At 41.3% G+C, this 121,896-nt stretch overlaps 5 protein-coding genes and 2 long non-coding RNA genes across 14 annotated transcripts; 4 read left to right on the top strand and 3 right to left on the bottom strand.

The window, feature by feature from the left end:
• Positions 1-2,695: 2,695 nt before the first annotated feature.
• LOC144026374 (uncharacterized) lies at positions 2,696-10,065 on the bottom strand. Of its 2 annotated transcripts, none has more exons than XR_013285120.1 (3): positions 9,840-10,065; positions 6,635-6,826; positions 2,696-4,206 (listed from the first exon to the last, which is right to left on the bottom strand). It is a non-coding gene; the product is annotated as an uncharacterized LOC144026374 (long non-coding RNA). The 2 variants fall into 2 exon arrangements; XR_013285119.1 differs by having other exon boundaries at positions 6,650-6,826.
• Positions 10,066-12,264: 2,199 nt separating this feature from the next.
• On the top strand, positions 12,265-38,215 carry tex2 (testis expressed 2). Of its 4 annotated transcripts, none has more exons than XM_077532995.1 (14): positions 12,265-12,856; positions 16,285-16,387; positions 16,680-16,751; positions 21,685-23,344; positions 24,942-25,142; positions 26,655-26,985; positions 29,501-29,790; positions 30,706-30,849; positions 31,823-31,922; positions 32,565-32,685; positions 34,424-34,546; positions 34,786-34,995; positions 35,505-35,625; positions 36,624-38,215. In XM_077532995.1, the coding sequence occupies exons 4-14, from the start codon at positions 21,710-21,712 to the stop codon at positions 36,771-36,773; spliced, it is 3,426 nt and encodes a 1,141-aa protein (XP_077389121.1). In that variant the 5' UTR covers positions 12,265-12,856; positions 16,285-16,387; positions 16,680-16,751; positions 21,685-21,709; the 3' UTR covers positions 36,774-38,215. The 4 variants fall into 4 exon arrangements, with proteins under 4 accessions (XP_077389121.1, XP_077389127.1, XP_077389133.1 ...); XM_077533001.1 differs by having other exon boundaries at positions 12,265-12,867; XM_077533015.1 differs by having other exon boundaries at positions 12,266-12,856; positions 34,430-34,546.
• A 378-nt stretch (positions 38,216-38,593) lies between these two features.
• On the bottom strand, positions 38,594-39,348 carry LOC144025503 (uncharacterized). The gene is made up of 4 exons (XR_013284902.1): positions 39,145-39,348; positions 38,974-39,054; positions 38,763-38,798; positions 38,594-38,670 (listed from the first exon to the last, which is right to left on the bottom strand). It is a non-coding gene; the product is annotated as an uncharacterized LOC144025503 (long non-coding RNA).
• Positions 39,349-39,507: 159 nt separating this feature from the next.
• ern1 (endoplasmic reticulum to nucleus signaling 1) lies at positions 39,508-70,089 on the top strand. Its single transcript, XM_077532966.1, has 22 exons — positions 39,508-39,750; positions 47,253-47,373; positions 58,815-58,848; positions 58,989-59,061; positions 59,178-59,250; positions 59,553-59,675; positions 59,981-60,082; positions 60,155-60,416; positions 62,342-62,420; positions 63,298-63,457; positions 63,533-63,645; positions 63,746-63,940; positions 64,506-64,770; positions 64,858-64,948; positions 65,233-65,422; positions 65,502-65,601; positions 65,674-65,873; positions 66,317-66,464; positions 66,566-66,693; positions 66,889-67,012; positions 67,615-67,682; positions 67,760-70,089. The coding sequence occupies exons 1-22, from the start codon at positions 39,679-39,681 to the stop codon at positions 68,192-68,194; spliced, it is 3,156 nt and encodes a 1,051-aa protein (XP_077389092.1). The 5' UTR covers positions 39,508-39,678; the 3' UTR covers positions 68,195-70,089.
• A 1,429-nt stretch (positions 70,090-71,518) lies between these two features.
• On the top strand, positions 71,519-81,330 carry gaa (alpha glucosidase). Its single transcript, XM_077532980.1, has 19 exons — positions 71,519-72,132; positions 72,219-72,370; positions 73,510-73,675; positions 73,924-74,020; positions 74,103-74,222; positions 74,302-74,420; positions 75,501-75,632; positions 75,727-75,837; positions 75,918-76,031; positions 76,117-76,201; positions 76,363-76,480; positions 77,501-77,634; positions 78,051-78,202; positions 78,285-78,433; positions 78,661-78,802; positions 78,886-78,984; positions 80,446-80,610; positions 80,827-80,979; positions 81,047-81,330. The coding sequence occupies exons 1-19, from the start codon at positions 71,671-71,673 to the stop codon at positions 81,110-81,112; spliced, it is 2,736 nt and encodes a 911-aa protein (XP_077389106.1). The 5' UTR covers positions 71,519-71,670; the 3' UTR covers positions 81,113-81,330.
• A 462-nt stretch (positions 81,331-81,792) lies between these two features.
• On the bottom strand, positions 81,793-84,249 carry LOC144026336 (galactocerebrosidase-like). The gene has a single exon (XM_077532954.1). It carries the CDS (start codon positions 84,177-84,179, stop codon positions 82,179-82,181), a length of 2,001 nt encoding a protein of 666 aa, XP_077389080.1. The 5' UTR covers positions 84,180-84,249; the 3' UTR covers positions 81,793-82,178.
• A 321-nt stretch (positions 84,250-84,570) lies between these two features.
• On the top strand, positions 84,571-115,494 carry tbc1d16 (TBC1 domain family, member 16). Of its 4 annotated transcripts, none has more exons than XM_077532916.1 (13): positions 84,571-84,787; positions 89,581-89,793; positions 90,841-91,003; positions 91,274-91,582; positions 96,564-96,740; positions 96,813-96,960; positions 98,356-98,520; positions 101,309-101,457; positions 103,229-103,363; positions 107,817-108,003; positions 108,076-108,255; positions 109,180-109,326; positions 111,023-115,494. In XM_077532916.1, exons 2-13 carry the CDS (start codon positions 89,613-89,615, stop codon positions 111,302-111,304), a joined length of 2,223 nt encoding a protein of 740 aa, XP_077389042.1. In that variant the 5' UTR covers positions 84,571-84,787; positions 89,581-89,612; the 3' UTR covers positions 111,305-115,494. The 4 variants fall into 4 exon arrangements, with proteins under 4 accessions (XP_077389042.1, XP_077389059.1, XP_077389051.1 ...); XM_077532933.1 differs by having other exon boundaries at positions 107,817-108,027; positions 108,124-108,255; XM_077532925.1 differs by having other exon boundaries at positions 107,817-108,051; positions 108,124-108,255.
• The last annotated feature ends 6,402 nt before the right edge of the window (positions 115,495-121,896 follow it).

Genomic DNA, 121,896 nt, shown 5'->3' with positions numbered 1-121,896 from the left:
GGTATTATTCCGAATGTGTTTATATGAACAATAATTTGGTTTATGAAGGGTAACATAGTCTTCAGGTTTTTAAAAACTCGAATGAGAACATATTTGGGTGATTGTCTGTGTTTAGATGGCCTTACAAATGTAAATGTAGTCATTGTTTTGCTATCAAAAGCTTTTTCTCAGTCTTCAGTTTAGTGCTCTTATACTTAATGGCAATAAAATTGTATAGACAGTAATTGTGACATTTTTGTTTGGTGATGTGCTTTGAAATTTTTATTCTAAAGTAAAATATGTGTTGCGTATGGATTTTACAGTCATTTTGGGTTTCACTTTATCAGTTGGCATGCACTGATGAGTATATAAATAGTCAACAGACCCCTATTGGACAGAAAAAAAACATGAGATTAAGATAAATGATTTTGAACCGTTTCCCACCACCAATGTGATTTGTTTTTATTGTTTGTGAGAGAGGAAGGAAAAACTGAAATAATGTGGTTGCATAAGTGTGCACACCCTCTAGTAAGTGAGACGTGACTGTTTTCAGAATTAACTGATCACATTCAAACTCGTGTTAAATGAATATTTCTATTTGGGCAATTATAATTTACTGAGATGCATCTTTACGTATAAAAATGATTGTAGGCTACGGAAAATGCTAAAAGAGAATTTTTTTCTTAAAAGAAATTATTTTTTAAGTGAAATTTTGTGGCTGTGTAAAATAAATTTGACATTTTATTATGTAGCAAAAAATAATAAAGATGATGATCATTTTTAATCTGTTGTTTCTACCTTGTTTTCTCTCAAAAGGCTACAAAAGTAATAATGTTACATGTAATAAGTGTTTTTCAGGCTTCCCGGTCACGTACACAAACAGGCTGAACCACGCCACGTTATCCATTTACACTTAAAAGCTTACTTTAAATCTTGTTTTCTCTCTCAGCGGAGGGACACAGACAGGTTAACTTTGAGGACAAGTGTAAAAATCATCATTTGCCTTTGAAGTATGATTTAAAGCTGAGACGAGTGGAAGCCGTGACCTCCCTTAGATTTATACAATGCTAAATCAAGTGTGTGCGTGTTGTGTGTATAGGGGTGCGCGTGTGCCTGGTAACCAAAGAAGGTCAGCTAGCGCTTTAACAGCCTCTTTGCCCTTTGACCTTAAGGCAGCATCCGCCATCAGGCCGGCGGCACGGCTTCAGACCGTGGGAGCCAGTCTGGCACCACCACCCCCAGGTTGACTGCCAGCTTTTGTCCCCTTGCACCCTCTGCCCCTCCCCAGGCCGGGTGACAGGTTCTGGGGGGCGGGCCTTGTTGTGCGTCTGTAATGCGGTGGTGACACATGAAAGAGGTCGACGCAGGGTTGCCGCCTAAATGTCAGCATGCCCTCTGCCGCCGCAACACACGTACGTATTAGACGTTACATACACAGACAGCAGATTTATGTATTTATGCATTGTCGGTACTGCTCAAAGGGATATGACTGTGGGGGGCGAAGGGGAGACTGTAGACAATGATGGATGGGATGATGAGGGGGGAGAAAGGTGGAGACGGGAGACATTGAAGTGCAAGAGGGGGTGAGGTTGCTGTGATGGCAGACATCTGAGGAGTGATGGTACAGATGCTTCGCTCCATTATACATATTCAGATCAACATAATATAGAAAAAGCAGCAAACCCCCCCAAAAAATTTACATTTTTATTAAGAAAATATTGCACTGATGTTTTACTTGATACAATAATAAGAACATAATTGAATAGCATGTAACAGTTTAACCATCATGATTCATTTTTGCAACTACCTGTAGTGTGCACAATTTGTTTATGAAGTCAAAAATGAAGACTCATAACTATTGTGATAAGCTGCAGTATACTAATAATAGTTTTTCGTCACAGAAGAAAAAGAATATATGCCTGTGAATATTGTTTTACTACGATTGGCTGGCAACCAGTCCAGTGTGTCCCCCGCCTACTGCCCAAAGCCAGCTGAGATAGGCTCCAGCAACCCCCCTGCGACCCTTGTGAGGAATAAGCGGTCAAGAAAATGGATGGATGGATATTATTTTACTGTCAGTGTACATGTGTTAATGCACGGTTAGTGTTAAAATATATGTTGCTATTTTTTTTAGCCCATCTATGGCGTTTTCTATTGTGACTTAGCATTAAGCTAATGGAGGGCAGCGTTGTATAAAATATTTAATTGTCGTTCTATGTTTAGTTGAAAATGTCAATTGTGAGTGGCAATAAACAGCTAAAAATTTACGTCCACTGAAGTGCTACTTGTTATGAAATCTGTTGACAGAAGTTCACTGTCATTGTACGTACAGTGCTCATATCTAAATTTTTTGCTCGCAATCCATCCATCCATTTTCTTGACCGCTTATTCCTCACAAGGGTCGCGAGGGGTGCTGGCGCCTATCTCAGCTGGCTCTGGGCAGTAGGCGGGGGACACCCTGGACTGGTTGCCAGCCAATCGCAGGGCACACCAATCGCAGACGAACAACCATCCACACTCACACGCACACCTAGGGACAATTCAGAGCGCCCAATTAACCTGCCATTAATATTTTTGGAATGTGGGAGGAGACCAGAGTACCCGGAGAAGACCCACGCAAACTCCACCCAGGAAGGCCAGAGCCTGGACTCGAACCCGAGTCCTCAGAACTGGGAGGCGGACCTACTAACCAGTCAATCACCGTGCCACCCTTTTTGCTCGCAAAGATTGCATAAGCTATCATTCTTGTTTTTCTATGCTGCTAAAAAAAAATATATTTCTTTTTTTATTGGAATCAGATACAAATTCTATGTCAACTTGAATATGCTGTTGGAATTTTGAAACATTTCATTTTGTTTGCCTGGGACAGGTTGCTGTTTTAAATGATGCGTATTGGTTAGTGTCCTCCTCTTTAATATATAGCTTAAAATGGCTACAATTAATTGAAAAAAACGTTTATTTTCAATTTTAACAGCAGTTCTTTGCATTATGCGGTTTGAAAAATCCTAATGTGTCCAAACTCAAGCACAAACAGGTTTTTGCACATTTAAAATATTTGCTACATTATTTAAAGAGCAAATAACTACACAAACAAACAAATAAAGAATGCTTTTTACAGCTCGATTGTGGGCAGATGCAGCAAAGAATTCTGTTCCAACACAAACTAAAATACTTTTTTTTATTAACTTAATATAGCATTTCTTCTTAGTTCTGTTTGATTACCCCCCCACACTTTTTTTTTTTTTGGCAGTGCTTTATTATTTTAGTTCTAGTCAGAGAGATTAAGTAAATGTAGCGGCTACAAAAGTGGACAATATTTTGAATTCCTTTCCTAACCCGCATTTCACCCTGAAATCCATCAATATTTCACAATAAAAAGATACCCATGCATGCATGTATGAAAGATCCCAAGTCTTTTCGTCCAGTTAGTTTTACTGCAGGGGACAAATTTGGACACCCAAGGATGATTTCAATTCTGTATGAAATTGGAATATAATTTTCTCTTTTTCTCCACTGGCAAACCTTAAAGAGAGGAGAACGATGACGAAGAACTAAAGGAGTGGGTTGGGGTGGTGGGGGTTATTTCTGGCTAACTTCAATAGCGTCTCTGTGTCCATCCAATATGGAGGGCTAGCATGCTGGGAGTTGGCCGTGTCCATTCAGACAGAGCCCAAACTCATAAAGAGCTCTTCTATGGCCCCCAACCTGAAAGCCACGCACCCACCAAAGACCCGGCTGGTACAGGCCCCTTCCATGGGAACTTGAAATCTGCAACGTAATCCCACTTGGGCCCCTGGAGGAGCCTTTGCAAACAAACCATGTGAGTCCTAATATCACCGCTTCACAAGTGGCTCCTGGCTAGGCCTGAGCCGCACCTCCACCGGCGCTTCCGTGGCCCTCTGTCGTCTTTTTCGACCCCTTCTCACCCCACCCCCCTCGCTTTCTTCTTTCCGGGGATAGACAACAAAAGAGAGGGATCTCCTTCTAATTGCTTCGGAAGATTGAAAAGCCAATAGGGGCGGCGGGCGGCCACTGGGGGAAATGAGATGGAAGCGGCGGGGGATCGGCAGTCCGGCTTTGCCTGCCATGGATGTGCGGCCGCCGGGATAAAGGTGCTGGCGGGACAGCCAGGGCTGGGGTGGATCAGAGCCGTAAGCGGGTAGCACTCGCAGGGCAAACATGGGTCCGGGAGAATGTGGAGGAGTTGGAACAACTCAGCTGGAGGCCCTTTCGTACATGGGAAAGAATGTCGAGGCAAAGACACACCAAAGTCAATAACCAGGAATATAGTATATATGAAGATGAACTGTACTTTTGACTAAATGAAGCAAAATTGAATTTTTGGGCCACGAATAGTTAAATCACCTATTGTGTCCTATGGGTGCCTGTCAGTTTTCAATAAGATATCGGGGGTCCAGATAAGGAACAAATACAGCACAGTATATCCAAATATCAGCTCAGTCAACCTCACCAAATCACTATAAAACATTTTATTTTAATGTAATTTCATTTCTAACCGTTTTTTTTCATGTTCTTAGTGTACTAAGTTTATTTTAATTTGATCAATTTTTTGGTATTTATTTGGTTTTAATAATAATAATGCATCAGATTTCTATAGCTCTTCTGGACACTCAAAGACGCTTTACAATGGATACATTATTCATTCACTCACACATTCACACTTTGGTGGCAGTAAGCTACTTAAGTAGCCACAGCTGCGCTTGGGCAGGCTGACAGAAGCGCGGCTGCCAGTGTGCGCCTGCGGCCCCTCCGACCACCACCAAACATTCGCACCTTTCAGACTCCAGTGTGAGTGGAAATGGAGGCAATGTGTGTGACGTGTCTTGCCCAAGGACACAATGACACATGACTTTTGGGGAGAGCTGGGATCAAACAGCCAACCTTCCGGTTACTGGACGACCGTCTCTACACCCTGAGCCACGGCCGCCAGTTTTGTACTGAATATTTTTTATTTATTTATTTTTTAATAAACCCTATATGGTTTTCTGATCTCCTGCACAAAATCTCTTTCAATGTTACATGTGTTATTTGTCTTTTTTTTTTTTTTTTGTCTATGTGCAAATAAAATGAAATGAAAAATGAAAAGTGATATCTGCCAGGGGTGGGCATATGTCGGCATATGTCGCGTACGGGACCTCAAAAGTTCTCAATTCTTACACGAAATGCAGTAAACAGTATCTTTGCCATTTTTGGTCCACGGATGCTCCCGTAGGTTGACAAGCGACAAGTTGCAGCCAATAAAAGGAGTCGCTGGGTGTGACGTTATGTGGAGATCTTGCAAGGTAAGAGATAAATAAATGTTTAAAAAAAAAAAAAAAAAAGGAAACGAGAGAGAGAGAGAGAGAGAGAAGAGAGAGAGAGATTGAGAGAGAGAGAGAGAGGCACTTCCTGGTTTCGTCTACAATCTAAACGCTGATCTTAATACGTCGGCTGCGAACGTATTAGCGGGAGCAATACAAGATGTATTGTCGTACTATTTGTATTAGTTGGGGTGGCTTTTTTTTTTTTTTGTATTATGGATGTTCAGCACTTTGAGTTGCATTTTGAATGTATGAAAGGTGCTATATAAATAAAGTTTGATTGATGTACAACTGTGGTCCTCCATTTTTTTTCCTTCATGGACTGGCTAAAATCTGTTACATTCCTGCTATGGTGACCATGTAGGCCTACACACGCGTGGTCCGCAGGCCGGTACCAGGCTGTAGACTGGTGGTTGTGGACCCCTGTAATATAGGGCCTGTGCCCCCAGTAAGGCCTTATGCTTAGGAATGCTCCTGTTGTCATATATGATGTTTTCAACAATCCCACATAAGTTTCCTTTATTTTGTTTCAATCTAAATTGAAGGGAGGAGGAGCTTCTGTAGGCCCACGTTTGCCAGACATGAGGTATATGTTTGGAAGGAAAAAAAGAAAAAAGAAAAAGCTTTGGTGGGGAGGTGAGGAGGGGCACCACCTTTTCATTCTACCTCTGCTCTGCGCGGTGAATGTCGGCTCCCGATAACAAAGCCTCATTTACATATCATAATCCACATCTCTCGACCTTCTGATCAGGTGCGCTCGCAAGCATGGCTGCGTGCCCCCAAAAAGAGATGCAGAGAGGAGGGAGGGTGGTGCTGCTGCTTGGAGTGTGTGTGTGTGTGGGGGGGGGACTCACTTTGAAGTTCTCTGCCAGAGTTCAAATAACACGCAAACATGTGCGTGCCATTGAGAGGCTGATTTGTATTAAAAAGAAGCGAGTCGGCGGTGGAGGGATGAAAGGAGGTCAGGGAGGGAACTTTCTGGAGCTTGTCGTGCACCCAAACCCTTTGAGAGGATTGATACACGTCCATTTTTTTTTTTTTTATATTCCAAGATGATCTGTTGAAAGGCACCAGGGCCATTTCTAGCATCATGGGGGCCCTAGGCAAGATTCTGTTTGGAGGCCCCTAGTTTGCCAAGCTACAATGAAGAGATTCCTAACCCTTTAGATGGTCTCCTAAGATACCACAATCTATTACAATTTATGAGCAAAACGGACTACAGTTAAAATTAAACATCTTAAATTGACAGTCCTCTTTACGTCAATAAATAAAACAGCTTTTGAGTGTTTAGAAAAGTGCTTAATTTAAAATAAAACACAACAAAGGAGGCTGACCATGTAAGTATTTACATGAAGATGCTGCATCCTGGTCAGGAGATCCTGCAGAGGAAAGTGGTGGTCTTGGAGCTTCCTGGTCAGACGGAGGTCCTCCTGAAGGATGTGATGGTCCTATGGCGTCCTTGTCAGGAAGTTCAGAAGATCAACCTGGCTCATTATCTGGAGCTCCAAAATATTTTAGAAGTGCTCCTAGAAAGACAAACAACCTTAGGTTATCAAGGAAATAGACCATAAGTAAATATTCCTTTTTTTTTTTTTTATTACAGTAATACATCCATCCATCCATTGTCTTAACCACTTGCAATAATACAGAATATTAATTAAAATTAATCTGTTTTTATATTTAAAAATTTTGATGTGCAGTGCTTGGACCAAGTACAAATTTGTCACTTTTAAGCATTTTCTACAATAATTTACATTTAATACTAGTTGAACTAGGGGCGGCGGCACGGTAGTCGAGTGGTTAGCACGTCCGCTTCCCAGTTCTGAGGTCTCCGGTTCGAGTCCAGGCTCGGACCTTCCTGGGTGGAGTTTGCATGTTCTCCCCATGCCCGCGTGGGTCTTCTCCGGGTACTCCGGTCTCCTCCCACATTCCAAAGACATGCATGGCAGGTTAATTGGGCGCTCCGAATTGTCCCTAAGTGTGCTTGTGAGTGTGGATGGTTGTTCGTCTCTGTGTGCCCTGCGATTGGCTGGCAACCAGTCCAGGATGTCCCCTGCCTACTGCCCAGAGCCAGCTGAGATAGGCGCCAGCAGCCCCCGCGACCCTTGTGAGGAATAAGCGGTCAAGAAAATGGATGGATGGATAAACTAGGGGCTGGCCAAGAGAAAGTTAACATCTATGAATAAATGCCTGAGGCTAGCGAGTTGGCTAGCAAAACAAATAAACAAACTTGCTTAAAATAAAATAAAATGGGTTTCACCTCCAACTATCCATCACCAACAAGTCCCTTACTTTTCTCCTTTGACCAGTTTCTTCTGTTTTCTTTTTCTTCCATTTTTCCACGCTGCTGAGATAGCTTCTTTTTGATGACGTTATGGTGTCTGTTCTGCGATTGGCTGGCAACCAGTTCAGGGTGTACCCTGCCTACTACCCGAAGCCGGCTGGGATAGGCTCCAACACCCCCGCGACCCTTGTGATGAGTAAGCGGAAAATGGATGGATGGACGGACAGTGTCTGTTTTATTTAGTAGTACTCTCACTAACAGATGGGTAAATGGGTCACTGTCAATCATTCTCACACACTGACGTTACTGATGTAGCATCACGAACTGACACAAAAACACCAGCTACTGCTTAACATCACAGTTTATTTTATTTATGTCCTATGTTTGTTTTTTAATCAAAAATGGGATGTAATAAACAAATATTAGAGACAGAATAAAGAGAGGACATTTTAATAATCCTCAGGTAAAACTACACGTAGAACTTAGGGGGCCCCTAGTGGCTTGGGTGCCCTCGGCAGCCGCCTACTTCGCCTATAGCCAAAAATGGCTATGGATAGCACCATTAGTTTGAAATGTTGCATCAATGTTGATTGCCAGGAGCTGGCTAAAATATTCTTGATAGTGTAACAATCCGCAGTGTGGCACTGCGCCACAGGATGGCGCCTTCTTGTTTTTGTTGTGCTTATGCAGCACTTTTTCGCTTTGGTCATCAATGTTTTTGATGCCGTGACGTGCATATGTGATCTTGACGTGCGGTAGCACCGAGAAGCCTGCTGTTTTTGTTTCCTATTAATAAAGTAAGCCTGCGGACTTCCAGTTCCTTTAGTGCGCTCCAGTTTTTTGCTTTTGTGGGAGTTTTTGAGTGTGTGAGTTGTGAGTTTATTAATGTGAGTGTAAGAGTGGTGAGCATGGGGGGGGGGTGTGTGAATGTAATGTAGTTTTCTTTCATGAATGTGAGGGGTTTTGGTTTGTGAGTTTTTGGTGGACACAATGTTTTTTTTACTATGCGATTATTTTTTCAATGTAATGTAATGTAATGAGTGCGTTTTCTTTTTTTGGTCGTCTGTTGTAGGCTGTAGTGCAACATTGATGCGGTTTTATTGAAAGGATCCCATGCAAGTGAGGCGACGGCCGACCGCCTGCCAGTATGTTGCTGCTCCAGCTATTAACGCCGCCACCCGCGCTGATGTCTTTCCTAAAGAAAAGGTCATTAGCACATCAGAACACAGATGAAGTGTCTGCCTCGAGAGTTGAACAGCAGGGGGGCTTATGTGAATTATAATGTGGAATCACTTTGCAAAGCTAGAGGGAGCTACTAGAACCTCATACAAGAACAAAGTGTGACTATGTTAAGTCATAATTAACACGTTCCACTTTATTTCCCTTTATTATACATGTTCCTAAAGCTTGGTCAGTATTTTTGATGTACTGATCAGATCTTAAACTTGCTTCTCACGTTGCCATGTATATTTTAGCCAGAGGGTGGTGCTGGTGATCCAGTAATAACAGAGCCTCATATAGAGAGTCTGGCCAACTGAAAACATGGACGCCATGTTGTTACCCTCGGCCACAGGGATGGCGTGTGCTCAAGTGTGTAGCGCATGAGCATGCCTATCCTTTTGCATGCATAATAACTTTCTTTCACAAACTAGGTGTACAGTTTCTTATATTTTCCCGTTTTATTTTGTTTTTTAACCTTTGATGTATTTGACAAGCTGATAATATAAGGGGCGGCACAGTGACTGACTAGTTAGCACATCCGGCTCCCAGTTCTGAGGACTCCGGTTCAAGTCCAGGCTCCGGCCTTCCTGGGTGGAGTTTGCATGTTCTCCCCGTGCCTGCGTGAGTCTTCTCCGAGAGCTCCGGTCTCCTCACACATTCCAAAGACATGCATGGCAGGTTGATTGGGCGCTCTGAATTGTCCCTAGGTGTGATTGTGAGTGTGGATGGTTGTTTCTCTCTGTGTGCCCTGCGATTGGCTGGCAACCAGTCCAGGGTGTGTCCCACCTATTGCCCAAAGCCAGCTGAGATAGGCGCTAGCACACCCCGCAACCCTTGTGAGGAATAAGCGGTCAAGAAAATGGATGGATGGATAATATAAGGAATACACTGCATGTATGATACATGCTGTTGTAGGCTTAATTTCCTTCCCAACATTCCAACGTTCAATTAAGGCCAACAAGATCCACATTTTTGATTTTTGTAAGTATATTGCCAACGCACTCCCACGGACATAAAAGATTTGCTTAACTTACTTTTGCTGACTTCAGTTTCCGGCCACTGTCCTCCTTTGGATCTTCTTTGTTCAGATGTGTATGTGTGATATGTAATGGTGTTGATTGCATATGTATGTAATGTATGTGTGCACAAGGTCATTAAATACAAAACACTATAATAAAAAATAAACCGTAGCCTCTATATAAAAAAGAAAAGCAGCCTGTAGGTGCGGTTGACAAACTTGCTGCACTTCTGCTCCTAATCAGCACACCTGGTTTAATCAACTAGGGGCCTGTTTATGAGGCTGCATGTGGCTATAAAGGGTGCTGTTTTAAACACATCTGGCCACTAGGTGGCATGATTCACATTATATGGTATTATTATTATTATCCATCCATCCATTTTCTTGACCGCTTATTCCTCACAAGGGTCGCGGGGGCTGCTGGCACCTATCTCAGCTGGCTCTGGGCAGTAGGTGGGGTACACCCTGGACTGGTTGCCAACCAATCGCAGGGCACACAGAGAGGAACAACCATCCACACTCACACGCACACCTAGGGACAATTCGGAGCGTCCAATTAACCTGCCATGCATGTCTTTGGAATGTGGGAGGAGACCGGAGTACCCGGAGAAGACCCACGCGGGCACGGGGAGAACATGCAAACTCCACCCAGGAAGGTCCGAGCCTGGACTCGAACCGGAGACCTCAGAACTGGGAAGCGGACGTGCTAACCACTAGACTACCGTGCCGCCCTATTATTATTATTATTATTATTATTATTATTATTATTATTATTATTATTATTATTATTATTATTATTATTATTATTTTACTGTACAGTACATGGATTTTGATTTAACAACGTTGTGAATGCTGGAAATGAATCAGTGTGTTCATACGTAAACACATAATATGTTAACACAAGAGATCTGATTACATGTATTTGTTTTATCTCCTGTTTTTGGCTCCTGATATAACAAGCAAGATACTTGATCCATCCATCCATCCATCCATCCATTTTCTTGACCGCTTATTCCTCACAAGGGTCGCGGGGGGTGCTGGCGCCTATACCTCAGCTGGCTCTGGGCAGTAGGCGGGGGACACCCTGGACTGGTTGCCAGCCAATCGCAGGGAAGATACTTGATAATAAAGCCATTTTTTCATGGTACCAATGAATGTATTACAACAAGTTCCTCAGTAATGTGTTTGTCATAATGAATATATGGTCCTAAAGTTGAATTAAAACGTGATTTTAGTGTAGCTGACATCCAAATGTCATATTTTCTTTTTAATATTTTATCAGTGGCTTTCAATTGTGCATGTACAATATTTACAACTTTGATTTACAACACAAAATCCACAATAGCTCTTGTCCATATTATGGGCCCTAATTTTATTTTAAGTTCATTCACTTATATGAGGTTATAAGGAAAATCAATTGTATTTTTATTTTCAATGATAACTCTTGATAAAAGGTTGAAGGCTGCATTGTGCAGGCCCACCTACTTCAAATCATGTGATTTTACTTTACTTTGCGCAACAATGAAGTGTTTTTTGGGGTGGCATGGTGGGATAAGTGGTTAGCACGTCCGCCTCCCAGTTCTGAGGACTCGGGTTCGAGTTCAGACTCCGGCTTTCCTGGGTAGAGTTTGCATGTTCTCCCCGTGCCTGCGTGGGTCTTCTCCGGGTACTCGGGTCTCCTCCCACATTCCAAAGACATGCATGGCAGGTTAATTGGGCGCTCTGAATTGTCCCTAGGTGTGCTTGTGAGCGTGGATGGTTGTTTGTCTCCGTATGCCCTGAGATTGGCTGGCGACCAGCTCAGGGTGTACCCCGCCTACTGCCCGAAGCCAGCTGGGATAGGCTCCAGCGCCCCCACGACCCTTGTGAGGAGCAAGCGGTTAAGAAAATGGATGGATGAAGTGTTATTTGCTTTCCAGTCCTGTCATTTGACTTTCACTTCCCACAATTTGCAGCAGGGTAACAACATGGCGTCTATATGTTATGTGACTCGCAGTTGACCAATCACAGCATAGTAGCTCTGAAACCGATTTGGCCAAACTTTCTATCTACGGCTCTGAGTAATGATGCAAATCATTTACACGAGACAAATGAGGCTTTCATTTCAGGATTTAATTGCATCAATAGATGATGATCCAAGGGCAGTTTAGAAATAAACTCCTAATTCATGTAATGTAATGCTGACAATATTTCCCAATGCAACTTGTATTACATTATCATATGTTACATTATATATAATAATACGTCGTATATTTAAATATAAAATGTATTGCGCGACCCTTGTGAGGAATAAGCGGTCAAGAATGGATGGATGGATAAAATGCATTGATTAATACAAATGGCTGTTTATACTGACATACTCCATTTGACCGCCAGATGGTAGCATGTCCCAATAAATGCATGATACACAAGTACTGAATGCATTTGCTTGGCCCGAATGACAACAACAATATTTAGGTTTTCAGAGAAATGTTCTGCCTTTTAAGTCTTCACTTTACGATTACAATTTCAAAAAACGTTACTATTTGTCTTAGTGTACTTTTATTCAGGTTGCTAAATTGCAGTCCATGCTAAGGCGAGACGGAGCTCAATTTGAGGAAGGGGAAGTGCTCCTGCGGCGCCATGACGCAGCTCACCTCCTCATCGTGGAGCAGCCGCGCGTTCTCTTGCAGTAGTCAAACATGAAGATTCCGAGTCCGTGGAGGGAGGGGACGGATTTGCAATGTCACTGTTGAGGAGGGGGTGTGGCGCTGACCAGCTCTCATTCACCAAAACAAAACTAGTCCAGCCCAGCTCAGCTCAACTCGCGTGATCGAATCGCGCCAGAGAGACGTGCCGTGGAGCAGGTTGGGTCGCTTGGAACCCCCGAAACCAGCCCTACCCTGTGAGTGTGTGTGTGGGGGGTGGGGATCCAGTCCCTGCGTGGGGCTCATCACGTCCGGAACAAGCTCGGACTACGCAAATTATCAAAGCTTTTTTTCGGATTCTACACTGTGGCCTGGACATCCCCGAGATGAGGATGCAGTAACCAGGGTGAGATTGAGGTTATTCACACTCTTTATGCATTCGACATGAAGGGCTTGGATTTTTACAATGAACCGGATTACTTTGTCGCTGTTGGCCCGATTAGATTAGCAGCACAAATCTTCCTAGCAACCGTGATAAATAAAGCAGTCGTGATGATGCTACTACATTACACGGTGTAATGTGAGGCAAAAATAAGGTCTTGTCACTTTAAGAGCACATTTATGGAAAATAATTGACATGATGTGAATGAGTGCAGGGGTGTGGAACCTTTTTTCCTTGCATTTTCGATTTTATAAAGCCAAAAGCGATGCAGCAAATAATTGAAGTTAGTAGCATTTGGGGAAGACTTCCTGAGATATGATGAGGGTAATCGTTTTTTGGGGGCCTCAACATGACCCAGAGCTCACAAATTTACGTCAGTGCATGTCTACAGTGGTGATAATGTACAGCTGTGTCAATAAAGTACAGCTCTGGACAAAATAAAAGTTCACTGCAAAAAATGATCATCGGTTTATCTGATTTTGCTATTAATAAGTTATATGTTTGAGTAAAAGCAAACAAACATTTTTTGTTTTACATGATACTGACGACATACTACAAATGGAAATGTTGACATTTAGAATAGACCATTGATTTGGAAATGAAAACGAAAAAGAGTCAATAATTAGAGATGCAATTGGAGATACAGTAGTATTATTTACTCTGAATTCATACTTCAGCTGCTACATCGATACCTGCAGCCTGGCATATCACTATATTGGCCAGGTCGATTTGGACCTATGCCAGCCACGTTGCGATACTTAAAGGTAAACAAAGATGATGATGATAATGATAACGCTTCGATAGCCGAATTCAAATTACATATCATCTGCAAATTCATATAGATATATATACAGTAAATATACAGTTTAATACAGTTTCATCACAATTGCAAGACATAATGAATTTATCAAATATCAGCATTTGATATTGGTGAGTACTCAAATACTTGTATGCATCGTTGATATGGAAAAAAAAGTGGTATTGGTAATCTCTAGTCAAAAAGTCTCTTCCCCCTCGAGAGCTGTGTTTAGAGGTCCCTAAAAACATGGCTAACAGAAGGTTCCTGCAACACGGTTCTCAATGAGGCAACACCAACAAATTTTAGTTTCATGAACAAATGTCGTAATGGCAAAAAAGGTGGTGGACTTGCTGCCATTTTTAAATCTCTATTTCAGTGTAAAGAAATTTCATTGGGAAGCTTTAATTCATTTGAATATCTTAGTCTTTTGGTAAAAGGTGAACCAAACATCGTCATTGTCATAATTTATAGACCTCCAAAACAAAAAGGCAGATTCATGGAGGAATTTGAAGAAATGCTGTCAGTAATTTGTACCGACTATGATTACCTGGTCTTAACTGGAGACTTTAACATTCATGTTGACAACAACTTGGATAAAAATACCAAAGAATTTTGTAATATACTTGATACTTTTGGTCTCTCACAACATGTAAAAGGTCCAACACACAATCAAGGTCACATTCTTGATCTCGTCATCTCTAAAGGTGTTGACATTTTATCTGTTGAGGTGAAAGATGTGGCTATTTCAGATCATTCCTGTGTGTTTTTTGAATTACAAACAATCCCAGAAGTTCAAACAACTACTGTCTCGATTAAAAAAAGGTACATAAATGAGAATACAAGCAACATGTTTATGGAATTAATGGCTGCATCACCAACTGTAAATGCAGAGACCGTTGATGAACTTCTGGATGAATTCACCTCAAAAATCTCAAATGTTTTGGATGCTGTTGCTCCTATTAAAACTAAGACCATTTCATCCCGAACTAAAACACCTTGGAGGTGTACTACCAACATAATGACTTTGAAATCTAAATGCAGAAAAGCAGAGCGAAAGTGGAGAAAAACTAAACTCCAAGTTCATTTTGACCTGTACAGACAATGTCTTTGTCATTTTAACCAAGAGTTAGTAATAGCTAGACAACAACACCTTTCTGAAATTATTAGTAGGAACCTCAACAATACACGCACTCTATTTGGCGTGGTTGACAAACTTACAAATCCCCCAAATCAAACAGCGCCAGAACTCCTCTCAACAGATAAATGCAATGAATTTGCCTGCTACTTTAGTGAAAAAGTACAAGCCATCAGGTCAAACATTGTTACAAACCAGCAAAATAACAAAACGATGCTGCACTTAAAATCACCTAGGAATAATTTAATTACCATGACAGAATTTGACTCAGTGGATCAAAATACTGTAGTAGACTTGGTTCAGCAATTGAAACCTTCCACGAGCTGTCTTGACACAATTCCATCTGGCTTTTTCAAAACCATTGTGAAATCTGTTCAGATCGATTTACAACAAATAATTAATTGCTCACTTCAATCAGGTGAACTTCCTAAATGTCTGAAAGTAGCCGCCGTCAAGCCCATTCTAAAAAAGAGAACACTGGATGTCTCCCTGCTAGCAAATTATATATATATATTAAATTCATCACTAAAACCTTTTACCAGCTGAAAAACATATCCAGACTGAAGGACTGCATGCTTCAAGCAGACCAAGAGAAGCTTATCCATGCTTTTATCTCCAGCAGACTAGATTACTGTAACGGTCTTCTGACTGGACTCTCTCAAAAGAACATGAGACAATTGCAGCTCATTCAGAACGCTGCAGCTCGAGTTCTGACCAAAACAAAAAGATCAGAACATATTACTCCAGTACTTAAGGATTTACACTGGCTCCCTGTCAGCTGTAGAATCGATTTTAAAGTTCTGCTACTCGTCTATAAATCACTAAATGGTTTGGGTCCTGAATATATCCAAGAAATGCTGATTGAGTACAAACCCAGCAGGGCTCTGAGATCTACAGACTTGGGCCAACTAGTGGAACCCAGAGTTCGAAGCAAACATGGTGAAGCTGCATTTAGCTATTATGCTGCACACAGATGGAATAGGCTGCCAACAGAAGTGAAGTCAGCCCCGAGTGTAAATGCTTTCAAATCCAGGTTAAAAACTTTGCTTTTTTCTTATACCTTTGATTAGGGACTTTTAAACAGCTTTAATTAAGTGTTTTTTTTAATTATTATTTTTATTTTTATTTTTATCATTATCATTTTAAACTTCCTTATGTTAAATTTTTTAAAGTTTGTTGAATAATGTTTTAAGATTGTTAGTTTGTAACCTATTTTCATTTATTTTTCTTCCTCTGAATGTTAACTACTGTTTCTTGATGCTTATGTGTTGTCTTTCCTCGTGTAAAGCACATTGAGTTGCCTTGTGTATGAAATGTGCTATACAAATAAACTTGCCTTGCCTTGCCTTGCCTAATATGACACACTAAACCTCACAAATTTAGAAAGAAAAAAAAATAGCTCTTGATACCAGCCTCATCGATTCACACAATATTGTGTCTACGTATCTGTCATGACAGGACCCATAGAAAAATCTCAAGGACTCACGCCTGAAATGGAACAGGAAGTCAGCCATCTTGGGTTGAGTTGGACATTTTGAAGAAGCACACCAGTCAGAAGCAGGTAGCCAACAAAGACCAGCGACACTAAATTGCCAAGCTTTTGTGTTTCCGCCATCTCATATAGAAAGCATGGCGTCAAAGTTTGCTGATCATATCTGGCCTACGGGCTGGAGGTCCCCCACCTCTGTTGTGTGTCAGACTTCTCCACCTACTACAAATAACTGCACTTATATCTATGAATGAACATACATCTATATTATTAGATATAATCAATATGGCTTACAAATGTAGATAATCAGCTATATGGTTTAAATAACATTTTAAGCATTGTTTTTTTTGTGTATTTGAAAAAGATGAACATCAGCATCAACGTGGGCGTGCAGGCAACATGATCCACACAAGGTGGTTGAATGTCAAGTCTTAAGGTAATTTGTCCTTTCATCCCAACTTGATTCACGTGCTTGAGTCTGTCTGAATGCAATACACGAGGACACAAAAGTCCTTAGGTAATTTATCAGAAGTCACTGAGTAAAGCACCGCTAATACAGCTGCATCAATCTATTGAAAGGTTTACCTTTTTAGTTTAAAATGACTTCGTTTAACACCAAGATCCATCGCCGTACATTGGCCAAAGGCAGAACCCAGGGATGTTTTTTTTTTTTTTTTTTCGGTTCTGGTAAAGTTTTTAAATCCATTCGATTTCTGTCATACCAACTAGCTAGCACTAAGCTAACCTGGGAACGTTCATCGCTGCGGCCCATCGTTCAAGTTTGCAAATTGCCTTCATGCTAGGACTGTCTCAAAGGACAACGGTGACAAGGGTGTTGATTCACTGCCTAGATGGGCTTTATTGACTGATTGCTTAACTGTTTAATTCTCATAAGCCAGCTAAACATTCCTATACATGCACAAACACTTTCGGGTGTCGGGTCTCGGAGAGCGTGCTTCACACGACGTGCAGCACTCCCCACGTGTATTACATCGCACAGGTTGCCAGTCAAACATTCCTGTAACACAAGTACACACAACATATGCTATGATTTATTCTCACTTGAATAAAAAAATTCTGACCTGGCATTTATTTGCATCTCAATTCGAGTCACTACTGATTCGTGTACAGCTCTTTATGTATTATTTGTGATGGAGAACTACAGCACATCCACCGATTATAATTCCCTTCAAATGAAGTGGTTAAGATCTAACCTAGTGGTTAAGATGCTTGATTCATTGAGCCGTTTTCCGCAGTTAGTTAATATTTTCTCCAGAATATTCATGTAGAATTAATACCTTTTGAAAACGATTTTTTCCCATTTGCTGTCGACTGAAAATGACGTCTACTGTGTTGAGGAAGTAGGTAACGACCAATCATGGCTCAGTTTACTGACCAAACCCTGAAAACAGGTGACCCATGATTGGTTGTTAACTACTTCTTCAGCAGACCGGTGGTTGGCGACCCCTGCTCTTGAAATTCACACTGGCAGTGGGTGTATGACACTGAAGTCAACACATGGGCCTAGCCTACATATCTGATAGACACACACACACGCACACCCCCACACACACTAGCCAATGCCCAACCATGCTAGTCAACACAACACTCATTAGGAAGCCAGTGGAGCAGCTAGCGGCTGGTTGTCACTGTAACAAATATGCGCATAGACCAGAGCTAATTGCTTCTGACGCTAATATGCGTGAGTGCGTGCGTGTGCGTGCGTGGAGACACTGGTCAGCTAAAGGTACTCTGACAAAGCATGAAGCGGTCACAGTCACACTTATACAGCTTAGCAGTGATTTCGTGCCGCAAATACATTTTATCGAGAATTCTAAGTTTCTCACTGAAAGAAAGCATTAATAACGGCTGCTGTTTCCAATCCTTGTCAAACAGGAAGTTATGTTGGCATGCGAGAAACCGTGGATGAAGTAAGCGTTTGTTGTAGAGATCACACACGCAAACACACCAATTGGACTTTGTTTAAACAAAAGTAGCATGTTTAAAAATATCCCAAAGATAGAGAAATAGTATGACTCTTCATACCTGACTTGCTATCTGGTTAGCATTCTATTATATTGTACTCATAAAAACATACAGTAATTAATTATAGAATAAAATAGAATGTAATGAATTGAACAGTTTATGGATGATTAATTCATCATGGCTCCTTCTGGCGTGTGCGACTCAGCCACAGGCAGCAGTATAATACAGTCAGGCAGACCCAAATGAAAAAGACTTTCACAACTACTGTGAGTGACTCAGTAAGATGCAGTAATTTTTTTTCTTCCCAGAGGATAGACAATCCCCGCTTTTTGTAGAGAATAGAGACATTTTCGGGTTAACAACAACAACAACAACAACAAAAAGTCGTGCGTTTATAATGGCTGTCAATTCTATGTAGATTTTTGCAGAGGTTCGCTGTAGATGTAAATATACAGTTAGTGCTTTGTAGGCGGATGTTTCCTTTCAAACACCCGCTAGGCTTTAGAAGCACATTACACAATACACCATGCATATTAATTTGAAATTGTCTATTTGTGTGTAGCTCATGTTTTTTTTATAAGCCACGGAATGTTATTTCCCAACACTCGTCCTCACACGTTGCCTTTAGTAGTACTCAGAGACACTAAACGGAACGGATGTTCTACGAACTGCCAATATAGGCCACGCGCCATTGGGAAATGAAAACACGCTCAAGTCGGGTTACTGCTGACATTTGGAGTTTGTTTGTGCTGCGTTCATTTTGATGAGTAAACATTGCTGGTGTTTTGCAGCCTTTTAAAAAACATTTTTTTTTAGATTGAAAATTACTTTGCATCTGTTCACCATCTGAAAACATCTGGTTAGGATGTAAAAGACATGACTGTGAATGAATCCTCATTTAGCGTGGGGGGATATGTTCCAGATCCACCTGCAATTGGAAATTAGAAATGCGCAATATAGATTTATATCTACAGTATCTATAGCTATCTATCTGTCTGTCTCTCTGTCGCTTACCATATTTGCAAAGAATTGGTGAGCCTATCTCAGCTGGTTTTGGGAAGTAGGCAGGGTACACCCTGAACTGGTTGCCAGCCAATCGCAGGGCACACAGAGACAAACAACCATCAAACACACCTAGGGACAATTCAGAGTGCCTAATTAACCTGCCATGCATGTCTTTGGAATGTGGGAGGAGAGCGGAGCACCTGGAGAAGACCCACGCAGGCACAGGGAGAACATGCAAAGTCCACCCAGTCTCACCCCCTCAGCGCTGGGATGCGGACGTGCTAACCAGTCCTCCACCGCGCCGCCCTATATGGGTGGTGCTGCAAGGCCTCATGATGTTACTTAAGACCTTCTCAAAGAGCAAAATGTAACTTTTGTCCATCCATTCTGGTACTAAAGAAAAAAGAGGCTGCGAGGATAAGAGGCAAGCACAATAAGCTCAGCGCTGTTGGCATGGCAACTGCCATTTCAACTGCCTTGCATGCATTGATGTTTTGACGGTGATTCTAAAGGGGTCCAGGTTTTTGTTGTTGTTGCTGTATGTATCGGCATTTAATAGTTTAGCCCCAGAGAATGGACATGTACAGCGTTATGATCACATTAGGTCAAATTAAGAAGAATTTTGTAAGATGACATTATTTTTGCTTGAACATTTTGCTTGTTTTTTTTTTTTTAATTACTCAATTTATTTAAAAACTAGGTGACAAAATCTAAACTTAAAAGCAGACTTAAAAAAAAAGTTCAATACTGAGTGCACTTTATTCAGTAAGATTTAGGCTTGAAAGTAATACTGTAATATTTTTGTTTTTTTTTAAATCAATACCTTTTTCAAAATAACATTCTTGAGTTAATCATGTAGCTAACATACAGTAAGTACTCACTTAGCTTTCAGTTCAAATGGTCGTGAGAATGCAGTCAGTTTAAAAGTAATCCACTATACAATAATTAGTAACAATATTGAGTTTGAATTGAACACAATATTTTATGTACAGAAAAAGAAAAGAAGTGCTTATTTGTACACTTTTCACATCAATCTGACGTATGTTTCTGTTGTTTCCTTCTATTGTGTACAATCTACTCTGTCCTCCATGTCTTTAATTTATAGGCTGAATGATGTACATTATGTACAGTATGTGCTCCTGTTTGTGCATGCTGATTAAAGGGGCTATTCACTTGCTTTGTTTCACTCACTCTTATCTTCACATCACATCTATAATCTTCCTCTTCTTCTTTTTCATTACTTCAACAGACACCTTTTATATTTTTCCTGCCTGCTTCTCTATTTTGTATTTATTTTTCTGTGTTGCACACCCATCGCATTAAAGGCAAACACACAAAAAAAGAATGCAATTCCCACCACAGAGTGCCACACTGTGTTTTCGCCTTAAACGACAATACGGCAAGTTAACTGCTCGGGCGATTCCATTTGTCCCGCCTCCTTCCATTAGCGGCCATTTGTACCAAGCCTCAAGAGAGAGGGCAGTGTGTGCATGTGTGTGTATGTTTCATAACGCAATATGGAAAAACAAGCATGCACAATGACAACATGAGGCCTGACTGAGTAGAAATCAGCACATGATGGATTACTGTGCTGTGTTGCATTCAATGGAAGCCGAGTTTCTGTAATCACATTGTTATGCTTGAGTGTAATGGAGGCTGAATGCATTTAAATTAATGAAAAGGTTTAATAGTAAACATGCTGTAGAAATTACATGGATTACAGATAGCATGAATATAGGATGTTGAAAAAGTCACTATACTATTCGGACATTTAAAACTCATAACTGGAGTTTTTCGCGTCACAACCAGTCACTTGGTCGAGAGCCCGAGCAGCCCTTAAGGACTTTATTAAATGTGACAGTCAAATGAACAAATACAGCACGTTAAAACACTCAGAAGGAGCTGCTGTAGCCTACAACTCACGCCCAGACACGCATAAGTAGACTATAATTAGCGACTCCAGCTCAGAACAGTGAGGCAAACATACTAACACCTTGTCCTTCCCTAAAATATGCAATTTTCACCAAGATACATGCAGAGGCAAAAAATATGAATGAGAGGAGGCTCTGTAGTTGCTCTACCTACAGGGTAAATTACATTTTTTTTCAATGCTTTGACAAAAAATATCATAGATTTGAGGATGTTGTGATCTAAAGCACTGTTAATACACACATAACGTAAAAAAGTTCCAAAATAGAACTGCCAAATACACACAAAAAACATAACAAATTCAACGAGTCCCAATGTAGCTATAAATAAAGTCAAATTGAGTGATCCTGGCTAGTTCCTTCCGAGTACACATTTCCCACCACACCAGTGTCACACATGAGTGTTTTCATGGTATTGAACGTGGCCTGCCTGTGTTTGTTGCCCTCCAGGCTGTGAGCCGTGCGTTGGGTGGTGATGAGCAGTCACAGCAGCAGCAGGGGAGGTAGCCAACATGCCGAGACTCCCCCCTCTCGGCACACGCCTGGACCCAAGCTGCAGGTTCAACGCTCCCTCTCACGTGACACCATCACCATCCACTTCTCTGCTCTGGGCAAGGAGGAGGACGATGAGGAAGAGGAGCTTTATGGAGTAAACGTTGGAGGGAAACCTGGCCTAGATGGTGCAGTAGGTCTTGATGTTTTCAGGTCAAAAGAGGATCTGGTTTTTGAATCTGAGACGACCACAGTAAATCCTCACACAAGCGCCGCCTCCCCAGCCATGACAATCATTCCCACCTTCACCACTCCTCAGCTCAGTTCCACTCCTCCCACCAGCTCCTCCTGGCCTTCTGAACGTCCCTTAGCTAGTCTCCCAACCACAAGTTCCAGCTCTTCCTCACCTTGCAAATCCGCAGGACTGTCATCATCCAGACCTTTCCTCAGCCTGGTCAGGTCCTTGTCCAATGACGTGGAAGCCCGCGAACCGGTCCCGCCTACAACCACTGTCGCTCCATCGCCCGCCCGTCACAGACACTTAATGAAATCTTTTGTCAAGTCCCTTTCCACGGACTCGTCAAAAGCAGAGCACCAGGAAGGGTCTGTTCAGCAAGTTCTTCATCATGTCCCCCACCAGCAACAAGTACAACCGTCCCAGCGGCCTCCTCCTCGGAACATGCAGCTCTTCAAACAGTTCTCCCAGCCTCGCCTGTCCTCCACCCCCGTCATTGCCAGTCAGATCGGCGGAGACTCCAAAACGGCCCCCTCGTCTCCTACCATGTCCCCAGATGGTAGGTCCTTTTTCAAGGTTCAAGAAGTGGAAGCCAAAATAGAAGATACAAGGCGTCGTCTTTCAGAGGTGATGTCAGACCCCCTGCAGCTTTTTAGTAAGATCATGGGGGAGGAATCGGGCACCGGTGGAGTAGGAAGTGGCCCCCATCGAGCCAGGTTGCTGTCATCGAGCGCATCGGAACTAAGCGGCATAACAGCAGTAAATGGACACTCGGAAGGCTACAACTACAGCATCAAGGAGGAGGAGGGAGCCGAGGGGGAAGAAGACGAAGAAACTCCCACTGGTAGAGATCCTGATTCCGTGTTCTTCTCCTTTCCCTCACTGACACCAGCGCCAAATCTCAGTCAGACCTCCACATCCAACTTCGCCAGGTCTCCATCACTCAATCTCGGCCGTTGCTCCATGTCGGCCCTTGTTGCTCGTCAAGAAGACGAGGATTTTTGTGAACTTTACAGCGAAGACTTTGACTTATGTACTGACACGGAGACTCCAGATGGGGATCACCCTGGATCCCGGGGCCTCCATACTGGCAGCACTGGATTGTGTAGTGAAATGGATATTGAGGAAGAAGAGGGGGAGGAAGTGGAGACTGTGCCTTGGATCGGCCTGGTCTGCCTGACACAGGTGGTGTACTGGTACTTAGTCCTCCCACTACCGCCATATGTATGTGCGGTGGTCCATGGGATATTTGCAGGCTTCACGATGGCCATTCTGGTCCTTTGGCTATCAGCTCCACGGCATTCCTATTTGAGCAAGCGAAGACGCAGGATAGAACCTTGGAATGTGGCCCAGCTTGATATCAAAGAACCAGGAATATTCAAGGTGAGACAACAACAATATTTAGCTTAAGGTCCACGTGTTTTTGATAGTCAAGCAGTTACATTCAATTCAAGCTAATTTGCAAGTCAAAGACTGTTGTTTAATATCTTTGAACATCTTTTACTAACACCTCCAAGCACTGAAATTCACTCTTTTGTTTTAAATTGAAATGGCTTTTCTTATCCAACATCCTTTGGGACTGATAAGGCCTCAGCTACAAATTGAGCAGAACTATTGCACCTTTTCTGCAGTGTGATGAATCCTCCAGGTGGGTGAAAGCCACAGTATTTTGCACTGTACTCTTGGGAAACTGCACTCTGGACCTTCAGAAGGGTGTATGGAGCAAATGATTGGCATAACAACTTCAAGTGTAGAGAGTATGGCTACAAGTCTGGTTTTAATAAAGTATGTTTTTGTGAAATATCAAAAGTTTTTGTAAAATATCAAAAACAATCACATGTATGGTATAAACAGTTATTTAAACCTTCCAGAATCAGGACAACCAACTCATCTTGAAGCTGTAAAGACTGACAGTGAGTGAATGGACACTAGTGAGTGACATTACAGTACGACCAACCACTAGTGCTACTACAGTACAATGATTGACGTGAGACTGCCCAGAAAAAAGTACAAGATCGAGTGTAGTGGAAGAATACATGCCAATGGAAGTATCCCAAAAAGTGTCTTATTCTTCTCAATAAAAGGATACATTGGAGCCTATTTTCGTACCCAGTGCAAGTCTAGCGCAAAGCGCAGTGTAACTGTGCATCAGTCCAGTTTTCATACTTTTGGTATTTTGCTAGCCTAGCGCAGGTAGAAGAGTGTGTTTGAGCCGTTTTTCACTGTGGGAGAGAACCCGGCCAATCGAAGCGGCTCCCGTCGTCATTAATCGATTTCAATTCGGTGCACGGCGAGCCAGTGTGCAACGTGTATTTACAGTCAAAGGGACTGCATGTTAGATGTTGTAGTTGGCCGCACATGTATTGTGGCAATTTGAGACTGCCTTGCACCTCCTAGTGTGCAGCCATGTGACCCTCCACCCCGCACCAATCACTGACCCGACCATAGTTGTGCCGCACAGTCAGCATTTCTAACAACAATAATAATAATAACAATAATACCTCAACTCAGGAATAGTGGTAATAATAATAATAATAATAATAATAATAATAATAATAATAATGATGATGATAATAATATTAATAATTTGTTAGCAATTTGTTATAATAGTGTTACATTACCTGCGCCACAAGTTAGACATTGTTTTAGGCAGTCTAAAATGTAGTCTTTCTTTGGTCACCATTGCCAGATGCGCCGGGGTGTGCAATCGAATACACCAGAACGCCTTTTGACTTGTAGCGCAGTCTACCAAATTCACAGACACACTAAACTATACTTGCCTCTGCACGAAAATGAAGATGCGCCTGTTTTTACGTCAAGTGCACCAGCGCCTGTTTATGAAAAATAGGACCCTCAGTTACTTCTCATTTTCGAAAGCAGTCATTTTGGGCTTTCTTTGTATTAGATCAGGTATTTCAACCATCTTTTGTCTGAAAAACGAATAGGGTTTATTCCCTTCTGCATCCCCACCACATCTCAGGGCTGGATGAACGAGATCCACAGCTACGACCCCGAGATGTACCATGCCACCCTGACACACTCGGTGTACGTCCGCCTCGAAGGTTCCGTCCTGCGACTGTCAAAACCAAACCGCAACATCTCCCGCCGTGCCACTCACAACGAGCCTAAACCCGACGTCACCTACATCAGCCAGAAGATCTACGACCTGACTGACAGCAAGGTGCAGTATTTATGATTTGGTCAGCGTTTGTTTTGTCTTTTCATCTTCAGTTATTAATAGTCAATGGAAATTCTTAAGTTTCAATATTGTCCTTCTCCCACAGGAAATAATGGAATTTTACATTTTTTTGACTTTGGTGGTTGTAGTACAGTACAAATGTGGATTTTCTGTGAAGGTTTCCTCCAAGAATGTTCATCTTGAATTTGACAATCAAATTCCACATATGTGTGTGTGTGTGTGTGTGTATATATATATATATATATTAGGGGTGTTAAAAAAAAATCGATTCGGCGATATATCGCGATACTACATCGCGCGATTCTCGAATCGATTCAATAATCGGCAGAATCGATTTTTTTTTTTTTTTTTTTTTTTTTTTTTTTTTTTTTTTTTTTTAGGATTCACACCTTGAGCATGGAAGAATGTTATATGAACGGCACATTAAGCCTTAATATTTTTATTTTAATGCTGTTCAAATGTGAAACAGATTGCAAACTGTTTGTGTACAGTGGCTCACGGTTATAAGCCTCAAGTTTTAGATAAATATATTCATACAAATCTTACAGTGTACATGTACAAATTTACTGATAGTATTTTCTAAATTTGAATGGAAAAAAATCGCAACAATCGACTTATAAATTAGTATCGGGATTAATCGGTATCGAATCGTGACCATTCGTATCGGGATTAATCGGTATCGAATCGAATCGTGACCTGTGAATCGTGATACGAATCGAATCGTCAGGTACTAGGCAATTCACACCCCTAATATATATATATATATATATATATATATATGTTTTGATGGTTTAAAGGCCAACAATGTACTACTTTATTAAGTCGGAATTTCCCCCTAATAGCTGTTTGCACCACCCTTGGCAGCTAACGTGGTTTGCTGGAGTCCCAAAGCCTTGGAAATGGCTTTGTAACTTTTTCCACACTGATATATTTTATATAGTAGATTTAAATCTTTTTGTTTCTCCTTTGTTGATGAATTTCTTTGTGTTCTGACATGATGAGTTTATTTTTTTATATCTTGTTACCTACTTAACCTTGTATGAAAGGTACTATTTTAATGATTTATTGCCAGTGAAATTGAACTTACCTTTCCAAAAACAGTGGTTGATCACAGCTCGTGATTTAACAAAGAAGTGGGTGGAAAATATTTTTTCACAAAGGGCCAGATAGGTTAGATGTTTTTCCCTTAATAAATAAAACCATTATTTAGATTTTGTAATAAATATTAAAATTGGCTGGATGATCCGAAACATTTAAGTGTGATAAATATGCAAAAAAAAAAGAGAAAAAAAAAGAAAAAGGAATCAAAAAGGGGAAAATACTTTTTCATGGTAATGTATTTAGAAAAAATTATGAACTTACTCTACATAAACATGTACACCCTAAATTGAAGCCATTTGTTGGTTGGTGCTTGAATGGTGAATGGTTTACTGCTCTAAAAATGGTGGCATTAGCATTTGATTGATTTGATTAAATATGCCCTCTCCTCCAAAGATCTACCTGATGCCACAGAGCCTAGCGAGAAAAAGGGTTTGGAACAAGAAGTACCCTGTTTGCATTGAGCTGGCCAAGCAGGATGACTTTATGTCCAAAGCCCAGGGGGAGAAAGGCGAAGAGGACAAAGAGAAAGCAGAGCAAGTGGACAACAAGGTTGAAAAAGCTGAAGTGTCCACAGACGAGCAGAAGAAGCCAACGCCCGGAGGAGGGAATCTGACTATCTACCTGTTTGGAAGGACGGGGCGGGAAAAGGAGGAGTGGTTCCGGAGATTTCTGCTCGCATCTCAGATGAAGTCTGACGGCCGAGGCGGCAGTTTGCCCAAGAGTGGTCAGTGAGCAACACAGCAAACGCACACACAAATTTCAGAAGACACAGTGTGCCCTGTTTACTTTTCGTAGGCAGGCGCATGTGCACTTGGTTTAAAAATGGCCTCAACTTAATTTTCATGCCGGGCCAAGTCTCGTTTACTCTATTTGGGACCACGGTGCACCTTGCTGGGCTTTTTGACAGATGATGCTGCCCCACCTCCGGTGCACCTGACAAATTGGTGACTGCGCTTGCCGTAAAAACAGGCACATCTTCATTTTCGTGCTGGCAAAAGTCTAGTTTAGCGTGTTTTGAATATGACAGACAGCGGCTGCGCTACGCCTCAATAGGCGTCCCAGCATATTCTGTTGCACATGCCTTGGAGCATCAAGCAATTTGGTATAGCTAAAGTAGACTAGACTCGCTAAAACCAGGTCTAAGTTGTTATGCAGGTGGTGGATCATGATTTTGGTAGATTTGATCAAGGCATAGTCAGACAGATTCTGCACTCTGCGGACGTGTGCGGTGCATGTCATCTTTTTTTTTTTCATAAATATGACAGCTTGGGATAATCCCTTCAAGTCATTGTCAAAATCAAATCATTGAATGAATTGTCATTATCATCTTTAAAATAGTACGCACGATTGGAAGTGTAAGTCAATCTCTAATTGCCCACGTCACATGCGCAGCCGACTACATCGACCACAATTGGAGATCTTCGTGCCGATTCTTTAACTTGAAATGCACTTTGGGCACACCAATCTCCAACAACGCCCTGTAGACCGCATGCGCAACTCTCTCTGCTGTATTTGAAGGGATTAATGAGGGGAGCCACTTCGATTGGCTGGGAGGCAGCTGCGTTCCCGCCCATAACGGTGCACAAGGGTGCAAACTGCAAACGTCCTCTTCTATCTGTGCTAGCCTAGCAAATGACCAAAAGAAAGAAAAGTCCATCCATGCACATCGTTAGACCGTTCTTGTGCTGGGCACGAGAATAGAGCCCATTTGCAAGTGTGTAGGTGCCCAGCCATCAGATCTGCACATAAGCTCCAGCTTAAAGACAATCCCCTCAAGTGAGGAGTGTGAATGGGTCAGCAGGATTACATGAATTGGTTTCCCCTGTCCGATACACAGTATGAGGATAAAAACTCATTTAAAGGGAGGACTGATGTTTTTGGGTGCAATCTACTAGACATGATTACTGAAAACGAAAATAAATATGTCTTCTAGATTTGACATATCACAACAACCTGTTAACAACCTTTCCAAATGTGAATGATTAAAAAAAATAGCAAGATTTTTTTTTCAGTCTTGACAAGGAGGCACTCTAAAATGCCCATGCCAGCATGAAGCTCCCGTACACACTCACGTGGCGGACTGTCTGAAGGGAAGGTGCACTTTTTGGTGTAGGCATAGCTCCAGTGGCGAGCTAACTGGCCATAACAATTGTTCTGGATAACTGCTGACGTTCAAAGGCTTTCAAATTCTTATATAGTGGGGGAGGGGCGACTCATGCCCCAAAAATCATGAAATCTGATATGGTGAAAAGTTTACTTAAATTTTTATTTTATTCCATTTCATTTTTTTTGCACTTCAATTGAGTTCATAAGCGTCTCTCTCCTTCTCCCCGTAACTGTAATTAATTATGGCATTTCATAGATGTTATTGTTCACACATAAAGATGTAATCATACTGAGGCCATTTGAAATATGTTGCTTACCTAAAGAGAAGCACCAAAGCAAGCGAGCCGAGTTGCCTCCTGTTGAGTGAATAAATGCCCTCTCATTATTTGATCCCACACAAGAGCTGTATCAAACATTGGCCTTTAATCAGTTTATAATGCCCATTTTGGCCACATGCTGTGAGAGAGGTATTAAATGAACAAAAGTGTATTTAATAATCATGAATCTGCTTAATCACTTTGTCTTAATGTCTCATTCACTCCCCATTAGCACACAATTGCAACATATTTGCGCTAATGTTCTTTCTGTCTGTGAGGGGCGTTCGGTTTATTATTATGGTTGCAGAGTAATGTGGAATGGTTCTGTATCATAACGATTTTTATGTAATTTTTCCCCCCCTCTAATGTCAATGAAGAAGGAGAGCAAAATAGTATCCCAACATGTTGGAATGAATGCAAAATTCAAGGCACAATAAAATGTAAATGGGCAGCGTCTTTGAAAATGTTCAACAGCAGTGACTCTGTGATGGCCTTCTTGTCATTTGAAAAAAAAATGTGAAAATGATTCTTCTCAGTTTGTCTATTATTTAGCAGGAATGAAAAAGTTGGGAAAAGTCACTAAATTGGCAACGTTTGCTACTTTCATAAACTAGCTCCTCTCTGTATGCAATCATATTGATAGTGCAAGCAGTGCACATCAGTGACAACATGCTTTGAAATACAGAACCCCCCCTGCCAAAAAAGTAAGTAAAAATGTGATCAAATTGAACAATCGCTCAGCCCTACATAAAGCATGTGAATTGAATGTAATTAAACATGAACTTAGTATGGACAATTTCCACCTTTCTATTTTAGCCTTGCAGCCGTCCCACAGCCAGAGCAACCAGTCTGTCGGTGGCCAGGAGGCCGACAGCGGGAGCAGCGGCCGAGGAAGTTCAGACGAGCTGTGCCACCCTCAGCCTCGCCACCGAGAGAGCTCCTCTGCTTCCTCCTGCGGGCCCGCCGGGGGTCTGAGGCAGAAGATGCTCTTGGACTACAACCTGTACATGGCCAAGTATGTCAACCCCCAGCCTGCGCCCGCAAGCCCGACCGCCGCTGAAAGTCCTGGGCATAGCCCTGAGAGAAGCCCCCAAGCTACCAAAAAGGTAAGAAAGAAACAAGAGGAAGAACCTTTTAACTCATTCACTGCCATTGACGGAAAAATACGTCAAATGATGCATTTTTTTTCTGGGCTGGCAGTGAATGTGTTAAGGAGGTACAGTGAATCCCTGTATATTCACGGTTTCATATCCGCAAATTCACCCATTTGTTGATTTTTTTTTTTTTCCTGGAACATCTTCTCCATTATGTGCTAAAAACTCACCAAGCTGCCAGCAGCATTCAATTATGACTTAGCTGCCATCTTTTGGCATTTGAGAGACTTCATTTCTTTCATCATCTTGTGGTAAATAGGTTTCAAGAAACTACATTGAATACTATGTTGAATTTCCATGAGGAACATTTCTGATTGTTAACCAGCCTGACACAACAGACTGTTTGATTTTGGAGGTTCCACTGTAAGATGGAATAGTCCATCTGCTTCTTCGATTTAGTTGAATTAATTTCACGTTTTTGCAAAAATATAGACAATAGGTCCCTGCATTTCTATTATAGCACTTATTTGTTGTTTGATGAGCAATAACACCTTCTGCCAAACTCTCAAAAAGACCTTCTGCTTAATTATAACCCAATATAGCACGCTCACTGAATATTGTATGCATTTCATCATATTTCTTTTGCATTTCATTTATATTTCTTCAATAAGACAGAGGTTCAGAGTCTGTCAAAATCTGTGCTCCAGCCTTCCTGTGTGTAGTTCGTGGGTTTTCTCCGGGTATCCCGGTTTCCTCCCACCCTCCAAAAAACATGCACTGTGGGTTAATTGAACAAAATTGGATGTTTGCTGATTAGCTTGGTAATAATAAGTCGTTCTGCTCCATCATGAAGCATACACCTTAAGTAACTCAAAATAGTTCCTCACCCATATGTTAAATCTACCTGCATATGTGTGTGCCCCTCAGATGCCCAGGAGTTCAGATGAGCCAGGTGAACCAGAAGCCTGGGTGAATGCTTTTTTAGGAAGAATATTCTGGGACTTTCTGGGAGAGAAGTACTGGGCTAACGTCGTCTCCAAAAAGATTCAAATGAAGCTCAGTAAGATCCGGGTGGGTGGTACCCTTGACTTTTTTTTTCAGTCATTCTCAACTTTGTTTCCCCCCCTTGGTGAGGTTCAATGCATCAAGTATGAACAGTACAGTAATTAAACCTGATTATAAAAATATAATTGAGGTCTCCATTTGGCTATTTGCTAGTGTAGCCTTTTTTATTTAGCCTTCTTCCTGTTTACCTCCTTGTAACCAATCACACAAGAGCTTCCTTCAAATTGACTTACATGAGGTTAAGAGTTTTATTCTATCGCATAGTCTGCATGTGTGAAGTTGTAGATGAGAGCGAGGAACGAGGTTGAAGTCTTCATTGAATGTATTGAATGGGTGCCGGAGGCTAAAATTGGAATTTCGTAATCACAGCGTGCATGACCCTGACGTGACTCGCGTTGGCTGTAAGAACTGACGTTTGATTGTAAACAAACAACTTCACTTTTCCAACAGCCGTTAGTTTCCTTTGAAGAGTAAAATACATACAGAGGGAATGGTTCAAATCAATCCATTCATTCATTCACTGAACCGCTTTCCCTCCTGATGGGTCACGGGCATGTTGGCCAAGCTCACCTGTCTTTGGGTGAGAGGACATCGGCATAAAATGGTCACCACCACCAGCCAATCACAGTGGTTCAAATCCGCTGTCTCATTTCGTCCTCTCTCTCACTTTACTTCACTTTAGTGCTGACTGTTATCCCTGTCGAAATATCATCCGGGATGTACTGTTGCCGAAAAAAAAAAAAAAAAGAAGCCCAAAAGTGTCAATATTCTGTGCTAAAAAAAGACCATGTCTAATGCAATGGCTTGGCAAACCACAAAAAGAATAAAAGTGAAAAGTCAAAATAAATGACAACATTAACTGAGTTGTTACGGGCTGCCAACACTCAGGTGCCTTTTTGAAGTCACTTTAATATCATTTTTTGTTTCAAGCTCTATCGGTACTTACATTTTTGTTGTTGTTGTTTTGTTTTGTTTTCAGCTACCATATGTTATGAATGAACTCACGTTGACAGAACTCGACATGGGCTTCTCCATTCCCAAGATTCTCGGTGCCTCCAAACCCTCTGTGGACCACCAAGGTAGAAACAGATGATGATTCAGTTATTATTATGAATTTATATTTGTATTCATTGTCTGCCATGCTCTACTTCTGGCTACATCTGCGGTGTCTGTTGTTCCAACCTTTCTCCAGCTCTTCTTTCAGGATTAAACCATTTCCCATCTTATTTCATATGCTACTTAATATGGGGTGAAATGAATGGAAATGCCATTACTCCTTTTCATTTAGTCCAATCATAGTCATGTCTAATACAAAACAGGTACTTTTCAGCCATCTTTTGACATCTAACGGAAATTGCAAACCTTTGTGACTGGGTGTCCATTATTTGCGGACTTTCACAATTCGTGGCTGAGCTTGGTCTCTATTCCCTGCAAATAGTGAGGGTTTACTGTAGTTGTAATTGAAGAGACTAACAGTTGAAATGCTCGGACACATGGAACAAACAGCAGGGGGCTGAAAATCCGATCAAAAGAGGAAGTTCACCCAGAGAGGAAGTGCATCTGCCCGAAGCCTGACCTTTTCATCCGGTACAGGATAAAACCACTTTCTGGCAGACAAACAGGGGATGAAATGTCATGGCACAAACAACAATAGCTTAATCACTATGACAACCACAGTGATATAGGTCAAAAGATTTCTATTTGTCTTACTGCCCCTCCAGGTTTGTGGTTTGATCTGGAGGTCTCCTACATGGGCTCCTTCCTCATGACTCTGGAGACCAAGATGAACTTAGCCCGTCTGGGGAAGGAGGGCGAGGGTCTCGGCGAGCATGGCAAGGAGTGGTGAGCCATTCGCTTTCATCACGACACTCCCGTCAAAGCTTTTTGGTCCATAGCATTGTGAGGGCAATTGCTCAAAGGCCATCAGAGAAAAGCCAAATGACTGAAGTAGACATGTTTCTGTTTAGTGTCATAATAGCTGTCATATCTGATATTTCACAATTCCTTCCCTTTTATATGAAATCATCTCTCTGGACGCTTACCAATGTGGAATTGCCCAATACATGGTGAGTTTGACAGGTCACTACAACAACTGTATGCTTGAAAGGAGATGAATTTTTCATCCATTAGGGGGTTGTTGGTTTACAACGGAGTTCTGTTCCTTATGCAGTAGTAAAATAAGGTCATAAATATTAGGGGTGTTAAAAAAAAATCGATTCGGCGATATATCGCGATACTACATCGCGCGATTCTCGAATCGATTTTTTTTTTTTTTTTTTTAGGATTCACACCTTGAGCATGGAAGAATGTTATATGAACGGCACATTAAGCCTTAATATTTTTATTTTAATGCTGTTCAAATGTGAAACAGATTGCAAACTGTTTGTGTACAGTGGCTCACGGTTATAAGCCTCAAGTTTTAGATAAATATATTCATACAAATCTTACAGTGTACATGTGTACATGTACAAATTTACTGATAGTATTTTCTAAATTTGAATGGAAAAAAATCGCAACAATCGACTTATAAATTTAAGGGATTAATCGGTATCGAATCGTGACCATTCGTATCGGGATTAATCGGTATCGAATCGAATCGTGACCTGTGAATCGTGATACGAATCGAATCGTCAGGTACTAGGCAATTCACACCCCTAATAAATATAGTATACATTTGTATGAAATACACCGCTAGGCCATAAATATATAAAAAAAAAAATAGATATAGTGATCACGGCTTCTTGTGTCGTTGGATGCAAGCCGTTGGTAACCTCAAAATATCGTATGTCAGTTCCATCAAAAACCGAGGACCCCTCTGTTAGGGTCAAACGTCTTGGGGCACGCGTCCTTTTTTCTGTTGCCCCTTTTCCATTGCCTAATATGTAGGTACTCCAGTCTAGCCTTTCTATAGACAGATGCAGGTACTGCAAAATACTATTTGTAGTTGCTCGTCCAAGCTAATGAAAACGTAACAACGACTAACAAAATAAAAGGCTCATCATGAAACATCATCAGACTAATCATGAAATAAAATGAAAATGACCATTTTTATTTTTTTAACTAATTGGAATTACATTTTAGGTTTTTAAAAATAAAGCTAACTAATTTCAGCAAAATTGACTTTTGTTTTCATCTTGTTGTTTATTTTAAATGTATTTATTTTGGTATTACTGCACAACCGTACAAAAGAAAGGTTGGACAGTCTTTTTGCTGGTCTGATGTCATTTATGCATCATGATAGAATTCATGTAACTAGAAATGTTTTTTACAAGATAAATTAAAAAGAAGATGAATACTAATGATGGCTCACCTGTTGCTGTGTGTTAGCTCTGGACTCTGCATTGTCAACTCTCCACTTGACTTCAATGGTCCGTTGTGTTGCCCTCAGCCTCTTTCATTACCATGGCCATTTTGGAAAACAAATTGGGGAAAAAAAACTGTTTTTGAATTAGCCAAATAACTCAGCTAGAGTCAAAAGTTGATACTCGGTGTAATGCCCCAATTCCGTTGGTCTGTCGATGTAGTGTATCCATGAGGATTCCTATGATGTTAATTCAGACTATGTCTGTGTATGCCCCAGGTCAAGGCCACGCACGTATTGCCTGGCAGACAGTGACGAAGAGTCGTCCAGTGCTGGTTCTTCAGATGAGGAGGATCCTCCAGAACTTTTCAGTGACAAAGCTGTCCTCCCTGGGGCCGAAGGGTAAGCAAACATCCTTACCAACAATATTTGAAAATCCATACTAATGTGTTGAAACAGAATGTTCTAACCTTCAGTTTACCGACGACTCACTGCTGATTTAATGGAGCACCCACCCACTCCTTTTCAACACGGGGACTTAACGGCAGTACATGCTGTCATTAATAAATAATCAACATGACTCACTGCTTGTCTCCCATCTCCCGCCTCTGCTAATGTGTGCTCTCCTCTCCCTTTTGCAGCTATGTGGGAGGCCACAGGCCCAGCAAGATCATGCGCTTTGTGGATAAGATCGCCAAGTCAAAGTACTTCCAGAAGGCTACAGAGACGGAATTTATCAAGAAGAAGATGGAGGAGGTGGCCAACACGCCACTGCTGCTTACCGTGGAGGTGCAGGAGTGTCGAGGGACTCTTGCTGTTAACATACCACCGCCGCCTACAGACAGGATATGGTAAGTTCACTTCATAGGAAGTTTTGTGCATGGAGGTCCTGGTTTAAGGATTCAGCACTTGCGCCCTCTGCTGGATAAGTAAAGGTTTGAAAGACTATGCTTGATTTGGACATTTTTAATACAGTTCAGTGCAGGTAACATGATGGATTAGTGGTTAGCATCTGCCTTCCAGTTCAGTGGTTCAAGGTTTGAATCTCAACGCCAGCCTTTCTGTCTAAAGTTTAAAAAAAACCTTGTATTCGCACTTCAAAATGTTTGCTTTGTTCTTGTTTTGTTACCTTATTCTTTACTACAAAACTGATATTTCTGTTTATGTACAGCACTTTGTATACAGCAATGCCTGTTCTTAAAGCGCCTTATAAATAAAGTTGAGTTGAGGATAAGTGGTATAGAAAATGGATGGATGGATAATATACCATCATACAGAGACAGGTTGCTTGTTTTCATGAACTTGGAGTTTGGAGAAAACAGAAAACAGTAAGGCTGCTTGTGTCATTTTGGGTGCTCAGGTACGGTTTCCGCAGTCCACCTCACCTCGAGCTCAAAGCGCGGCCCAAACTTGGAGAGAGAGAGGTCACGCTAGTCCATGTGACAGACTGGATTGAGAGGAAACTAGACCAGGAGTTTCAGGTACGTTGTGACATTCAACTTTGTTTCATATTCACACCGCTAATAAAGTTGCCGTCCAATTGGCAACCTTGAGAGCAGAGCATGTATTAAATGTTTTATGGTGCAAACGGAGGTTGTAAATTGTAAGATGACTGCAATTAATTTATGGCTGCTTCCCAAACACGCACTTCAAAGCAATGTAATAAATAGCCAAGGTGTGTTGGGTGCTGCCTTGGCACTCCTTTCACACTACAGCAGCAAAATGCTCCCGCCATATCAGTCCAAATCCACACACACACAAAAAAGGCCTCCTAACGTTGTAGTATAGGGCAGTATGAGACTCATAGTAAGTGCAACTAAACTGTGTCTACCATCTAATGGTGATTGGAACATTACAACTTAAAAACGACACTCTACCCCAGTATCCCTGAATATTTGATTTGATTTGCAGTTTGGCAATTGGTACCCTGTTCTTATATTGAATGTTCATTGGCATTTTTTTGTAGAATTTTTTGGGTTTCAAGAAAGAAAAAAATAAATAAATAGAAAAAGAAAATTCATATATATATATATATATATATATATATATATATATATATATATATATATATCATGTACTGTATATTTTATTTAGGTGTAAAAAATTTGTTTTATTTATTATTGGATTTTTTTTTATTTGGGGCGGTGTTGTGTGGGGATTTAATCAAGGGGCCAATCAGTGCGGTCGCGGCACACTCGAGGCTCATCCCTGACCTATCTGATACCACCATGTGTCGTGGCCATCATTAACACAACACACACCGACAACAGAGCAGACATGAGTACATCTAAAGAGAAAGAGAAATATTTTAACAAGTTCGGAAAACAAACACAATTGCAAGCACATTGGCATTTTTAATTGATATTCTAATAGTAACTTAAAAATGTTTTGGGCAATTATGCTACAAGGCTAATTGCATGAAGTTTATTTTTTTGTGCTACTCCAATGCCTGTTACAATGTGTTTTGTCCTCCCGACAGAAAATATTTGTCATGCCAAACATGGATGACTTGTGGCTACCCATCATGCACTCTGCCATGGACACACGTTCAAATGCCAGCTTGATTACCGAGTCAAACGATGCCTTGAGGGGCCCAGAACCTGAAGAGTCTGAGGTCTCATACATGTGAAGAAGACGCCCGGACCGCTGTTTTTCACCATGGCAATATGACATTGCAGCTGAGAGAGTGTGTTTGTGTCTATGTGGCTCAAAATTTACATTTTGTCATCGTTTGTGGCCATTTCCTAAAGACCGGGTGTGTCTAAGATGTTTAACAAATGGAAGTTGTGGCGCCATTTGATTGATCAATAGGAACCATCAACCTGTGATGTACAGCTAAACCAAACTTGAGTTGTACAGTGTATATTTTTGGGACCTTTACAATGCTTTGTGAAAGGGATGTCGACCTGAATGAGCAAACATTTACATGAATGATGACAAAATAACCCGTGTCCATATACAGTATGTACACATTTCCTATGGAGAATCTCAGTCATCATTATTGCCTGTCCCTGGCATGTGCACGACATGCAAACAGGTCAATGTCAATATAGAGTTTGAACCCACCGATTTGGAGCTGTATGCTTTGAACTGAAACTTTTCTGTAATGCGTTAAAAATGACTTTTAAAAACGAGAGGGTAATTTGAACTTAAATTTACTGTATGTGCAAATACAGCAGCCAAAACCTTTGCCGAAATCTGATGAATGTATTTATAAAAGTTGCTCATTCAGTTGATAATGTGCTTCTTAGCAACACATTTCATTCAAAATACAATGGTGTGTTTTTATTGCCAAAGCATTCTTTTGGTCCACCTTGAATGGGTCATTCGTGGCAAATGTCGAAAATGCTCGTTTTCAAATCTGTACATTTCAGTCATCTGCAGGGAGTAGTTTTTCCCCCCAGATCAACAGGATATAAATATACTTGAGATTTGGGGATTAAAAAAAATATGCTGTTTTCTGGATTTTAGCCATATTGTCTCAATATTGTCAACAGACATTTGTTCAGCAGAATTTTACCAGGTGAGAACATGCCTGAGAAGAATGTTGGTGCCCGTTTTTAAGAACAAGGGAGACAAATACAAAAGAATAGGTTGTGGAGATGATACTGCGGTTCCCTTTAGGAGTGACCAAGTTGGCAAACGAGAGCTGATAGACGTGATGAAGACGCGAGTTTTTGAGGATGCAGAAGCTGTGCAAAGCTAAAAAGATTGTCAGCATATCCCACTAACAAATGCTTCTTTTGCCATTCAAAACTTGCTGCTCATTCTGTATTGTGCGCCAGTGACAATTCATCTGCCAATGTTTCTTTGCTTCCCTAAGTGTCGGTTAAGTGTATGAGGCAGAAAGTGCCTTTATAAGATGCTAACATTCCTCCACAGTGAACCATTTGTTGCAGCCATGCTTAAAAAAAAAAAGAAAAAAGTTGTGCCATTATTGTACAAATTGTTTCCACAAGTTTTGAGCATTTGCACTGTGACGAAAATGCCAAACATTGCTGTTGTGTTCAGTGATGTCAGAATGTTATGTTCAGGTCATTGTGGATCAATTAAAAAACTTTTGCGCTGATATATCAGGGTCTTAATTAGAAAAGGATGTTCATGTACTACTATACTATTAGTAACTTGGCAAAATACCTAGCCAATGGACACCTTGTCAATCAATTGTAGTCATTCTAGCATTTCCAGTTTAATGAAATTAACAGACAATTGTAAAATAACACTACCCGTCACTGAAGTGATAATAACACTACAACTGTGTCATGCTTTAAAAGAGAAACTTAGGAAACCAAACAGGAAACTCCAGTTGTAACAGGACATCATTTTCTTGCACTATTTTCTTTTCTTATACCTGCATGACCACCAAACAGACCTTAAGTATCATTCATTATGAATGCTGCGGGAAAAAAAAAAAAAAAAAAAAAAAAAAAAGGCATTAAATGACACTCATTGTTGTGGGGGAATCTGCTTTATTTGAAGTTGTATCATGCTCTTCTAAGTCACATGGATTCAGGACATCCAAACGTCTAAATGGGAATTAAAAAAAAGAAAAAAAAAGTTATTTTTTATAGGACTTTTGCAAAACAATCAAAAATTAACCTAATTCTGTACAACTTACACTTATGTTATTCCTGACCCACCACGTCACCAAAGCCTGCATGTGAAGATGGAAAATGTATTAGTATAGTATAAAGATACAAAAAAATAAAACTTACATAAACAGTGTACGGTGTTGGATCAGATATTAGGTTAACTTCATTTTATATCAGAAGTCTAACGCTCTTGAATCATCATTACCAAACAAGCAAGTATTATGAAGGCATACTTACATTTGAATGAACAGCCTCCACCATGTGCTGAGCCACGTGGTTGCAACGTGACGCTATTTCACCATGGCTTAGCTTTCAAATCTGGACAAAAATAAATAAAAAACAAAAAACATTAGGGTAAATTTTAACCATCTATATTAAATTGTGTCCGGATTACAACAAATTCCTTACCATAACATTTGGCAATTGATGCGGCCTCGTGGTCATGCTGACGCTATGAAACCAACCTACGCTTAAGTAAATTACGAATAATAACATAAAGAAAACATCATCTTACATTAATAGTAGAATATAAAAAGTAAATTAAATAATTTCCAGCCATTAAAGACATGCCTCCAAGAAGAAGCGGTCTAACCAGAGAAACCATGCTCAGCCCCAACCGCAATGATCCCGGATACGCACCCGGAAGTTCTTTATACATTTTCCGGCGCCTGTACTCGTCTCCTATTGGCTGGCGACTTCTGTCGGACTCCCCTCCTCCACTCCCGTGGCGCATCTATCGCGAAGTCCCTCCCCCTCAATTGGTTCACTTCAGGAAGCAAAAAGCTATCTGTCTGCATATGGCCCCAGCGCTGCCACAATGCTGTTTTTCGCTTCTTGATCAAACATTTCACAACGTTCGAGTAGAAAGCCAAATGACGTCTTGCATGGAGTGAACGGACATCAAAGAGCAGTCGTACCCTTTCGGTTTTCAGACCACAAACGATGGACTGGACAGTGAGCAGCCGGGCCCTGGTGTGTTGCATTTTGCTGTATTGCGCCGCTCTGCCACTCATGGTAAGAACTAGCTGACGAGTTTGTTCACAAATTCTCTCAATATTGCTAATATTGTAAGTGAAGAAAATATTCTTCAAAGTGAATTTGTTAGTACAGTAGTTTGTGACAGGCAGATGTATGCTATTGTTCGCCTGCGTTGCTGTATAAGCACTGAGCAGGTAATGATGTAGGCAACTTCTCACAACCTGACAAACGGAAAATGGCGTAATTGTAATGTGTTTGCTCGTGCGTGACTATTATGGGCATTAGGGCATATGTTGTTGGTATGACAATAATCATGTTGCTTGGTACCATCTATACTTGTAGTTAAAGTATAAAAACAAGCAGCATGTGTTTTTTGTTACCCTGTACGTTGATTAAATCATTTTGTGCATTCGCCACTCAGTCCAATAAGGTTCAGCTGTAATAAGAATCACGGTTTAATTTTTGACCAAAGGAGGCAGACTATGTATGATGGAGAAAGTATGATATACAAAGAGAACTTGCTAATATGCTGAAGATGCGGCAGAAGTGCGAAGAGCAATATAATTGGATTGTATAACAACAGAGGAAGTATCAACATTACTTCATGTTTTTAGAAGACATGACACTTTTCCACAGGAAGTCACTGAGACCATCACATTTTAGATCTCTGTTTTGTTTCAGTTAACTTCTCCTGGCATTTTTCTTGCGTTGTTAGTTTGCAGACTTTCTGAAGGATAATTAGCAAAGGGAATTTCTGTTGATAGAAACAGTTGTGTAGCACACTGAGACATCCCAGGTTCGAATCTAGCCTTGGGCCCTACTGTGGAGAATGAACTTTTTCTCCTCATACAGGTTTTCTCCGGAAGCGTCCTCACACATTCCAAAAGCTGTGCATTTTAGGTTAATTGAAAACGCCTATACAGACCTTTACACACTGCACTTGGTTACGTTGGGCACAGGTGGTGGCAGCACAGCGGGCAGGCCTCCCCCTATTTGGTGCTCATTGCTAAGCCACCGAACAGGAAATAGCCCTGTGCCTTCTCCCACTGGTTTGGAGCTAAAGTAGCCTGCTGCATGGCAGCATCCTATTCAAATGGTAGGGGAGATTTAGGCTTGCCCTTGAGATGCAGCTCCATTAATAAGTGCTGTTAGGCCAGGTGTACTTCAGGGGAGCAGGGAACAGGTTGACAGCCTGTTGGCAAGAGTTTACCCAAGCCTCAGGAGTTAAATTTCACCAAGGGTTGGATTGTTCACCTGTAAACATAAGTAAAAAATGAATAAATCCATTTTCTCGTACATGATGTTTCCACTGAAGATTAGAACATAACCAAAATGTCTTGCTGTTACAAAGTCTGAAATCACTCTGCCACTGCCTTTTGTATTGGGTGTGCTGAGATGTCGCAGCACGCTGCGCCCAAATCTGTCAAGTGTTTCAATTCAGGAACACGGTACCTGGTGCTAAGGTCGTCCCCTACTTCATACGCTACCATCCTCTGTAGCACGGCACTTTGTGAATGTATCCCGTGAGTAGTTGTTTATCTACTACTGTATATATGCCCGATGCGTGGCTCGTGAGCAGTCTCGGATGTACCCAAACTCTTACCTAAAGTCAACTGTGATAGGCACTATCTAGCTCACGTACACAATCTCTGTTAGAAAATTATGACACTTTTTATGTTCTGACTTTATAAAATCACTACTTTGTAATTTGAAATTCCCCCAAAACAGCTTGCAAAAATTCAACTTTATTGTGAAATAATGCATTTTTTTTGGAATAGAAGGCCATTTTCTCTAAATATTATGCCTTTAATTCTTGTAAAATTACAAACCTTATGTCTTAATTTTGCTACTTTATAATTCACAAAATAACATCTTTCATCTTGTACATGTTTTCTGTAAAGTATGACTTTAGTCTTGTAAAATTACAAACTTGTTTAATAAAATTATGAGTTTTTAATGTTAAACTTCTCGTAAAAAGTCTCTGAAAATAGGATTTTATTCTTGTAAAATCAGAACATTCTCTTACAATTTTGATATAATATATAATAATGAAGCTTAAAGCTTCAGTATTTCCGTTCATTCTTGTAATTCTATGCTATTATTCTTAGTAGTATTTATGTTGTGGTCTTTCCCTAATCCTCCTTAGTACAGGAAAGACCTGGATGTAACCAGCACACCTTGCAGCGCTAGTTTGAATAATCTTGAGTCAACAAGCTAGTTTAGCTAAGCAGATGAATAAATAGGCTTTATAACATCTTTCTTATCATTGTGCTATGATCTGCTACCCAAATTAAACTCAGCCACTGTTGAAGAATGTCGCAATAACCAACTGTTTTATTTCATACAGTACACCTGTGCTCTTTCAATATTGGGCTCAATGACTGTATGCGCCTCCATTGAAGTTTGTTGACTCTTACTGGTCACTTTGTCCTTGTAGTACAGTCACACTGGACAGGCTGCTTTTGTCACAAATAAATAAGTTGTGGTCTTTTGCTATCTTATCACAGCTGCAGATTGGCTGTGCTTTGACTAAGCGTGACCCTATGGGGGTCCGACATGTGACCCACACTCTGCTCAAACATCACCACGTTTCTGATAAACACACATACGCACCAGTGTTTGATATGTGCAAAAACAAATACATGGCGAAAATGTGAAAAGTGATAGCTTGATGATGACACGCACTTCATCTAAACAGGGATATTTTTCTGATCTTTTTATATATTTGCTCATGCAGATGCCTAAAATGTATTAAATATTAGCATGTTAAATGTCTGCCTCAGATTAGTGTCTGGTAATTACTTGAAGAAAGCTTAACACCCTTGGGATTCTCATCTTTACATAGGCCTCAAGGAAAACAGCCAGTTACTAATTTTTTCATATTACAGTTGTAGTGCAAGTGGTAACCAGTGGTAGTGTTGTTTTTCCACTTTTTTGGCCCCGTTGTTGTTTTTGCGAACAGCTCCAGGCTTTGCCCCACCATTTTCTTAGCACGGTGGCCCACCAGGCTAAGTCCCCCCCCCACCCCCAAATAAGAATTTTTAACATGTGAACAGTGAACACTGACTCCCCCCATCAATGAACTACAAATATAATCGCTGGAATTTTTTTTTTTTTTTTTGCCACCCTTAATTGCCCCAATTTCCCTCCTAATTCTGCTCCTCTGTGTTTACATAAAACGAGTCAAGAGTCCTAGGACATTTTTAGGCCTTTGCTTTGGCTGGTTTTACCTCAGTGCACTTGTTGAGCGCTTAATATCCTTGCAACCCGGTAGCATAGGATAGTTAAAGTCCTATTTCTGTCAATGAATTTGCAAATGGTACACTTTACACTAACTTTTGACAATAGCAGTTTTTTTATTTTGTTCCCCTAAAAATCTCGCCCAGCCATGGTCTGAAATGTACCACTTGATTTTATCCTCCGTTCAGGATGGTTGGCGATGCAGCTGCTGTGACACTTTACCCTGCTGGGAACACTGACGAGAGTGCTTGCGCTAAAGTCTGGCCCGATTCCAGAGGGGAAACTGAAAATCTCGGCCACTGGAGCCGCCCAGTTCTCCAATCTTATGAAATCTTATTACACAAGAAATGAATACCATTTTCGAGGTGGAATAGCAATTATTTCTGCATCATGTCTAGTTACAGATTAGATTACCCTTAAATGTTTTGTGCTATTATCCGTATGTTGTATCATCTGTGCTGCTTGAAAAGTCAGAAAACAGGATACTGTGAGCGCAGTATTTCCCGCACAATGGGAGCAGTCACAGGTGTACAATATTGACACAAATGCTTAAATAGGATGTAAGCTTATGGTAGGGCCTTTCATAGCAAAAATGTTTCCTCTCAGCTTTAATTTACAATGCTCTCCTTCATGTTTTATTGTTAAACTGACATGCATGACATAGCAAGGACATTTAAATAATATTGGCTTTATGTAATTGGAGTAATGGAACTCAAGAAGGTTAGCTCATCTGAACAGGTGGGTGCATTTGCACTCCATGATGGATTTAGCAGTTCCTGGGGGGTTTCTATGTGTTCATCATCATAAGAGCACTTGAAATCCGCCCTGCTCTGCCAGCTTCCCACCCATCAAAAGTGGCTAAATTGCTGAGATGAGTTTATTAGCAATTATCAGTTGGTAATCTGCATTATGTCCAAGGGGTTATTTGCACCCTCCCCCAGAAGACCATTCAAGGGGATTAGTGAGAGATCTCAATCAATACCGGCAAGATTCACCGGAACGACTGTCGTCTCTGCTCAGTTGTTCGTGGCATAGCAAAAATAAAAAAATAAAAAAAAAATAAGGTTTGACAGCACTAATACTTTTTTCTTCCCCGAATTAGACGTTCAAACCGGGCCTCCCATGAGGGTAAAAATAAGAATATGACATAGAAGCAGAGCTAACTTACAACCAGTAAAGCTTGGTTGTCAAAGCTGCATTTTCAGAATTCCAATAGCAGCTGGATGTAGCAACTCCTCTAAATCATCGTTCGTTGTAGAATAAGCCAAATCATATGATTGACCCGCCTGAGGAAGTCATCTTTTGTGGACTTTGTTTTAAGTATTTTAAGTATGATGGTGTCCCAATAAACTTGCACATTGTTAGCCTAACAGCATAATTACCTATGTTATTTTTAACTTACCGGTAACTGCAGGGATGAATTTCTTGCTGGAACTCCCTGACTGACAGGTTTTGTTTTTTTTTTCCTTTCTCTAAGGGGGGTCGGTTTAATTCCTCTTCAAACCACCGAGATGCAGAAAAAAATAATCCTTTTGGTACAGTTACACAGTACACACAATAAAATACAACAGGTCTTCTACATGCATTACATTTACTGTAACAAGTCATACATGAGAAACTAATTTTCATTGAAAATTCTTTTTTTTTTCAATGTGCAAAATAACAGTCAACAAAAGCACCAGTAACCCCAAACTCCATCTCCTAATATTTTCCCCTCATTTCCTCACATCTAAATGCAAAACCTCAATTTTAGCTACTTTTGAACATAGCAGAACTTTAAGGCTGTAAATAACATAAAATAACGAAAATAAGTCCAAATGACTCCTACATTGTGCACATTGAAATGGAATATACAGTACTTTGAAGATTACGTAAACTGTCGGTGGGTACTTTCCAGCCACTTATTTTTATTTGAATTTTCAAGAATTGTGAAAAAGAAACTGAATGGAAATGCCAGAAATTGGAAAAAGGCCCCAAATTCGCTAAAAAAAAGTTTTACGCTTGGATGGGGTGGCTTTTGAAGCATATTGAAAAAAGGAAAATGTGCATTTTGGCTAAGGAAACAGCTTTTGCGAATAAGCAACTATAAGATTGGATATACGTTGCACATTTTGACCAATACTATGTCACACGCACATTTGTAGTCACAATAAATGGCGGTTGATAAAGTAAGATATGTTTGGGGAGATGAAGAAACACAATTCTTTTTATAATTAATTAAAGAAAAATAACAATAATGCAACTTTAGATATATTGACATGAGCTCTCAATGTAAAGACACACTTCACTTACATGCGTGAGGAAAGCCAACAAGACAAACTACTTCCGTTCAGTCCGACAAAACAAATATTCCCACCCGGAACTCCTCATGGTCTCAACTTTCTGTGGGTGAATTATGTACCAGTACCCCTCACTACGTCATCTCATGGCGCATATTCGCAAAAGAAGAACAGATGGAAACGGGCTTAGGTCGCATGTCCGTTTTGCGCATTTTCTCAAGATTTGCTCAAAAATTTCAAAACATTTGGATGGAAACCTGACTATTTTTTATTTTTATTTTTTAAATTGCTTGGACACCCAGTTGCTTTACTTTATGACAGGAGGTGCAGCCTAGATAAATATCTATTTTGATCATGTAGCCATTGTTTTTTTTGTTTTTTTGCCTGAATTGTTCTTTTTCCCTGCGATTGGCTGGCAACCAGTTCAGGGTGTCCCCCGCCTACTGCCCATAGCCAGCTGAGATAGGCTCTAGCACCCCCGCGACCCTTGTGAGGAACAAGCGGTTCAGAAAATGGATGGCTGGATGGATGGATGTTCTTTTTCCCCCCCACACAGACAGTAGGGCTGGCAGACTCACAGCGGGTGGAGTCTGGGTTAACTTAATGGTTGGTTTGCGGCGCAAGCACACATGCGCATGTTGACGTGACGTCACTGAAATACACTGAGACGGAGCCACGGTGGACAGAACTCCGTTGAATACGCATAACTAAAATAATAAATATCGGTGGAAACAAATTAGCTACACAAGCACACTGGAACGATTCAGAAGCACGTTATTAGACTTGGTAACACTTGTAAATCTGATGTTAATAGATGCGTGTGTGATAGCCTGGCAGGTTATCTAACGTGCTTTTTTTGTTTTTGACAATTGCGTAGCTGTCATATTTTCATGACCGAAGCACCGGTCCCGAATCTTTTTTACCGGAACGTAGTCCTGGACCGTTCCAGCCCACTTCCACCTCTGTTTAACTGTCTCTGTATCAATGATTAATACCAATGTGCTTGCTAATGGCGCTTTTAGCTCTTATGGGGCTTTTCCATCGGACCGGTTCCACACCGAAGCGGCATTTTTTTTTGCCCCCGGATGTTCGCGTCTCCAGTTGACTTTTTCCTGGCCGAGCGGTTCCGTTGCATAAAGTGCTGTTTAGAACTAGGGATGCACGATATCGGTGGCAGATAATTATCGGCAATTATCGACCAATTTGACGTCAAACAGATAAACCAGATAATAGAGATATCTGCCGATAATTGGCAATTTGATTTCATACAGATAAACCAGATAATAAAGAAATCCAGCAATAATTATAGACATGCAACGTTGGTCCATCTGTTGTGGTTGTGGCTCATATTGATAACATTCAGCTTCATGGTGCTTTACATACATTGAAACGCTGTTGCTGGGTCCTGTGCGCCTCCCGATGACGTCGCATACCGTAGCTTCGCTACAGTAGTATGACGTCGTCAGCAAGCGTGCCAGCCACCAAACGAAGGACCCCAAAACAACGAGCAGAAGTAGACGCAGATGCGAGCCGCTCAAGGGAGAGGATGTGTATTTATTTATAATCACCTCGATTTCATGATTTAGCTAATTTTCGCATTGTGGTACTTTAAATGGATGAATTAATCAAATTAATTCGATTTATTGCCCAGCCCTACTGCACATATGCACATTAAAAAGAGTGATGATGATGATATGTTGAATCGGTAAGACAGCCAAATGAACAATTCTGAGCTCTCAGGAAAAAAAAAACATGTCTGAAAAAGTTTTGAAATGATTTACCTTGTTCTCATTTTTTAATACCAAAAACCTACCATTTGAGATACTTGATTGTGAGTCCCCTGGCCTGGATATCTGGCCTTATTCTCATTTCACTTGTAACACAGGAACTGTAGCATCAAGATGCCCCAGTTTTTAAAAGAAGCTTCAGTTGCACTTAATTACAGTTGAATATTTAGTTTGTTTCAAGATGTTAAGGATCATAAAAGTGATACTTCTGTCCCCCACTCCATATTTTCAGGTATTTTGCAATGCCGGCACAGTTTCGCTCCCTGAAAGCTTGCTCTTTGTGTCCACCCTGGATGGAAACTTGCATGCCGTGAGCAAGAAATCTGGGTCGATCAAATGGACGCTGAAAGAAGGTAAGAGCCACCATTGACTTTTTCTTTGTGTTGTCTAATCTACCTACCCAAAGACACCTATTTTCTTTTTGTTTTACCATCTATTTATTTGTATTGTATTGTTTATCGGGAGTAAAATGTATGAAAACATGTATGTGTGAGTGTCCAAAATTTTCATGGACAATTACATGTCTCCTGGAAGGTTGCACAAACGGATTAAGTCATAGGTACCAGTCGAAGAAAACAACTTTTAATACATGGTCTTATTTTTACTGACTCAACGTTTGGGTTCGTTTGCCCATGAATAAGTTTCCAGGATTACTACAGATGTTGTATTTGGGCTGCACTTGAGTAATGCTGCGAGATCTTCTGTTGACTCCGGAAAATGTACAATGATTAACTGAGAGGGGCAAATATAGCCTGCAGTCTAGGTCAAGTGGGCAAGGCCAAGCCAACATGGAGAGTTTTTGTGCTCATGGAGGCCCTGCATGCTGTGGACTTGCAATAGATAAGATAGACCTTGATAGATAGATGTGTTGTTGTAGTTGTACACTATTAGAATAAAAATAGCCTGACTCTTGAAGAACACAATCTTAGCCCCATCTCCAATTTGTTTACCTTTAATAAGTCATTGATTTTATTGCCATCATAAAACATTTTATAACTTTATGGGCAGTAGTTAAAGTAAGATTCTTAATTTACTTAGTTTGTAGTATGTATATGTGAAAAAAGAAGCTAATGACTAGGGCTGGGAATCTTAAACTGTCTCACGATTCGATTCGATTACGATTTTTGGGTCGACGATTCGATTCAGAATTGATTTTCGATTCTCGATTCAAACAATTTTCGATTCAAAATTATTTGATTGACAAATGATTTCTGCTTCAATTTATAGATATGCACAACATTGTCATGATCTATTCCAGTCTGCTTTGCAAGACAAAATGACAAATAGAGACATTAAAGTGTCTTTTTTTTGTTTAAACATTTATTAATTTTATATTTTAAGTGCCTTTTCCCACAAAAACAGCATGTGGGCTACAACTGCCTTTCCCCCTTCTTCTTCATTTCTAATTTAAATAAAATCGATTTTTGGATATTAATATTGATTCGATTAATAAATGAGAATCTCGATTCTTTTATGAATCGATTTTTTTTTGGCACACCCCTACTAACGGCTGCTATTAGTGAAATTTTACAATAAAGGACTCTGTCAGCAATTGAGTGGAATACAGTAAATGAGTACAGTAATGTGCGGTTAAAAGCGTACAGTAATGTGCGGTTAATGAGTCATGCGTCACACTTTCATTCATAACTGTCAGACAATTGTAAAAAGTAGTTTAATAGGTCAAAGATGACAATAATTATCACTGTGAATTGATGCCAGTCTTACATAGGCGGATCCCTCGACTTGTGACTTTTCAGAGCTTTTTTTTTTTTTTTTCATTTTTCATTTTTTATTTATTTATTTGTTTTTTTAATGTAAGCATTAAACTGAATTACACATTTGTGTATTTGACCAAGCCACATTAAATTTATCTTTCAAAAGTGTGCTCGCATATAATGTTAATGCAGAATGCCATACACAGGCTAATGTAACTAGCATCGATCTTGCAGTAAGTATAAACCTTTCAACTTGTCTTTGAACACAAAAGATTGCGACTAAGTGTGCAACTGTTTCAGATTTTGGTGTACAATTATAGTCTGAGAAAAAAAATGCGATTTTACAGTTAGTTATTTCTTATAGACATAAAAAAAGTCATATCATCATTCTTTGAAAGTATATATTTTTAACAACAATAAATGACTTGAAAATAATTTTTTTTTAAAAGTTGCTGCCTTTTAAGACAAATACAGTGTCACGTTTCAGTCTGTTTGGGTTTTTGTTTTATTTTGGTGAGTGTTGGTTGTTGGTGTTCCGGTCTTCTTCCCCAGTCTCGTTATGTTAACCTTGTCCACCTGCTTGTGTCTTCCCTTCCTGATGTGTAGTGCTGATTGGTTCCCCCTCCCTGCTGTGTCTCCCAGGTGTGTCCGGTTATTGTCATTAGTGTTGGTATAAGGGAGTGGTGTTTGTCTCACGCGGGTGTGGGAGCATTGTTTGCTGAATGTTTGCTGCTGGAATGTCTGCAGGGTGCTTGTCTACATGTTTAGTCACAGTGGTGTCTTTAGGGCCAAGTCTACCCAGTCTTTATCGCCAAAGTCTACCAAGTCTTCCACGCCAAGTCTACTAAGTCTTCCACGCCGAGTCTACTAAGTCTTCCACGCCGAGTCTACAAAGTCTTCCACGCCGAGTCTACAAAGTCTTCCACGCCGAGTCTACAAAGTCTTCCACGCCAAGTCTACAAAGTCTTCCACGCCAAGTCGTCAAGGTCTTCCACGCCAAGTCTACTAAGTCTTCAAAGTCAGCCACGCCAAGCCTTCGTCAGCCACGCCAAGTCTTCAACGTCAGCCACGCCAAGTCCTCAACGTCAGCCACGCCAAGTCTTCAACGTCAACCACGCCAAGTCTTCAACGTCAGCCACGCCAAGTCGTCAGTCAGCCACGCCAAGTCATCAAAGTCTTCCAAGTCTTCCACGTCACGCCAAGTCTTCCGCGTCACGCCAAGTCTTCTGCATCACACCAAGTCTTCTGCATCACGCCAAGTCTTCTGCATCACGCCAAGTCTTCTGCATCACGCCAAGTCTTCTGCATCACGTCAAGTCTTCTGCATCACGCCAAGTCTTCTGCATCACGCCAAGTCTTCTGCATCACGCCAAGTCTTCTGCATCACGCCAAGTCTTCTGCATCACGCCAAGTCTTCTGCATCACGCCAAGTCTTCTGCATCACGCCAAGTCTTCTGCCTCACGCCAAGTCTTCTGCCTCACGCCAAGTCTTCTGCCTCACGCCAAGCCTTCTGCCTCACGCCAAGCCTTCTGCCTCACGCCAAGCCTTCTGCCTCACGCCAAGCCTTCTGCCTCACGCCAAGCCTTCTGCCTCACGCCAAGTCTCTGCCTCACGCCAAGTCTCTGCCTCACGCCAAGTCTCTGCCTCACGCCAAGTCTCTGCCTCACGCCAAGTCTCTGCCTCACGCCAAGTCTCTGCCTCACGCCAAGTCTCTGCCTCACGCCAAGTCTCTGCATCACGCAACGCCAAGTCCTCGCCATGATCTGGGTACACGTCCAGCCCAGTCTTCTCCACTTCAGTCTCGTCCAGTCCTTCCCCACCACAGTCAATAAAGTCATGCTAGTTGCTGTCATTCCACTTTTCCCTGCCCGTTCATTCCGCCTCTGGGTCCGTCCATCACACCCCCTCCGTGACCAGAATGCTCCCACCAACCCGGACCCAGCGGAGGTTCCAAGTCCCCGTTGGCTTCAGGACCCCGTTCCGCGCCGGCCTCTCGTCCCCCGTTCCGGCTCCGCGCCGGCCTCTCGTCCCCGTTCCGGCTCCGCGCCGGACTCAGGACCTCGTTCCGGCTCCCCGCCGGACTCAGGACCTCGTTCCGGCTCCCCGCCGGACTCAGGACCTCGTTCCGGCTCCGCGCCGGCCTCAGGACCCCGTTCCGGCTCCGCGCCGGCCTCAGGACCCCGTTCCGGCTCCGCGCCGGCCTCAGGACCCCGTTCCGGCTCCGCGCCGGCCTCAGGACCCCGTTCCGGCGCCCCGCCGGCTCCAGGCCCTCGTCCTGGCACCTCGGCAGCCCAAGAATGCCACGCCTGTGCCGCTTCAGCCCCTGGCCTCTTTGCCTGTGCCGCTGCTGCCGCTTCAGCCCCTGGCCACTTCGTCGCTGCCGGTCCCGGATGCAACGCCTGTGCCGCTGCCGCCGCAGCCCATGGCCGCAACGCCTGTGCCGCTGCCTCCGCAGCCCCTGGCCGCTTCGCCTGCGCCGCTGCCTCCGCAGCCCCTGGCCGCTTCGCCTGCGCCGCTGCCGCCGCAGCCCCTGGCCGCTTCGCCTGCGCCGCTGCCGCCGCAGCCCCTGGCCGCTTCGCCTGCGCCGCTGCCGCCGCAGCCCCTGGCCGCTTCGCCTGCGCCGCTGCCGCCGCAGCCCCTGGCCGCTTCGCCTGCGCCGCTGCCGCCGCAGCCCCTGGCCGCTTCGCCTGCGCCGCTGCCGCCGCAGCCCCTGGCCGCTTCGCCTGCGCCGCTGCCGCCGCAGCCCCTGGCCGCTTCGCCTGCGCCGCTGCCGCCGCAGCCCCTGGCCGCTTCGCCTGCGCCGCTGCCGCCGCAGCCCCTGGCCGCTTCGCCTGCGCCGCTGCCGCCGCAGTCCCTGCCCGCTTCGCCTGCGCCGCTGCCGCCGCAGCCCTTGACCGCAACGCCTGCGCCGCTGCCTCCGCAGCCCCGGGCCGCAGCGCCTGTGCAGCCTAAGCCAATTGGCATCTCAGGTCCCCTCGTCACGGCAGAGTTGCCGCCTTCTCCCGCTTCCTCATCTCTGCCCCAAGTCAAGTCTCAAGTTTTCTCGTCACAGCCCCAGCCAAAGTCTCAAGTTTCCTCGTCTCTGCCCCAGGTCAAATCCCCAGTTTCCTCGTCTCTGCCCCAGCCAAAGTCCCCAGTTTCCTCGTCTCTGCCCCAGCCAAAGTCCCCAGTTTCCTCGTCTCTGCCCCAGCCAAAGTCCCCAGATTCCTCGTCTCTGCCCCAGCCAAAGTCCCCAGATTCCTCGTCTCTGCCCCAGCCAAAGTCCCCAGTTTCCTCGTCTCTTCCCCAGCCAGAGTCCCCAGCTTCCTCACCTCCGCCCCTGCCAAAGTCTCCGGTCTTGGAATCCGCCCTGGACAGCGCGGTAATGGCGGCCGACCCGGGACCCAGCGCCAGGCGGCGCAAGAGAAGGGCCCACCGCGGGAACCGGCCCTTGGCGGCGCCACCCCTGTTTTCGCCCCATGAGCCCGCAATAATGCCGCCTCCTGGGCCGCCCCCCGATCCAGAATTTATGGAGTTTTGTAAGGCAGTTTTTCGGCCCTTAATTAATTCATATTCGTACCCTGATTAGGGGCAGGGTTTAGCTCCCTTCCCGTCCCCGCCCTCCCCGTTTTGGCTTGTTTTTGTTTTAGGGACGTCTGGGAGCCGTCCCTTGGTGGGGGGGTACTGTCACGTTTCAGTCTGTTTGGGTTTTTGTTTTATTTTGGTGAGTGTTGGTTGTTGGTGTTCCGGTCTTCTTCCCCAGTCTCGTTATGTTAACCTTGTCCACCTGCTTGTGTCTTCCCTTCCTGATGTGTAGTGCTGATTGGTTCCCCCTCCCTGCTGTGTCTCCCAGGTGTGTCCGGTTATTGTCATTAGTGTTGGTATAAGGGAGTGGTGTTTGTCTCACGCGGGTGTGGGAGCATTGTTTGCTGAATGTTTGCTGCTGGAATGTCTGCAGGGTGCTTGTCTACATGTTTAGTCACAGTGGTGTCTTTAGGGCCAAGTCTACCCAGTCTTTATCGCCAAAGTCTACCAAGTCTTCCACGCCGAGTCTACCAAGTCTTCCACGCCGAGTCTACAAAGTCTTCCACGCCGAGTCTACAAAGTCTTCCACGCCGAGTCTACAAAGTCTTCCACGCCGAGTCTACAAAGTCTTCCACGCCGAGTCTACAAAGTCTTCCACGCCGAGTCTACAAAGTCTTCCACGCCGAGTCTACAAAGTCTTCCACGCCGAGTCTACAAAGTCTTCCACGCCGAGTCTACAAAGTCTTCCACGCCGAGTCTACAAAGTCTTCCACGCCGAGTCTACAAAGTCTTCCACGCCGAGTCTACAAAGTCTTCCACGCCGAGTCTACAAAGTCTTCCACGCCGAGTCTACAAAGTCTTCCACGCCGAGTCTACAAAGTCTTCCACGCCGAGTCTACAAAGTCTTCCACGCCGAGTCTACAAAGTCTTCCACGCCGAGTCTACAAAGTCTTCCACGCCGAGTCTACAAAGTCTTCCACGCCGAGTCTACAAAGTCTTCCACGCCGAGTCTACAAAGTCTTCCACGCCGAGTCTACAAAGTCTTCCACGCCGAGTCTACAAAGTCTTCCACGCCGAGTCTACAAAGTCTTCCACGCCGAGTCTACAAAGTCTTCCACGCCGAGTCTACAAAGTCTTCCACGCCGAGTCTACAAAGTCTTCCACGCCGAGTCTACAAAGTCTTCCACGCCGAGTCTACAAAGTCTTCCACGCCGAGTCTACAAAGTCTTCCACGCCGAGTCTACAAAGTCTTCCACGCCGAGTCTACAAAGTCTTCCACGCCGAGTCTACAAAGTCTTCCACGCCGAGTCTACAAAGTCTTCCACGCCGAGTCTACAAAGTCTTCCACGCCGAGTCTACAAAGTCTTCCACGCCGAGTCTACAAAGTCTTCCACGCCGAGTCTACAAAGTCTTCCACGCCGAGTCTACAAAGTCTTCCACGCCGAGTCTACAAAGTCTTCCACGCCGAGTCTACAAAGTCTTCCACGCCAAGTCTACAAAGTCTTCCACGCCAAGTCTACAAAGTCTTCCACGCCAAGTCGTCAAGGTCTTCCACGCCAAGTCTACTAAGTCTTCAAAGTCAGCCGCGCCAAGCCTTCAACGTCAGCCACGCCAAGTCTTCAACGTCAGCCACGCCAAGTCTTCAACGTCAGCCACGCCAAGTCCTCAACGTCAGCCACGCCAAGTCTTCAACGTCAGCCACGCCAAGTCTTCAACGTCAACCACGCCAAGTCTTCAACGTCAGCCACGCCAAGTCGTCAGTCAGCCACGCCAAGTCGTCAGTCAGCCACGCCAAGTCATCAAAGTCTTCCAAGTCTTCCGCGTCACGCCAAGTCTTCCGCGTCACGCCAAGTCTTCCGCGTCACGCCAAGTCTTCCGCCTCACGCCAAGTCTTCCGCCTCACGCCAAGTCTTCCGCCTCACGCCAAGTCTTCCGCCTCACGCCAAGTCTTCCGCCTCACGCCAAGTCTTCCGCCTCACGCCAAGTCTTCCGCCTCACGCCAAGTCTTCCGCCTCACGCCAAGTCTTCCGCCTCACGCCAAGTCTTCCGCCTCACGCCAAGTCTTCCGCCTCACGCCAAGTCTTCGGCCTCACGCCAAGCCTTCTGCCTCACGCCAAGCCTTCTGCCTCACGCCAAGCCTTCTGCCTCACGCCAAGCCTTCTGCCTCACGCCAAGCCTTCTGCCTCACGCCAAGCCTCTGCCTCACGCCAAGTCTCTGCCTCACGCCAAGTCTCTGCCTCACGCAACGCCAAGTCCTCGCCATGATCTGGGTACACGTCCAGCCCAGTCTTCTCCACTTCAGTCTCGTCCAGTCCTTCCCCACCACAGTCAATAAAGTCATGCTAGTTGCTGTCATTCCACTTTTCCCTGCCCGTTCATTCCGCCTCTGGGTCCGTCCATCACACCCCCTCCGTGACATACAGTAGATTAGACAACTTGTAATGCTCTTAAAATAGGGCATGGGCATTATGTATAACAAGTATTAGGGGTGTTAAAAAAAATCGATTCGGCGATATATCGCGATACTACATCGCGCGATTCTCAAATCGATTCAATAAAAAAAAAAATCGATTTTTTTTTTTTTTTTTTTAAGAGCTCAGAATTGTTCATTCGGTAGTCTTACCGATTCAACGTCTTATCATCATTGCCTTTTTTTTTTTTTTTGTGTGTGAATCGATTTTTAAACTTCCATTTTTAATGGAAAAATATTCAACAAAACGTCTGACTTCGGGTTAGGATTCACACCTTGAGCATGGAAGAATGTTATATGAACGGAACATTAAGCCTTAATATTTTATTTTAATGCTGTTCAAACATGAAACAGATTACAACCTCTATAAGACTGAAATTTCAGATAAATAATACATTTTCATATAAATCTTACATTCTACAAGCTTACTGATTAGTATTTTCTAAATTTGAATGAAAAAAATCGCAACAATCGACTTATAAATTCGTATCGGGATTAATCGGTATCGAATCGAATCGTGACTTGTGAATCGTGATACGAATCGAATCGTCCGGTACTAGGCAATTCACACCCCTAACAAGTATGTACCCTCTTTTTCTTTCATCTCAAAAAAAAAAAAAAAAAAAAACCAAACATCTTTTTCGTTCTTTTCCTTTTCTTTCAATTTCTTTCCATTTCAATCATACTTACAGGTGAAATGTTCATCCAAAGCCTTTAAACTGGCGATTTGTGCAGTTTACCACTACATACACATGTAGGCATTTTGCATCCAAATGCCGGGATATGTTTCTTGGGAGTACCAAGATGGTCTTGGCCTATAGCCTGTCCAGCGCGCGACTGTGGATTGGGGGGCTTGTGGGAGCTCCACGCCCGGCTGCCGCCTGGAGCCCCGGGATCGGGGAGGCGGTCGGTGGCCGCGGCGCGACAAGTGGTGGAGCCCGACCGGCGGCGGTAGCCCGAGATGTCCGACCGTCACGCCCCGCGAGGCTTTCGCCTTGCTCGCCGCTGCCTCGGTTCGGCTTACCCCTTTCCCATGTACAATCAACCTGGTCGCCTCGGAAACCAGCCGTCGGGTACGCAACTCTCCCCGCGTGTTCAAAGCTGAGCCCTGTGTTGTTGTGCGCCTGCTAAATGGACCGTGTGGAAACAGAAGAGCTGTTGTGAGTGGGAATAACCGGTGTTGTTGAACGGCTGCGGTTAGATAATCCTGATGTTTAAAAACCACAGGTAATCGTAAAACCGCTTCATTTCTGCACCCTCGTTGACACTTGCATACAGCAATGCTCTCCGTTGTCGGTGAACAACAATTTTTATAAATACATTTTATATTTATTTATTTATTATGTTATTTATTTATAGTTATTTTATATTTGTTAATATTGCAGTTTATTTCAATCAATCAATCAAACTTTATTTATATAGCACCTTTCATACATTCAAAATGCAACTCAAAGTGCTGAACATCCATAATACAATAAAAAGTTAAAAAAAAAAAAAACATCCCTCCACCACCACCACATCCCCATGATCGTACCCACAGACACACACAAAACACAACGGACACACGAAAACCAAAACATGGCGGGACACAGAAGTACCCTGTAAGGAAAGGCACCCAGGAGGAGTTTGTCCACAATGGGAGGGATGAAGACCAGCCATCCCTCTCAGTGTGGAGGCTCCCCCATGAGGAAACACTGGAGCTAAAAATGTAATAACTACCAAATAAAAACATTTAAACACTAAAAGAAAACGGTTAAACACGATAGAAAAAATAAATAAATAAAAACAAAGCTACAAAACAATATAGATTAAAATAGTTAAATAAATAAAAGGGGATAAAAAGAAAAAAAGATCAATCAAATGCCAAACTAAAAAAGTAAGTCTTAAGCCTCTTCTTAAAAACATCAATATTCTCTGCAGACCTGATGCCCTCCGGCAGGCCATTCCATCGGTGAGGACCATAGTGGCTGAAGGCAGCTTCACCATGTGTCTTGGTCCTCACCTTAGGAATAGTTAAAAGGTCACTGCCAAAAGACCTCAGGAGCCGCGAGGGGTAATAGCGTAAAAGCAAGTCAGATAAATAAGATGGGCCAAGACCGTTAAGACATTTAAAAATAAAAGTACCTTAAAATCAATCCTGAAACGCACGGGGATCCAATGCGTGGCAGTTTTCTGCATTTCAGCAACAAATCTGCTTGTGGTGTCTATATTGTACCACCCCTTAGTGGCCAAGTTTGTACACACCATAAGGAGCAGCACAATACCAATAGAATTGTCACAACAAACTTATTACTGTATGTTTATATAAAGTACAATGCTGTCGAGTGCTATTTTTTTGTTTTAAAATGTTACATTTTAGTTGTTGTTTCTTTTGGCCACTGTAACGGAATTTGACATTTCATGGAAAAAGATGATTGGCAATACAAGTACTTTGAGTTGCGACTGCGAGTGGGATCGAATTACATTTGTAAGTGAAGTCACCACAGAACGTATCTTCTTTAATTCTTTAGCTCTTAACACCTTTTGTAGAGACGGATCCTTTTGCATTAAAAAGGTGCAAAACGGCAAAGTAAACACAAAACAGGCACACAGTAAATCTTTTCATGAGGTTAAATGGGGTAAGATGAATCACTTGAGCATTATGATGAAATCTTGTGTTGCGATATGGGTTAGTTAGACTAGAATACAAAAAGAAAGAAGACAGACTTGATTTTTGTTGAACTAGGATCCTGATGATTTGTTGAACTAGGGTTGAAACTATTAATCGAATAATCCCATTACAAAATAAATGAAGCAAAATCACTTTTTTTCCATACACATTGTTACTGCCGATGCAAGCACAACTCCTGGTAGTTCTTCCTCAAGGTACTAGGTACACAAGCAGTCACCTAATCCAAATCATTAAATAAACATAATTCAGCTCCCTCCGTCTCATCTGTTTTTTCCCCTAGAAGATCTATTGAATACATTGACTAGTGCTCTGCCAGTGATTTATGCTCTCAAGTTCTTGCACAAGTTCAACATTTAAAGCCACACGATTGGGTGGGAAGCAAAAATCCTCAGCAGATCCTGAGGACGAATTCATTCACACACGGCTTCACATGTAGGCTGCACAGGGGCTCTATGCCACACAGAAAATAATGTTGTTCATGAATACTGACACTCGTTGCATGAAGCAGTTATAGACCAATCTCAGGTAATCCTTCAACCTCACAGGCAACACACGCGCACACACATGCTAACACGCAAACACACACATTTGTTGACCACTTTAGGCACCTCTAAAGAATCAGCACCATCAAGTCCACACCCTGTATATTCACACTACAGTAGAATTTTGCGTGTGTCATGTTTTAATACTTCTTGCTAGTGTTTTCAAGTCGTAACTAATGCCATTTTCAGGACAATGGATATGGTAGCGAATAGTGATTCATTTTGAGTTAGCTTGTTTTAGGTGATTTGTTCAGAATCAGATATGATGCAATGCAATCTCCAAACATGACTACAGGTTGACTTGTCCAAATTTCAATACAATTTATGCTACTGAGATGAATTATTTTTGGAATAATTTTGTCCAAAGTCGCCCCATCAAAAACATCACCATCAAAAAACAGTGCTTAGTCATAGAATATCACATTTAAAAAATTGTGTGAGTGTGAGAGCAGCATGAAGCATGAAATCAGTGGGATTTGAGGCTAGGGAATTGAAGTTTACCAAAACTAAATCGCTGATAGTGCTGAACATGCCTTAACAGAAGCAACACTTCTACTCCACCAGTCACAACTATTGGTGGTCATCTCCGACTGGCACTGAAGCTCACTTAGCACAAACTCGAAAAGAGATAAAGGACAACGCAAGAGACACTCAGTTAATCCTTGGATGCCGGCTGAAATAAATTTTAAGGCGCTCCACTTTATCATAGAAGTTCTGTGTGACTGTTAAGGGCCTTATGCTTTCTACATAGAAATTCCACATTCATTTGAGCTCATTTGTGTTTGGTGGGGTTGAATGTTCTTGCTCTACAACTACTGGTCACAGTCTATTGTGCTGATGCAAGCTTATGTCACTCTTGAATGGGAAAGTTCTAATTTTCTGTCCTTACAGATCCAGTTCTTCAGGTCCCCACGCATGTTGCAGAGTAAGTAGCTTTGTGTGTGCAATGGTTAAACTCATTTAGAGTGTATAACATTTTAACTTCCCTTTAATGTACCTTATACTAGTTGTTCATGGTACTCACCATTGGAGTAATGGCACCTTTTTTTTCTCTCTCTCTTCCAGACCTGCCTTTCTGCCTGACCCCAATGATGGCAGTCTGTATTCTCTGGGTGGAAAGAACAACGAAGGCCTCACAGTAAGAGGAAATGACTTTAGCACAAACAGTGTTGTCTCACTTCTCTGTCTTGTCTGTTATCATAAAATAAGCAGGACGTTCTGGTGAGCTGATGTTTATTCATTGTTCTCAAACAGAAATTACCATTCACTATTCCTGAGTTAGTGCAAGCGTCTCCCTGCCGCAGTTCTGATGGAATCCTTTACATGGGTAAGGCTGATTGTTGAATCTTTGTGCCCCACCCTGTACTCGTACGATAGATCAAAGGTCATGAGAATTTGATGTAGGATAGTGCCGGTATTTGTCTAAAAAATATTCTATAGCAGTAGCCCAATGTACACTTATGCCATTGTGCAAAGTAGCGTGTCATTGGCAAAAGTGTGTATGGGGATAATTGATGCCCATACATCCTTTATTATGTCAAATGTTTTCCAACTGTTAGCAGCATTGTGCCCTGCTCTGAGTGACCGGTGAATGGTGATTGTGGTAAATAAGTTTGTTTGTGTGTGTAGGTAAGAAGCAGGACCTGTGGCACGTGGTGGACTTATTGACTGGTGAAAAGCAACAGACTCTGACATCGTCCTTTGCCGACATGCTGTGCCCTTCCTCATCACTGCTCTACCTGGGACGTACAGGTGAACGAAACAAACACATCTAACAAAACAAGTTGACGAGCTTTAAATGTCCCTGCTAGGTGTTATATTACAGCAAGAGGGCTTAATGATGTTTTAGTGTACGATTTGACACCTGACACCGCATATTCAGAATGAAGTTTCACTTTTCGACCCACTTTTTTGCATTGACACCCTGAAATAGATACTGTGCACTTTTCAGCATGCCATCCCGGGCATTTGTCAGTGTTACATAAGCAAAACAATGCATCTACTTGTATTGTCTATTCAAAGTGGATACATTGTCGTGGTTTGCATCCCTGTTTTAGAATACACCATCACTATGTATGACACGAAAAGTCGAGAGTTGCGCTGGAATGCCACATATTCGGACTATGCCTCCACCCTTCCTGATGATGACACCAAATATAGTAAGTCATCTAGTTGCGTTCAATCTGTCGTGACTTTATTTAACACTAATCCACTCACGGCTGACCCTGCAGAGATGGCCCATTTTGTGTCTAATGGCGACGGCCTGGTGGTGACAGTGGACAGCGACTCGGGTGACGTCCAGTGGGTCCAGAACTACAACTCGCCAGTAGTGGCCATGTACATCTGGCAGCGCGAGGGCCTCCGCAAAGTTGGCCACACAAACGTGGCCGTGGAAACCCTGCGCTATCTTACGTTCATGTCTGGAGAAGTGGGACGTATCACCCAGTGGAAGTACCCTTTTCCAAAGGAGAAGAAGCCAGATAATAAGTTAATGTAAGCAAACAGGGTCCACTCTGTGTGCTCTATCTTTGCTGTCATTAATTTTGGAATTCTCTCTTTAAATGGTTATTACATACTAGGGCTTCACGATATTGGAAAAACATGCAATATGCGATATACTTGCTGAACTTAGCGATATCGATATTATTGCGATATTTAACATGTACCTAAAGAAATTACATTTTTATGACCTAATGAAAGAAAAACATTTTTCATGTGGCAAAATAAGCAACCTTGATGTAATCTTAGTTAATTAATTGTAATTATGTATTGATAATTTTCAACTATTGAATGGCGATGCACATTTTAGTTAGCATATGACTGGTCAAATTCATTTAAAAAGCATAAAATTCCATATAAAACTTATTGCATGCCTTTGCGATATGCATATTGCAAGGGCCAACATCGCAATATCGCTATTTTTTCGATATATTGTGCAGCCCCATTACATACTGTATATAGGTGACAAATGCCATAGTGGACATCTGCATGGATGTAGCTCATGCAATGCTCTTATTTCAATCACAGCATAGTTTAGATTGAATCAACAGCAATTTTTAAGACATTTGAATAACAACTAATTGCTCTACATCAATACAAATCGAACATAAACCTGTTTAAATGTAACAGTTTAAAAACAATACAAAAGTTGAAAAAGAAAACCAAACTAAACTATTCAGAAATTTGAAATCTTAAAATGAACTCTAGAATGCACAGGCAGCCAGTTGAGAGCGGCCAAAATAGGAGTTGCATGCTTCCTCTTACGTGTTCCAGTTAAAATGTGAACAGCAGCAATTCAAATCTACTGGAGACGTTTGAGAGAGGGCTAGCTGACTCCATTACAGTTAATTAGTGGTGCAATGGATCATTATTGGTTCGTGGTCGTGCACGATCTGTAAGTTGGTTGGTTGAGAAAAAAACCCACAAAAACAACAAAGTGTGCATTCACACGAAAGCAACATGATCAGTCCACATTCACTGTACTTATAATAGCAGCAGAAGAAGTTGAAACTCTTTGTGGATCACGTAAGTCGCATGTATAGAAGCATTTTAATGATACAAGATTTTTTTTCTGCCTCTCATCTCGACACCATTCAGACGTGATACTTTATAAAAGTAATTAGTTATAGTAACTAATTGCTTAAAACAGTAATTGAGTTACTTCCGAATAAAAATATCTCGTTACCACGCAAAAGAAATAATTTACCTACTTTATGTCAAATATCCCACGACCCTTGTGAGGAGCAAGCGGTTCAGAAAATGGATGGATATATCAAATATGTTCCCTACTTTTATATCTAACATTTATATCAAATAATTAGTTTTTTTTTTTTTTTTGTATTTTATTTATTTATTTAATTAATTAATTAATTTAACTAAGCAGTCTTCAAAGACATTTGAAATGAGTAGAATGGCCAGGTAATTCTACATAAACTTCCGTATTTATTGCACTTAAATTGACAATGGGAGGTTTATCCTGGTTTGTGTGTTAACACACTGCCTCTGATTGGCTTCCATCATGAAGATTGGCGTGTGCTGATGACATCACACTACACTAGAGGATTGAACGGGGAATGTTTCAAGGCTTTGGGAATCAGATTGTGGTTACTTGGAGGGAAAATCTGTATATGTTTTAATATTACACTTTCTAGACATACATTAACTCTTGCATCCTGATCATATCTGGTACTGTTCGTGGGCGGGAACTGTCAGGCCACAGGTGGAAGACGGAACATCATGCTTTTTTTTAACTCATGAATTTCTATTGTGTTTTATTAAATTGCACTGTCCCCTTTTTAATAAATTAAAATGTTCATTTTCATCTTAAACTCATTTCCCTGTATCCTATTGTACATCTGTTTTACCACCAGTGAATTTGGCTTAGTGGTATCAGATTCAGATCTTTTTTTCTGTTTCAGGTCCACTTTGTATGTGGGTAAATATTCCACCAGTTTGTATGCGTCTCCCTCCCTGGTACATGATGGAGTCACAGTGGTGGTGAGTAACGATGTGAACATATAACAATGTACTGTACATAATTGTATTTACTTTCCCAAGACTAATGTCAGCTTTTATTACTATACTCAGGGGTTCATAACTGTTTTTTTTTGTTTTTGTTTTTTTTTTTACCTTGGGGCCCATTCAGTAATTATGATTTATGTTGACTTATCATTATTGTTTGTATTTAATAACTAAATCAAATCTAGTTAAGATTTATAAAATCATTATCAAATAACATGATACAATGTGGTCATCAATTACATTTATTTATGTGTAAACACTGACACCCAATAAGATGTACAACAAGCAAAGAATTCCGGAGCCAACTTCTCTGTTTTTGTGCCCGTTTCTGTGGATGTGTTTTTTTAAACAAATGAGGCAGTTTAACCAGATTGATAATTGTGACTCACTCAAGGGAGTTCTACACATTATCAGTCTGGGACTGCTCCACGGTGATTTACTCGGGAAAGGCGGGACATTCTGTACAATACTTGACGATGCGGCATCTTGTGCACGTTTGTTTTCACGGCAACGGATGAAAAATGTCTTTGTTTTTGTCTTTGGGGGAAGAAAAAAAAAAGAAACAAAAAACACAGACAGATGTTTTTTTTCTACACGGGAAGGGGGGGAATATTCGGTTTTAAAAATACCCTACTACATGTGTATAAAGTCTCAATTGAAAGCTGCCTGCAGTTACAAAACTGAAATTACTTTGCAGCCCACTAGATGGTGCTGGCCCAGTAGGAATCACTGCTCTATCTGAGACTATGATGGAAAAATATTCAGTCCTGTTTAAGAAGAACACATGCCTTCATCATACACTCGTGACGGGAAAACATATCTTGGTTCCTTGAATATTTGTTTACATGGGCAGCCTCGAGGAAGCACCTTCCCCATGCTGGAGGGTCCAGATAGGCAGGAAACGGACGAGGACGAAGAGTGTGTGATCACACCAAGCACCAGCGTCAAGTTCAACGCTGCGCTCCGCGAGCGAAACCGCGTCAACTACATGCGCAACTACCTGCTACTCATAGGTAAGATAGATGTCTTGTACATTTAGCCAGCAGAAAACTTTTTACAATTTCTAACACGAGAGACTCATTTTTTAGGTCATCACGAGACACCTCCTGAAGCTCACAACAAGATGCTGGAAACATTCCCTGACAGCTTTCCTCGTAACCAGGGCAACGTCATTCCACCAACTAGCAACAAGAGAGCTGAGGTGTGTGTGTCCAATTTTTCATTGTGTTGTGTTGAGGTGTGCCTAATGATGTGATTCTTGTGAATAATTGCTTCTCATGCTGCTTGCTTTTCTCATATAGAATGTGAAAAATGTTGTCACGGATGACATTCCGCCTTCTCCTATGCCTGAAATATCAATCCAAGAACCCGGGCTCAGTGGTCGCACTATGCGCCAGGAGGCCTCTGTGGACTCCATGCTGAAAGACATGGCCACCATCATCTTTTCCACTTTCCTCCTGGCGGGTTGGGTGGCCTTTGTGATCACGTACCCCAAGGCAAGTTAAATAACGCCACCTAGTGGACGAATGAATATCTACAATATGTTTGTCTGATACCCAAGTCTACAACTGCTCTAGGGCTGCTCAATTATGAAGAAAATGTTAATCACAATTTGATTATTTTGGTAATAATTGAAATCACAATTAGGGTGATTTAGGACATTTATTTTTTGGTACAAAACAAAATTTTAAACGTAAAAAAAATATTAAGACAAATAAAATAGTTTGAAACACTATAATTATGGAAGTTCCTTTTGGATGGAAAGATAAGATTAAATTAGTTATTTTAAAATTTAAAAAAGGTGCAATTGTATAAATTTAAACAACTCAAAATTAGTATTTTTTTTTTATGAATATGCTGACTTTGTAATTGTAATAATTGAAATTGTAATTGAATTTTGATTAATTGCACAGCCCTAAACTGCTCTGTGCTGTGTTTTAATAAAAATATTAGAGCTGTAAAATGTAATGTTTCTTAAAACATTGCTTGTTTGTACTGTTAATGATGGTGTTTAATGATTGATGATGGACTATGTTTGATTTACGTCCTCATTTGTTGCAGAGTGTCCACAAGCAGCAGCAGCTGCAGCACCAGGAGTTCCAGCGACAGATGGCAGAGAAGTTGGAGATGCTGCAGAAGCAACAGCCTTTCCCTGCTGCGGACATGTCGCTTCCGCTGGTCCCAGACAGCGACTACCTGGAAGTGGTTCACGCTCGTTCGGAATGCTCGGACCACAGCAGCCCAAACGTCACCCCGCGTGCCTCCAACCACTCCAATCTCTCTGTTTCTGAGCTGGGCAGCTCTGCCAATGAGCATGAGGATGGAGGTGAAATAAAGATGCCATTAACACTCATTGTTTGTGTGTGTCTGTATAGGGGACCCTATTGATGGTTTGTCCTCTTTGTCTCATTAGAAGACGACTCCAACATTGTCAGAGTGGGCAACATAATGTTCAATCCCAAACAAGTGTTGGGTCATGGTGCTGAAGGTACCATTGTGTACAAGTAAGTATGAGAGAGACATGATCAGGATATTGTTGTAGGCCTGGGCTATATAACCGTATGAGGAACATTTTTCACTATAATCAGATTTACAATTTCAAACAGATTTTCTCTCTTTCGCATATTAGAAAAAAAGACTTTAAAAAGGGGGGAAAAAAGGCAAGGTTTTGATTTTGTTCAGAATTTCAGTAAACCGATAAACATTGGTTAATCATTGGGGGATAGAAATGTATATATATATATTTTTTTAATTCCACAATGAAAGCTACTGATGTTTGTTCCACCAGGGGTCAGTTTGACAACCGTCCAGTGGCGGTGAAAAGAATTCTCCCAGAGTGCTTCAGCTTTGCAGACCGAGAAGTTCAGCTGCTGCGCGAGTCAGATGAGCACCCGAATGTCATTCGATACTTCTGCACCGAGAGGGATCGTCAATTTCAGTACATTGCCACCGAGCTGTGTGCCGCCTCACTTCAAGAGGTGCACAGTCATTTGCTCAACCATTTATTTTGGACATTGCAGTTGTGCTGTGAGGTTAACTCTCTTTGGGTCTGTCTAGTATGTGGAGATGAAAGATTTTGACCGTCATGGACTGGAGCCGGTTGTGCTCCTTCAACAGGCCATGTCAGGACTGACGCATCTGCACTCCCTCAACATAGGTGATGGTTTTAAAATGGTTGTCCTACATTACACCGTTATTTTCCCCCCTCAACTTTAACTTCTCTGTGCAGTTCACAGAGACTTGAAACCTCACAACATCCTGGTGTCCATGCCTAACGCCCACGGTCGGGTCCGGGCTATGATCTCTGACTTTGGCCTGTGTAAGAAATTAGCGGTGGGCCGCCATAGTTTCAGCAGAAGGTCTGGCGTGCCGGGAACAGAGGGCTGGATAGCTCCCGAGGTTCTCAGCGAGGACTGCAAAGACAACCCTGTGAGTAGAACTGCGCGAGAAATACCCACATACTGTACATAGATACGATAATATATAACGTCGATAATATGGTATAATCCTCTATCGTTTTTATATATATATATATATATATATATATATATATATATATATATATATATATATATATATATATATATATATATATATATATATATATATATATATATATACCGTTAGGTTTACCTTGCTGCTCCAAACTGCACCAGCTTTAGTTTTAAGTGTCATAAATCTAATAGATATGCATCTTATATATTAATCGAATGAACCAAAAAAAAAAATGATGCATGCGTCAATCAATGGATAAATAACACAAGAGTTGAATTTGCGTATTGCAGTCTGTACTTGCTCATTTGTCTCAAGACTTTTGTCTATGTCACAGATGATATTGAATGTTTTTTTTTCCCCCTCTGTTTACTTTTAAGACCTGTGCTGTTGATATCTTCTCTGCCGGATGTGTGTTCTACTATGTGGTGTCTCAAGGTCGCCACCCATTCGGCAAATCCCTGCAGAGGCAAGCCAACATCCTATTGGGAGCATACAGCCTGGACCATCTCCAAACCGACAAACATGGTGAGGCATATACCGAACCTTTGAATTTCTAGCGAGGCTCAGTAGGAGATTTGTGAGCACCTCATAATGACCTGCAAGTCGATATCATTGTCTTCAACCAGGTGACATTGTAGCCCGAGACCTAATAGAGCAGATGTTGAGCATGAAGCCTCATCTGAGGCCCACGGCCGAGTGTGTTCTCAAGCACCCTTTTTTCTGGAGCCTGGAAAAGGAACTGCAGTTCTTCCAGGTCTGTCTTTTTTTTTTGTGCTACTGATACTCAAAGTCGCTTATAAATGAATGAGACAAATATTACAGCAGTCTTGATAATGTAAATGCTGGGAGTAGATTCAAGTACAGAGCGGGTCATTATTTGCTGACCTTTTTACAATATAGTACATACGTATGTAGTACAATATAGTTGTGTGCTTGTTCTTGCCTGCAGGATGTGAGCGACAGAATAGAGAAGGAGCCACTTGACGGAACGATTGTGAGACAACTGGAGCGAGGAGGGCGGGCTGTGGTCAAGAGTGACTGGAGGGAGCATATCACTGTGCCGCTGCAGACGGGTAGGGCACAAGTCTTAAATGCAAACACCATCTTCTCATAGGGGTGGTCGACTAATCAATTTGATCAATTAATGTGAGTTTATTGCTAAGGGTGGTATCTGTTTTTAAACATGTCAAATGAGCTATATGGTTTGATGGCTCATTTGAGGTTAAACTGGTGAACATTTAAGATGTTAATTCATTAAGGATCAAAACACACTTTTTTTTTTTATTACGGTAATTTTTATTTTTTTAGAAGTGGAAGCACCTTGCACATCATGTACATAATGTTCCTATTATTTCTGTGGAAGTTCATGCAAGTTACTGATGAAGGAAAAACACATTGAAAGCCTTTTTGGGAGTCTAAAAGAATAAACCAAATCTCAAAATAAATGGAAAAAAATAACATGTTTTAAAATACAAAATATTTTCTTTTTCTGTCAGTGAAGGGGAAAGAAATCTATTAAAATTTGATTGTTGTGAAGTTACTATTAGTACCGTAGTAATTATTAAAGCGCTCTTTAGCGTTATAGCTCTGTGACCTTTTCATTGTGTGTTAGCATTAAGCTAGACAAATTTTCTTGTAACATGGCTGTTTTAAACACAACTCTAACTGCTTACAGACCTAAGAAGGTTCCGTTCCTACAGAGGCGGCTCAGTCAGAGACCTCCTTCGTGCGATGAGGAACAAGGTAAGCGTGTGCTCTCTCGATTTCTGTGCTTCACAACTGTAGCATTTGGAACCCTGAGACTTGCATTCTTTATACAGAAACATCATTACCGGGAGTTGCCTGCGGAGGTACAGGAGACGCTGGGCTCCATCCCTGACGACTTTGTTTCCTACTTCACGTCCCGTTTCCCCCACCTACTAACACACACATACTTGGCCATGAGGACCTGCGCCACAGAGAGGTTTTTCCTGCCTTATTATTCCAAAATGGCACAAGTGGACCATCTGTCACAAAGCCAACACCTGTCAGGAGACACGTCACATCCCCAAAAATGCACAAATGCGTCAAAAGTGGAAGCGCAGGAGGGACACTGTGCCGCAGAACCACATGAGTTCGATGCTTCTTCAGACCCGCCAGCCGAGACTATCGAAGCATCACTGTCAGACCTAAACTGTCACATGCTCTCCTCTGAACCACAGACATCTCACCTCAGGTTACACGGGTCCAGCTTGTCGGACTGTGGCGCGGCGTGAACATAGTTGTCCGCATCTCACACAAGAGTTTCGCCTTAAAGACTCATGGGCCAGTCGCTGAGTTTTGTGTCGGTGAAGACCAGGCCTGCAGTGCCTGGGAGTTGCTTGCCAAGAACAGCTGCTGCATGCTCCCTGAATTTAGTGCCTTCTGGGTTCAATGGAAAAGAACCATACACAAGTTTGACAAACCTAAAAGGTTGTTGGATTTTGTGTTGTAGCTCAACTGAGTTTTTTTTTTTTTTTTTTTTTTTTTTTTTTTTTTTTTACTTTTATATCAAGTCCAAAAATGGTATTGGTCCAAAAAATGTCCGGCCTTCTATTGTGGAAAATCCTGATTATTATTGAACATGTTGGGGTAGTTTTATTGTGCAATGTTGTATTTTGCAGTGAGTTTGTTCACTGCCCAGATACTATATGAATATTTTTATAGAGTTAATCAATGTGGCAAATGTGCCTTTAAAAAGAAAAGATTAACTCAACAAAATAAAGGAAAAACAAAGTGCCACTGTGCTGTGAAGCTACAGATAGACTAATTGACTATTGTAAATCTGCTTGTTAATGCTGCTGGCGCTTCTCTTTCATCAATTAAGACTGTTGTGCAGATGTGGTACCCCGGGTTTACACCGGTTGCGGTTGCGGTTGCGGTGCGGCTGCGGTGCGGTGCGTCTTGACTGCGTGCTCCGGACGGGTCAATTTTTTGGCCAATCCACACCGGCTCCGCACAGCTGCGGTCCGGCAACTCCGTCGCCGACCACTTCCCGCCGTGTCTCGCGTGACCGCGCGGTCATGTGGCATTAAAAACAACGACAAACACACAGAAAGTCTGTGCTCAACAGAGAAGCAGAAAGAGAGGTGGACTTTTTTTATTTTGTGGCTTTCTACCTCCAATATAAACCTCTCCTCGTCCATGTTCGCTGGTGTCTAAACCGTGAATGAGCACCTCGCACGTTAACTCCAGGCCCGTCTACGCCCACATCACGTTTTGCTAGCATGCTTGCGAAATAGGAGCTGGCGAGTGTTTTATCTTGAAAGGTAACCGGAAATTTATTTCGAAACTGCGTCGGTCTTCCTGTCCCGCTCGATGTGTTTTGTGCTACCTTGCCATTTGCCGGAGGCCTACCGCTGCGGCGTCCGGCAAAAATAGAAAATAGGTCTATCCTTGCGGAAGGGCTGCGGCACGCCGCAGCTGAGACGCAGTCAACACGCAACGCACCCGCAAGCGGTGTAAACTGCACCATTCGAATGAATGGAATCTAATTGCTTGCGTCGCCGGAACGCACTGCAACCGCACCGCAACCGCAACCTGTGTAAACCCGGGGTACGAATGGACTGTCATTTGAGGTTTTTGGGATCGGAATACTGCAGGTATACAGGACTGTCTCAGAAAATTAGAATATTGTGATAAAGTTCTTTATTTTCTGTAATGTAATTAAAAACACAAAAATGTCATACAATCTGGATTCACTTGGAAACACTTGCAGGTGTTTCGAGTTAATTAGACAATTCAAGTGATTAGTTGAATAGCCTGCTAGTATACTTTCGATGATGTAATATTTTGATATAGGATATTTGAGTTTTGTTTAAGATGTAAGCCATAATCAGCAATATTAAAATAATAAAAGGCATGCAATATTTCAGTATTTTGTAATGAATCCAGAATGTATGACATTGTTGTTTTTTTAATTGCATTACAGAAAATAAAGGACTTTATCACAATATTCTATTTTTCTGGGACAGTTCTGTATATTTTTTTTTAAATACTGTAATGTAATTATTCAAGTGTGACTTTTAAGCTCAGACTGCAGCGCACTCGTACTTCAGAACGTTCCACGCGTGTCAAAGTGAAGTTGATGACTTGCACATTAAATTCTGTTTTGTTTTTTTGTTAATGAAAATTGACCGTGTTGTCTCTTACTTAGACCATTTAAACTAGTTGAATAGTCAGTGGTGTTGTAGTGGTTCATTTGACTGACTTCCATACTTGCAGCGTTGGTTCTGCTCCACTTCTATCCATCCATCCATCTATTTTCTTAACCGCTTGCTCCTCACAAGGGGTGCTGGAGCTTATCCACGCTGGCTTAGGGCAGTAGGCAGGGTACACCCTGAACTGGTTGCCAGCCCATCGCAGGGCACTCAGGGACGAACAACCATCCACACACACAAGCACACCTAAGGACAATTCGGAGTGCCCAATTAACCTGCCATGCATGTCTTTGGAATGTGGGAGGAGACTGGAGTACCCGGAGAAGACCCACGCAGGCACCGGGAGAACATGCAAACTCCACCCAGGAAGGCCGGAGCCTGGACTCGATCTTGCGTCCTCAGTACTGGGAGGCGGACGTGCTAACCAGTCAGCAACCGTGCCGCCCTGCTCCAACTTAGTGATGGTAATAGTGTAAGAGGTTGTCTGTCTATATGAACCCTGTAATTAGCTGGTGACCTCTCCAGGGTGTTGTGTTGTCCACATTTTGCCCCGTCAGTGACCCTAAACAGGATAAGGATATGGGGAAATGGATGGAAACAAGCTGAGTACATGTAAAATCTTCTCAACACTGTAAGCTTATTAAGTTTTAGTTCATCACAGCCAGCTGGGATAGGCTCCAGCACCCCCCGCGACCCTAGTGAGGAAAAGTGCTTAAGAAAAATGGATGGATAGGTGGATATAGTTCATTACACAGAATTGGTGGATAGCAAATTTGAGCAATTGTCTGCTAATAAAGGCTGTTCAAAACCCCAACAATTGATAAGATTACTTATTGGCTTTGAATATTCACACATGAATGAATGAATGGATGGATGGAAATAATACTGAAAATCACTGATAATACTGAAATTGCATTTTGTGTTAAAAAAAAATAAAATAATGCATGCCACTCAATCATTTACCAGGGTTGGCTAACTTTCGAGCTCAGTTACATTGGCTTTTTAATACCAGTTCATTTGCAGATGAGGTTAAAAAAAAAAAGCCTGCAAGGTATGACAGTATTTTTACAATAATGATTTTATGTAATTGATAAACGTAAATTGTTTTAGTAATATTTTGTGTATTTACAAAAAATCAATTTTATCCGATAGCGGCCCGGGAGATTTGTGTCGTTTAAATACCACATTTATGGTGAAATAACTAATGCAACAAACATCACAGGAATTAAGATTTTTTTTTTTTAAAGTGATCCCCCTGCTTTAAATTATTATTATTAGATTATGAGATTATTCTGAGATTCAAATATATTATTTTTTAAACCCTTGATATATTTATTATTTGATGACCTGCTGTATTTTGCATTTTGATATTTGACCTACCTCGCGTGCCGTCGTTGGCTGTTGTGTTGCTACTTTTAAGGACGCGCATGGGAGTCGATGGAACTTGACAGCACTTTGGGCACACTCACAAATGACTTTTTGTCACCGCGTCAGTAATCGACCTGTGCTAAATGCACTTTTAATCCGTTTGGAACTTTTTATGGCCACTATCTATGGCTCTTTGGGCCAAGCTAACTGGAGCCGCGCTTCTGGCTTTAGCATTTTCTAACATTTTATTCATTCTCGACAGTAGACTGGTACGAAATGGGGAGCCACTGAAGAGCACCGTCCGTGAAAGACTCGAACTACCATTACCATACAATTATGTCGGGGTTCAACCTTCCAGGTGCGTCATGTCCCTGGAGAGACGATTCGACTGTGCCAGGGACCGAGCGCTCAGTAGGCGGGAGTGTGAAGAGCGGGCTTGCTGTTACTCTCCCCTCAACGAATCCTCAAAAGCTCCCTGGTGTTTCTACCCCCATTCGTACCCGGGCTACAAAATGAGTGGTTTGACGCCCACTCTGCAAGGCCGGACTGCCACTTTGACCCGCGCCTCCCCCTCTTATCTGCCCCGAGATGTGACCACTCTTCACCTGGAAGAAACTCAAGAGTCTGAAGGCTGCTTGCACTTCACTGTGAGAACCAGTTTACCCCTGACAATGAATCTACTTTAATAATCCAAATCTAACCAAATAGCCTATGTGCTTTCCTTTCTATGCAGTTGAAGGATCGATGGTCTGCCCGCTATGAAGTTGAACTCCCAGCTGGAGTACCTCAGGACAAAATCAATAGCCAAGATGCCCTGTATAACATTGAGTACCAGTCCAATCCATTTGGATTCATTGTGAGGCGTACATCTAATGGAAGGATCATGTGAGTATTTACAGCACCACGGACTGCAAACAGGTATTGTTGTTTTGGTTAGCAATGAGGAACATCCATCCATCCATTTTCTTGACCGCTTATTCCTCACAAGGGTCGCGGGGGCCGCTGGTGCCTATCTCAGCTGGCTCTGGGCAGTAGGCGGGGGACACCCTGGACTGGTTGCCAACCAATCGCAGGGCACACAGAGACGAACAACCATCCACACTCACACGCACACCTAGGGACAATTCGGAGCGCCCAATTAACCTGCCATGCATGTCTTTGGAATGTGGGAGGAGACCGGAGTACCCGGAGAAGACCCACGCGGGCACGGGGAGAACATGCAAACTCCACCCAGGAAGGTCCGAGCCTGGACTCGAACCGGAGACCTCAGAACTGGGAAGCGGACGTGCTAACCACTCGACTACCGTGCCGCCCCAATGAGGAACAAATGGGCTTAATTTTAGCCAGACCGTATGAAATGAGCTAGATATACAGTGTAGAGCAAACGCTTCTACCTCTGTCATTTTTTTTAACATGCAAAACAACAATGATGTGATAAATCAATTGAAAATTTAAAAAAAAGAAAATCAATAGCGATAATGTGGTTGCAAAAGTATGCATACCCTCTCACAACTGTGCTGTTCAGAATGAACCAATCACATTCAAACGCATATTAAAGTGGGAACTGAAGTCAACAACATTTTCTATGTGCCCCCACTATTCTAAACATGGTTTTCTGATTATTATTTCATTTTAGACATAGATTAAGCCACCTGTTTTTATCCTTCTCATGGCAAAGACATTTTCTCCTGCCCCAGTATTGTTTAAGCTAATGGGCCTAGACATTGGGCTCCTAGAACATTTTGCAAAGACATTATTTGTCTTGACTTCCCCGTTAAATGAGACTGGTTACACTCCTGGTGCCATTTGAGATGTTCTAAACAGGCTTTATCCTGACATATTTTTTTGTTTGTGTTTTGTTTTCTGTTTTTTTTTCCCCTGAATGTTTTGTACTTACTTACTAATAAACGGTTTTATTGGCCCTGAGGAAAAAAAACAAAACACGTTATCTCTAATTTGTATGTGTATATATTATCATTTGAATCTAAAGTAATGCTCTTTCCCCCCTATTTTTCCCCATTTAGCATGAACAGCACAGTGGCTCCTTTGTTTTTTGCCGATCAATACCTGCAGCTGTCCACCACTTTGGCCTCCTCACTGGTGTCAGGTCTCGGGGAGCATTACACATCTCTCTCCCTGGACCTTAACTGGACCTCCCTGACTCTCTGGAACAGGGACATGGCTCCTCATGTGAGTATGCTGGATTTATTTCATAACGTATATCTGTATACAGTACAATGAAAATTCACAACCTAGAGAGAGAAAATAATCAAAAAAAGTAGCGCCAAGTGAGATAATGAACTGCCCCCTTGAAGTCAAAATTGGAACTAAACTTTTGAGTAACACTGAAAAATATGTATTTTATCTACCGGTAATCCTTTTCACAGTAATAATTATCTTGTATATAGTGAGGGTTTACTGTAGTCTCGTTTCTCCAGGCTGATGCAAACCTCTACGGCTCGCACCCTTTCTATTTGGTACAGGAGGGGGACGGATTTGCACACGGGGTTTTCCTTCTTAACAGCAATGCAATCGGTGATGACTTTGTTCAATAAGAGCTACTCTTATGGTACCTTCACATGTTTTCTCCTAACCTTCCATGTGTGTGTGTTTCTAGAGGTGATCTTTCAGCCTCTGCCAGCTCTCACATGGGTGTCCACAGGCGGAATCCTAGACCTGTATATCTTCATGGGTCCTGACGCTCAAACTGTAATACATCAATACTTGCAAGTTATTGGTACGTTACGCCAAGTCGGCAGCCACTCCCTGCAAAGAAACATGTGAAAAGGCAGATTTTTAAAGATATTCTTCCGTAGGTCATCCCATGATGCCTCCGTATTGGTCACTGGGCTTCCACCTGTGTCGCTGGGGCTACAAAAGCACCAATATAACCCGGCAGGTGGCTCAGCGGATGCACGATGCTAAAATGCCCATGGTACGTTCATGTTACATGAGCTTCTGATTTTGGACATACATAAACACTGGGTTTTTGTTTGTGTATTTTGCATTCAATTATTATTATTTTTACACTGTGCAAAATACATAGTTGCTAATAATAAATAATTAAATATTTAATTCATTATGCAGCATAAAAGAGTTAAATACATTATTAGTAATACTCAGTAACAATATCCTCTATCTTTATTGTAATTTTTATATTTGAACATGTGTAAACTATTCTATTACTGCATATGAAAATGTTTTATTTCCAATTTATCATTAGACAAATCAAGTTTTAATAATTTGAATGAGATAATTTTAAGATTTAATCATCTCTTCACCAAAAAATAATAATTCAGTCATATAGTAATGTTAGACCATGTAATTAATACATATAGTTAATTTTAATATGTGGTCATTGATAAAAAAAAAACTTAGTTTTATATAAATATATCACCCAACTTAATATACAAATATGCGTCTGCTTGTGCAAAACAAAGCAATTATCTATTTTTATTCAGGACACAATTGCAATTTTAACAAAATAATTTAATTACTACTACTACTACTACAATAATTTAATGTACAATTTAAAACTATTCTAATTATTTAATTTACATGTTCATGTATTGTCTCTTACATGTACATGTACTTATTATGTTTAAATGGGTTAACCCTTATGGGGTGGACGGCCCACCGGTGGCAAAAATTCAAAGTGTTATCTTTAAAAACAAAACTATGCTGATACTCTAAATGGTTCAAGAAAAGCTTCAAATTTACTTTGGATGTACTTTTTTTTTTTTTTTAGGCGTTTTCGGCAAAATTGCCCTAATGATAATAGATTAACAGTATACCACTATTGAAAAGAATGTATCTCAATTTTTTTTTAATTAAATTAATTGTTGTTGCTTTTGGCAATCAATAAAACTGCTTACATGCTTTCCACTGGACCGTGACAATACAATGTATTGTCTTATATAAATCAAAGGTACCACTAATGAAATTAACAAAACCATAGTGCACATTCATCCAGTGTTGTCATCTGTTAAGAGCTTTCTTGGTGCCTTTTTTTAAGGATGCACAGTGGAATGACCTGGACTATGCAAACAATGGCAGGGTCTTCACCAACGACCCCTTACGATTTGGGGACATTAAAGAGATGGTGGAGGAATTCCACCAAAGAGGCTTGAAGTACATTCTCATCCTGGTGGGGAACACTTTCAAGCATCTGCTAACTGTTTATCCCCAGTAGGTGGCGACATGACACTTCCCAAAATGTTGCGTGTGTTGTTCCTCTTTAGGATCCTGGGATCAGCACGACGAGCCCTCCAGGAACGTACCATCCCTTCGATGATGGCCTCAAACGAGACGTATTCATCAAAAACGCCACTGGTCAACTCCTAATTGGCAAGGTTGGACTTCAACGTTTAAAGTCTTTCATTTAGTATGTGTGAAAAATTGTAAAATAAACATGTTTTGCATGTGCCTTCAGGTTTGGCCTGGTTTGACAGCCTTTCCTGACTTTACCAACCCGGAGACCAGACAATGGTGGGAAGACTGTATTGTGGATTTTTATTCTAAAGTGCCAGTGGATGGATTATGGATTGTAAGAATATACCATGAATGTTAGATTAAATGAAAACAGCTTGTGTGTTTTCACTTTATCAGTAACATAATCAAATTCCACACAGGACATGAATGAACCAGTCAGTTTCGAGTCGGGCTCGGTGGAGGGTTGTCCTGACACAGATCTTGAGAACCCGCCATACACGCCCAGTAAGTCAGCAACGCTACTGACCTTATTAAATGATCATATTCTGTATCATAAAGTACATACTATGGATATAATGGATATGGATCAGTACAAAACAGTGTATAAATACATGAAATAGCACTTTAACTCTCATGTTAAATATTTGTGTGTGTCCCCTAAACAGGGTTGGTCGGAGGCCACTTGAGCGCTTTCACTCTCTGTATGTCAGCTCAGCAAAATCAGTCCACTCACTACAACCTGCACAACATGTACGGACTGACTGAAGCTTTTGCCACTCACAGGTTAGTTAAAATGGCTCACTGTGTTCCCATGATTAATCAATCATTTTTGATGTTTTTTTTGTGTTTTTTTTAAACAGTGTGCTTACTGTGATGCAGCACGTGGCGAATGAGAGCCACTTCAATAGTATAGATTTGTGGGAAAATGGGAAATTTACAAAATTTTGACGTAGGATGTTTTGATCTGATGCAAACGAGATGTGGAATGCACGTTACCACCCGTACAGCCTCTATTTGAGGGAATACAGTGGTGACCCAATTTATTGCTTCAAACCAATTAACGCCTCACCTCAAATAGCCCCCAAGTGCCCTCTGTTAAATAACAGATGTACAGTATTTCTTTTTATTTTGACTGATAACACCATGGCACTATGACAACATATCAACAAACAGCAGACATGACATCTATAAAGCTGTCATTTGGAGTTTAAAGCAAAAACTCACAAACGTTGTACTTGTTGTCTAAAGTGGGTGTTTTTAAGACAGTGCTTCTCAATTATTTTCTGTCTGTTTTCTAGGAAGAAGAAAACATTTCCCCCCCCCCCCCAATACACGTCGTCATATTTCCTCGTCTTAGCTTTCGGGCGACTTTCATTTTTCTATTTCTTTCCGTCTCTCTCCGCCTGTCTTCTCATCACTATTAAATATTTTTTCATGGTGTCACTTGAGGGTCTGCTACACTTCGTGCCTACACTACATACTCATACTCTGTGCTGAGTGCAAAGCGCGCATGTTCAGTGCAAACAAAACCCCTACACCACCGAGCGAATGCACCCTGCGCACACTCTGCCAATGAGAGCGCCACTGCCCCCTAATGTAGTGGAGGTGCAATTGCACTTTATTCTAAAACAGTAAAAATAAAAAAAAAATTTAAAAAAGCATGATCCCCAAGGTCAAACGCGCCCTTGACGAAGGGCCCGCCCCACTATTTCAGAAGCACTGTTTTAGGAGAACGTCCAACTGATGAAGGAAATGTGGTATCTGTGTTGTGATATAACAATCTGTGATTGTTGTCATTCGCAGTGCTCTGGTGAAAGCGCGCGGCAAGAGGCCGTTTGTCCTGTCTCGCTCTTCTTTCCCAAGTATCGGACGCTTCTCCGGCGTGTGGACGGGAGATGTCAGAAGCAACTGGGAGCAACTTAGATACTCCATACCTTGTGAGTAGATGTGAGTATTTGATACAGTTTGAATGTTTGAATCTTTGCTTTAGGTAAAAAAATATATTGATTGATATCAACTGATATGAAATACTTGCTGCTATAGCTTTTTCAGCCATTTTGCCCAGCCCCCATTTGTGTTCAATATTAACACGTAAATAAAAGTGATATTCGTTAGCCTGTCTATGGAGTTTTGCATTGTGTGTTAGTTAGTGAACTTTCCTAAGGTAAAGTTTTGTGGTTATTTTGAATACCCGGCTCTGCTCTATAGAAATATTCACTCTCTTAAACTGCTGCTTTTTGAAGTGAAATGAGTTGAGTTGAGTCCGCTGCCACCATGTAGTGCTGATATCTTCCACTTATATCTTGAAACACAATCTCCCACTCTGTTGACATTGTGCACGTTTTCCCCTCAGCCGTGCTGAAGTTCAACCTCTTCGGGGTCCCACTGGTTGGCGCGGACATCTGCGGCTTCGGAGGCGACACCACCGAGGAGTTGTGCGTGCGCTGGATGCAGCTCGGGGCCTTCTACCCGTTTATGAGGAACCATAACGATCGGCCATATGCTGTGAGACGCACGCACCCACCGTAATGACGTATTGTACGTACCGCTGTTTGTTTTCTGTTGTCTTCACGCTCTCCTTCCACAGCCTCAGGAGCCTTTCGTATTTGGGCAGAAGGCCCAAGCGGCCATGCGGAGTGCGCTGAATCTCCGTTACTCTCTTCTCCCGTTTCTCTACACGCTCTTCCATCACGCACACACCTCTGGAGACACGGTGGCCAGGCCTCTCTTTATGGAGTATGTCATGCTAATGCATTCTTGTTTTCGATTCACTGTGTCAAGAACAGCAGTGGACCAAATCTCTCTTGAAATCTAAAAACAAAAGAAACTGATGCACATTGTTTGCTTTTGTGACAACTATAGATAGATTGAAATATGAAATGAAATGGACTATAGAAAATCGATTTGCCTATCCCTTGCTCCAGAGGCTCATTTTCTTTCCCTCATAATGTATGTCATTTCAGGTTTCCCACTGACCCTCCCTGTCAGATGATAGACAGACAATTCCTCTGGGGGAGTTGTCTCCTCATCAGTCCAGTGCTGGAGGAGGGTGCAGTGGAGGTGGCTGCTTACATGCCTCCTGGGACTTGGTACAATCTGTACAGTGTGAGCTGCGCAAGTTCATTCAGATTCATGAAATGTAATCCCTTACATTATCACATGAACCAGAATGATCTGTTCTTTGCCAGGGTCAGGAGTTGTACAGTAAAGGCGAGTACCTGCTTCTGTCTGCACCCTTGGACATCATTAACATCCACGTGAGGGAGGGACACATTCTCCCCCAGCAGGTTGGTGTACCACTATAACTATTTGGAGTAAGACAGAATAGAGGGGCGTTTAATTACTGAAATTCACTGAGGCGACTGTATTTGAATTTGGGAGTGGTAAGGCTGTAAAATTAATATACCGATAGTGGTATAGTTACTAGCATAGCGTAATGTATTAGAAGGATGGTCAATATTTAAAGAAATGGGGTATGTCCCAGTACTTGGATTTTGCAATTGAATTAACTCATAAAGCAGTTTATTTTACCAAAGCACCATCTGCTGCTTGTGGTGGGGCACTGCACTTAATCGAACCTTACCACTGGAAGCAACTTTACAATTATCCATCTATAACAACAAATACAGATTTTAGAAATTATTACTCACTATAATGACTTGTTGTTACAATGGAGTGGAAAAACAAAAACAAAAAAAAAGTCTGAAGAATTTAGTAGAAAAGTGGGACTGGTCGAAATGTGCATTATTTTTAGTTGGAATCTGTTTATAAAGGGGAAGTCAAGCCAAACATTTGCTTGACTGTACTATCTATGCTCAGTTGTTGTTTCTTAAAGATGCAGTACACAAATTTGCTTGTTTGTTTTGGTTAACCTATAGGTCTTTATTTATTTATATATAACTACTACTATATTACTAGGCTTGTGGTATTTGAGCCCAAAATGGGCTCTGCTCTTGAAGTGTGATAACTAAGTTAATTATGAATGTATATATTTTTACTTTCATCTACTCAAAATGTTCAATGGCATCAGATCTATTCATACATATATAAATTTTTTTTTTTAATTATTATTTTTGGGGGTATGCCGTCTATGGACAATAAAAGTGGGATTGCGCTATGAACAAAACTAACTACGGTATGCTTTTTTTTTTTTTTAATTTTGAAATTCAACTTGGAATATTTCATACCACATAATTAGAGCCTGCCATTAAATAACAGCAATTTTTTTTAATGCATGCCTGTTTTTTGACAATGGTTTGCAGTAAATCAAAATTATGATTTATAATGGGACCAAAATGGGCATTTTATAATTGATATATAAATCTCCCTCTCCCATTTGCAAAAATTTAGAAATTACCACATGGTGCCATTTTGAACCTCGACATTGTCATGACAATCTGCTGAATTTTTTTTTAGCTGCTTTTGTGTTTTTTTTTTTTTAAATGCTTTTTCTTTGATAGAAGTTATAACACATCAAATTCATTTAAAAAATGGGACAAATACCACCTAGGGTTTAATGAAGACAAGCGATTTACAAAAATAAATGTCTCATTTTCAGTGAAATGATTTCCTATGAATGAATTCATAGTCATGCGGACGTCCCACCGGTGGCAAAAAAATATATATACTACCTATACTCCAAATGGTTCAGGAACAGCTTCAAACATAGTTTGGGTGCACCTTTTTTTTGGCGTTTTTCGGCAAAATTGCCCTAATGATAATGGATTAATGTGCTCTCTGTCTTCAAGGAGCCAGCTTTAACAACAACAGTCTCACGCAGAAACCCTTTCTTCCTTACGGTGGCGCTGTCAGCGGGAGGCTTGGCCCAAGGTGACTTGTTCTGGGATGACGGCGACAGCATCGATACTTTTCAAAAAAGAAGTTATTGTTACGTCATCTTCACTGCTGGACAGGTAGGTAAAATACATGGTTGAACTTCTGAACGGAAATGCTGAGCTTGGGGTTGCGCTGCCAGATATGGCAAATGTTTTGGTACTTTTTAATCGCGGCATGTATAAAATGTTTGGTTAGGTTGTCGAGTAAAGGCAAGTTAGCGAAACCTAATAGCTAGCCCGCTAGGAAACTTAAGCTGTCTCTGGGATGAAATCTTTAAAACCTCACTGTTTCAGTCCCAACTTGTGAGCGAGCCCATCCAGCTAAATGGAGCCCTGGATGGTCTCATACTGAGAAGAATGCAGGTGTTCGGTGTGCCCTCGCCACCCCAATACGTGGTAGCCAATGGGGAGAAAATCAAGGATTTTACATATAATGCTGATACAAAGGTTAGTAATTGAACATGAAAATTAGTCGTGACCTTCCTGAAGGATAAAACTTTGTTTCTGTCAACAGGTTTTAAACGTGAGCAGCTTGGCCTTGCCCATGTCAAAGATGTTTACAGTCCAGTGGGCACTATGATGCGCTGGTTTCTATTACCTATAATGCCACTGGAGAGGTTTTTTGTTGTTGTTTTTTTGTTTTAATTTTCCCCAGATAGCATAGCATCTTTCTACGCTGTCTCATTTCATTGTCACTGCTACACTGGATCTCTAAATATTGACTACCTTTGCCCTTATGTACATTTAATTTTTATTTTATTTTTTATTTTTTTTTAAGTATTTTGAATTTAATAAAGAGAAAAAATATCCACTGTTAATTTTATTTGCATCATCAGACAAGGACACATTTTATTTCCTTCTCATGTGTCTCTTTATTAGTTACATCTGCATTAATGAAATAAGACCTTCATCAAAAATTCTACTTTTGTTTGGTACTTTTTATGTACAAAAAGTATTACGTATTAGTGTTATGTTGCATTTTATAACGTATAAAGGTAGGAACTGGGGAGTTGTACTTTACACTGTCCAACGTGATTCATGGATATAAAATAATAAAAATCTACCCACATAATAAAAATAAATCACTGAGTAGAGAAAAAAAAAGCTTAAGCTTCCAAAGATGACAAAAGTACTGTACATAAGGCTTTGTCCGTGTTTACTTATACTGTGTATATATAGTTATTTAACGGTTGTCCAAAGAAACAAATCAGCCTTAAAATAGGGCTGCAACTAAAGATTATTTTAATAATTGACTAATAATTAATTTCCATCCCTTTATTCAAAAACATATCATTTCAAAGTGACAGTGTAGAAAATGCACAAATTACAACAGTTACTAGTTTTTGGTCAGCATTGTGTCAGAAAAAAAATGTTGAACACCCATCCATTGTTTTCCAAAATAAAAGCAGTTCTTTTCAAATATATTATTTTGATTAAACACAAAATAAATACTCTTTCGTGAAGAACTGCAGAAATGTAAGAATATTTACTGTTGCGAGGCTGAAATTCTGAGGATTTAGACAATTTCAAGTTAATCATTGTCTCAATGTTGATTCATGATCAAAATAGTGAAGTAGAATTATTTTGATAATTGACTGTTGCACCTGTAACCCTATTCATTCAAACACACACAATGTGAGGGTTTCTTATTTCACTGCCTTTACAGCAAAATTATCAAACTGTGCCAGTTCAAATGATTGTGTCCCGATGGCAGCCCAGCCATTCCTTGGTGTTAGTGCCACAGCATTTTTCCACAATTGATAACCATTTAGCTTTCCTGATGCAAATTGGCCTGTTACAGTGAGTGATAGCGTGTGCCAGTCACCTGCTTGTGTACCAGACTCTCCTTCAGCCAGAATTGTGAGACCAGCAAGGTCATTAGTAACTTTGTATGTTCCATCAGCAAAGATCCAGAAAAATACTCCCTTGGCACTACGGATGACCCCCCCCCCTTTATTAACCCTGGCTGCAATGAAAACACCACCAGTCTTTCCACTCTCCATGAAAACATCACATTGAACATTCAGATCCTGCCACATATAGTCACCAATAACACTTATAGTCTGATCTGCATCCGCTGCCCAAGAGATAGGTCGTTGAGTCAGAACCTGACGTAAAGTGAATGCGTGCGGCCCAGAATCTGTCCGGTTGGTATAATATTCAAAGACCCCAGTCTGGTCAGCGAAGTTTGGAGCTTCTGAGAAGGGAGCTTCTTGGACCTTAAAGTCATCCTTGTAGTCCTTTGGGAAGGGGGACGAGGCAGGTGGATCTGGGTAGTTGCCTTTCTGTCCTGTTGTCAATGTGGTTACTGTGTAAACCTCATCTTCATTTAGATTTAGGGTGAATTTTCCATTCTTTAGTTTCAATGGACTTAGACGCTCAAAAAGATTAGGCTTTTTTGTCTTGAAGTTAAACCGGGACCGCCATAGTTGCAACTCTTTGATGGAAGAAAAAGATCCTTTCAGCTGAAAGGTTGCATTTTGTGAGGTCACCGAGTACGGAGGGAGTGGAGGTCTAATGCACAACGAATGATTATGGGTCATCGTTTCGATGACAACTGTAAGATTTCCTTTCCCGTCAGTCAAGGCGACATAACTTCCGCCGTTTGCCAAATGTCCAACAGTCTTCAGGTAGGTCCATCCTGGCTTGGTGAACTGTGACGTGTGGGCTGTGATCCAGACAGGAGACTCCACAACATAGTTGCCGCTCCAGGGTTCTTCCGCTGTCATCAGCCCATCTCTGCCAAATGGCAGTTCCTCATAGTAGCTGGCAACTAAATTCCAGCAAATGGTAGCAGTCATGAATCCGTTGATGTAGTTCTGGTTGAGAATGCGTGCCCAACAGCCTCCTCCGACATCATCGTTGAATGTGCTGTAATCCTCTGAAGACCACAGTGTCTTCCTAGTCTTCAGGGCCTCCATCACAGTGGTAGTGCCGGGGTAGTGAGCCCCAATCACATCAACAGCATTGCTGAGCTCTGGATCCAGCAGAAGAGACTGTGAAATGGGCTCCCACAAGTTGTCATTGGCTATGATCCTGACACGCCCCAGGCCACTTTTGTCCAAAGTGTACCGCAGCAGCTTGATATAATTGCTGTCAAAGTTCCGTTCGTTCCAAATCCCAACATAGTCGATGTTGAGTTCATGGAACTGCTTTGCACCAAGGATCCAATTCACTACATATGTAGCAGTGACGTCAGGAAAGTCGTAGGGCCACTGCTTACCATGGCCGATCCAACCAGGAAATGCCCAGGGCAAACCAATGAGTGTGATGTTTGGATTCCTCTTCTTTGCCTCTTTCATGAGCCACCATTCATAGCCTCGGAAGTAGTTCTCATCATCCTCATAGTGCATGTGCGATGGCTCCGTTCCATCAGTAGTTTGAGCGTCACCTCCTATTTCAACCTTAAGGATGTGCAACGAGGCACCAAAATTTGGCTTAAAAAGATAATCGAGGATCTGACTTCGGTAGGGCTCCGCATAATTGACTAGTAAACGCGTCGTCGCCCCTCCACCACTCAATCCTCCAATTCCATCAAAAACTTGTCCTAAGCCCTCCGTGTCGTTCAGGTAATAGGTTTGTGAAAAGCAGGGAACTAGAAAGAAACATAAAAATATTACAAGGAAAACATGGATTCCGTACGCCATAGCACAACCGACCGTTGCCTTGACAGCTCTGTCACTGTGGTGGGTGAAGTCGTTACTTCCTGATCATGTGATCAATGTAATCATTGCGGAACCGGTGATTTTTCTTTATTTAACATATGTCAAATTTACAATTATTACAAATACACACTCAACAAAATAGGGCAACATATATAAACAAAAAATACAATAAATCACCCAAAAACAAAATAAAGACATGCTTGTTGCGGTAATTAGTTGGAGAGACAGATGTGGTCTGGCCGGAAAGTCAAGTTTAATGTCAAGAGTAGGAAGTGACGAAATGCACCTTTCAACTTTAAACGACAGATTGATGAAGTCAGTTCAATGTTCTTTCAACAAGAGGGAGGTTTACTTTGAAAGTAATATCCGGAAGTGGAATATTTGCTGACAGGCAAAGGGGGTAGCATCAGCGCAGCAGCGAAAATGTATGCTGTCACGTACTGAACAGTACACACAGGGAGGCAAACAAGACTTGTAACCCGTCAACGCCGAGAATAACTCCCGGAGAGGCTGCGACACGTCGCCGGTACACGGTGCAGCCTGACATGGCCGTCCACCATGGGCTGTAGACTCCTGCGGCGGGACCGAAGGTGAGCCGTGTCCGCGTTCTTGTCCTTTTAGATGCCACTTGGCTCCTCGTTCATTAGAATTCTGAAACAGGTGCACGCTATGAGCCCCTACCCTGTAAGCTGTACGTGTTATGCTTAAGGAAAGACAGTTCATCTCCCAGACTGCTGACGATATGAAATGTCAAAGAGGATTTTCCAGCCAGGTAAAATGAGATGGAGTCGGTGGTTGCTGGGCCTATCAGTGGTGGTCATGTCAGGCGGATACTGCCCGACAGATCAGGATGGAGTCCCCGCACCCCACACCCCCAAAACCCCAGCGCACCCACAACACGGGAATTTCTACTCCGTGACACGATTTAACTTTCACCCACGTCCTGCAGCTGACGCAGGCACTCGCACATCAAGTGTCCGCAGCTGCTCCAACTATCATGTACTGCATGCAATTTTCGATACAGTACAGCCACCCTTTACCCTTTTACTTATTTAATAATTGAAATAAAATAACAGAGTATAGTACTACAGTACTGCCCCCTTCTTCACAAGTAACAATGTACTTTGAAGATTGGACTTTTCAAGCTGTACCCTCATCAGTTACCTCAGCCATGTTTTGTCAGATGTAAACGGACTGTGAAATTTGTACTCGATGAAGTACTGCAAATTAGCCTGTGATGCCGCCACCATCTTTTCAAAATCAATTGGGTGCCTTACCGCCTTTGTTAACATTGAAGAAACAAAACATAATCTGAAAGTAAAGCGGTGTGACTCTTATGTTGCACATCTTTCAAAATCAATAGGGTACTTGATTTAACCTTTTGGGAAGTGTGACTGCTAGAGCATTACTAATGAACATGTCTTGATTAGACCATTGACCTTTGCTACTTTGGCCATGTTGAATTGGACAGAATTCAAAATCAATAGGGTCCTTGTTTTGACAGTGAGAAATGGAAAAGTGATTAGTTGAAAAGTGTAGTGAAAACTGTTAGACAACTGCTAGCAAATATGTAATGATTTAAATTTTAACCTCATATACCATATTGTCTTGGACACCAATAACACTGTGGTAGATTAATTTGATTCTTAGTAGTGCTGTCAAACGATTACAATTTTTAATCTGATTAATCACACTTTTTAATTTTGATCAATCACGATTAATCAGCTAAATTACTTGCATAATATAAAATAAAAACAAAATACCGTAATATTTTGACATTAGCGCATTTTATTATCTGAATGTCATTTGCAAACGATTAAATGCATGCACGCAATTGCATGCATGCGTGTATTGCTCAAAACGTAACAGCATCATATCATTTGGGTGCAATTCAGCAATTATCAATTAATTAAACACAAATTACTTTTATTTTATCTAAAGTCCCATCGGGGTGTTTTTTAAAGCGAAATTTACCACCGAGCACACCAACTGGAGTCACCCCGCTCATCTTGGAACAACAGGCATAGGAAATGCCGTGCATTGAGCTAATCGCTGACCTGTGCAGCCTTCAATGTCACCATCTGCGCTTGCGTTCAAGGCTCAAGTGCGGTAAAATAAAATAAAATAGTGTGATTAATATGCGTTAATACGGGATTAATGCGACATTTTTCGGTGATTAATTAATCTATTAATGCTTTAACTTTTACAACCCTAATTCTTAGATATAGTTAATCAATTGACCAGAGCTACGACAGCCTCTCTTGTCATTTAAAATCAGTAGTGTCTTTGTTTTGACCTGGAAGATTATTATTAAATGTTTGATGAATGTGTTAAAATTAGACGTTTGACGTACATTATGATTATCGTGTCAGATTAATTGAATTTATTTATTTATTTATTTATTTATTTATTTATTTTTTTAGGCTTTGAAAAAAAAACAACAACAAAAAACAACACTTTTGCACACACAAAAAAAAAGTGATAACTTTATGTTCCGAAACGGAATTCAAGTCAGAATGTGCCGCAAAAACAAAAGTAGCATCAATGTGGCAGTGTTGTAATGCTTTCCGCAATGGCTATTTGAACAGAAACGGTGCAGCAAAACGTGCAAAAAAAATTTGATCACAAATGGTGCAGCAACACATATGATATAACAATACTGTACTCACATTCATTCTCTGTGATGCACAGCTAATATTACTAATATTACTGCAGCTTATTGAGCAGTTGTGACAATTTTGTACCCTGGTGGCCAAGGTGCACGCACCTAATGGCATTTCTCTTCATTTCAGTGAGGAACGATGAGATGTGTTTTAAGTTATGAGCGTGGTAAAGAAACAGATGATCTTGTAAGTCAAGGCACTGGCGTTGTGCATGGCTTTTCATTAAAATCATCAAAACTTAATTAAAAGACAAAGCTGGAATCAACACTTCATGTGCACCAGAAATTGCTCATATCCTCCAATGCCTCCATCGATAGATGAGTCACCTGTCAGGTGTTATGTAAAAGCACAGTAACCTAAAACGTGTTTTTCTGGCTTCGTTGTCAACTAGGACATCCTTTTATTTGTTTATTTATTTTTGAATACAAATGTCAGTGTAACTACGTAGTAAGATGCCTGAGGTGAGAAACGTTGAAACCTTTTTGTGACCTTGTGTTCACTTGTTTATTTTGGTGTCAAAATCCATTTCAAATGTTACAGGACTAAATAACAAAGTATCCTCCAGGTCCAAAGTACACCACACTGTACCATGGAAGCAACAAGCAGCCAGTCCATCCAACTGACCTGAGTGGACCACAGTGTGCCTGTTGACCAAAATAACCACAAGATAATAGAGCAGGAAGGAATATGTCACAGTTGGGGGGCCTCTTCAATCTAAAGTGATACAATACAGCAGCTCTGGAATTATAATGTATGCGTACAATATGGAGGTTGACATTGCCAGTCATGTTAAACTGGACCTGTTACAATGGAAACAGTAATGCAGAATATTTTATTTTTATGCGTACGATAGGATATAGTCAAAATATGATGAGCCTTTTCCATTGTCACCATCATAAATTCATTAATAGTACAGTGTAAAGATGCACCAATATTGGTATTGCAGCCGATACTGTAAGTCTGTACCTGTACTCGGATGCCTAAAACTTTTCGATATACAGTACTATGAAATTCAATATCAGCTTGTCATATACTGTACATTCTATATTACTGCAGTCAGTCCTTGAGCGTCCCTGTGCAGTTTGGCAATTAGTAAACATGTCTTCAAGAAGAGTCCATTTATAAGGGCGTCAAGATTTTTAGTGCCGCTCCAGTTTATTTACTGTAAAACACTTAAACAGAACAAAGTTGAAATGAAAGGAAATAATTTAATTTAACACATACTTACATTTCCTGGTTTGGCTGGCAACCAGTTCAGGGTGTACCCTGCCTACTGCACGAAGCCAACTGGGATAGGCTCCAGCATCCCCCACAACCCTTGTGAGGAAAAGTAGATAAGAAAATGGATGGATGGACATACTTACATTTTTACAAACACACAGCTTCATTTCCATAACATAATTTTGTGTCAAATGATTAAAAAAAAAAAACACAAAAATAAGCAGCCGTGATAGAGATTTTCAGTTCTATGGTTTAGATCACAGGTCTCAAACTCCAGTCCTTGAGGGCTGCAGTCCTGCATGTTTTAGAGGTTTCTCTCCTCAAATACACCTGATTCATCAGCAAGCTCTGCAGGAACCTGATAATGATCCTCATTATATGATTCAGCTGTGTTTGAGGAGAGAAACCTCTAAAACATGCAGGGACTGCGGCCCTCGAGGACTGGAGTTTGAGCCATGTGGTTTAGATAATTGACACTTTTTCCTCAAAGTGTGGTATTTATTATGTATTTCCTTACCACATTTGCTGACACATTTTGAGACACTTAGAAGCGTATTAAAAAAAAAATGCTGGTCGAGTTTCAAACATCAGGGGACACTCTGCTCTGTAATTTTGAGTGTCCAACAATTGCAAGCTTTGTAAAAAGAAAGCAGACAGATTGAGTGACAGGACATTGTCCAGGTGTCATCATATAGCCTACAGCACTGTGTGAGGTCAATTACAAGTTTATGTATCCTGTTCTGTGCAGGTCAGAATTCATTCTGAACAATATTAAGTGCCTCCTCCTCCTTCCTCAACCTGCCACGTTCCTGTGCAACATCATAGCAACCAATTTTTGTTACCCCCTACCCCCAGTTGTTTCCATGGCAGTCTCATAGATTTGTAACTTTCCTTGCAGTGGTTGTTAATGACAAAATCAAACACTGCTTCTCTTCTCTGCAATCACTTGCAAACTTTCCTGCTGAGGCACTTCCCGACTAAAGCCTGGCATCAGGAAGTGGGGTGCCTGCTCAGTCAGCAAGGCAGAAGTAAACATTCTGAGTGAGTGAGGAGGAGGAAGAAGAAGAGAACATTCCTTGGACGAAGGGAGTACATGTTGGCAAGTTCAGCTCAAAGTGAGGCGCAAAAAGTCATGAGGAAGAACAATGTGTAAGCTCGAGTAGAAGGAACACAGTTCATTGCTTGTCATGTTGCTCGAGGGTGACAAGTGAAAAGAGTCAGCTGTCTTCCACACATGCTGACACAAGTGAAGTGACATCTGTTGGCTGCTGATACACGCTTGGATTGTCACCCGAGTAGACGTGCGGTTACTCGGGGCTGTGTATACGCACACGTGATGGTTACTAGTGTGTATTGTTTACTAAAGGTGGGGTCATGCAAAAGTTACACTGGAGGCAAAATGAACTGGGACGAGGAAGAGTGAGGCTGATGTTTAGTCATGTCACAAAAAAAAAAAAAAAAGTCACAATTTCCTCTCTCTTTCTCCACACCTTTCACAGAGGATGGGCCCTGCGACCCACTTTCTGAGGAGATGTCTCTGGGTCGGCTCCTGCGGCGCGCCTCGTCCAAGGCCTCCGACCTCTTGACGTTTAACCCCGGCGCGGCGGGCGCGGCGCTGCGTTCAGGCCTGGATGGCGAGATCATTTACTCCAAAAATAATGTGTGCGTGCACCCAGCTGAGCCGCTGCCGGGCATGGCGGAACACCACCCAGGTCAGTTTGCACCTATATGCGTGATTACGCTCAGCGTGTCACACTTGAAGTTATCACTTTTTTTAATAGAGTACTGGCCGTTAAGCTTGTGGTCTGGACTTTTAGCTCAATGTCTGTGTTCTGTGCGACCAAGACGGAGATGGGTGGCGAAGATGAGTAGAACATAATGTTGGTATATAAAGTCATTATAGAAATATTACAAAGTAATACATTATATTTTATTATATAACCAGAGCCGTGCCCACATTCTGACTATTACTCTACTTGTTGTTGTTTTTTTCTGCACAAACTGCTGCATAAACACAGGCAGTTGTAGCCAAAAGCTTCTTGTTCTCCATTTTGAAAAACATGATTGGAAAAATTAGCTTTGTAGGGGGAGAATGTCTAAAGAATCTCGATGTAGTCTTTGTAAATAGTGACCCTGCAAAATTCACAGTCTTTGTGAAATCTCACTCTGAGACTAAAAATCCTCTAACTTGTCTTTAAATACGAGCAGGTGTAAGATAAAAGTTTTCCAGATCTTCTCAAAGTTTTCTGATGTGCAGGTACCATAGAGTTAGCCTGAGTGTTTCATGATGGCAGAAGTTTGACACTGGAACTCATTTTTCATGATAGGACAGCACTGTGAATGAGTGGTTAGCACGTTTGCCTTACAGTTCTCAGGTTTTGAGTTGAAATCGCTGCTCCAGTTTTCCAGTATGGATTTCACATGTTCTCCTGCATCATTTTGTATTCTAAAAACATGCAATTAAGTGTTTTGAATACTCGAAATTGTTTCAATTGATGATTCCAAGATTAATCCTGCCTCTCACCTGAGGTCAGCTGGGAGAAGCTCCAGCTCAAGTGGGATAGAAAATGATTGGATGGATTGTTTTTCAAATCTAGTTAAATTGTCACAATAGTCCCAGAATGCATATTGATCATTGGGGTTCCACTGTACTCTTATCTAACTGTTGTCATTGTACTACAATTTTGTGCCTTTGCATTTGCTAATCTTCTTGTGTCCTCACTCCTCACCATTATCTGTCTGACGACGCCCCCCTGCAGGCTACCTGTGCGTGCACGTGGAGAAGGACGAGAGCCTGGGCACCACTCTCATTCTGACCTGGGTGCCCAACTCGCGCATCCAGAGGCAGGACGAAGAGGCTCTGCGCTACATCACGCCTGAGAGCTCGCCCGTGCGACGAAACGCGCGCCGCAGAGGCAGACGGTAGGGAGCGTCAGAAGTCAGTCAGCTCAGCTGCCATTCTTACTCCTGGCAATCATGAGATGATAAATGAAACGGCACCTGTGGGAGGAACTAAACTGTTAGAAGCTATTAAAAGCTTAAGAAGTGAATATTTGTAAGCAAGTATACACAACAGTAATATTTACAAATGGAAACTATTTAATTAGACATTAGATTGTGTACCTAATGAAGTGTCTAGGAAGCATAAGCATTTTATGATTGATAGAGTCCTGTTTAAATCCTCCCCTGCAGACCGCACTCCCGCCCCCCAGCCACACAAGTTGAAGAAGAATATGAAGACAGAAACATCACTTGCAGCTCCTCCACGGAGAGCCACGGTTTGGTCGCAAACGAGGCAGACCCCGCTTCGGCACAGCACAAGCAGCCGCCTGCGCCCGGTGAGGAGGGCGACGAGTGCTCCTGCGAGCTCTCGGACGAAGTGAGCCGTGACAGCACCATGGGTTCCGATTCGGACACCTTCTCCTCGCCGTTCTGCTTGTCCCCGGTCAGCGAGGCACTCTGTGAGAGCAGCAGCTCAGTCTTCTTGGACAGTGACAGCAGGTCAGAGGATTGAGATGCTTGATCTGTTGTTGTTGGGAAGATAAGATTATCCTCATAATCCGCCATCAAGAACACATTCAGAGAAAACATTCAAGAAGCAAGTAAAATGCGCATGCATACAGCAATATTTCCAATTTAGCTAAAGGGCTGCATGCAATATTGTGCATTTCACAATGGCTGCAATCTTAATTTGAAGTTACCTTGAGTTAAGAACAAAGAAAATGTACCCCTAGTTATGCACATATTTTGTTATGTGAACAGTCTCAGCATGGGTACGTGGCCGGATTATACTGTGTCTTTATTCAAAAATAAATCGTGCTGTGCAAAATATTCGGACAACGATAATGAATACTGATTTTAAATCCGTTTTAACGTAACCTTAATATTCATAGTTTTTGCCCAAAAAAAAAAAAAAAAGTTATTCATATATTGTGCATAACTTGTCTTAATGCCACGATTAAGTAGTTTGTGGCGATTATAAACATGTCTTGTAAACCACCCATCCCGTATTCTGTCACTTGTACAAAATTACAACTTACAATAGCGTTTAGATATAACAGAATTTAAGAACAGCTTTTAATCAAGAAGACAAGAGTGTATTTATTTATATGCACCTTGATTTCATGATTTAGCTAATTTTAAATATTTCAACATTAGATTTTTAAAATGACGGTTAATGGCATGGGCGGCATTGTGCTTGACTGGTTAGCACGTCCGCCTCCCACTACTGAGGACTCAGGTTCGAGTCCATGCTCCGGCCTTCCTGGGTGGAGTTTGCATGTTCTCCCTGTGCCCGCGTGGGTCTTCTCCGGGTGCTCCGTTCTCCTCCCACATTCCAAAGACTTGCATGGCAGGTTAATTGAGTGCTCCGAATTGTCCCTAGGTGTGCTTGTGTGGATGGTTGTTCGTCTCCGTGTGCCCCGCGATTGGCTGACAACCAGTTCAGGATGTACCCTGCCTGCTGCCCATAGCCAGCTGAGATAGGCTCCAGCACCCCCGTGACCCTTGTGAGGAGCAAGTGGTTCAGAAAATGGATGGATGGAAGGGTTAATGGCATACATTCGATTTATTGCCCATCCCTAATTTAACTCTGAGGACAAGCGCTATAGAAAATGTTTGTCGCCTCCTCGCCTTCCATTATTTTATAAAGTCTCCTGACACTTTTTGTTAGTTTGCCAAAAGATACACATTCAACAAACAAAAAAATCTCTCAATTTGGCAATGGGCTAAACTGCAGAGTTACAGTAACTCTAGTTTGCCACAAAGTGGAGCCAAAAGAAAAAATATTCAAGCTCCCAGGGTGCAATACCGCCTGAGTCCAATTGGTGGCTCACTTCTCTGATTTGAAAGAGTGACTGCAGGTACATGATGTCACAAGGTGGCATGATGCACAATCAGGGGTGAACTTTTTAATAATCATAAGGCTGACTATGGGTTTACCTGGGGGTCATTTTCTTCATTGAATGTTTCCCCTCACACATTCACGGTTTGGCCTAGTGGGTGTGTGCGCGCGTGCGTGTGTGAGGGGAAACGTCCAGAATGTGTGTGTGCGTCCCTGAAGCCTTTTTAACCTCTCTCGGCCCCCAGCCTGCCTGCTCTAAGTGCAGCCAGTGTGTGACTTGGCAGCACTCTCGGCCTCTAACATTTACTCTGTGGTCCTCTCGCCTTCTCCTGCTGCTCTTTTTCTCTCTCTTCGGCTCCATGTCCATCCTGTGTTTGTGTGTGTGGGTGCGTGGGTGTGTGTGTGTGTTTGTGTATGCGCATGCATGGGCACATTTTCCTTCCGCTCCGGGATTCTCCTTTTCCCATATTTGTTCCACCCTTGTTTTTCAAATGTTACATCTTTTCCTCTCCTTGCTCATTCCCAATATGTTTTGCCCACCTCTCAAATATCCCTCCCCGCCCTCCTTTCCCTTCCTAGAGTCTGTGTGAAGCCCTTTGATTTCCAGTGCGCCTGGGGTTGTTGTGCTGGGCTGAATGTCAGCTTGCCGGATTAGAGGACGGAAGAGAGAGAGAGAGAGAGAAAGAGAGAGCCGGCCAAAACCCTGGAACGCTCTGAATCTCCCTTTCTCTCTCCCTCGCTTTAATTGACACTGTTAAGGGGGCCAGGAACTGGAAACATGTCACTTGGAATCATTCAAAGAGAAAAGGGCTGCCTATGGGAGAGCAAGATTGGATGAAAGCAGGAGGGAGGCAGGGGGGAGAAAGACGAGAGCGGTGGGAGGAAAACCGAGGAGAAGAATCCACAGCCGAGGTTTTCAAGGAGTTTCTTGACACTTTTAACCAAAGCAGCAACTGTCTGCTGCCAGTCAGGCCTCAAGCGAAGCACGCTTGTGGGCTGATTCAAAAGGCACTGCATTAGGTGCACCAGCAAAATCCATTGTAGGGATGGCTCATACAAGCCGGCATGAGGGAGCATATGATCTGGCCCACCATATAAATCACAAATAAGAAACTTATGAGGACATGTAACCCATAAATGCTCTTCATACGTAACAATCTCATACTTTTTTCAGAAAATCTTCAACTATTATGTGAATAATTGATTTTTTTCTAAACTTTGTATGATGATTATATAAATGGTTTTAATTTACTCATACCTATACTTATATTCCATTTATTGTTGCTGTTGAGTGGAATTCTCGCATCGCCAAAATCACAAAATGCCGTCTTGCTTGATTTACCAAATGCCACATAGTTCATAGTTGATAATATCCCTTGTGTTGCTATCATACATCGTTGCTCACCAACATCAGCCCAAAATAATGATCAATTGCTAATTTAATACACACAAAAAATTACACTGTCAGTGATGTAAACAATAGGATACACATCAACAGTCTGTGCTTATTATTATTTCATAATTTATATTAGGGACAGTACATATTAATAAACATTTCAGTAACTATGCCAGGATTAGCCAGCTCACACCAACTTCCCAACCAGTCAAAAAGCCTTGTATAATTTGCAAACACAAATAACTCTGATTACATCATCTCACTAAACTCTGTTTCAAATGTTTTCGAGCCATGAGTGAGTCAATAAATAAAAATAATGAACTGACTAAGATGTCTTTATAGGCAGAAATACAGTAAATATGTATAAAACATACGAAAGGGGCTGATGCACTCCCTTCTCCACAGAAGCATTAGATTAGTTTTTAACAAAACAAACTTACTCAAATGTATCTAACTGATCCATTTTTTTTTCTTTACTCGTTATAGTTTTAAAACTCATGCAGACTTTCAATATCAAGACAGCATAATGCCCCACAGCTCCCCCAGAGTAAGGAAAGAAATAGGTTTCCGTGCGACAGAGACATTATACTACATAACGACACCCATAAAACAGTTGCAGTTCTCAGGTTCGAGGTTTGAACCTTGATTGACTCAGCCCTTCCTGTGTGGATTACTTTTGTCCTTTAGTTGGTTAGATGCTGGCTTTACATGTGACATCATTCTGCACGATTGTTTACTTAAAATAATTAAATAAAAATAAAATTAATGGCTCATAAGAAGCGTATTAAGACTCCTTATTGTTTTAGTATTTACAAAGTCGTGTACCGTTGTGCTTCTGGGGTTTATCCTCTCTTTATTTAATGAACACTTAGCATTGCCTTAATCCTTATACTCACTGCAGCCGTTAGCTGAAGTAGTCCCTGCGGGGTTTGGAGTGCTCGGTCTCCTACTGGCATGGGGGGGGATGCACAGGTTGTCACCGCCGCCTTCTTCAAAACAGCCTGTTTACATCACCTTGTCACCTTGAGGAAAAGATGTTTGCTTAGGAGAGAGTCACTGGCTGCTTGCGAATTAGATCAGCATGTTTATAAACTGAACACGAGTTGTCTTGTGACCACGAACATGCAATTGTTTACAAATACTTGTACTATCTGCTTGGTCATTATGGTACATGCTGCTTCACCAGGTGGGAACGTTAAAATGGTATGCAATACATTGCCTGTAGCCTGTGCAGTTAGTAAAATTTTTAGAATGGTGACATTGTTAGCTCAGAAGGAATTGATTCACTTTATTATTGAATCAATTGGGGCATGTGGGGCAAAATTGAGGTAAACTAGCATCACTTCAGACATGCATGACTTTGGAAGTTCCACTCTTGTTTGCTTAGTGGTGCGACACATGAGACCAGAGCGGGGGAAAGTGTGCGTCTGTTTCCATATGCTCATGGGGGGGAAACGTTTAACAAGACAAGAATGGATTTAGGATGTCAGAGTGACGTTGCTTGCTCCCATAAATCGTCCTCGTATTTACAAAGTTCAAGAGAGGTCGCTCAAGTGTCATTTGCTTGAAGCATGTTTTTGGTTTGTGCACATTCTTACAAACCTTGCGGTGAATTTGTTACATAAGAAAATATCACAATAAGAACAACTATGAATTTGGAGAATGTTTTGAATGAAGTGTGACTCATGTTTTGAATATCAGCGGCTTGGACCCAATTCAGAGCTTTGCTCTTGTTCTCACCACTCGCATGTCAGGAGATGTGAATGAGAGAGCATCATGGTCATTAGCTATGCTTCATTAGCGTGTGTGTGTATGTGTGTTGGAAAGAGAGGATCAAACCAGCTGCTAAGTCTTAGAATTCAACAACTCAGCTATTTATGCCCGTTTTTCATGTAGCATTTTATACAAATGTGTGTGTTCTGGTCTTTCTATCCTTGTGCTACACTTGACAATTGACATCCCACCTCTTTAGTGTGTTTGTGTGTCTCTCCGTATGTGTGTCCCTGTCCGCAACAGAACTTGGTGCTCATGTTTCAAAGCTGGGAACCACAAGGTTGCCACAGGGGAATGGAAGTTGAATAAAAGACAGTTTGATTTGTCTTTACACTTTGTGGATGAAAGTAATGTGACCTCTTGTCATTGATGCCCTCTCTTGCTCATGTATTTGTCTGTTTATGTAGACACTTTAAAAAAGTGTAAATATGGAATTAATGAGACAAAAGTTTCCCTTTTTGTTTTCCCAGGGAGCTGTCCGAGGAGATCATGCATCACTCGGTGAGTTCCGCTTCCAGCCTGGAGAGCAACGGCCATTCACAGGGCGCTCGGTGGGAGGAGCAACAGAAGGTGCTGGCGCTGGAGCAGCTGTGCGGTGTGTTCCGTGTGGACCTGGGTCACATGAGGTCACTGCGTCTGTTCTTCAGGTCTGCTGGGGAAGGTGAGGTAAATAGCAATTTTTTACATGGGGCTAGAATTTCTTCATTACGCCATTGCAGTGACGAAGCGTGCACCAGCGGCCAGCTGGTGATAGCCAGCCGCGAGAGCCAGTACAAGATCCTCCACTTTCACCACGCCGGCCTGGATAAGCTGGCGGAGGTTTTCCAGCAGTGGAAGTGCTGCAGGGAGACACAACTTAAAGACCAGGTGGGAAAGTCTACAAAGTTCACCAAACAAAAACAAAATGTGTAATGGAAAAGAGAAATAAAGATGAAAACAACCATATGGACGTGAATATGACTATAAGACCTCAGCCTCAAGAATTTCAACAGGTGTTGCCTGTCATTTTTCCAAGGGATTCATGGGAAATAAATGTAACTTAAAAGTCAAGCAGTGATGAACAAACAGGCCCTCGCCAACCGTTTTTTGTGGAAGATACTTGGAAAAATAATCGTCAAACTTTACATGGCGCTGCAACAAATTTTTATCAGTTGGCAACCATCTGCAACTAGTTTTACTGTGTCACAACATTGCAGATGTAACAGCCTGTTAAAAATACCATGTTACGTCACATAATCTTTGTCAACAAAAATGTCCATTTTCCAGGTACTAAGCGAGATTCAGCCGCCTTGGCGCCATCCGTACCGACAATACATTATACAGAAGTATATCAGGGATGGGAAACTTAAATGATGGAGGCGGTCACAGTGTTTTATCAGCGCTACTGGGGTGCTGCTAGGGACGACGCACTTCCTAATCAGATTTGTGACAAAAATTCCATCTTAAATGTGCACGTAAGTGCTGACACTCAAATAGTAAAAATCTGTGTATAACTGACGCCCATTGGAATGCATTGGGGGAAATTGGTTTAAAAAAAACTAAATCCTGTCATGCTGCCAGTTGTCCATCCCTGAAGTATATACATGTATTTGACTTTGGCTAAAAAGAAGCGTGGAGAGCCGTAAGGAAATGCTCACATAATCAGTGAATGGGATAATGACTGCTGCACATAACTGCCTCTGAAATGTACACACTCTCTCCTTTCTTCTCGCCCATTTCCTCTCTTTGTATTATTATCATAAGATATAGCTACAGTGACCAAGGAAATCCGCTTTTTCCTTGACAATTGGACCGTGTTGTTTGTGGTTCAATAAAATGATATATGGCGCCTCAAACATTGTTTCCATATAAGTAGGTTGTAGTGAGTTGCAGTTGTCTGCGTTGGGATTTTGCGTTCGGTCTGCAGTGAGCCTTATATGAATTAGGACAAACAGCTTTTGCCCTTTAGTGTTGGAGTTTCAGTATTTGGTATCCCCGAACCAATGAAAACATTTCTTCTATAAGCGGCAAATTTAACATTATGTTGATAAAAATGTTTACATCTTACTAAATTTATGTGCAGCATATGCTCCTTTTAAATTGTGAGATAGCTCCATAATCCACCACTAAATTTTATCAGTGGGAAGCTGAAATTTTCCACAGAAATTCCACTTTAATTCAATCTATTCCATTTTGTCATCTTTTCTCCTTTTCATTCCCGAAGCTTTGTTTGCCTGTTCAGTCCTTTTCCCATCACCCCCTACTCGTATGTCTATACGACAGGTGTCGGATGAGAAGTCCTGCATGCAATTTTCCATCCAGAGGTCCACGCTGCCGTCGGCCGAGAGCCACCCCGAGGAGAAGCTCTACCGGAAGCTGGATGTCACCACTTGGTTACGACACCTCAATCAAGACGGCCAGGTGGAGGAGGAGTATAAGCTGCGCAAGGTAGGCCTGCATGTGTGTGTGTGTGTGCGCGCGCCGCACGTATATTTGAGGTGAAGGGGGTTTATGGAATCTCATTTCATAAAAGCTGGTCTTGACCTTGAGCTGTGATGGAAGGCTGCCATCATCCATGTTAGCAGCTTGTCAGTCACAAAGTAGCCCTACCATAAAGCCTGTCCTGCTCGTAACCTTCTCAATGTGACTGTAAAATCTCCAAATGTGACAGATGTTACCAAGGCAATAATCCTCTCACAGGCCCCCGCATGATAGCTGATATAATTACTTTAAATTGGATTATTTCAGGAATTTTTATACAAGACATGGCAGTCAAATCGTCAAATTCACACTATGGCTTTGACAGTAACTCTTGACTTTTAGGCAGCACATAAAAATCATTTGTTCGTGTCTCATGGCCAATGACACACTGTGCGTCATTTGAGACCTCTGGGATTGACTCACTTGAACGTTTAGCTTTTACTGCAATGACTCAGCCTTGGTTACGTGATGACTTTGTTTTCCCTCTCTCTCTACAAACGACAGAACACTTACGTTTTTTTGTTTGGGATATAGGTGCAGTTTTCACAACAAGAATGCTTTGTAAATTGTTTCTTACATGTTAGGTACAAATCTAATAAGATCCAGTGCAAGAGGTGAATTTTAAAAGTTTGCTTTTATAATATAATGCTCATGTTTGATACATTGACACTGTGAGGCAGTCAGATACAGTGAAACCTTAAGATGATTATTTTTCCATTCATCCATTAGCTATATTGCTTATCCCCACTAGGGTCGCTGTTGAGCTGGAGCCTAACCCAGCTGACTGAGGAAAGAGGCAAGGTACACCCTCAACTGTCACCATTAAGAAGCCTTTATGAATAATACCAACAATGTTTGAAGTAGCATTATTATTATTTGCTGTCTTAAACATGGATTGAATTAAACTCAAAATGCTAATGATTAAATTGGGCATAGTATTTATAGAAGTGTAGAACAGTTTTGATGCTGGCCATTGACATGTTAACATTAACTGCTGTACATGTAAATGATTCAATAAATACATTTTTGGCTTATGTTGGCATTGAATGAGCCCATGGTGGAACTTAACACAATTCACCTAGCAAACTGACTGTGCATTGTTTAACAAATACATTTAAAATATCTGAATGTTTTTTTTTTTTTTTTTTTAGATCAATTGATATTTCACAATGACAGAGTGGACAAGTTGATCTTGACAACATCCACTTAGATGCGTATAGAAAATCATGAAACAAACGTAAATATTTCCTCTGCAATTTGACTAATTTGGACTCCATCGAATAAAGATGAAGACAAAATGCTGACTGCAAACGCCAGAGGGTTTCACAGTGGGTTAAGTTACCCCATTGTGACAGGGTGAACACCAATTTCAAGGACACATGCATAATGCTCAATGTGATTGTGATATTAGAGACTATACATGATAAAAAATTACCCTATAAAATGTAGTAAAATCATTTTAAGACACTTTTTGGTATGTTTTCAAGTGGTTGGCCACTTATTCTAAGACCTCAGTTTATAATTCTGCTACATTTTCATTTATGACAAGCGCTCTGACTCACACTGAAGGTTCGCATTCGCGACTCGTATTGACATTAGCCACAGAATGACGGAATCAACTCGAATGGGCTACACCAGGGTTGTCAAATGTACGGCCCGTGGGCCGGATAAGGCCCGCAAAGGGGTTTCATCCGGCCCGCGAGATGATTTTGTAAAGTAAAAATATAATGTCGGACTAATTAATCAGCTGGCCACAATCAAAACATATACATTTGTAATTTCACAAGCAGTCCTCAGATGAACAATGCAACTTGTACGGAGTATCGTCCTGGATGTCATTTTACACACAACTTATTTATGTTTTATTAAAAATAACAATAATAATAATAATAATAATAATAATAATAATAATTTATTATTATTATTATAATAATATTTTTTTAAATCATAGACCGACAAATGTGTTCAATATGAAAAAAATTCAATTCCTAGTAAGGATTAGTTTCCTTTTAACCTTATTAACTGCGCCACACAATGCATTTTGGGAACAATATATATGCAAAACAGGTGGATATAACACGTCCAGAATGTATACCGGCAAAGTGTTGCTGCATTCTATTTGCATTTGTGTTATTTTTCGGAACAATATGATTACAGTTGAGCTCCGTAATTTAGGGCTGGTCCACGAAAATCTGCGTATAAATGACGGCAATCGTGTTTAACTTATATATCATTATTTTACCGATGTGGCCCACTTGGTAATATATTTTCCTCCATGCGGCCCCTCAGCTAACCTGAGTTTGACACCCCTGGGCTACACAATGTACTTTTTCCGAGAGCCCTATCATAGTCTACAAATGAAAAATCCAATTTCATCAAAATGGTAAATGAAGTGCACACTTTATCGTGATCATGTGTTTACAAAGCCATATTCAATGTTCTTATTCAAACGTATTGGAGTGTAGCCTACACTGCTGCCTTGACGCAGTGTATCAACACACGGAATGGTTAACTTTTTTTAGTTTAAAATAACTTACTTGAACCTCCAGGATCCCAAGGCGTACGCTGACAATGGAAGAATGAAAGATTTTTAAAGAAATTAGAGTTAGAATGTGTAGATGTCATTTTTTTTTCTGATTCTGAGATGTGTAAGTGCAGATCACAAGGCCTTGATGTCTCTGTTACGCTCCGGTACATTACACAAGACCCCCTCTCAATTTCACAACAGGCTCTTTGTGTGTTTGCATTGTACCAGGCCATTTTCTTCGGGGGTATCGACCCATCCATCCGTGGCGAGGTGTGGCCCTTCCTGTTGCACTACTACAGTTATGACTCGAGCTCGCAGGAGAGGGAGGCGTGGAGGCTCCAGAAGCGGACGCACTACCACGACGTCCAGCAGAGGAGGTAAAATGTGGTTTTTCATCAAATCGGGGAGGAGATTTGTTATGGGTAGTCGCTGCACTTTGCGCGGCGGCTGAACTGTCACATGGGCGTGTTATTGTCTGCCAAATGCTCACTCAGTCAAACATGAAACCATATGTGAGTGTGCTGTGGCTTCTCATCACAGGCACTGAGCAATCAATAGGAACAATGAGGGAAGTGTTAACAGGAGTCGGCGGGTGCGAAATAAAAGGTCTCTGGAGAAAAAACATGTCAGCGCTTATCAGATCATATTCTCCTGTCAGTAAGAGTTAAAAAAACAGCTGTGGTATGCATGAACACACACGCAGACCCACACACACAGGAGCACCCCTACTCCACCCTGAGTGTGCACATATATTCCACGTAACCGTAAAGGGGCTGATAATTGGACAGGTTTGATCTGCGTGGCCTATTAACATGTAGAGTTGTCCCATCAACGCAATTAAAGCCCTTTTGTTCTGACTCGTATGGGGATTCCTTTTAAAGGGCTGTTCGTCAAGATCAGCCCACAGGGCCTCTCATCGGTCATTAACTAGTGGGAAGGATTCATGCCTCTTCGCCTCTCTCACGGCTCCTCAGCTTCACCCTTCTCGCCAGTGAAAGTTGAGCGGCCGTGCGCGGAAACGTAACAGCTGTTTGAGCCCCCTCACCCAAAAAACTGACTTCAAGCCAAGTGAAGCAGTCAATCATGAGAAGGTGATGAACGTGGCTTGTTCTCATCCAGTGGAGAAAATTACATGAAATCTAATTAGCTAAACTATGTCAGCGATGTTTTAAATTCCTTACATTTGGGGTAATTACCTGCTTTATATCATTCTTTGATATCTTTGAAACCAAATTATTGGATTTTCATGCTCTGTGTATTTCACTGGCTGGCCACAGTATTAGATACCTCCTGATACACTTCATACATAGAGATAGTTTTGATGTAATTAATCCATGGATGGAATTAGATTGTTTCTGTTCCATTGAATGCCGTCAAAAACAGATGCACACGAAAGGAAGAAAGTGTAAAATACACTCACAGAAAATATACAGATTAAATAAGATTTGTAAATGGTGTCAATACAAAAAAAGTAAAAAGCAAAAGATTCTTTGAGATATATTCTTCAAGCAAATTTTGGTCAAAATACTAACAGTAGCTTGCTGAGTCTCCATGTAAACAAGGCTACATTTAGCTGAATCATTGCTGCTTAGCAATAAAACTGTGGAAGCATGCAAGAGAGAGGAAGGTGTCGCAGGGAGGCACCCGGCGACACAAACGGACCACAAATGAAGAGTTGCGTGGCATTGCATCAGGTGCCTGCTCATTATTCCTGGCGGGGCCATGTGCAAAACAAACAGTGTTAATTAAATCCCTTTTGCTTGTCAGGACTTGACTACACTTAGTGCATAACATAAACTACAGTACATCGCAAATAGTTGTGCTAGGGGGATGTTATAGGGGTTTTATAGCTCGTCCACTCAACAGTTGAATATCTTCATTAGCCTTTAAAGTCCCTGTAAAGTGAAAATAAATGCCTTGTAAATTTGACACACTTTTTTTTTTCCCCCTTGCGCATCCACCTTATCTGCATGATGTGTGTGCAGTCATAACGGCAACGAGGCACTCTTCAGTGGACATGCCAATAGGCTATCTGCACATTTGAGTAGTATTGTTTTCAGTCTTTGCAACTTTTCAGGAATTATGTATCAATTTCCCAATTCACTTTACAGGGACTTTAATTAACTTTGTGTGTTGTTCCCCTGCCAGGTTATCCATGAGCCCCGAGGAGCACAGTGACTTCTGGAGGAAGGTCCAATTCACGGTGGACAAGGATGTGGTGAGGACAGACCGCAGCAACCAGTTCTTCAGGGGTGAGAACAACCCCAACGTAGAGATCATGAGGTGAGGCCTTCTCGCCGTGCTTTCCCCCTCAGTCCCTTGGGAGCCACAAATGAGTTTCATGCTTTATTGGCTTTCACTAAGCAAAGCACTCTAGTATGCATGTGCGCAAAGCTAATGGATTTCCGAACAGGGAGCAAGAAGATTTAAATATAGGAGATCGATCCTTCTTATGTTTCATATATTTGCAGTGATCTTAGTCATCTGTGGTGCAGAAATCTAATCTCCAACTGCATCATTTGAATACAAAAAAAACCCCCAAAAAACTAGCTGCCTGCCAAGCTTATCATCTTTAATCATCCAAACCACTGCAGAGGCTGCACCCCTCAGTCCTCTCTGAGGCTGGTTTGTGTTTCCCTTTCTTGATACTCTTTCATATTGTGACTTGAACAGAAATGTCCTCAAGGCTTTCCTTCTCTGTTTTTGAGACAACTTAATTATGCATGAGTGCTACCAGAGACACTTTAAAGTACTATCCATAAAAATAACACACATGCGCGCACGCATGCACACAAGAAAGATCATTAAATAGCTCCCTAGTTACCATAGGGGTTGGCATGGCAACCACTTAAAGTAGGGCTTGTTGCGTGTGTGTCTTCTTTTTTTTCTTTTATTTTTATTTTTTTTCACTGAACCACATGTTGGAACGTTCAGTACGTCTGGATGGGACGGTGTTTCTTAGCAATGTGTCCTGGACATTTAAGACACTGTCACATTTACGTCACGCTGCTGCTTCATAGTATACATTCCACTTCATACACGATTCATGCAGAATCTTCAAAGTGGAACATGGTCACTTCCCTGCCTATCATTAACTTCAAAGTTGTTCTAAAGACAAATATATCATAGGAAATAATGTATATGCTTGTGTTCTTGGCCACACAACACCTGCTACAACTGTCGTACACTTTTAAAGAGAAACTGCAAACTCACCCTATGAAGACGCCTGACAGACATGTAATGGAAAGGGAACAGGAAGGCATTTGCAGAGTGAAGCTGGGCTTTGTCGATTTTGATACAAATTTGTGGTATGCAGTGTTGTGCAAATTACTTCCAAAATGTAATATATTTCATATTACTTGTTACTTGCATTTGAAAGTAATACGTTTCTTTACAATATTACTATCTGTGTAGAGTACTGAGTTTCTCAAGTTTACGTTTGCTTTTAAGTTACTTTTTTTTAAAAAATCGGGGATTCATTTATTTAATAATGATTTTGAGATTTCAAAAAAAAAAAATGCAAAATTTGGAACCTAGCTGCTAAAGTTAACTTGAAATGAGAACCTTTAACGATATAGCGTGATGTATTTGTGTATTAGCGTCAAGATGTATTTTTCAACTATAAATATTTGAACTGAATTGAATTGAAATAAATAATTCTAAACTGTGTACATCATAAATAAAATTATTAACATACTCGAATTCATTTACACACAAGGGAAAGATGAGTTTATATTGCCAAATGCCAATGTGTGTTCCTCTTATCAATTACAGTAACAGTAACATAATGTAATTTTGTTATGTATTAAAGTAAACTTGATCATTAGTCTAACAAATAATAGTGAAATGATAGATGAAATATAATTGATAAATACTTTGGGTAACACTTTATAATAACTACCCGTTATAACTAGTTAATAGACCATTAGTAAACTGTTAATTAATGAGTTATTAATGACTTATTAAATGTTTGTTAACTGTTTGTTAAGGTTTTAAAATGATGTCTATAAATAGTAAAAAAATTATTTTTAAACTGTTAGTTATTGAGCTCTAAATGACTTGTTAACTGTATAGTAATTATTCATAACTATATTTTATAAATTAGTAATACATCGTTAACAAGCTATTAGAAAATTACTTACTAATGACTTTATAAGTATTACTTCATAGTTTGTATAGGTTATTGGGACGTTATTATAAAGTTGCCACTATTCCTCATTTATTACGTGTTAGTAAATGTGGAGTAGTTGCAACTTTAGAATAACGTCCCAATAACATAAATAGAGTAATAACTAATATTTAAGTAGTAGATTAACTCACTTCTTTACAGCAGTTGTTAATAGTTTGTTAACCATCTACTAATACTATACCAGTGAAACTTTGTAGAGGAGCACATGAGTGGAAAAAGTTCAATGGTACGGAAAATTGATAGTTAGGCATGGTAAGGCATAGTAATTTTATTTTTTAAATTTCACCTTCAAATTCTGTACTTTCAACTTGTTCCACCTGTTTGTTGTTTGACAAAGTTTCATAGTTATTAGTAGATGGTTAACATCTACTATGTAAAGAATTAGCTAATATATAAGTTAAATATTAGTAAGTAGCTAATTTATACTATTGGGATATTATCGTAAAGTTGCAACTGTTCCTCATTTAATAACAGTTAATAAATGAGGAATAGCTACCACTTTAGAATAACGTCCTAATAACAGATGTAAACTATTAACTGATACTTAACAAGTCATTATTAAGTAATTTACTAATAGTTTGTTAACTTAGTCTTACTAATTTATAATATATAGTTACAAATGATTAATATACAGTTAACAAGTCATTTATAACTCAATAACTAACAGTTTAATAATGACATATTAACTGTTTATAGTCATAAGTATAAATCCTTAACAAACAGTTAACAAACATTTAATAAGTCATTAACAACTCATTAATTAACAATCAACTAATGATCTATGAACTACTTATAACGGATAGTTATTATAAAGTGTTACCAAGTATGGTAACATGAAGTATTAAGTTGGCATTTGTGGCAATTGTAGAAATTCAGACCCGCAGGAGCTTCATTTATTATGCACATAAGTAGTAGACGTCTCCAACTCTCCGTAGATGATGAGGCACGGGCTTACATATACAAGTAAATCCATGTGGTAAGGTGATTCCCGGCGCCAACCATATGTACTTCCGTAAAGATGCCGTCCTTTGTGCTTACGGTAATTTGTACGTTAAAGAATATATTGAAGAAATATTTTTTTTTTTAAATTGGGCAGCACGCTCAGCAGTTTTAACGGGAGTTTGTCCATTGGAGTTTTGTTAGCGTGATGTCATCGTCCACTGGAGCTCTTCCGCTCAGGGACAATCAGATTAGCATTTTGCTCGCAAACAGCTAATCACAATGATCATCAGTCTTCATACTGCAAGTGATGGCACATTCATTTAAATCATATCTAAAAACACGATGCTTACTTCTCTACAGTTCTAAACACAGTTTTTGTTTTACTTTGTTTGTTCCTGATTGTATTTTATTGTTTTCCGTTTTATTTCCTGAAATCATGACTGTGATTGGTCTCACAAAGAATGATTTCTCAGCCATGTACGGAGCTGACTATCGTATCAAAAGAAAGCAATGCTGTCATAAGAAAGGGTTCCTTCCGTGTAATGCGTGGTTTCAATGTTATTAAGCAATTTTGCTCAGGATAATTGCTCTAATTAGTAGCTCATGTTATAAATACGGCACTGTATTGTATTTGGTGGCTTTTTCACTTATAAATGATGATTGTTTTTTTTTTCTTCTTGTGGCCACGAAATTATAACGTGTTACTGTAATAATATTGGGCGGCACGGTAGTCGAGTGGTTAGCACGTCCGCTTCCCAGTTCTGAGGTCTCCGGTTCGAGTCCAGGCTCCGACCTTCCTGGGTGGAGTTTGCATGTTCTCCCCGTGCCCGCGTGGGTCTTCTCCGGGTACTCCGGTCTCCTCCCACATTCCAAAGACATGCATGGCAGGTTAATTGGGTGCTCCGAATTGTCCCTAGGTGTGCGTGTGAGTGTGGATGGTTGTTCGTCTCTGTGTGCCCTGCGATTGGTTGGCAACCAGTCCAGGGTGTCCCCCGCCTACTGCCCAGAGCCAGCTGAGATAGGCGCCAGCAGCCCCCGCGACCCTTGTGAGGAATAAGCGGTCAAGAAAATGGATGGATGGATGGATGTAATAATATTACAAAAATATACTGAGTAACTCGTTACCCCCAACACTGGTGATATGTCTGTGAAAATAGAGCTGAAGTGTCACACGATCTGCTGATGTTAGACATGACAAAACTAAATAAATATTTAATATAATATGTAGAAGACAATAATTTATACAGGACAAATAGAAGGAAATACTCCTTTGCCCCCAGAACAATAAAATTGCAAAACCACAACACCACAAACAGCAAAATGTAGTGTTGCCACATTCGTCATTGGCGAAATACAATACAATACCTTGCCTTTTAAAGGTGCATTGTGAAACTTGTCACTTTACTTGCAAGTGCCACCTCTGGCCTAAAGTGTAACTGCAGCCTCTGTGTCAAGCTTGTACCATGTGTCTGCCTCGAATACTGCACACTGAAGGGAAGGTACAAGATAGATGCAATAACTGTGTGAATGTGTTATTAAATATGGAAGAAATCAAATGCAGTAGAAGAAGCATCTAAACAATGAATATTTATTCCATTCCCTTAGACGTATCCTGCTCAACTACGCTGTGTTTAACCCCAACATGGGCTACTGCCAGGGCATGTCGGACCTGGTGGCCCCGCTCCTGACCGAGGTCCAAGACGAAAGCGACACCTTCTGGTGCTTCGTGGGCCTCATGGAAAACACCATCTTCATCAGCTCACCACGTGATGAGGACATGGAGAGGCAGCTGGTAGTGTCTCATTGGATTGTCAAGGTGTGCCTAATACAGGAACTAGCTGTAAGAAGGTGTGCGTGTGTGTAGATGTACCTGCGGGAGCTGCTGCGCCTCATGCTGCCTGACTTCCACCAGCACCTGACGGCGCTGGGCGAGGACGGCCTCCAGCTGCTCTTCTGCCACCGCTGGATCCTCCTCTGCTTCAAGCGCGAGTTCCCAGACACGGACGCTCTGCGCATGTGGGAGGCCTGCTGGGCTCACTATCAGGTCACAATCAAAGTCTCGAGAGTAAAACACATACATACACAGGCATGAGTTTAGAACCATCATGTTTCACCATGATTCGTTTGAGGGAGCACAAGCTGTCTACTTCAAAGCATTACTACGGACTACAGTATAATATTCCTTAAAATGTCATTTTTATACATCTTGATGTTTAAGTGTAATCATAATGATATTATTACACATTGATGTAAATGAATGTCTATTTATAATACATAAAAATGTTTTTATTTAAATTGTTCATTACAATTGAAATGAATGAAAATCTACTCAAAAGTCAAAGAAAAATATTTGCAACAATGTTTTTCATTTAACTTAAGTGTTTCAAACTGTTTATAAAATAATTATTTGTTTTAATTATTCTGCACAATTTTAACTTAAAAACAAAACAAGACATATGCTACATTATTTATTATAATTATTACAATTATTTCACTAATGGCAATTGTTAATAAAATAAATTAAATTACTAATCACAAAATGATTAAAAAATGTAATTAAATATTATTTAATTATAAAAAATATTTTTTTTTTTACTAATATAACAAATACATTTTAATACAAGTGGGGGGAAAATTAATTTAGGTCTCATAATAATTATATCTGTGGCTTTAGGGGACTCTTTTTTGTGATATTTTTTCCATTAATAATATTAATAAGAAAATTGTCTAAAGTTTGACATCATATAAAGCAATTCAATATCCTCATGCATTTTGTCAACTGCAGGGCTCAACTATTCTAAATAAATAGTATGGCCATTAAAGCATCCTTTTATAGTATTTTTTTCCCCTTCCGAATAAAGATGTTTCTGATCACATAATTCAATATTTAGCCACAATAGAATTGATTTATTTGGGCCTCTGAGAACCTGCAAGCTGAAAATGAAGACCCCAAATCTCCCTTTTCCAGACGGATTACTTCCACCTGTTCTTGTGCGTGGCCATCATCGTCCTTTATGGTGAGGATGTGACGGATCAACAGCTGGCCACCGACCAAATGCTGCTGCATTTCAGCAACCTGTCTATGCACATGAACGGAGAGCTAGTGCTACGCAAGGTGACGAAACACACTGCCTCTCGTTTAGCAGCTTCCTCTTGGGGACTGCTTGCTCGTTGTGTTGCATGAATGTAGGATTCATTAAAGCAAAATGAACTATTTGGCTCCCAGAAGACCCCTAAAAGTGTCACATAATTAGGGTAACCAAACGTCCTCTTTTGGGAGGACAGATCACTTTATAAATTCATGAAAATGTCCAGTTGACTAATAGGAGGTGGACTTGGTACCACGGTCTTGAGGTTGGGCCAAGTCTCCACTTTTTTTAGATTTGAAAATATGGTCACCCTACACATAGTATTCCATTAGAGGAGAATGAATCATATTTAGGTGCTCAAAATTGATCTATTAATAATAATATTAATTAATCGTGGTTAAAAAAAAAAAATAGTATATAACAAAACGGTTGAATTTAATTTTAACAAGGCAACGTAGGAAAAATGGCAGTGTTTGTCAATTTCCACTAGCTCCTTTCTTGACACACGGAGCAATGTTAAAATGATTTTGCTCAAGCATGTCTGTATGTTATTAAAGTCGCTGGTTGGAGGAGTTGGTCACTATATATAATCATAAATAGAATTAGGCAACAATGACTGCTTTTTTTTTGTAAACGAACACCACTCTGTTTGCAGCTTTAGGGTCACAAATGATGATGTATGCAACCATAGGTGACAAATGAACTCAAATTAATCAATAAAATAGATCAATCGCCCAGCTCTAGTAGCATGCTAACATGACATATTGTATAAATAGCTCTGGAAAAACTCATGAGACCACTGCAAAATGATCCGTTTCTCACATTAGATATTTTAGGTATGTTGGTTATATAGTATGACATGTTTAAGTAAAATGATTTAGGTGATTTTTTTTCATTCTAATAACTATGACAACATATCCCCTTAATTCAAAATATAAATATTGTCATTTAGAGTAGCCTATTTATTTGCATAAAATGAAAAATGATCACAGATACCTTCATGCACTCATAGACAATCAAAACTTGTAGAACTTGCAACAATACATTATTGCTCAGCATTCTATCCTGACTGACCAAGTCCACACCTGGGAAAAAAAAAAAGTCAATGACATCATCGATTAGTAGATGGCGACTTGTTTATCATCTACTACAAAAAAACTGAAGACTTTCAAAACATTTCGTGGCTCATAAACTACTAACAAGTGATCTGGGGTTGCCATGGCAATATCCAAAGCACTGTCCGTCTAATTCAAAACCAGTTTGCCATCTGGATGATTTTAAAGCCGCCCATTTAAGGTTAAATTGTTCCATGTTGCTGTTTTAAATGAAGGGAGTGTTGCATTCTGGTGCTTTTTGCAGCACTTCCCAAGCTGCCCACACAGGCTGTGAAGTGTTTACTGGCCTTGTTGTGGTGCAGCGGGCGGCGAGGATTTATGATGAGCGTGTGCCGCCTCCTTGCATCCTCATGTTTATGGATGCGGCAGCCATCGCGTTAGCATGCGGCCGGTGTTCGCTTTTGTTTATCTTGCATTTGCATGACTTTTTTTTTTTTTTTCCATAGCCGACAAGCACAATGACCTTGAAGGTTTTTTTTCCCCTCAAGGTCATTGATTATATTAAAAACGTTGTGCTATGAAAATGCGCAACAAGCTGTTTTGCATCCACAGCTTCAAAGCTCACTGGGTTGATCTTGTCATGTTGCCCTTCCCCTCGTCCCTCCAGGCGCGCAGCCTCCTCTACCAGTTCCGCCTCCTACCCAGAATCCCTTGCAGCCTCCATGACCTGTGTAAACTGTGCGGGCCAGGCATGTGGGATAGCCGCTACATCCCCGCCGTGGAGTGTTCCGGCGAGCATCCGGACTCACAGAGCTGCCCTTACGGGGGTACGTCCACACCGCTGCCCTCCTCGCCTGCCCCGTCTGGCACGCCCTCGCCAAGCCGCACCCCCGACCCCTCGAGAAGCGCCAAGTCCCGGGATGTTTTCACCTTCAGGAAACAGTCCTGAGGAGGAGCCAAGATTTGCATCCTCGGGGGCCGGGATTCCTGGAATATTTTCCGCCACGCAGTCACTGTCTCGCTGAGGACGTTTGTCACCCGAGCCTTTCATGTGGTGCGGCGTTACGCGAAACCCGAGGTCAGAGAAGCATTTCTTTCCCCTTGTGAAGCGCAGCAGACAATCAGCAGCCATTCTGGCAGCCCGTCGTGACCTCATGTTGCGGCGCGCCTCTGGCTAATTGGCACTCTTCCATGGGCTTTTTGTGGGTCGCGTGGGGTTGCGGCAGGGTCGGAGGCGAACCGCCACGGATTCCCGCAGACTTTGGCTGGCGTGGGTCAAAACTGTACACTGGGAATTCATTCAGAGCAAGTGAACTTTTAAATGGGCTCCCGCACTCACAAAGATGCATTTGTCTTCAGCTATATGTGCATATCTTTATTAGAAGAGAAATATTTTTGAACATGAACCCCTCCTGCGCTCTCTAGGTCGATTTCATTTTCTCCTTGTAGCTACACATCCATCCATCCATCTATTTCTATAACACTTGTCCTCATTGTGAGATGGAGCCTCATTGGACAAAAGTTTGAATGTATTAAAAATTCATATTCACACTAAATATTGAATCGAAGCAGTAATTTACAAAGTTAGTGATAGCCTGCTAGTATAATTGTAAAAATAAATAAATAATAATAATACTAAAAAAAAAAAATGGTTTTGTGTGTTTTAAGACGAAAAATAAAACAGAGTTCAGTTGCCATGATTTCAGGATTTGCAAATTATTATTATGACCTTCATGAATTTTCACAGGTTTTAATAAAAACATTTAGTAAGCACATTGGCAAATTTGTTGAGATTTTGACTGCAAGTTGAAAAGGACTTGTGCTATTATAATACTGAAAAAAAAAATTAAATAAAATCTAAAAAGTCTTAAGAAACTTAGGCCGGCACGCTTCAGTGTGGCTGAACCTGACTAGAATGGGCAATTGCAAAAAAAAAAAAAAAACATAAATACCTAAAAATAAAAAAATACAGATTGCTTTTACTGACTGCACATTTACTTTCATGCTGTGATGGAAAACTGACCTGTGTTGGATGTTGTATCACTTTCATTAAACCATTAAAACATATCGTGATTGTCAAGGAAGAAGGGGGTTTCCACAGAGAGAAGGAAGTGAGCGACAATAAAGGAGATACTGAGAGATCTCCTCTCCCACAATTACTATTGCATATCTTGTGTGAATTTTGCCAACAGAAATTGCACACTTCCCTCGTGTCAATGGTTGTTTGTCCAGTTGTGCACTGCGATTGACTGGCAACCAGTCCCTGGTGTACCAAGCCTCTTGCCTATAAATTGAGCTGAGATAGGCCCCAGCTCACCCTTGAACCTAATGAGGTTGAGTGATACAGAAAATGGATGGATGGATTGGATGGGTGGTATCCAAACTCCACACAGGGAGTGCCGGAGCAGAGATTTGAAGAAGGGTGAGGCAGACGTGCACGCCACATGTTCACCATTTTGTCTGCAGGTACACCTATTTAGCAATATTATATATCGTTGCATGTAGAGCACACAACTATATGCCTGACTATCTTTGATGGACAAACCCAAAAAGCAGATGAAAGAGTTTACATGTTTGTTGAATATCCTTGTTCTGTCACGATGTTCCAGGCAGATGGAACTGACCTGGAGGTGCGTTCAAGTCACCTGTTTTGTCACATGTTGATGCCACAAGCTACGTTTCCACTAAGTGGTAGGTACAGTTTGGTTCACTTTGTAACCATAAACATTATTAGGAATGGGCATTTGACTACACTGCTTGATTGACATGAGGAATGAATGATCAATTTGAATGCTTTATAGTGCTGTTTTTGGTAGCCATTTTAGGGTCTTTGTTAGTCTTAGTCACATTTTAGTCGTCTCTGTAAGTCTGTATATGCGTTCGGAAATTCTCCCTGACGCGCATGCACTGTGTGTGTGTCTGTTCGGAGAGGCAAAGTGTGATCCCCTCATTAATTTCTGAAGGCCGCCCATGTTCTAAACCAGTCAGCAGCTGAACTGCCTGACATCGGGCACACCGTGTCCCCAGTTGTAGAATCTCTTTTGGGTGCATTCTGACTAACTGAATTTGATTGATTTATTGAACATACAACTGAATGGCATTCAAGAAACACAAACACATCCTTAGTCACTGAAAATTCAAAAAGTTTTTAACTACATTTTTGTAATCAATACTCATTTATATTTTTCGCAATAAGAGTTCAGAATAAATATCACAATTCTGCCAAAAAGTACCATGAAGAAAATAGAATGGCCATATCACACAATAAGCAAATCCAAAATACGATATCCCAATAAGCACATGACTTCTTATTCACCCTTTGCAATGGCCAAAAATGTAAAGTATCTGGACTATTGCAATTGTTTTTCAGGGGGTAGGGGTCACCATGTCTCAAATTCTACATTTTCCTCCATGTTTTCACATTCTCTCAAACATGGGTCAGTTTGACTGTAGTTTGACACATGCTAAATTTAGTCTAAAGCTAACTAGCAACCAATTTTCACCTGGTGTTATGTGTAAAGCTTTCGTTTCACTTTGAAATTTATCTTAAGCCGATTGTCGAGGAACACATGACATGTATAAGATGTGTGTCAGTAGGATTTTGTTGTTGAAACTCATCTTAGAATGAACATTGATTGGCTATGATAGCCCTCACCTATTGCACACTGCCTTGTAGTGGTTTTCAGAAACACTGCAGTTATCTGAAAGACAAGATGTATTGTGTATAGATTGAAAGATTGAATGCCTCTTTACCACATACGGCACAACCATCAATATATATATACACAAAGAAAATTGCATTTATGTAATGTCACCAATACATGTGTAAGAAGATACACGTAATACAAGTAATGTAACTAGCAGTCAAGCTAGTTCATGAAAGCAACGCAGATGTTCTGTCCATTCCAGCAAAAAAAAAAAAAAAAAAAGTATTTTTATGGCGATGGAAATCTACTTATTACTTGGTGGAAACGGTGCTATGTGGTCAAAAATGAGCCACTAAATGGGTTTCACAGCAGCCAAAGAGATCCAAAAAAATTGCGTGCCAACCGAGAAAATGCAAGCTGAAGTTTTGTCATGTGCGCTCAGCCGTGCCAACACAGCAGGGTGTCAACTTGGCTGTGTCAAATCAACAAAGTTATTTATCTCCCCCCCAACCCATCTGCTTCCGCTTCAAGCTCACCTTAAGTGACAGTCGGTGTCGTTCCTGCCATTCAGTCCAAATGTTTGTTTGCTTCACACACACTGAACAGGCTCAATCTCTTTATTGTGTGTGTGTAAACTTGAGTGACCTTTTAAAACATCTGGTAATAAGTGGAGCGTAGACGTCCCCTCCCACCCACAGCCCCCCTGGCTCCGACTCTGTAATTACAGCATTCATCGTGAAGATGGAGCTGAAGAAAACGGAGAGCTTTATTGCAGAGATTGTCAAATTGGGATGTGGGCCGCTTGCGTTCGCCAGGTTGTGCAACATTAAGATGCGGCGATCTCCCCGGTTAGGTTGTTTAAAAATACATAAATAAATAATAAAAAAGATTAAATATGGGCCTCACCCTCCCTTTTAAATAAATCAAACAGCTCTTTTTGGACCATTTATATTTGCATGACTTCTTCCCAATAGAGGGCTACCATGACACTATCAGTTTGACCTTTTATTTCTTGGACTGTACCATCAATTACAAATCAAAAAGAGGTGATAAATGCAGCTGGTTGGGGGACGTCTTTGCTTAAAATGAGGGCCCAATATACGTGAAGTCAAGTTGAAATCATGTTAATCATAAGCTCTCTACCTAATCTTTTCAAACCTTCAGGGATTGTTGCCTTTATGTCAGTAACTATCATACAAAAACAATCCAAGATGCTGAGGGGAATTTTCACATGCTGCAACTTTTCAACCACTTGTAATCATTTAGCCTGCCTTTGATGGGGTAATAAAAAGTGTGTGTGCATGTGTCACCGGCTGACTATGAATGACTACCTCTATTTCAAGGGGTTGGAGTCCAAACAAGTCTTCAGTGAATGCACATTGTTGCCATTTCATTTTTACATGTTGTATTACATCACTCATCGTGAAAATGAGCCTTTTCTGGGTATTCATTAAAAAATAAATGAAATAAAATAAAGTTCTGCCTTCAAGTACTCTCTTGACTTTCATTGAATCAAATGGGGGGGAAAAATCACAATATATTGTTGTGTTACTTGATATAACACATTTTGTTGACCACAGACGGAATCAAAGTTTGTACAACAGCAACTGTTCTTCATTGAGCAGCATAAATTATGCAATATCTGATTAATAATCAAAGAGGGACATTTTAGGGAGTGTTGTTGTTTTTATTTTTTAAAGGGAAAGTCAACCTTAAGCATTTCTAGATAATATCTTATATGTGACCTCACTAGTCTAAACATGACATTCTGATTAATATTTGTGGAATAGGAGTTAAGCAGCAAAATCCAGCCAACTTCACCTTTAAGATGGTTTACCAAACAATTCAGTAAATAAATCAACTTTGTGTTCCAGTCAAACAGTCCCCATTACGTTAATGGCTTTTTTTTCTTTTTTTTTTTAATAAACGTTCTGGGTAAAGAATGCAAATATGAAAGCAATTGTAATCTTTTAACATTCTTAGCTCTTATACATGTGTAACAAGGAGTAAAACACTAAAATATTAATACATTAAAGGTGCTTTGTGGAGTTTGACACTTTTTTACTCGTGACTGCCACATCTGGCCTAAAGCTTAACTGCAGCTTCTGTGTCAAGCTTGTGTATGCTGCATGTGCGAGTACGTGCACTTGAATAAACTATTCGTTTTATCAGTTTTCTTTCGGGATGGGTACCATTCACATTTGAACCAGTACTGTTCCAATTCTCGGTACCTGGAAATCAATACCGGCACTCAACGGTACCAATTTTTAGTTCTTCTGTTCGCTCTCTCGCTCACACGCTCATTTTTATTTATTTATTTATTTATTTATTTATTTATTTATTTATTTATTTATTTATTTGGGTGTAGTAAATGTTTATCATTATTTAACAGTAAAATATTTTTAAAAATAAATTTAACAATTACTTTTCAATACATAAAACTTGACAAATACCCAAAATTTTAAATTTACAACAAATAACCCAGAGAGGAATTGTAAAAATAAAAGGTACAACATTTTAGAATTACTGAATTAATATTACAAAAAACAAAGGATGAAGCAAAGTTCTGTGCAGTGAACAACACAAGTAACAAAGTTAACAGTAAATATATACAGTAAATTATTGTCATCTTCGTTTCTTATGTAGTTGTTTTTCAAGAACGTAGAGCCTGCCGGGGCGGCACGGTGGATGAGCGGTTAGCACGTCCGCCTCCCAGTTCTGGGGACTCCGGTTCGAGTCCAGGCTCCGGCCTTCCTGGGTGGAGTTTGCATGTTCTCCCCGTGCCCGCGTGGGTCTTCTGGGTATGCGCGCGATTTTTTCACATGCACGAATGTCGCGTGTCGCCGAGAGGGAGGGAGGAAGGCGATTTTCGCCTTGTTGCCTTGCTTCCATAGGAAATGAATGGAGAGCCAGCGACGTCGCCTCCTGTGTGTCGAGCCCTTTAGAAGTGTACAGTATTTTGCTTAAAGGTTTGGCTATATTTCCAACAAAAAGATTATACCGCCTCTACTTGTGCCACCTGCAAAGTTTTATTTTATGTCACCAGTGTGTCCTATATGCAGAACTTAAACATCTTGCATATTATATGTAATGTGCATTGTTTCATTCCGTCACCCAATTAGAATGGATAAGGAATCATATCGACAAGTAGAATCGATAATGGAATTAAATGAGATGATTGAATTATTTTGCGTAGAAGAGTAACATCCCTAGCAGCCAATGTGCTAACACAGAGAATCACAATCATTTCTTTCTCTGTTTGAACCGGTCTACGTGGGCATGACGTTAATTCATGCATGGCGTCGCTCAAATAGCTTTCCGAGGGAAAATGAGTCCGAAATGACTTCAACCTGCACCCCGACGTCGCCCTAGGGGTGGCGTAATCTATCGCAAGCAATTTTCTACTGTACATGTGATTATTGTGCTACGCAGTGCGCTGCTACCACCCTCCCTCAACCCCCACCCGCCTGCCACCGCTTGTGATGTTAGCAGCTGCCTGCATGCAATTACGAGCCATTAGCTCCCCGATTGATAGGCCCTCTGAGGACTAATGCACAGCAGAATGAGATCAAGACCAAATGACAGTATGGATGGAAATGAATAACACGCCACCTATTATTAAGTCATATCTGTGACCCCGTTTTTTACCAGCTTTGCGTCAGCTAAACACACACAAGCTCCAATATTGGGTACATCTGCACTTGCTTAAGCCAATTGAGTTTGTTTCTACCACTGTCACCAAAAATGTTAAATATTTTTTGCCTCTGTGCCACGTCAAACAATAATAATAATAATAATAATTGAACTAACTTAAAACACAACGTGAGAGACCCTGACTCAATTCATGGCTCTAGTTTGAACGTCTGTGACTTTTCATGAAAGGTGTCATTTCGTCTCATGATCACAACACACTTTTATCTACCAACCACAACACATACTGCTTATATACATATTATATATATAAGTGTGAGGCACCTAATCTTGTCTGACTTTCATGTTGGCATTTCTGTCTCATAATCGACATGACAATCTGAGATTCATCCCCTAATTTTAACCTGCTAGCCAAAAGATGTGCTGATCTGTACAAGTCTTGTTTGCACAGCTGTGCCTAATGTTGTGGCCTCACGTTCCCCAACTCCCGCCGTCAATTCTGTCAGTTCCATGCCGCTGCCGATCAAATGTCACGCTCTCCCTCCCTCTGCTTTCACCAGGCCAGCGTGCGCAACAACCTGGGCCTGTCGCCCTCTAATGACCAATTACACGCCTCGGCTTCTCCACCTGCAGCGGGCCAGGCTGCGAATGAGCTCGCCCCCATTAGGATGGATGTCCGGCTGGGCAGTTTAAAGAGGTGGGCTATAAGGGGGTGGGGGTTCTCTCGTTCTCTCTCCCTCACTCCCTCCCTCCTTCCCCCCTCTATGGGCCCTCCCGAGGTGTTAATGGGCCTTACAGGCTGCAAAAGTCATGCTGGCCTGATGCTCCATTCTGACTTTATTTGTAGTACAGGTGTATGTCCTCTTCACCATTCTGATTATATTTTGACATCATGACACCATGCAGTCATTTTTACATTTTTTCCCCAATTGCTAAAACACTAAAATGATATGCATAGCACAATTAATTAAACTGACACATGGAGAGCAAAACCTCTTCTCAAGTCTCCAAAACTCTAAACACATTTTCTGCTTTACACACATTTTGCAATCCAAAATGGCACTTTTTAAATGCACTGAACACAGTTCTCTGCATAAGACACAACATCAGGTCACGTGTGCCATTTCAAAACACTGCTATTCAAAATGACACTACATTAGTTAATAGAGATCTGGATGTTACGTGACTATTTCTATGAACAAATTCAACTGTGTAATAATGTCTATTAAATCGTAGCAGCACAAATGAACGAAACAGATTATTTCCCCCTGAGATAGTCTGGGATAGGCTCCAGCACCCCCATGACCCTTGTGAGGAATAAGCGGTTAAGAAATGAATGGATGGATTTTTTTTTTTCAGTTTACTGTTTCGTGACCATATATTTGTTCTAGTTTAGTATTATGACAAAGCACACTATGAGAGTGCTTTTCATTATGACCAACAGTCTGTAGTTGATTAGACATAAATCTGGTAATATGAATGATGTATGGAAAAGTAGACTTGGTAAACTTAGTAGAAAAGTTTGATTTTGATAAAGCTATATGTAGTTTTGGTATATGAGGGATTTCGTGTGGTTTTGTGAATTACGTTAAGTATTTTGATAAAACCAGCCTAGTTTGCAAAATTGTGTTTGAGCAATTGGGGAAAAAAACAGCTTTTTTTCCCCCCATTTGTCAAGCAGTAGTAAGAAAAATTACTATTTTGTTGAGATTTTTTTTTTATTATTATTTTTTTTTTATTATGCGTTAAGTTACTGAAGCTAATTATGGTAAGAAATACATGTTTTCAGTCTGCAACATCAAAACAGTGTTGTGCAATGCTTGGTAAGTTTGTAGAATTTGTGTGCTTTCTCTGTATATTAATCATGAAGAATGTATTTTTTTTTTCATTCAACCTTTATTTAACCACGAGTGTCCCATTGAGATTAAAAACCTATTTTCCAAGGAAGTCCTGGCCAAGAGGCGGCAGAAGTTACAGTTGGAATAAAATCGAAACACAATTTACTGTAAAACGACATTTTAAAAAAAGTATACAAAACAGGTACAAGTTAAGGAGTTCATCTGAAATGCTCTCAATCTGGATTTAAAGTCATTCAAGGAAATACATCCTGGTACTGTAATTTGTAGTCCTTTTGCAACAGGTTCCATGTAGAAGGGTCAGAGAAGATAAAAGCATTTTTTTTCCCCCCAAACTCAATGCGGGTAAATGCAACAAAATGTCATTTGAACGCAAACTTTAAGAAGTAACACTTCTCTTTGTGATGAAGTTGCAAATGTAAAAGGGCAGTAGTGCAATAATGGCCTTGTAGAACAAGATGTACCAGTGAGCCAACCTCCTGGTCGCCAATGGAGGCCATCCCACTCAAGTACAGTCCACAATGATAGGTCAAGGCCCTACATTTTCTACTGTAACAGTTTCTCATAAGTGACCACTGAGCTTAGACGAAGGTTGCAACAGAGAATCTGGAAAGCACACAATTGGACATTCTTGGTAACAAACACCTCTTGTGAATTTTACCAATCATCCTTGTCATTGAACAGCAAATTGTGCAAAACATACTGAAACACTGAACAGTTGGCCACACATGCCAGAAACCACCACTGCAGTAGGATGTGCATTCAAAAGGTCACTCAAGGTCAAACGAAGTTCACCTGTAAAGCTGATATCCCATTTGGGGTGTGTCGGGTTAAAACAGGAAAACTATTTTATTGAGATTTGATATTTACAAGAAACCATTTATGGAAATGATCTAAATGGATCGGTGGAACTGTATATATTTACATCTTTGGTGACTAATTTCCTTCAACCTGTGTTGTGTTGCTCTACAGATTCAAAATGAAATTAATCGTATGTGTGTTGGCTTAATAATTGTAAGCGCTTTGTCTCAGATATGCATACAATAATAGAATGTATGAAAAATCATCTCATGGAATCTTTTCCAAGTTGTCTTTAAATTGATCTTGAGGCCTTCGTGTAATCTCCACATCAATTCCTCTTCAATCTCAAGCACATTTTTCCTTTTCCAAAAAGACATCTCTATGCAAAGTGATGATCTCGTATGACAGGAGACGCGCATTAGCTCCACCACACGCATTCATCAACAAAAAATGTGCCCTGAAAATAGACGTCTGACGCAAATAGATTGACTTGGCCTTTTATCATGACAATAGCTTGTCGACGCGGCTGCGGTCGATGGTTGGGAGGCTCATACGCCCCTAAATCATCAAGTGATGCAAATGCAAATCAGGCTCTCTTTTTTTTTTTTTTTTTTCCCTCTTTGCAATAGCTCCAGGCAAGAAGTGCGTGTGTGCGTGTGTGTGTGCGCTCTTAGCTCTCAACACATCTCCAGGTGTTATGTGCCACATTAACTTTGCAATATTGTGCAAGGGAGGGAGCGTGTGTGCGTTTCTGAGAGTGTAGGTGAGGACAAGTATGTGTGTGAGTGTGCGTTAGCACAGTGAACCCTGACCAAGCCCTTTTTAAATTGTCTATTTTAATAGCACTTCATGACATAAAATATGAACCCAAAACATATTAATATAGACTAACTTAAAACTCATTTTAAGACTTCTCCCTTAAAAATAAGTGGTTTACAGATAAGGGCGGGGATTGGTACTTTCATATTACCGTATTTTCCGCACTATAAGGCGCACCTTCAATGAATGACATACTTTAAAAACTTTTCCATATATAAGGCGCTACAGTAGAGGCTGGGGTTACGTTATGCATCCATTAGATGGTGCTGCGCTAAAGGGAACGTCAACAAAACAGTCAGATAGGTCAGTCAAACTTTATTAATAGATTACGAACCAGCTTTCTGGCTACTCCATTCACTCCCAAAATGAACAAACAGCTGTTTTATTATTTACTGTGAGGTAAAGTATTCGTATTAGCTAGCGATCCAAGATGGCGGGATCTTCTGCGCATGCGCGTCACCGATTGTGCAGGGTCACCGATAGCGTCTTGACAGCGAGACCTGTTGCGGCTCAATATTGATCCATTTATAAGGCGCATCGGATTATAAGGCACGTGGTCAGCTTTTGAAAAAATTGAAGGCTTTTAGGTGCGCCTTATAGTGCGGAAAATACGGTAATAATAATTTTATTTTTGACTCAGCGATGAAACACCATTGAAGATACTCTCATTTTTCAAATACTGTACATATTTTGCAAATGACTCTTAACCTGTAGTTCACGTCACAACGAGCACTTCCTGTACTTTTTGTTGAGCAGCTAGCCGTTAG

The sequence above is a fragment of the Festucalex cinctus genome, chromosome 1 (genome assembly GCF_051991245.1).
Source record: "Festucalex cinctus isolate MCC-2025b chromosome 1, RoL_Fcin_1.0, whole genome shotgun sequence".
Taxonomy (NCBI): Eukaryota; Metazoa; Chordata; class Actinopteri; order Syngnathiformes; family Syngnathidae; genus Festucalex; species Festucalex cinctus.
The sequence above is the reverse complement of the archived record's forward strand: the minus strand, read 5'-3'. Positions and strand labels throughout refer to the sequence as shown.

Coding starts and splice junctions, on each gene's coding strand:
- tex2 (XM_077533007.1), top strand. CDS start 21,710: ATGAGCAGTCACAGCAGCAGCAGGGGAGGTAGCCAACATGCCGAGACT. Junction 26,986..29,500: donor CGGCAGTTTGCCCAAGAGTG/GTCAGTGAGCAA, acceptor TTTCTATTTTAG/CCTTGCAGCCGTCCCACAGC. Junction 34,547..34,785: donor GTCCTCCCTGGGGCCGAAGG/GTAAGCAAACAT, acceptor TCCCTTTTGCAG/CTATGTGGGAGGCCACAGGC.
- ern1 (XM_077532966.1), top strand. CDS start 39,679: ATGGACTGGACAGTGAGCAGCCGGGCCCTGGTGTGTTGCATTTTGCTG. Junction 65,602..65,673: donor TCTGCACTCCCTCAACATAG/GTGATGGTTTTA, acceptor TTCTCTGTGCAG/TTCACAGAGACTTGAAACCT. Junction 67,013..67,614: donor CACTGTGCCGCTGCAGACGG/GTAGGGCACAAG, acceptor AACTGCTTACAG/ACCTAAGAAGGTTCCGTTCC.
- gaa (XM_077532980.1), top strand. CDS start 71,671: ATGGCTCTTTGGGCCAAGCTAACTGGAGCCGCGCTTCTGGCTTTAGCA. Junction 73,676..73,923: donor ACAGGGACATGGCTCCTCAT/GTGAGTATGCTG, acceptor TCGTTTCTCCAG/GCTGATGCAAACCTCTACGG. Junction 74,223..74,301: donor TCAATACTTGCAAGTTATTG/GTACGTTACGCC, acceptor ATTCTTCCGTAG/GTCATCCCATGATGCCTCCG.
- LOC144026336 (XM_077532954.1), bottom strand. CDS start 84,179: ATGGCGTACGGAATCCATGTTTTCCTTGTAATATTTTTATGTTTCTTT.
- tbc1d16 (XM_077532916.1), top strand. CDS start 89,613: ATGTCTCTGGGTCGGCTCCTGCGGCGCGCCTCGTCCAAGGCCTCCGAC. Junction 91,004..91,273: donor GCGCGCCGCAGAGGCAGACG/GTAGGGAGCGTC, acceptor CCTCCCCTGCAG/ACCGCACTCCCGCCCCCCAG. Junction 103,364..107,816: donor CCCAACGTAGAGATCATGAG/GTGAGGCCTTCT, acceptor CCATTCCCTTAG/ACGTATCCTGCTCAACTACG.